This window comes from Eleutherodactylus coqui, chromosome 1 (assembly GCF_035609145.1).
Source record: "Eleutherodactylus coqui strain aEleCoq1 chromosome 1, aEleCoq1.hap1, whole genome shotgun sequence".
In the NCBI taxonomy this organism is placed as follows: Eukaryota; Metazoa; Chordata; class Amphibia; order Anura; family Eleutherodactylidae; genus Eleutherodactylus; species Eleutherodactylus coqui.
Window position 1 is genome coordinate 5,782,826 of NC_089837.1, and position 144,179 is coordinate 5,927,004.

At 45.8% G+C, this 144,179-nt stretch overlaps 1 protein-coding gene across 1 annotated transcript; it reads right to left on the reverse strand.

The window, feature by feature from the left end:
• Positions 1–2,704: 2,704 nt before the first annotated feature.
• Positions 2,705–74,195, reverse strand: LOC136574517 (vomeronasal type-2 receptor 26-like). The gene is made up of 5 exons (XM_066575018.1): positions 73,812–74,195; positions 7,776–8,597; positions 4,837–5,043; positions 4,626–4,749; positions 2,705–3,612 (listed from the first exon to the last, which is right to left on the reverse strand). The coding sequence occupies exons 1-5, from the start codon at positions 74,193–74,195 to the stop codon at positions 2,705–2,707; spliced, it is 2,445 nt and encodes an 814-aa protein (XP_066431115.1).
• Positions 74,196–144,179: the final 69,984 nt, after the last annotated feature.

Below are 144,179 nucleotides of genomic sequence, written 5' to 3' on the forward strand. Positions count from 1 at the left end.
CAGTCTGGCTTTCTGCATGTTGCAGTATTATATCAGCATATACAAACATGATTTACAAGTGTAGTGGCCCAGAGTTAGTGGGGCCCCTCCATAATGTTTTATGCCTGTGTTGTGTCACTGTATTGTCAGTGTCTTGTCTGTAGTATGCATTTAATTTATGTGTATTGCATGGCTGCAGGACTGCATGTCACTGTCTGGTATGTGGTGTCCTATCTAAAAAATGTAATGTTTTATGAGGCATGTGACTATCTTTTATATATACGTTGGCAAGAATGCAATGCGAGAGTTAGGAGTTAGCGAGAGCCTGACACCCACACAGCAGACAAGCCGGTGTGATGGCCTGATGCTCAGCCTCGGCTGTGGGCCGGCTCCTTAGATACAGCACAAGCTGCATCAGTGGTGATAGTGGGGCGCAGTGTTGCATGTGGGGGGCAGTGTTGCATTTTTTACTATGTTTTCAGAGCTGAGGAGTAAAAAAAAAAATCGCAACTCTAATGTTTTATTTTTGTTTTGCCTGCCGTTGACCAGCAGTATAAATCATGGTATTCTTATTCTGTGTGTCATTACAATTCCAGTGATACTTTTTTTTTTGGGGGGGGGGGGGGGGGGATTTTACTACTTTGGGACAATAAGAGGTTTTCATAGGAATTTTTTTTGCATTATTGTGTTTAGAGAGTCATAATGAAGCTGCATGAGGGCTTGATATTTGTGGGATGAGTAGATGTTTAGGAAGCATACGAGTTTTTGATCGCTTTTCATTGAGGTTTTTTGTGAGTCAAGATGATCAAAATCAGCAAATTTGGCGTTATTTTTGTTTCTTAACGGTGTTTGCCTTACAGGATAAAAAACATAATAATTTTATTGTACCAATCATTACAAATGCGGTAATACCAAATTTGTGGTTTTTTTCAATTTGCAATCTTCCAATAGTACTATTTTATTGGTAAAACAGCAATTGAAGGACCTTTTAGGGGATATGGCGGTGGGGTTTGCTTGTGTAAACTTTTTTATTATATCCTTTTTTACCCCATTGGTTTGACCCACAAGGGGACTTGAAGATGTGATTCTTTAACCCTTTAACACAGCAGGGCATACAGTTATGTCCTGCAACTTCAGGGTATGTATGAAGGGAGGTCATTGGGTGATCCCTCTCCATACAATCCAGAGATGGATCTATTTCTTACAGCGGGCACCCGTCTGGAACAGCTATGATAAGCCGCACCGCTTATAGGAGCTGTTAACCCTTTAAACGCTGCCATCAATTTTGACAGCAGCATTTAAATTTCCTGACGGACATTTGGAGGTCTCGCACTGCCCCCCGCCATAAGATCGCGGGCTGCCATAGCAGCCGAGGGCCTTCTGAAAGGCCCGATAACTGTCATAGCAGAATGCTTTTGACATGGCTTGATAGAGTACCTGTTAGGGCGAGGTATAATGTGATGCTAGGGCATTACATCATACTGCAGGAGCGATCAAAGCTTTTCATTTTTTTGCTCCCTCTGAGGACTAAAAAAAAGTAAAAATAAATAAAATCCCCCCTTTTGCCATATGTATAATAAAAAAAATCTAAATAATAAAACAAAAATACAAAATTGGTATCGCTGCATTTGCAAAATTCATATGTATTCCGAATTGATACCAATAGAAACTACAGGTGTATTGGGGTGAAAGGATGGGATAGTAGGAGTCTATTTATATCTTTTCTTGGACATTTGATTCATTTTTGCTGCTATAAAGGTTTGGATTGGCTGCAGAAACAATGGTCCAAGATTGTCTCAGCATTATCTATGCAGCCGTCAGGAGAAGGTGTCATTACGGTCTGGGATGGATGTAAAATAAAAGGAAAGAGAATGAGTCCAATCAGAGATGACAGCACTTGTGTGTGACTGGATATAACTGTACTGTAATCACCTATATAGTCTGTGTATTACTGGTAACTACCACTATTATGATCCCTGTATGATGGTATCATGCAATACTTTACTTTACAGCCTCTAACCCCACACTTTATTTTCATCAGCACGGCCAGAAATGGGATTCTAAATGCATAGCTATGCCTATGCTGACTCAGAGCCTAATCTTGGCATTGTTTTGCTTCTCTTTAGGGACTACACCCCTAATATAAAGAACTTTAGGGAACGTACTTGACAAACTCCTCAGTCATTACATTGTTCAAGAGACACTGAGGCTGACATTTACACATATTTTTGTGTCTGGCATTGGTCTGAGGTCTTTATGTCTTCCAAGGTCCAAGGGCACACCACTTGGCACTCTACTACAAACAGTATGGCTGACACTATTCTGAGGGCTCTGCAGTTTGCTGTATGATGTCCATTACAAGCCTACAATCCAAAGCATTACTGTGATTTTGCCTGTGCATTTATAACAGAAGTATTTTGGACTCATTGGTCCAAAATTGCAACAAATGTACTAGTAGCTTCTATGTGCAATGGTGGTCACTTGTCCTGGACGGAGGCCCAGATCTACTAAACCCCAACAACAGGGAAAACTGAGAGAAGAATGATGCAAGTCTCGCACAAGACTAGGACTTGTAAAGTGGGGTGTCCCGCACATCGGACAGCACATGAACAGGGTGGAATTGTCGAGAGGTTTCTTATTTTTCTATATTTTGGATCAAACAGCTGAAAAGACATGAATTTGATGGACATTTGACTATGTACTATGATGAAATATCCAGAGCTTTTCACTGATGTCTTCCCTCCAGTAAACGTGATCTTGAGTTGAGGTCCGGTCTCCATAGGATGATGTAGCACTTTGGGAAGAATATACACCCTAGAAGTCCAGCACATGAGGTGAATATGGCAAATATCTCCACAGCCACCATGTATTTCCCTCTGGTGCTCAGATAAGCTGGGATCATGGCAATCCAGACACTACAGAACACCAGCATGCTGAAGGTGATGTACTTGGCCTCATTAAAACTGTCCGGTAATGTCCGAGCTAAAAAAGCCATAATAAAGCTAACAGTCGCCAAGACCCCCATATAACCCAGGACAGAGTAGAACCCAATAACACAACCTTCATTGCACTGCACAATGATCTTTTTCTGATAGGAATGTGTGTCCAGCTCCATGAAGGGGGGTGCTAGAGCCAACCAACCCATACAGATTATTACTTGGATGGATGTGCAAAACACCACCAAATAATTAGTCCACTTGCTTCCAATCCAGCGTTTCCAGGAACTGCCTGGCTTGGTGGCTCTGAAAGCAATGGAAACCATGATGGTCTTGGCCAAGACACAAGAAACGGCTACTGTGAAGAGGATTCCAAATGAGACCTGACGTAGTATGCAAGTGAGGTCCACGGGATGTCCAAGGAACAAGAAGACACAGAGGAAGCTCAGCATGATCGAGACCAGAAGGAGGAAGCTCAGGTTCCAGTTATTGGCCTTCACGATGGCCGTGTCTTGGTGCAAAATAAAAGTAATAAGAACCATGAATGTAAGGAAAGAAAATATAGCAGAGACCAGGGAAATAACCAGAACCACTGTATCATCTGTATAGGAGAGAAATTCCAGCCGCTTTCGCACACAACGGTTCTTCTTCTTGTTGGGCCAATCAAGTTCTGTACATTTCATGCAGGTTTCACTGTCTGGAAATCATAAGGATGAGCATTCATGAGATATCACATAAGGTAAGACCTGTGTATTATAAGACCAATCCCAATATAGGAACCCCCTCCTTCCAAACATGAATGTGGACATGTCCGGACGGGAGTCTGTTAGGCGCACAGGTGTGTTATGGATGCGCATGGTACGGCTCCTTATTATGGTACCCTTAGAATTTAAAGGGTCCAAACTGTCTGTAGAGATCCAAGGAAATAAATACAGTTAGACCTCTACAAAAGGAAAAGACCGCCCCCTTATCCAAACCACATCGCATGTGGTGGATTTCCAGTTTTACCATTAATTATACATACTGGCCATCTTTTCAGAAATGACTGCTCCCTTAGAGGACCACTTTTCAATGCAGTTTTGGGTGCTTGGCTCAAAGAGGTTTTCCTGTTGTTAGAGGGGATGCATTCTGGGGGCACCTTATGTATTTTAGTCACTGCATGCTGTTTCTATGATATGCCCTCCGCCTGTAATATTTCTGAAGCTCTGCTGACAATCTTGTGACCAGAAAGGTTTACTGTGTATTGCAATGTTATATTAAGTTGTTGTGCCAGCTATTGGATGAGAAGTTGTGCCTCCAGGTCACATGACGGTGGCCATCTTGGCTGACCTAGGTGGTGGTGGGGCAGCAGAAGCAGCTGCAGTAGAGTAGTAGACACTGGTGCAATCAGCCTGGTCGTGCCGTGGAGAGCCGCCAAGAGAGTGTAGGCACTCTGCTGTAACTCCGTTGTCTGCATCGTACCCTGAACCTACGTTGTCACATCATCTACCCACAATACTGTATAGGAGGAGTATGCTTAGTGGGATACCATATTACAGATAGGCTACTTTAGAAGCCCTATACAAATTCTGTGCATGCATCCCAGCTGATCGGCCCCTTTCAATGACTGAGCAGTGGTGGCCTCCTCATCTAGCTCTCATTAGTTTGGATGAATCTGCCCCTTGGTGTGTGAGGGATTATAAGCATATAACATTACAGCTATCTTTATACCGGTAGAATTGGAGATTTCTTCTGTTGAGCACTGGACACAGTTATAGCAGCAAGAGTAGATGCTGGACCTCGGAACTTTCCTGGTTCCTGGTAAACAGTTTGCTGAACACTGAGATGCAGGGATCTAGGAAAAAGACATTGAGACCTTCTAGAATGGACTGATGAAAAGGTCTACTACACGTGCTACTACGCTGACCCAGAGCAGCCTCACCTTATGCTTCTTCTGCAACATCTTCTTTGTGCTGTTATTAAATTCAAGATTATTTGTTTTTGCTTTTATAGAACCAAAGCGTTGGAAGACATGCGATCCATCCTGTAAACTGACCAAATTGTGGATAGAATATTCAGAGATTAAATCTCCATTTTCATAGATCGGATTTCCAGCAATATCTTTCTGACTTCCCAGATACAGATGAAGCTGTAGAATTGAAGGAGGGTAATGTGTCTGGTTATTTGCACATGTACTATGTTGACAAAAGTATTTGCCCCTCCCAGCAGTCTGGAGCGGTTAGCTTATGTGTGCGCATTAGGTATAAAGGAGAGGATCACACAGAAGACCCAGTACAGAAACCATCAGATGCCCCCAGGTGTAGAACTGACAAGAAGGTCTGGCGGTGGGATGTCACCAGGTGTAGAACTGACAAGGAGGTCTGGTGGTGGGATGTCACCAGGTGTAGAACTGACAAGGAGGTCTGGCGGTGGGATGTCACCAGGTGTAAAACTGACAACGGGGTCTGGTGGTGGGATGTCACCAGGTGTAGAGCTGACAACGGGTCAGGTGGGGGGATGTCACCAGGTGTAGAGCTGACAACAAGGTCTGGTGAGGGGATGTCACCAGGTGTAGAGCTGACAACAAGGTCTGGTGGGGGGATGTCACCAGTTGTAGAGCCGACAATGGGGTATGGTGGTGGAATGTCACCATTTGTCAAGCTGACAATGGGGTCTGGTGGTGGGATGTCACCAGGTGTAGAGCTGACAACAAGGTCTGGTGGGGGGATGTCACCAGGTGTAGAGCCGACAATGGGGTCTGGTGGTGGAATGTCACCATTTGTCAAGCTGACAATGGGGTCTGGTGGTGGGATGTCACCAGGTGTAGAGCTGACAACGGGGTCTGGTGGAGGATGTCACCAGCTGTAGAGCTGACAACGGGGTCTGGTGAAGGGATGTCACTGGGTGTAGAGCTGACAATGAAGTCTGGTTGTGTGTGGTGCGGCCATGGTCAGGGAGACCTTGTAAACTGACAGAATGTGGACAACGTGGCCTTGTAGGAGCTGTGAAGACATCACACACATCATCTGCCCTCACTCAGGGGGTTTCACGGGCCATTGGGACATCCATTAGTATCAGAACCATCCGAAGGGTATGGCATGTTAAAAGTTACCATAAACAAGCGGTGGCACACAACATCCCAGCAGTCAATGCAGAGCGGCGCCTGCTTTGGGGCTTGGAGCGACGGACTGTAAGTGAGTGGAAAGAAGTGTTGTGGTTGGCTGAATCACAGTACATCTTCTGTTCGTATGGACGCACTTGAGTGTGGCAGTCACCTGGAGAGTGGTTTCTAAACAACTGCATTAGTATGGTTACAGCTGGGAAGGTCTAGGAAGATTGGTTATTTGGACGTTTTGGACAATGTAGCATTGCCTACCCTGTTGCAATATGAATAAGCATCATGTCATACAGCATGCAGTGTTGAGACTTGGTTTGAGGAGCAGAACATCTACAAACTTCATCTTCCAGCCCAAAGTCTGGATCTCAATCCAATCAATCATCTTCGGGATGAACAAGATTGCTGTATCCACGTATGACCATCATCCTGCACATCACTATCTGAAGTGAATGGAGGCAAATCCTTCAACAGATCTATGGGTATTCGGTGAAAAGCAGCTAATGAGGGTTACTGGAGTCAATAGAGGCCCAAAAACTGAACTAAAAAATGGAAATAAAACCCAATTTTATCACCTATGTGCATCCCAGTACTTTTGTCAACATAGTGTAATTTTAAACAACAGAGGAGAACATCAGAACAAAATGGTGCTCAGCAGGGTCTCCATACAAAAAAAGAGTTGTTAGGTTGTTGGATGATTATTTAACTGTAGCTGCAAATGTGTTAAAATAACAAAAGCAATGGAACTTACCCATCTAATCCACAGATGATCCAGCATAGCAGCCCTGCAGTTCTCCCAGTCTTTGTTTAGGAATGGCTATTACCAGACTGCAGCAGCCAATTATAGGCTGCAGTGGTCAGGTGCCTATCTCCAGCCATCATGCCCCCAAACATCTTGCACAAAAGTACAAGGTAGGGTATGAACACCCAAACCCTGCAGAATGTAGAAAAGGCAAAATGCCATATGGGGAAGATTGCACAAGTGCATAACACTGAAGAACAGCTACTGACATACTGACCCCACGGACTCACACACTGCAAGGCCAAACTGCTGAGAGACCCCATTGAAAACAGCTAATTAGATTAATAAACATCAAATACCCATCTGGTTCTTCCAATCTGTAAGTAGATGGCTAATTTGTGTGATTTCTTGGTTAGAAGCCTATATGTGGCTCCAATTTCCAAATAACTTTTTGGCGGAACAGATAAATCCAGGAGAGATTAGAAACTTTGACTAGAAGATGGGGAAGAAGATGGCGCTCTGACTAGAGGAGGGGAAAAAATGGGCATAGTGTGACTCGAGGAGGAGTGGAGTCTTACTAGTAGAAGAGTGAGGAGGAGTGGGGTCTGACTAGAGGTAGGGTGGGGTCTGACTAGATGATGGGTGAGAAAACTATTGTGGTTGCTGACTGGAGGCTTTCTACTATCAAAATTTGTTCAAAGAACCTGTGATCAGGGAGCGGTTAGTGCAGCATATTACTTTTACATATGAACCTTTCCAACATGTGGGTGTTTGTGCCACCACTAAGCACAAGCGTATCTTGGGCATACCAGGATTCTGCTACTTGCTAGCACATCTAATAAGATATGTTTATCCAGGTAACTGAAGATGAAAAGGCCTAATATAAGGTTAATAAACCTCTTAGACACTGCTTGTATGGTGAAGGTATCACAACCAGAAACCAAAACCAAGAACATTGGAGTCCGCGCTCATCGAGGTTATTGTGTTTCAGAATTATGGTTTTACAGTTTGTCCTTCAACATACCCGGTGACTGTATTTATGGAGAAGAGCGACCTTATCAGTAGTCTGTTTGGCCATAGACATGTGCAGATCATGTAGAGCCTGAGCCAATAAATACACAGCTTTATACACTCGGTCAGAGAGTCCAGGGTGTTGAAAGTTATACATAACTGCAACCCGTTCTGTCCCTGAGCAGTTCCGAAGAGATACATTGTACAAGAGCAGGTGGAATTTATTCATGTGGGGACTTCTTGACAAACACTGGAAGTATACCAACCATATATAAGCCAGTAACATGTCTTCTGGATGATTTACAGTCTGGAAACTTTCATAGTAGCTTCTCATATCGGGAAGAGGCAGCTCAGAAGGTACAAGAGCAAAACTCATATTAAATGCTTTTTTGTAATGCTCCATAAGACCCGTGAGTAAAGAAAATGGAGGACCGAAGACCAGAATCTTATGATGGAGTACACCTTGTAATGTATATATCACATTTATAAGGTCTACAGAAGACGTTCCACAAAGTATTACAACACTGGCTGAAGACTTTCTAATAGTGTCCAAGTTCATTTTTCTAATCTTATCCATAGAATGTAGGGGCACATACTTTACTTTTATGGTGTAGGCCACACAGATTCCATTTCTAGTCAGATGTTCTGTCAAAATCCGAATTTCCTCATTACCGCTGTCATCATCTGTATATATAATCCCAACCCATGTCCATCCAAAGACCTTGATTATCTTAGATATCATCAAACAACTGATCTGGGCACTTTGAATAGTTCGATAAAAAGTTGGGAAGATATTTCGATTGTTTAAAATTGGTGTTATTGCCCCATAGCTGATCTATGAAAGATAGAGAGAACAGAAGAAAAGTATATTGATGTCACCTACCATAGTGATAAGGAACGCAAGGCTGCAGAAAGATGTCCATACAGCTCATTTGGGTCGAAGACAAGTTTCCTAATTTTCAGACAAAAAAATTTCTTCCTGACTGCAAATCTGGAATTCAGGATAATCCCCGGACCACCAACTCATCTGAATAATCATTAATGAAAACAAGTAACTCGGTACTGACCCCGGATACATCTATGCATAGTTATTAGAGCGCCCCCTTACTACAGCCCTGGGTATAATAGATGATGGGAGAGATCTCTGTACTGACCCCGGATACATCTATACATAGTTATTAGAGCGCCCCCTTGTTACAGTCCTGGGTATAATAGATGATGGGAGAAATCTCTGTACTGTCCCCTGATATATCTATACATAGTTATTAGAGTGCCCCCTTGTTACAGTCCTGGGTATAATAGATGATGGGACAGATCTCTGTATTGACCCCTGATATATCTATACATAGTTATTAGAGCGCCCTCTTGTTACAGTCCTGGGTATAATAGATGATAAGAGAGATCTCTGTACTGACCCTGATATATTATACATAGTTATTAATGTACCCTCTTGTTACAGTCCTGGGTATAATAGATAATAAGAGAGATCTCTGTACTGACTCCTGAAATATTATACATAGTTATTAGAGTGCCCCCTTGTTACAGTCCTGGGTATAATAGATGATGGGAGAGATCTCTGTACTGACCCCTCATATATCTATACATAGTTATTAGAGCGCCCCCTTGTTACAGTCCTGGGTATAATAGATGATGGGAGAGATCTCTGTACTGACCCCTGATATATCTATACATAGTTATTAGAGTGCCCCCTTTGTTACAGTCCTGGGTATAATAGATGATGGGAGAGATCTCTGTACTGACCCCTGATATATCTATACATAGTTATTAGAGCGCCCCTTTGTTACAGTCCTGGGTATAATAGATGATGGGAGAGATCTCTGTACTGACCCCTGATATATCTATACATAGTTATTAGAGTGCCCCCTTGTTACAGTCCTGGGTATAATAGATGATGGGAGAGATCTCTGTACTGTCCCCTGATATATCTATACATAGTTATTAGAGTGCCCCCTTGTTACAGTCCTGTGTGTAATAGATGATAAGAGAGATCTCCGTTCTGGCCCCTGATACATCTATACATAGTTATTAGAGCGCTCCTTGTTACAGCCCTGGGTATAATAGATGATGGGAGAGATCTCTGTACTGACCCCTGATATATCTATACATAGTTATTAGAGCGCCCCCTTGTTACAGTCCTGGGTATAATAGATGATGGGAGAAATCTCTGTACTGTCCCCTGATATATCTATACATAGTTATTAGAGTGCCCCCTTGTTACAGTCTTGGGTATAATAGATGATGGGAGAGATCTCTGTACTGACCCCTGATATATCTATCTGTAGTTATTAGAGTGCCCCCTTGTTACAGTCCTCGGTATAATAGATGGGAGAGATGTCTGTACTGACCCCTGATATATATATATATATATACATAGTTATTAGGTTGCCCCCTTGTTACAGTCCTGGGTATAATAGATGATGGGAGAGATCTCTGTACTGTCCCCTGATATATTATACATAGTTATTAGAGTGCCCCCTTGTTACAGTCCTGGGTATAATAGATGATGGGAGAGATCTCTGTACTGACCCCTGATATATCTATACATAGTTATTAGAGCGCCCCCTTGTTACAGTCCTGGGTACAATGGATGATGGGAGAGATCTGTACTGACCCCTGATATATCTATACATAGTTATTAGAGCGCCCCCTTATTACAGTCCTGGGTATAATAGATGATGGGAGAGATCTCTGTACTGACCCCTGATATATCTATACGTAGTTATTAGAGCGCCCTCTTGTTAGAGTCCTCGGTATAACAGATGATGGGGGAGATCTCTGTACTGACCCCTGATATATCTATACATAGTTATTAGAGCGCCCCCTTATTACAGTCCTGGGTGTAATAGATGATGGGAGAGATCTCTGTACTGACCCCTGATATATTATACATAGCTATTAGAGCGCCCCCTTGTTACAGTCCTGGGTATAATAGATAATGGGAGAGATCTCTATACTGACCCCTGATATATCTACACATTGTTATTATAGCGTCCCCTTCATACAGTCCTGGGTATAAACAGATCATAGCAGAGATCTATGTACTGACCCCTGATATAGCTATACTTAGTTATTAGAGTGCCCCCTTGTTACAGTCCTATGGGGTGATAGATGATGGGAGAGATCTCTGTACTGACTCCTGATATATTATACATAGTTATTAGATCGCCCCCCTTGTTACAGTCCTGGGTATAATAGATGATGAGAGAGATCTCTGTACTGACCCCTGATATATTATACATAGTTATTAGAGCGTCCCCTTGTTACAGTCCTGGGTATAATAGATAATGGGAGAGATCTCTATACTGACCCCTGATATATCTACACATAGTTATTAGAGCGCCCCCTTGTTACAGTCCTGGGTATAAACAGATCATGGCAGAGATCTATGTACTGACCCCTGATATATTATACATAGTTATTAGAGCGCCCCCTTGTTACAGTCCTGGGTATAAACAGATCATGGCAGAGATCTATGTACTGACCCCTGATATATTATACATAGTTATTAGAGCGCCCCCTTGTTACAGTCCTGGGTATAAACAGATCATGGCAGAGATCTATGTACTGACCCCTGATATATCTATACATAGTTATTAGAGCGCCCCCTTGTTACAGTCCTATGGGGTGATAGATGATGGGAGAGATCTCTGTACTGACTCCTGATATACATAGTTATTAGAGCGCCCCCTTGTTACAGTCCTGGGTGTAATAGATGATGGGAGAGTGAAAACACTTAATTGAAAACACCTTTTCCAGACTAGCACCCCTCACCTGATTGCCTGTCACACTTTGGAGGTTTCCTCTGTGTATTGCAGTCACCCCCTTGCAGTGCAGCCCCCTTATCGGATTCTTGTCAGACACAATCTCGAAAGTGAGAAATTTTAATTTCACTTTTACTTTCAATCAATCCCATGATGTGTAAGGGACTCACCTTAGTAGTGGCTACAGATACAAGAAAACCTGAACTATATGCATAATTCCCTGATGTGCTATACACTACAATTCCCAGCATTCCTAGAGAGAGGGAGCTGAGCATGCTCGGGGGACATTTAGTTTTTGGGCTGTTCTAAGCAGTTTTGGGGAGTGGTGTTCTGCAGGGCGGTGCCGAGCTCGGGCCGCTAGAGCTAGAAACTTCCCATGAGGAACAAGTGACCAGATCTTCATCACACTCCGAAAGCTAGAGAAGCCTGACAAGGTATATAAAGACAGGAGATCGCTGATACAGAGTGCTGGACTGTCCTAACATCTGCAAGGGAAAATAGAGCTTAACCCTTCATCTACTGTGGAGCAGCAGGGGCACCTACCTGCATTAACCTAGGTGCTGAAGAAAGTGCTAACTTCGGAATTCGCTGCCTGATCGTTTTGGGAACTTCCGATGAGGACATTACACTTGTGAGATGAGAAAGGGGTACCCCCAACTGTAAGTACAACTGTGCTAGCACTCTGATCATCAGTGGACGTAAGTGGGGGCTTTCCAGAACTTTCTTCCTACACACGCATCACGCCCCTAGCAGTATTCAGTACAAGACTGCTGCACCTATCTGAACAGGAAGGGGAGAGGGGGATCTTACCAGATCATAATAGTGCCTTTGCCAATAAAGGGGGTTATTAGCACTGTGTAGGGGTTATTTATTATATCTGCACTGTGTATGGGTTATTTATTATATCTGCACTGTGTAGGGGTTATTTATTATATCTGCACTGTGTAGGGGTTATTTATTATATCTGCACTGTGTAGTGGTTGTGTTTTATATTTGCACTGTGTAGGGGTTGTGTTATATTTGCATTGTGTAGGGGTTGTGTGTTATATCTGCACTGTGTATGGGTTGTGTGTAAAATTTGCACTGTGTACGGGTTATGTGTTATATCTGCACTGTGTAAGGGTTGTGTGTTATATCTGCACTGTGTAGGGGTTGTGTTATATTTGCACTGTGTAGGGGTTGTGTGTTATATCTGCACTGTGTATGGGTTCTGTGTAAAATTTGCACTGTGTAGGGGTTATGTGTTATATTTACACTGTGTAGGGGTTGTGTGTTATATCTGCACTGTGTAGGGGTTGTGTTTTATATTTGGACTGTGTATGGGTTGTGTGTAAAATTTGCACTGTGTAGGGGTTGTGTGTTATATCTGCACTGTGTATGGGTTGTGTGTTATACTTGCACTGTGTAGGGGTTGTGTGTTATATCTGCACTGTGTAGGGGTTGTGTGTTATATTTGCACTGTGCAGGGGTTATGTGTTATATTTGCACTGTGTAGGGGTTGTGTGTTATATCTGCACTGTGTATGGGTTGTGTGTTATATCTGCACTGTGTATGGGTTATGTGTTATATTTGCACTGTGTATGGGTTGTGTGTTATATTTGCACTGTGTAGGGGTTGTGTGTTATATCTGCACTGTGTAGGGGTTGTGTTTTATATCTGCACTGTGTATGGGTTGTGTGTTACATTTGCACTGTGTAGGGGTTGTGTGTTATATCTGTACAATGTATGGGTTATGTGTTATATTTGCACTGTGTAGGGGTTGTGTGTTATATCTGCACTGTGTACGGGTTGTGTGTTATATCTGCACTGTGTATGGGTTATGTTTTATATCTGCACTGTGTATGGGTTGTGTGTTATATCTGCACTGTGTACGGGTTGTGTGTTATATCTGCACTGTGTATGGGTTATGTGTTATATCAGCACTGTGTATGGGTTATGTGTTATATTTGCACTGTGTATGGGTTGTGTGTTATATTTGCACTGTGTATGGGGTTGTGTGTTATATCTGCACTGTGCATGGGGTTATGTATTATATCTGCACTGTGTACGGGTTGTGTGTTATATCTGCACTGTGTATGGGTTATGTGTTATATGTGCACTGTGTATGGATTGTGTGTTATATCTGCACTGTGCATGGGGTTATGTATTATATCTGCACTGTGTACGGGTTGTGTGTTATATCTGCACTGTGTATGGGTTATGTGTTATATGTGCACTGTGTACGGGTTGTGTGTTATATTTGCACTGTGTATGGGTTGTGTGTTATATCTGCACTGTGTACGGGTTGTGTGTTATATCTGCACTGTGTACGGGTTGTGTGTTATATCTGCACTGTGCAGGGGTTATGTGTTATATTTGCACTGTGTATGGGTTGTGTGTTATACTTGCACTGTGTAAGGGTTGTGTGTTATATTTGCACTGTGCAGGGGTTATGTGTTATATTTGCACTGTGTAGGGGTTGTGTGTTATATCTGCACTGTGTATGGGTTGTGTGTTATATCTGCACTGTGTATGGGTTATGTGTTATATTTGCACTGTGTATGGGTTGTGTGTTATATTTGCACTGTGTAGGGGTTGTGTGTTATATCTGCACTGTGTAGGGGTTGTGTTTTATATCTGCACTGTGTATGGGTTGTGTGTTACATTTGCACTGTGTAGGGGTTGTGTGTTATATCTGTACAATGTATGGGTTATGTGTTATATTTGCACTGTGTAGGGGTTGTGTGTTATATCTGCACTGTGTACGGGTTGTGTGTTATATCTGCACTGTGTATGGGTTATGTGTTATATCAGCACTGTGTATGGGTTGTGTGTTATATTTGCACTGTGTATGGGGTTGTGTGTTATATCTGCACTGTGCATGGGGTTATGTATTATATCTGCACTGTGTACGGGTTGTGTGTTATATCTGCACTGTGTATGGGTTATGTGTTATATGTGCACTGTGTATGGATTGTGTGTTATATCTGCACTGTGCATGGGGTTATGTATTATATCTGCACTGTGTACGGGTTGTGTGTTATATCTGCACTGTGTATGGATTATGTGTTATATGTGCACTGTGTACGGGTTGTGTGTTATATCTGCACTGTGTACGGGTTATGTGTTATATCAGCACTGTGTATAGGTTGTGTGTTATATCTGCACTGTGTATGAGTTGTGTGTTATATCTACACTGTATATGGGTTATGTGTTATATTTGCACTGTGTATGGGCTATGTGTTATATCTGCACTGTGCATGGGGTTATGTATTATATCTGCACTGTGTACGGGTTGTGTGTTATATCTGCACTGTGTACGGGTTATGTGTTATATGTGCACTGTGTACGGGTTATGTGTTATATCAGCACTGTGTATAGGTTGTGTGTTATATCTGCACTGTGTATGAGTTGTGTGTTATATCTACACTGTATATGGGTTCTGTGTTATATTTGCACTGTGTATGGGTTCTGTGTTATATCTGCACTGTGTACGGGTTATCTGTTATATCTGCACTGTGTACGGGTTATCTGTTATATCTGCACTGTGTATGGGTCATGTGTTATATTTGCACTGTGTATGGGTTGTGTGTTAGATCTGCACTGTGTATGGGTTATGTTTTATATTTGCACTGTGTAGGGGTTGTGTGTTATATTTGCACTGCGTATGGGTTGTGTGTTATATCTGCACTGCGGAGGGGTTGTGTTATATGTGCACTGTGTATGGGTTGTGTGTTAAATTTGCACTGTGTATGGGTTGTGTGTTATATCTGCACTGTGTAGGGGTTGTGTGTTATATTTGCACTGTGTATGGATTATGTGCTATATTTGCACTGTGTATGGGTTATGTGTTATATCTGCACTGTGTACGGGTTATGTGTTATATCTGCACTGTGTACGGGTTATGTGTTATATCTGCACTGTGTACGGGTTATGTGTTATATCTGCACTGTGTACGGGTTATGTGTTATATGTGCACTGTGTACGGGTTATCTGTTATATCTGCACTGTGTAGGGGTTGTGTGTTATATTTGCACTGTGTATGGGTTCTGTGTTATATCTGCACTGTGTATGGGTTCTGTGTTATATCTGCACTGTGTATGGGTTATGTGTTGTATTTACACTGTTTCTGGGTTGTGTGTTATATTTGCACTGTGTATGGGTTCTGTGTTATATTTGCACTGTGTATGGGTTGTGTGTTATATCTGCACTGTGTACGGGTAATGTGTTATATCTGCACCGTGTAGGAGTTGTGTTATATTTGCACTGTGTACGGGTTGTGTATTATATTTGCACTGTGTATGGGTTGTGTGTTATATCTGCACTGTGTATGGGTTCTGTGTTATATCTGCACTGTGTAGGGGTTGTGTGTTATATCTGCACTGTGTAGGGGTTGTGTTATATTTGCACTTTGTATGGGTTGTGTGTTATATCTGCACTGTGTAGGGGTTGTGTGTTATATTTGCACTGTGTAGGGGTTATGTGTTATATTTGCACTGTGTAGGGGTTGTGTTATATTTGCACTGTGTAGGGGTTATGTGTTATATTTGCACTGTGTACGGGTTGTGTGTTATATCTGCACTGTGTACGGGTTGTGTGTTATATCTGCACTGTGTATGGGTTATGTGTTATATTTGCACTGTGTATGGGTTGTGTGTTATATTTGCACTGTGTAGGGGTTGTGTGTTATATCTGCACTGTGTAGGGGTTGTGTTTTATATTTGGACTGTGTATGGGTTGTGTGTTATATGTGCACTGTGTACGGGTTATGTGTTATATCAGCACTGTGTATAGGTTGTGTGTTATATCTGCACTGTGTATGAGTTGTGTGTTATATCTACACTGTATATGGGTTATGTGTTATATTTGCACTGTGTATGGGTTCTGTGTTATATCTGCACTGTGTACGGGTTATCTGTTATATCTGCACTGTGTAGGGGCTGTGTGTTAGATCTGCACTGTGTATGGGTTATGTTTTATATTTGCACTGTGTAGGGGTTGTGTGTTATATTTGCACTGCGTATGGGTTGTGTGTTATATCTGCACTGCGGAGGGGTTGTGTTATATGTGCACTGTGTATGGGTTGTGTGTTAAATTTGCACTGTGTATGGGTTGTGTGTTATATCTGCACTGTGTAGGGGTTGTGTGTTATATTTGCACTGTGTATGGATTATGTGCTATATTTGCACTGTGTATGGGTTATGTGTTATATCTGCACTGTGTAGGGGTTATGTGTTATATCTGCACTGTGTACGGGTTATGTGTTATATCTGCACTGTGTACGGGTTGTGTGTTATATATGCACTGTGTAGGGGTTGTGTGTTATATCTGCACTGTGTACGGGTTATGTGTTATATCTGCACTGTGTACGGGTTATGTGTTATATCTGCACTGTGTACGGGTTATGTGTTATATCTGCACTGTGTACGGGTTATGTGTTATATGCGCACTGTGTACGGGTTATCTGTTATATCTGCACTGTGTAGGGGTTGTGTGTTATATTTGCACTGTGTATGGGTTCTGTGTTATATCTGCACTGTGTATGGGTTATGTGTTGTATTTACACTGTTTCTGGGTTGTGTGTTATATTTGCACTGTGTATGGGTTCTGTGTTATATTTGCACTGTGTATGGGTTGTGTGTTATATCTGCACTGTGTACGGGTAATGTGTTATATCTGCTCCGTGTAGGAGTTGTGTTATATTTGCACTGTGTATGGGTTGTGTGTAAAATTTGCACTGTGTAGGGATTGTGTGTTATATCTGCACCGTGTATGGGTCATGTGTTATATTTGCACTGTGTATGGGTTGTGTGTTATATCTGCACTGTGTATGGGTTCTGTGTTATATCTGCACTGTGTAGTGGTTGTGTGTTATATCTGCACTGTGTATGGGTTGTGTGTTATATCTGCACTGTGTAGGGGTTGTGTGTTATATTTGCACTGTGTAGGGGTTATGTGTTATATTTGCACTGTGTAGGGGTTGTGTTATATTTGCACTGTGTAGGGGTTATGTGTTATATTTGCACTGTGTACGGGTTGTGTGTTATATCTGCACTGTGTATGGGTTGTGTGTTATATCTGCACTGTGTATGGGTTATGTGTTATATTTGCACTGTGTATGGGTTGTGTGTTATATCTGCACTGTGTAGGGGTTGTGTTTTATATTTGGACTGTGTATGGGTTGTGTGTAAAATTTGCACTGTGTAGGGGTTGTGTGTTATATCTGCACTGTGTATGGGTTATGTGTTATATTTGCACTGTGTATGGGTTGTGTGTTATATTTGCACTGTGTAGGGGTTGTGTGTTATATCTGCACTGTGTAGGGGTTGTGTTTTATATTTGGACTGTGTATGGGTTGTGTGTAAAATTTGCACTGTGTATGGGGTTGTGTGTTATGTCTGCACTGTGTATGGGCTATGTGTTATATCTGCACTGTGCATGGGGTTATGTATTATATCTGCACTGTGTACGGGTTGTGTGTTATATCTGCACTGTGTATGGGTTATGTGTTATATGTGCACTGCGTACGGGTTGTGTGTTATATTTGCACTGTGTATGGGTTGTGTGTTACATTTGCACTGTGTAGGGGTTGTGTGTTATATCTGTACAATGTATGGGTTATGTGTTATACTTGCACTGTGTATGGGTTGTGTGTTATATCTGCACTGTGTACGGGTTGTGTGTTATATCTGCACTGTGTACGGGTTGTGTGTTATATCTGCACTGTGTATGGGTTATGTGTTATATCAGCACTGTGTATGGGTTATGTGTTATATTTGCACTGTGTATGGGTTCTGTGTTATATTTGCACTGTGTATGGGGTTGTGTGTTATATCTGCACTGTGCATGGGGTTATGTATTATATCTGCACTGTGTACGGGTTGTGTGTTATATCTGCACTGTGTAGGGGTTGTGTTATATTTGCACTGTGTAGGGGTTATGTGTTATATTTGCACTGTGTACGGGTTGTGTGTTATATCTGCACTGTGTATGGGTTCTGTGTTATATCTGCACTGTGTTTGGGTTATGTGTTATATCTGCACTGTGTACGGGTTGTGTGTTATATCTGCACTGTGTATGGGTTGTGTGTTATATCTGCACTGTGTATGGGTTATGTGTTATATTTGCACTGTGTATGGGTTGTGTGTTATATTTGCACTGTGTAGGGGTTGTGTGTTATATCTGCACTGTGTAGGGGTTGTGTTTTATATCTGCACTGTGTATGGGTTGTCGGTTACATTTGCACTGTGTAGGGGTTGTGTGTTATATCTGCACTGTGTACGGGTTGTGTGTTATATCTGCACTGTGTATGGGTTATGTGTTATATCAGCACTGTGTATGGGTTATGTGTTATATTTGCACTGTGTATGGGTTGTGTGTTATATTTGCACTGTGTATGGGGTTGTGTGTTATATCTGCACTGTGCATGGGGTTATGTATTATATCTGCACTGTGTACGGGTTGTGTGTTATATCTGCACTGTGTATGGGTTATGTGTTATATGTGCACTGTGTATGGATTGTGTGTTATATCTGCACTGTGCATGGGGTTATGTATTATATCTGCACTGTGTACGGGTTGTGTGTTATATCTGCACTGTGTATGGATTATGTGTTATATGTGCACTGTGTACGGGTTGTGTGTTATATTTGCACTGTGTATGGGTTGTGTGTTACATTTGCACTGTGTAGGGGTTGTGTGTTATATCTGTACAATGTATGGGTTATGTGTTATACTTGCACTGTGTATGGGTTGTGTGTTATATCTGCACTGTGTACGGGTTGTGTGTTATATCTGCACTGTGTACGGGTTGTGTGTTATATCTGCACTGTGTATGGGTTATGTGTTATATCAGCACTGTGTATGGGTTATGTGTTATATTTGCACTGTGTATGGGTTCTGTGTTATATTTGCACTGTGTATGGGGTTGTGTGTTATATCTGCACTGTGCATGGGGTTATGTATTATATCTGCACTGTGTACGGGTTGTGTGTTATATCTGCACTGTGTAGGGGTTGTGTTATATTTGCACTGTGTAGGGGTTATGTGTTATATTTGCACTGTGTACGGGTTGTGTGTTATATCTGCACTGTGTATGGGTTCTGTGTTATATCTGCACTGTGTTTGGGTTATGTGTTATATCTGCACTGTGTACGGGTTGTGTGTTATATCTGCACTGTGTATGGGTTGTGTGTTATATCTGCACTGTGTATGGGTTATGTGTTATATTTGCACTGTGTATGGGTTGTGTGTTATATTTGCACTGTGTAGGGGTTGTGTGTTATATCTGCACTGTGTAGGGGTTGTGTTTTATATCTGCACTGTGTATGGGTTGTGTGTTACATTTGCACTGTGTAGGGGTTGTGTGTTATATCTGCACTGTGTACGGGTTGTGTGTTATATCTGCACTGTGTATGGGTTATGTGTTATATCAGCACTGTGTATGGGTTATGTGTTATATTTGCACTGTGTACGGGTTGTGTGTTATATCTGCACTGTGTATGGGTTATGTGTTATATGTGCACTGTGTATGGATTGTGTGTTATATCTGCACTGTGCATGGGGTTATGTATTATATCTGCACTGTGTACGGGTTGTGTGTTATATCTGCACTGTGTATGGATTATGTGTTATATGTGCACTGTGTACGGGTTGTGTGTTATATCTGCACTGTGTACGGGTTATGTGTTATATCAGCACTGTGTATAGGTTGTGTGTTATATCTGCACTGTGTATGAGTTGTGTGTTATATCTACACTGTATATGGGTTATGTGTTATATTTGCACTGTGTATGGGCTATGTGTTATATCTGCACTGTGCATGGGGTTATGTATTATATCTGCACTGTGTACGGGTTGTGTGTTATATCTGCACTGTGTACGGGTTATGTGTTATATGTGCACTGTGTACGGGTTATGTGTTATATCAGCACTGTGTATAGGTTGTGTGTTATATCTGCACTGTGTATGAGTTGTGTGTTATATCTACACTGTATATGGGTTCTGTGTTATATTTGCACTGTGTATGGGTTCTGTGTTATATCTGCACTGTGTACGGGTTATCTGTTATATCTGCACTGTGTACGGGTTATCTTTTATATCTGCACTGTGTATGGGTCATGTGTTATATTTGCACTGTGTATGGGTTGTGTGTTAGATCTGCACTGTGTATGGGTTATGTTTTATATTTGCACTGTGTAGGGGTTGTGTGTTATATTTGCACTGCGTATGGGTTGTGTGTTATATCTGCACTGCGGAGGGGTTGTGTTATATGTGCACTGTGTATGGGTTGTGTGTTAAATTTGCACTGTGTATGGGTTGTGTGTTATATCTGCACTGTGTAGGGGTTGTGTGTTATATTTGCACTGTGTATGGATTATGTGCTATATTTGCACTGTGTATGGGTTATGTGTTATATCTGCACTGTGTACGGGTTATGTGTTATATCTGCACTGTGTACGGGTTATGTGTTATATCTGCACTGTGTACGGGTTATGTGTTATATCTGCACTGTGTACGGGTTATGTGTTATATGTGCACTGTGTACGGGTTATCTGTTATATCTGCACTGTGTAGGGGTTGTGTGTTATATTTGCACTGTGTATGGGTTCTGTGTTATATCTGCACTGTGTATGGGTTCTGTGTTATATCTGCACTGTGTATGGGTTATGTGTTGTATTTACACTGTTTCTGGGTTGTGTGTTATATTTGCACTGTGTATGGGTTCTGTGTTATATTTGCACTGTGTATGGGTTGTGTGTTATATCTGCACTGTGTACGGGTAATGTGTTATATCTGCACCGTGTAGGAGTTGTGTTATATTTGCACTGTGTACGGGTTGTGTGTTATATTTGCACTGTGTATGGGTTGTGTGTTATATCTGCACTGTGTATGGGTTCTGTGTTATATCTGCACTGTGTAGGGGTTGTGTGTTATATCTGCACTGTGTAGGGGTTGTGTTATATTTGCACTTTGTATGGGTTGTGTGTTATATCTGCACTGTGTAGGGGTTGTGTGTTATATTTGCACTGTGTAGGGGTTATGTGTTATATTTGCACTGTGTAGGGGTTGTGTTATATTTGCACTGTGTAGGGGTTATGTGTTATATTTGCACTGTGTACGGGTTGTGTGTTATATCTGCACTGTGTACGGGTTGTGTGTTATATCTGCACTGTGTATGGGTTATGTGTTATATTTGCACTGTGTATGGGTTGTGTGTTATATTTGCACTGTGTAGGGGTTGTGTGTTATATCTGCACTGTGTAGGGGTTGTGTTTTATATTTGGACTGTGTATGGGTTGTGTGTTATATGTGCACTGTGTACGGGTTATGTGTTATATCAGCACTGTGTATAGGTTGTGTGTTATATCTGCACTGTGTATGAGTTGTGTGTTATATCTACACTGTATATGGGTTATGTGTTATATTTGCACTGTGTATGGGTTCTGTGTTATATCTGCACTGTGTACGGGTTATCTGTTATATCTGCACTGTGTAGGGGCTGTGTGTTAGATCTGCACTGTGTATGGGTTATGTTTTATATTTGCACTGTGTAGGGGTTGTGTGTTATATTTGCACTGCGTATGGGTTGTGTGTTATATCTGCACTGCGGAGGGGTTGTGTTATATGTGCACTGTGTATGGGTTGTGTGTTAAATTTGCACTGTGTATGGGTTGTGTGTTATATCTGCACTGTGTAGGGGTTGTGTGTTATATTTGCACTGTGTATGGATTATGTGCTATATTTGCACTGTGTATGGGTTATGTGTTATATCTGCACTGTGTAGGGGTTGTGTGTTATATCTGCACTGTGTACGGGTTATGTGTTATATCTGCACTGTGTACGGGTTATGTGTTATATCTGCACTGTGTACGGGTTATGTGTTATATCTGCACTGTGTACGGGTTATGTGTTATATGCGCACTGTGTACGGGTTATCTGTTATATCTGCACTGTGTAGGGGTTGTGTGTTATATTTGCACTGTGTATGGGTTCTGTGTTATATCTGCACTGTGTATGGGTTATGTGTTGTATTTACACTGTTTCTGGGTTGTGTGTTATATTTGCACTGTGTATGGGTTCTGTGTTATATTTGCACTGTGTATGGGTTGTGTGTTATATCTGCACTGTGTACGGGTAATGTGTTATATCTGCACCGTGTAGGAGTTGTGTTATATTTGCACTGTGTATGGGTTGTGTGTAAAATTTGCACTGTGTAGGGATTGTGTGTTATATCTGCACCGTGTATGGGTCATGTGTTATATTTGCACTGTGTATGGGTTGTGTGTTATATCTGCACTGTGTATGGGTTCTGTGTTATATCTGCACTGTGTAGTGGTTGTGTGTTATATCTGCACTGTGTATGGGTTGTGTGTTATATCTGCACTGTGTAGGGGTTGTGTGTTATATTTGCACTGTGTAGGGGTTATGTGTTATATTTGCACTGTGTAGGGGTTGTGTTATATTTGCACTGTGTAGGGGTTATGTGTTATATTTGCACTGTGTACGGGTTGTGTGTTATATCTGCACTGTGTATGGGTTGTGTGTTATATCTGCACTGTGTATGGGTTATGTGTTATATTTGCACTGTGTATGGGTTGTGTGTTATATCTGCACTGTGTAGGGGTTGTGTTTTATATTTGGACTGTGTATGGGTTGTGTGTAAAATTTGCACTGTGTAGGGGTTGTGTGTTATATCTGCACTGTGTATGGGTTATGTGTTATATTTGCACTGTGTATGGGTTGTGTGTTATATTTGCACTGTGTAGGGGTTGTGTGTTATATCTGCACTGTGTAGGGGTTGTGTTTTATATTTGGACTGTGTATGGGTTGTGTGTAAAATTTGCACTGTGTATGGGGTTGTGTGTTATGTCTGCACTGTGTATGGGCTATGTGTTATATCTGCACTGTGCATGGGGTTATGTATTATATCTGCACTGTGTACGGGTTGTGTGTTATATCTGCACTGTGTATGGGTTATGTGTTATATGTGCACTGCGTACGGGTTGTGTGTTATATTTGCACTGTGTATGGGTTGTGTGTTACATTTGCACTGTGTAGGGGTTGTGTGTTATATCTGTACAATGTATGGGTTATGTGTTATACTTGCACTGTGTATGGGTTGTGTGTTATATCTGCACTGTGTACGGGTTGTGTGTTATATCTGCACTGTGTACGGGTTGTGTGTTATATCTGCACTGTGTATGGGTTATGTGTTATATCAGCACTGTGTATGGGTTATGTGTTATATTTGCACTGTGTATGGGTTCTGTGTTATATTTGCACTGTGTATGGGGTTGTGTGTTATATCTGCACTGTGCATGGGGTTATGTATTATATCTGCACTGTGTACGGGTTGTGTGTTATATCTGCACTGTGTAGGGGTTGTGTTATATTTGCACTGTGTAGGGGTTATGTGTTATATTTGCACTGTGTACGGGTTGTGTGTTATATCTGCACTGTGTATGGGTTCTGTGTTATATCTGCACTGTGTTTGGGTTATGTGTTATATCTGCACTGTGTACGGGTTGTGTGTTATATCTGCACTGTGTATGGGTTGTGTGTTATATCTGCACTGTGTATGGGTTATGTGTTATATTTGCACTGTGTATGGGTTGTGTGTTATATTTGCACTGTGTAGGGGTTGTGTGTTATATCTGCACTGTGTAGGGGTTGTGTTTTATATCTGCACTGTGTATGGGTTGTGTGTTACATTTGCACTGTGTAGGGGTTGTGTGTTATATCTGCACTGTGTACGGGTTGTGTGTTATATCTGCACTGTGTATGGGTTATGTGTTATATCAGCACTGTGTATGGGTTATGTGTTATATTTGCACTGTGTATGGGTTGTGTGTTATATTTGCACTGTGTATGGGGTTGTGTGTTATATCTGCACTGTGCATGGGGTTATGTATTATATCTGCACTGTGTACGGGTTGTGTGTTATATCTGCACTGTGTATGGGTTATGTGTTATATGTGCACTGTGTATGGATTGTGTGTTATATCTGCACTGTGCATGGGGTTATGTATTATATCTGCACTGTGTACGGGTTGTGTGTTATATCTGCACTGTGTATGGATTATGTGTTATATGTGCACTGTGTACGGGTTGTGTGTTATATTTGCACTGTGTATGGGTTGTGTGTTACATTTGCACTGTGTAGGGGTTGTGTGTTATATCTGTACAATGTATGGGTTATGTGTTATACTTGCACTGTGTATGGGTTGTGTGTTATATCTGCACTGTGTACGGGTTGTGTGTTATATCTGCACTGTGTACGGGTTGTGTGTTATATCTGCACTGTGTATGGGTTATGTGTTATATCAGCACTGTGTATGGGTTATGTGTTATATTTGCACTGTGTATGGGTTCTGTGTTATATTTGCACTGTGTATGGGGTTGTGTGTTATATCTGCACTGTGCATGGGGTTATGTATTATATCTGCACTGTGTACGGGTTGTGTGTTATATCTGCACTGTGTAGGGGTTGTGTTATATTTGCACTGTGTAGGGGTTATGTGTTATATTTGCACTGTGTACGGGTTGTGTGTTATATCTGCACTGTGTATGGGTTCTGTGTTATATCTGCACTGTGTTTGGGTTATGTGTTATATCTGCACTGTGTACGGGTTGTGTGTTATATCTGCACTGTGTATGGGTTGTGTGTTATATCTGCACTGTGTATGGGTTATGTGTTATATTTGCACTGTGTATGGGTTGTGTGTTATATTTGCACTGTGTAGGGGTTGTGTGTTATATCTGCACTGTGTAGGGGTTGTGTTTTATATCTGCACTGTGTATGGGTTGTGTGTTACATTTGCACTGTGTAGGGGTTGTGTGTTATATCTGCACTGTGTACGGGTTGTGTGTTATATCTGCACTGTGTATGGGTTATGTGTTATATCAGCACTGTGTATGGGTTATGTGTTATATTTGCACTGTGTATGGGTTGTGTGTTATATTTGCACTGTGTATGGGGTTGTGTGTTATATCTGCACTGTGCATGGGGTTATGTATTATATCTGCACTGTGTACGGGTTGTGTGTTATATCTGCACTGTGTATGGGTTATGTGTTATATGTGCACTGTGTATGGATTGTGTGTTATATCTGCACTGTGCATGGGGTTATGTATTATATCTGCACTGTGTACGGGTTGTGTGTTATATCTGCACTATGTATGGATTATGTGTTATATGTGCACTGTGTACGGGTTGTGTGTTATATCTGCACTGTGTACGGGTTATGTGTTATATCAGCACTGTGTATAGGTTGTGTGTTATATCTGCACTGTGTATGAGTTGTGTGTTATATCTACACTGTATATGGGTTATGTGTTATATTTGCACTGTGTACGGGTTGTGTGTTATATCTGCACTGTGTATGGGTTCTGTGTTATATCTGCACTGTGTTTGGGTTATGTGTTATATCTGCACTGTGTACGGGTTGTGTGTTATATCTGCACTGTGTATGGGTTGTGTGTTATATCTGCACTGTGTATGGGTTATGTGTTATATTTGCACTGTGTATGGGTTGTGTGTTATATTTGCACTGTGTAGGGGTTGTGTGTTATATCTGCACTGTGTAGGGGTTGTGTTTTATATCTGCACTGTGTATGGGTTGTGTGTTACATTTGCACTGTGTAGGGGTTGTGTGTTATATCTGCACTGTGTACGGGTTGTGTGTTATATCTGCACTGTGTATGGGTTATGTGTTATATCAGCACTGTGTATGGGTTATGTGTTATATTTGCACTGTGTATGGGTTGTGTGTTATATTTGCACTGTGTATGGGGTTGTGTGTTATATCTGCACTGTGCATGGGGTTATGTATTATATCTGCACTGTGTACGGGTTGTGTGTTATATCTGCACTGTGTATGGGTTATGTGTTATATGTGCACTGTGTATGGGGTTGTGTGTTATATCTGCACTGTGCATGGGGTTATGTATTATATCTGCACTGTGTACGGGTTGTGTGTTATATTTGCACTGTGTATGGGGTTGTGTGTTATATCTGCACTGTGCATGGGGTTATGTATTATATCTGCACTGTGTACGGGTTGTGTGTTATATCTGCACTGTGTATGGATTATGTGTTATATGTGCACTGTGTACGGGTTGTGTGTTATATTTGCACTGTGTATGGGTTGTGTGTTACATTTGCACTGTGTAGGGGTTGTGTGTTATATCTGTACAATGTATGGGTTATGTGTTATACTTGCACTGTGTATGGGTTGTGTGTTATATCTGCACTGTGTACGGGTTGTGTGTTATATCTGCACTGTGTACGGGTTGTGTGTTATATCTGCACTGTGTATGGGTTATGTGTTATATCAGCACTGTGTATGGGTTATGTGTTATATTTGCACTGTGTATGGGTTCTGTGTTATATTTGCACTGTGTATGGGGTTGTGTGTTATATCTGCACTGTGCATGGGGTTATGTATTATATCTGCACTGTGTACGGGTTGTGTGTTATATCTGCACTGTGTAGGGGTTGTGTTATATTTGCACTGTGTAGGGGTTATGTGTTATATTTGCACTGTGTACGGGTTGTGTGTTATATCTGCACTGTGTATGGGTTCTGTGTTATATCTGCACTGTGTTTGGGTTATGTGTTATATCTGCACTGTGTACGGGTTGTGTGTTATATCTGCACTGTGTATGGGTTGTGTGTTATATCTGCACTGTGTATGGGTTATGTGTTATATTTGCACTGTGTATGGGTTGTGTGTTATATTTGCACTGTGTAGGGGTTGTGTGTTATATCTGCACTGTGTAGGGGTTGTGTTTTATATCTGCACTGTGTATGGGTTGTGTGTTACATTTGCACTGTGTAGGGGTTGTGTGTTATATCTGCACTGTGTACGGGTTGTGTGTTATATCTGCACTGTGTATGGGTTATGTGTTATATCAGCACTGTGTATGGGTTATGTGTTATATTTGCACTGTGTATGGGTTGTGTGTTATATTTGCACTGTGTATGGGGTTGTGTGTTATATCTGCACTGTGCATGGGGTTATGTATTATATCTGCACTGTGTACGGGTTGTGTGTTATATCTGCACTGTGTATGGGTTATGTGTTATATGTGCACTGTGTATGGATTGTGTGTTATATCTGCACTGTGCATGGGGTTATGTATTATATCTGCACTGTGTACGGGTTGTGTGTTATATCTGCACTGTGTATGGATTATGTGTTATATGTGCACTGTGTACGGGTTGTGTGTTATATCTGCACTGTGTACGGGTTATGTGTTATATCAGCACTGTGTATAGGTTGTGTGTTATATCTGCACTGTGTATGAGTTGTGTGTTATATCTACACTGTATATGGGTTCTGTGTTATATTTGCACTGTGTATGGGTTCTGTGTTATATCTGCACTGTGTACGGGTTATCTGTTATATCTGCACTGTGTACGGGTTATCTGTTATATCTGCACTGTGTATGGGTCATGTGTTATATTTGCACTGTGTATGGGTTGTGTGTTAGATCTGCACTGTGTATGGGTTATGTTTTATATTTGCACTGTGTAGGGGTTGTGTGTTATATTTGCACTGCGTATGGGTTGTGTGTTATATCTGCACTGCGGAGGGGTTGTGTTATATGTGCACTGTGTATGGGTTGTGTGTTAAATTTGCACTGTGTATGGGTTGTGTGTTATATCTGCACTGTGTAGGGGTTGTGTGTTATATTTGCACTGTGTATGGATTATGTGCTATATTTGCACTGTGTATGGGTTATGTGTTATATCTGCACTGTGTACGGGTTATGTGTTATATCTGCACTGTGTACGGGTTATGTGTTATATCTGCACTGTGTACGGGTTATGTGTTATATCTGCACTGTGTACGGGTTATGTGTTATATGTGCACTGTGTACGGGTTATCTGTTATATCTGCACTGTGTAGGGGTTGTGTGTTATATTTGCACTGTGTATGGGTTCTGTGTTATATCTGCACTGTGTATGGGTTCTGTGTTATATCTGCACTGTGTATGGGTTATGTGTTGTATTTACACTGTTTCTGGGTTGTGTGTTATATTTGCACTGTGTATGGGTTCTGTGTTATATTTGCACTGTGTATGGGTTGTGTGTTATATCTGCACTGTGTATGGGTTCTGTGTTATATCTGCACTGTGTAGGGGTTGTGTGTTATATCTGCACTGTGTAGGGGTTGTGTTATATTTGCACTTTGTATGGGTTGTGTGTTATATCTGCACTGTGTAGGGGTTGTGTGTTATATTTGCACTGTGTAGGGGTTATGTGTTATATTTGCACTGTGTAGGGGTTGTGTTATATTTGCACTGTGTAGGGGTTATGTGTTATATTTGCACTGTGTACGGGTTGTGTGTTATATCTGCACTGTGTACGGGTTGTGTGTTATATCTGCACTGTGTATGGGTTATGTGTTATATTTGCACTGTGTATGGGTTGTGTGTTATATTTGCACTGTGTAGGGGTTGTGTGTTATATCTGCACTGTGTAGGGGTTGTGTTTTATATTTGGACTGTGTATGGGTTGTGTGTTATATGTGCACTGTGTACGGGTTATGTGTTATATCAGCACTGTGTATAGGTTGTGTGTTATATCTGCACTGTGTATGAGTTGTGTGTTATATCTACACTGTATATGGGTTATGTGTTATATTTGCACTGTGTATGGGTTCTGTGTTATATCTGCACTGTGTACGGGTTATCTGTTATATCTGCACTGTGTAGGGGCTGTGTGTTAGATCTGCACTGTGTATGGGTTATGTTTTATATTTGCACTGTGTAGGGGTTGTGTGTTATATTTGCACTGCGTATGGGTTGTGTGTTATATCTGCACTGCGGAGGGGTTGTGTTATATGTGCACTGTGTATGGGTTGTGTGTTAAATTTGCACTGTGTATGGGTTGTGTGTTATATCTGCACTGTGTAGGGGTTGTGTGTTATATTTGCACTGTGTATGGATTATGTGCTATATTTGCACTGTGTATGGGTTATGTGTTATATCTGCACTGTGTAGGGGTTGTGTGTTATATCTGCACTGTGTACGGGTTATGTGTTATATCTGCACTGTGTACGGGTTATGTGTTATATCTGCACTGTGTACGGGTTATGTGTTATATCTGCACTGTGTACGGGTTATGTGTTATATGCGCACTGTGTACGAGTTATCTGTTATATCTGCACTGTGTAGGGGTTGTGTGTTATATTTGCACTGTGTATGGGTTCTGTGTTATATCTGCACTGTGTATGGGTTATGTGTTGTATTTACACTGTTTCTGGGTTGTGTGTTATATTTGCACTGTGTATGGGTTCTGTGTTATATTTGCACTGTGTATGGGTTGTGTGTTATATCTGCACTGTGTACGGGTAATGTGTTATATCTGCACCGTGTAGGAGTTGTGTTATATTTGCACTGTGTATGGGTTGTGTGTAAAATTTGCACTGTGTAGGGATTGTGTGTTATATCTGCACCGTGTATGGGTCATGTGTTATATTTGCACTGTGTATGGGTTGTGTGTTATATCTGCACTGTGTATGGGTTCTGTGTTATATCTGCACTGTGTAGTGGTTGTGTGTTATATCTGCACTGTGTATGGGTTGTGTGTTATATCTGCACTGTGTAGGGGTTGTGTGTTATATTTGCACTGTGTAGGGGTTATGTGTTATATTTGCACTGTGTAGGGGTTGTGTTATATTTGCACTGTGTAGGGGTTATGTGTTATATTTGCACTGTGTACGGGTTGTGTGTTATATCTGCACTGTGTATGGGTTGTGTGTTATATCTGCACTGTGTATGGGTTATGTGTTATATTTGCACTGTGTATGGGTTGTGTGTTATATCTGCACTGTGTAGGGGTTGTGTTTTATATTTGGACTGTGTATGGGTTGTGTGTAAAATTTGCACTGTGTAGGGGTTGTGTGTTATATCTGCACTGTGTATGGGTTATGTGTTATATTTGCACTGTGTATGGGTTGTGTGTTATATTTGCACTGTGTAGGGGTTGTGTGTTATATCTGCACTGTGTAGGGGTTGTGTTTTATATTTGGACTGTGTATGGGTTGTGTGTAAAATTTGCACTGTGTATGGGGTTGTGTGTTATGTCTGCACTGTGTATGGGCTATGTGTTATATCTGCACTGTGCATGGGGTTATGTATTATATCTGCACTGTGTAGGGGTTGTGTTTTATATTTGGACTGTGTATGGGTTGTGTGTAAAATTTGCACTGTGTATGGGGTTGTGTGTTATGTCTGCACTGTGTATGGGCTATGTTTTATATCTGCACTGTGTATGGGTTCTGTGTTATATCTGCACTGTGTATGGGTTCTGTGTTATATCTGCACTGTGTATGGGTTATGTGTTGTATTTACACTGTTTCTGGGTTGTGTGTTATATTTGCACTGTGTATGGGTTCTGTGTTATATTTGCACTGTGTATGGGTTGTGTGTTATATCTGCACTGTGTATGGGTTCTGTGTTATATCTGCACTGTGTAGGGGTTGTGTGTTATATCTGCACTGTGTAGGGGTTGTGTTATATTTGCACTTTGTATGGGTTGTGTGTTATATCTGCACTGTGTAGGGGTTGTGTGTTATATTTGCACTGTGTAGGGGTTATGTGTTATATTTGCACTGTGTAGGGGTTGTGTTATATTTGCACTGTGTAGGGGTTATGTGTTATATTTGCACTGTGTACGGGTTGTGTGTTATATCTGCACTGTGTACGGGTTGTGTGTTATATCTGCACTGTGTATGGGTTATGTGTTATATTTGCACTGTGTATGGGTTGTGTGTTATATTTGCACTGTGTAGGGGTTGTGTGTTATATCTGCACTGTGTAGGGGTTGTGTTTTATATTTGGACTGTGTATGGGTTGTGTGTTATATGTGCACTGTGTACGGGTTATGTGTTATATCAGCACTGTGTATAGGTTGTGTGTTATATCTGCACTGTGTATGAGTTGTGTGTTATATCTACACTGTATATGGGTTATGTGTTATATTTGCACTGTGTATGGGTTCTGTGTTATATCTGCACTGTGTACGGGTTATCTGTTATATCTGCACTGTGTAGGGGCTGTGTGTTAGATCTGCACTGTGTATGGGTTATGTTTTATATTTGCACTGTGTAGGGGTTGTGTGTTATATTTGCACTGCGTATGGGTTGTGTGTTATATCTGCACTGCGGAGGGGTTGTGTTATATGTGCACTGTGTATGGGTTGTGTGTTAAATTTGCACTGTGTATGGGTTGTGTGTTATATCTGCACTGTGTAGGGGTTGTGTGTTATATTTGCACTGTGTATGGATTATGTGCTATATTTGCACTGTGTATGGGTTATGTGTTATATCTGCACTGTGTAGGGGTTGTGTGTTATATCTGCACTGTGTACGGGTTATGTGTTATATCTGCACTGTGTACGGGTTATGTGTTATATCTGCACTGTGTACGGGTTATGTGTTATATCTGCACTGTGTACGGGTTATGTGTTATATGCGCACTGTGTACGGGTTATCTGTTATATCTGCACTGTGTAGGGGTTGTGTGTTATATTTGCACTGTGTATGGGTTCTGTGTTATATCTGCACTGTGTATGGGTTATGTGTTGTATTTACACTGTTTCTGGGTTGTGTGTTATATTTGCACTGTGTATGGGTTCTGTGTTATATTTGCACTGTGTATGGGTTGTGTGTTATATCTGCACTGTGTACGGGTAATGTGTTATATCTGCACCGTGTAGGAGTTGTGTTATATTTGCACTGTGTATGGGTTGTGTGTAAAATTTGCACTGTGTAGGGATTGTGTGTTATATCTGCACCGTGTATGGGTCATGTGTTATATTTGCACTGTGTATGGGTTGTGTGTTATATCTGCACTGTGTATGGGTTCTGTGTTATATCTGCACTGTGTAGTGGTTGTGTGTTATATCTGCACTGTGTATGGGTTGTGTGTTATATCTGCACTGTGTAGGGGTTGTGTGTTATATTTGCACTGTGTAGGGGTTATGTGTTATATTTGCACTGTGTAGGGGTTGTGTTATATTTGCACTGTGTAGGGGTTATGTGTTATATTTGCACTGTGTACGGGTTGTGTGTTATATCTGCACTGTGTATGGGTTGTGTGTTATATCTGCACTGTGTATGGGTTATGTGTTATATTTGCACTGTGTATGGGTTGTGTGTTATATCTGCACTGTGTAGGGGTTGTGTTTTATATTTGGACTGTGTATGGGTTGTGTGTAAAATTTGCACTGTGTAGGGGTTGTGTGTTATATCTGCACTGTGTATGGGTTATGTGTTATATTTGCACTGTGTATGGGTTGTGTGTTATATTTGCACTGTGTAGGGGTTGTGTGTTATATCTGCACTGTGTAGGGGTTGTGTTTTATATTTGGACTGTGTATGGGTTGTGTGTAAAATTTGCACTGTGTATGGGGTTGTGTGTTATGTCTGCACTGTGTATGGGCTATGTGTTATATCTGCACTGTGCATGGGGTTATGTATTATATCTGCACTGTGTACGGGTTGTGTGTTATATCTGCACTGTGTATGGGTTATGTGTTATATGTGCACTGCGTACGGGTTGTGTGTTATATTTGCACTGTGTATGGGTTGTGTGTTACATTTGCACTGTGTAGGGGTTGTGTGTTATATCTGCACTGTGTACGGGTTGTGTGTTATATCTGCACTGTGTACGGGTTGTGTGTTATATCTGCACTGTGTATGGGTTATGTGTTATATCAGCACTGTGTATGGGTTATGTGTTATATTTGCACTGTGTATGGGTTCTGTGTTATATTTGCACTGTGTATGGGGTTGTGTGTTATATCTGCACTGTGCATGGGGTTATGTATTATATCTGCACTGTGTACAGGTTGTGTGTTATATCTGCACTGTGTAGGGGTTGTGTTATATTTGCACTGTGTAGGGGTTATGTGTTATATTTGCACTGTGTACGGGTTGTGTGTTATATCTGCACTGTGTATGGGTTCTGTGTTATATCTGCACTGTGTTTGGGTTATGTGTTATATCTGCACTGTGTATGGGTTATGTGTTATATGCGCACTGTGTACGGGTTATCTGTTATATCTGCACTGTGTAGGGGTTGTGTGTTATATCTGCACTGTGTATGGGTTATGTTTTATATTTGCACTGTGTAGGGGTTGTGTGTTATATTTGCACTGCGTATGGGTTGTGTGTTATATCTGCACTGCGGAGGGGTTGTGTTATATGTGCACTGTGTATGGGTTGTGTGTTAAATTTGCACTGTGTATGGGTTGTGTGTTATATCTGCACTGTGTAGGGGTTGTGTGTTATATTTGCACTGTGTATGGATTATGTGCTATATTTGCACTGTGTATGGGTTATGTGTTATATCTGCACTGTGTACGGGTTATGTGTTATATCAGCACTGTGTATAGGTTGTGTGTTATATCTGCACTGTGTATGAGTTGTGTGTTATATCTACACTGTATATGGGTTATGTGTTATATTTGCACTGTGTATGGGCTATGTGTTATATCTGCACTGTGCATGGGGTTATGTATTATATCTGCACTGTGTACGGGTTGTGTGTTATATCTGCACTGTGTAGGGGTTGTGTGTTATATCTGCACTGTGTACGGGTTGTGTGTTATATCTGCACTGTGTATGGGTTATGTGTTATATCAGCACTGTGTATGGGTTATGTGTTATATTTGCACTGTGTATGGGTTGTGTGTTATATTTGCACTGTGTATGGGGTTGTGTGTTATATCTGCACTGTGCATGGGGTTATGTATTATATCTGCACTGTGTACGGGTTGTGTGTTATATGTGCACTGTGTACGGGTTATGTGTTATATCAGCACTGTGTATAGGTTGTGTGTTATATCTGCACTGTGTATGAGTTGTGTGTTATATCTGCACTGTGTATAGGTTGTGTGTTATATTTGCACTGTGTAGGGGTTGTGTGTTATATCTACACTGTATATGGGTTATGTGTTATATTTGCACTGTGTATGGGCTATGTGTTATATCTGCACTGTGCATGGGGTTATGTATTATATCTGCACTGTGTACGGGTTGTGTGTTATATCTGCACTGTGTACGGGTTATGTGTTATATGTGCACTGTGTACGGGTTATGTGTTATATTAGCACTGTGTATAGGTTGTGTGTTATATCTGCACTGTGTATGAGTTGTGTGTTATATCTACACTGTATATGGGTTATGTGTTATATTTGCACTGTGTATGGGTAATGTGTTATATGTGCACTGTGTACGGGTTATGTGTTATATTAGCACTGTGTATAGGTTGTGTGTTATATCTGCACTGTGTATGAGTTGTGTGTTATATCTACACTGTATATGGGTTCTGTGTTATATCTGCACTGTGTTTGGGTTATGTGTTATATCTGCACTGTGTTTGGGTTGTGTGTTATATTTGCACTGTGTATGGGTTGTGTGTTATATCTGCACTGTGTATGGGTTATCTGTTATATCTGCACTGTGTATGGGTTGTGTGTTATATTTGCACTGTGTATGGGTTGTGTGTTATATCTGCACTTTGCAGGGGTTATGTGTTATATTTGCACTGTGTACGGGTTATGTGTTATATCTGCACTGTGTAGGGGTTATGTGTTATATCTGCACTGTGTACGGGTTATGTGTTATATGCGCACTGTGTACGGGTTATCTGTTATATCTGCACTGTGTATGGGTTCTGTGTTATATCTGCACTGTGTATGGGTTATGTGTTGTATTTACACTGTTTCTGGGTTGTGTGTTATATTTGCACTGTGTATGGGTTCTGTGTTATATTTGCACTGTGTATGGGTTGTGTGTTATATCTGCACTGTGTACGGGTAATGTGTTATATCTGCACCGTGTAGGAGTTGTGTTATATTTGCACTGTGTATGGGTTGTGTGTAAAATTTGCACTGTGTAGGGATTGTGTGTTATATCTGCACCGTGTATGGGTCATGTGTTATATTTGCACTGTGTATGTGTTGTGTGTTATATCTGCACTGTGTATGGGTTCTGTGTTATATCTGCACTGTGTAGGGGTTGTGTGTTATATCTGCACTGTGTTTGGGTTGCGTGTTATGTTTGCACTGTGTATGGGTTGTGTTATATCTGCACTGTGTAGGTATTGTGTGTTATATTTGCACTGTGTAGGGGTTGTGTGTTATATTTGCACTGTGTACGGGTTGTGTGTTATATTTGCACTGTGTATGGGTTGTGTGTTATATCTGCACTGTGTATGGGTTGTGTGTTATATTTGCACTGTGTATGGGTTGTGTGTTATATCTGCACTGTGCAGGGGTTATGTGTTATATTTGCACTGTGTACGGGTTGTGTGTTACATCTGCACTGTGTATGGGTTGTGTGTTATATCTGCACTGTGTATGGGTTGTGTGTTATATCTGCACTGTGTATGGGTTGTGTGTTATATTTGCACTGTGTATGGGTTGTGTGTTTCATTTGCACTGTGTACGGGTTATCTGTTATATCTGCACTGTGTACGGGTTATCTGTTATATCTGCACTGTGTATGGGTTGTGTGTTATATCTGCACTGTGTATGGGTTGTGTGTTATATCTGCACAGTGTATGGGTTATGTTTTATATTTGCACTGTGTATGGGTTATGTGTTATATTTGCACTGCGTATGTGTTGTGTGTTATATCTGCACTGCGTAGGGGTTGTGTTATATTTGCACTGTGTATGGGTTATGTGTTATATTTGCACTGTGTATGGGTTGTGTGTTATATCTGCACTGTGTATGAGTTGTGTGTTATATCTACACTGTATATGGGTTATGTGTTATATTTGCACTGTGTATGGGTTCTGTGTTATATCTGCACTGTGTTTGGGTTATGTGTTATATCTGCACTGTGTTTGGGTTATGTGTTATATGCGCACTGTGTATGGGTTATCTGTTATATCTGCACTGTGTATGGGTTGTGTGTTATATTTGCACTGTGTATGGGTTGTGTGTTATATCTGCACTTTGCAGGGGTTATGTGTTATATTTGCACTGTGTACGGGTTATGTGTTATATCTGCACTGTGTAGGGGTTATGTGTTATATCTGCACTGTGTACGGGTTATGTGTTATATGCGCACTGCGTACGGGTTATCTGTTATATCTGCACTGTGTAGGGGTTGTGTGTTATATTTGCACTGTGTATGGGTTCTGTGTTATATCTGCACTGTGTATGGGTTATGTGTTGTACTTACACTGTTTCTGGGTTGTGTGTTATATTTGCACTGTGTATGGGTTCTGTGTTATATTTGCACTGTGTATGGGTTGTGTGTTATATCTGCACTGTGTACGGGTAATGTGTTATATCTGCACCGTGTAGGAGTTGTGTTATATTTGCACTGTGTATGGGTTGTGTGTAAAATTTGCACTGTGTAGGGATTGTGTGTTATATCTGCACCGTGTATGGGTCATGTGTTATATTTGCACTGTGTATGTGTTGTGTGTTATATCTGCACTGTGTATGGGTTCTGTGTTATATCTGCACTGTGTATGGGTTGTGTGTTATATCTGCACTGTGTATGGGTTGTGTGTTATATTTGCACTGTGTATGGGTTGTGTGTTTCATTTGCACTGTGTACGGGTTATCTGTTATATCTGCACTGTGTACGGGTTATCTGTTATATCTGCACTGTGTATGGGTTGTGTGTTATATCTGCACTGTGTATGGGTTGTGTGTTATATCTGCACAGTGTATGGGTTATGTTTTATATTTGCACTGTGTATGGGTTATGTGTTATATTTGCACTGCGTATGTGTTGTGTGTTATATCTGCACTGCGTAGGGGTTGTGTTATATTTGCACTGTGTATGGGTTATGTGTTATATTTGCACTGTGTATGGGTTGTGTGTTATATCTGCACTGTGTATAGGTTGTGTGTTATATCAGCACTGTGTTTGGGTTATGTGTTATATCTGCACTGTGTTTGGGTTATGTGTTATATGCGCACTGTGTACGGGTTATCTGTTATATCTGCACTGTGTAGGGGTTGTGTGTTATATCTGCACTGTGTATGGGTTATGTTTTATATTTGCACTGTGTACGGGTTGTGTGTTATATCTGCACTGTGTATGGGTTATGTGTTATATGTGCACTGTGTATGGGTTGTGTGTTAAATTTGCACTGTGTAGGGGTTGTGTGTTATATTTGCACTGTGTATGGGTTGTGTGTTATATCTGCACTGTGTAGGGGTTGTGTGTTATATTTGCACTGTGTATGGATTATGTGCTATATTTGCACTGTGTATGGGTTATGTGTTATATCTGCACTGTGTACGGGTTATGTGTTATATCTGCACTGTGTACGGGTTATGTGTTATATCTGCACTGTGTATGGGTTATGTGTTATATCTGCACTGTGTACGGGTATGTGTTATATGCGCACTGTGTACGGGTTATCTGTTATTTCGCACTGTGTAGGGGTTGTGTGTTATATCTGCACTGTGTATGTGTTCTGTGTTATATCTGCACTGTGTATGGGTTATGTGTTGTATTTACACTGTTTCTGGGTTGTGTGTTATATTTGCACTGTGTATGGGTTCTGTGTTATATTTGCACTGTGTATGGGTTGTGTGTTATATCTGCACTGTGTACGGGTAATGTGTTATATCTGCACCGTGTATGAGTTGTGTTATATTTGCACTGTGTATGGGTTGTGTGTAAAATTTGCACTGTGTAGGGATTGTGTGTTATATCTGCACTGTGTATGGGTTATGTGTTATATTTGCACTGTGTATGGATTGTGTGTTATATCTGCATTGTGTATGGGTTATCTGTTATATCTGCACTGTGTAGGGGCTGTGTGTTAGATCTGCACTGTGTATGGGTTATGTGTTATATTTGCACTGTGTACGGGTTGTGTGTTATATCTGCACCGTGTATGGGTCATGTGTTATATTTGCACTGTGTATGGGTTGTGTGTTATATCTGCACTGTGTATGGGTTCTGTGTTATATCTGCACTGTGTAGGGGTTGTGTGTTATATCTGCACTGTGTAGGGGTTGTGTTATATTTGCACTTTGTATGGGTTGTGTGTTATATTTGCACTGTGTAGGGGTTGTGTGTTATATTTGCACTGTGTATGGGATGTGTGTTATATCTGCACTCTGTATGGGTTATGTGTTATATTTGCACTGTGTAGGGGTTATGTGTTGTATTTGCACTGTGTACGGGTTGTGTGTTATATTTGCACTGTGTATGGGTTGTGTGTTATATCTGCACTGTGTAGGGGTTGTGTGTTATATCTGCACTGTGCAGGGGTTATGTGTTATATTTGCACTGTGTACGGGTTGTGTGTTATATCTGCACTGTGTATGGGTTGTGTGTTATATCTGCACTGTGTATGGGTTGTGTGTTATATCTGCACTGTGTATGGGTTATGTTTTATATTTGCACTGTGTACGGGTTATGTGTTATATGTGCACTGTGTATGGGTTGTGTGTTATATCTGCACTGTGTATGGGTTGTGTGTTATATTTGCACTGTGTATGGGTTGTGTGTTACATTTGCACTGTGTACGGGTTATCTGTTATATCTGCACTGTGTACGGGTTATCTGTTATATCTGCACTGTGTATGGGTTGTGTGTTATATCTGCACTGTGTATGGGTTGTGTGTTATATCTGCACAGTGTACGGGTTGTGTGTTATATCTGCACTGTGTATGGGTTGTGTGTTATATCTGCACTGTGTACGGGTTGTGTGTTATATCTGCACTGTGTATGGGTTATGTTTTATATTTGCACTGTGTATGGGTTATGTGTTATATTTGCACTGCGCATGTGTTGTGTGTTATATCTGCACTGCGTAGGGGTTGTGTTATATTTGCACTGTGTATGGGTTATGTGTTATATTTGCACTGTGTATGGGTTGTGTGTTATATTTGCACTGTGTATGGGGTTGTGTGTTATGTCTGCACTGTGTATGGGTTGTGTGTTATTTCTGCACTGTGTACGGGTTGTGTGTTATATCTGCACTGTGTATGGGTTATGTGTTATATTGGCACTGTGTATGAGTTATGTGTTATATTTGCACTGTGTATGGGTTGTGTGTTATATTTGCACTGTGTATGGGGTTGTGTGTTATATCTGCACTGTGTATGAGTTGTGTGTTATATCTGCACTGTGTAGGGGTTGTGTGTTATATCTGCACTGTGTATAGGTTGTGTGTTATATCTGCACTGTGTATGAGTTGTGTGTTATATCTATACTGTATATGGGTTATGTGTAGAGATGAGCGAGCACCAAAATGCTCGGGTGCTCGTTACTCGAGACGAATTTTTCGCGATGCTCGAGGGTTCGTTTCGAGTAACGAACCCCATTGAAGTCAATGGGCGACCCGAGCATTTTTGTATTTCGCCGATGCTCGCTAAGGTTTTCTTTTGTGATAATCTGGGCAATTCTACGAAGTGATGGGAACGACACAGCAACGGATAGGGCAGGCGAGGGGCTACGTGTTGGGCTGCATCTCAAGTTCCCAGGTCCCACTATTAAGCCACAATAGCGGCAAGAGTGGGCCCCCCCCTCCCAACAAATTTTACATCTGAAAAGCCCTCATTAGCAAGGCATACCTTAGCTAAGCACCACACTACCTCCAACAAAGCACAATCACTGCCTGCATGACACTCCGCTGCCACTTCTCCTGGGTTACATGCTGCCCAACCCCCCCGCACGACCCAGTGTCCACAGCGCACACCAAATTGTCCCTGCGCAGCCTTCAGCTGCCCTCATGCCACGCCACACTCATGTCAATTTATAAGTGCGTCTGCCAGAGGAACCGCAAGCACACACTGCAGAGGGTTGGCACGGCTAGGCAGCGACCCTCTTTAAAAGGGGCGGGGCGATAGCCCACAATGCTGTACAGAAGCAATGAGAAATCCAATCCTGTGCCACCTCCATCTGGAGCTGCACACGTGGGCATAGCAATGGGGAACCTATGTGCCACACACTATTCATTCTGTCAAGGTGTCTGCACGCCCCAGTCAGACCGCGGTTTTTTATAAATAGTCACAGGCAGGTACAACTCCGCAATGGGAATTCCGTGTGCACCCACAGCATGGGTGGCTCCCTGGAACCCACCGGCGGTACATAAAAATATCCCATTGCATTGCCCAACACAGCTGAGGTAGTAATGTCGTGCCTAATGCAGGTGGGCTTCGGCCCACACTGCATGCCCCAGTCAGACTGGGGTTCTTTAGAAGTGGACACAGATGCATTTACAACTCCCTGTGGACCCACAGCATGGGTGGCTCCCTGGAGCCCACCGGCGGTACATAAAAATATCCCATTGCATTGCCCAACACAGCTGAGGTAGTAATGTCGTGCGTAATGCAGGTGGGCTTCGGCCCACACTGCATGCCCCAGTCAGACTGGGGTTCTTTAGAAGTAGAAACAGATGTATGCTGTGGACCCACAGCATGGGTAGGTGCCAGGAAGCCACCGGCGGTACATAAATATATCCCATTGCAGTGCCCAACACAGCGGATGTAACGTCAGCTGTAATGCAGGTGGGCTAAAAATTCATTCGATTACACTGTAGGCGAGGGCCCACAAAAATTGCTGTATCAACAGTACTAATGTACATCAGAAAAATTGGCCATGGCCAACCAAGAGGGCAGGTGAAACCCATTAATCGCTTTGGTTAATGTGGCTTAATTGGTAACTAGGCCTGGAGGCAGCCCAGTTAAAATAAAATTGTTGGAGGTGAAAGTTTCAACGCTTTAATGAGCATTGAAACATATAAACATTGTTTACAAAAATTATATGACTGAGCCTTGTGGGCCTAAGAAAAATTGCCCGTTCGGCGTGATTATGTGAGGTTTCAGGAGGAGGAGCAGGAGGAGGAGGAGGAATATTATACACAGATTGATGAAGCAAAAAGGTCCCCGTTTTGGATGGTGAGAGAGAACAATGCTTCCATCCGCGGGTGCAGCCTACGTATTGTTTAGGTATCACTGCTGTCCGCTGGTGGAGAAGAGAAGTCTGGGGAAATCCAGGCTTTGTTCATCTTGATGAGTGTAAGCCTGTCGGCACTGTCAGTTGACAGGCGGGTACGCTTATCTGTGATGATTCCCCCAGCCGCACTAAACACCCTCTCTGACAAGACGCTAGCCGCAGGACAAGCAAGCACCTCCAGGGCATACAGCGCGAGTTCAGGCCACGTGTCCAGCTTCGACACCCAGTAGTTGTAGGGGGCAGAGGCGTCACGGAGGACGGTCGTGCGATCGGCTACGTACTCCCTCACCATCCTTTTACAGTGCTCCCGCCGACTCAGCCGTGACTGGGGAGCGGTGACACAGTCTTGCTGGGGAGCCATAAAGCTGTCAAGGGCCTTAAAGACTGTTGCACTGCCTGGGCTGTACATGCTGCTCGATCTACGCACCTCCCCTGCTACCTGGCCCTCGGAACTGCGCCTTCGGCCACTACCGCTGTCGTATGGAAATTTTACCATCAGTTTGTCCGCCAGGGTCCTGTGGTATAGCATCACTCTCGAACCCCTTTCCTCTTCGGGTATGAGAGTGGAAAGGTTTTCCTTATACCGTGGGTCGAGCAGTGTGTACACCCAGTAATCCGTAGTGGCCAGAATGCGTGTAACGCGAGGGTCACAAGAAAGGCATCCTAACATGAAGTCAGCCATGTGTGCCAGGGTACCTGTACGCAACACATGGTTGTCCTCACTAGGAAGATCACTTTCAGGATCCTCCTCCTCCTCCTCCTCCTCCTCAGGCCATACACGCTGAAAGGATGACAGGCAAGCAGCATGGGTACCCTCAGCAGTGGGCCAAGCTGTGTCTTCCCCCTCCTCCTTATCTTCCTCCTCCTCATCCTCCTCCTCACCGCGCTGAGATATAGACAGGAGGGTGCTCTGACTATCCAGCGACATACTGTCTTCCCCCGGCTCTGTTTCCGAGTGCAAAGCGTCTGCCTTTATGGTTTGCAGGGAACTTCTCAAGCGGCATAGCAGAGGAATGGTGACGCTAATGATTGCAGCATCGCCACTCACCACCTGGGTAGACTCCTCAAAGTTTCCAAGGACCTGGCAGATGTCTGCCAACCAGGCCCACTCTTCTGAAAATAATTGAGGAGGCTGACTCCCACTGCGCCGCCCATGTTGGAGTTGGTATTCCACTATAGCTCTACGCTTCTCATAGAGCCTGGCCAACATGTGGAGCGTAGAGTTCCACCATGTGGGCACGTCGCACAGCAGTCGGTGCACTGGCAGATTAAACCGATGTTGCAGGGTGCGCAGGGTGGCAGCATCCGTTTTGGACTTGCGGAAATGTGCGCAGAGCCGGCGCGCCTTTACGAGCAGGTCTGACAAGCGTGGGTAGCTTTTCAGAAAGTGCTGAACCACCAAATTAAAGACGTGGGCCAGGCATGGCACGTGCGTGAGGCTGCCAAGCTACAGAGCCGCCACCAGGTTACGGCCGTTGTCACACACGACCATGCCCGGTTGGAGGCTCAGCGGCGCAAGCCAGCGGTCGGTCTGCTCTGTCAGACCCTGCAGCAGTTCGTGGGCCGTGTGCCTCTTATCTCCTAAGCTGAGTAGTTTCAGCACGGCCTGCTGACGCTTGCCCACCGCTGTGCTGCCACGCCGCGCAACACCGACTGCTGGCGACGTGCTGCTGCTGACACATCTTGATTGCGAGACAGAGGTTGCGGAGGAGGAGGGTGGTTTAGTGGAGGAAGCATACACCGCCGCAGATACCAGCACCGAGCTGGGGCCCGCAATTCTGGGGGTGGGTAGGACGTGAGCGGTCCCGGGCTCTGACTCTGTCCCAGCCTCCACTAAATTCACCCAATGTGGACATTAACAGACATTATCTGCTCTATATTGCCCGTCCTCAGGCACAGTCAAAGAGTTGCTACTGTGCATGCTGAGATACTGAATCAGACCTAGCTGTTATATAGACTATCTTGGACAACAGTCTCGGTCTGGTCAGGGGGCATCCTTTTGGCAAAAAGGTCCTTCAAGACCCACTATTAGCCCACATCTCTAATGCCACTTTCATTCTAATACCTCAAAGAGTCTCCCTCTATATAAACACGAGATATTACCGTTACTTGGCAGTATATGCTTGATATTGGTTCGGAGTAAACTCGGAAATACATTATGAACAAGCACCAATGATTCGTGCTTTGTGTACTAATAAACATATAAAACTGATCCTTTAGTACTAAACTCATTGATCTCCTGATGACCCGCCATTATTAGAGAATAAATGGAAAGAGATTATACAGTACTGAGAGAGCTAACTATGAGTGCATCAATGCCGATACTAGTAATCTGAATGAATTAAGAATCCAGGACTACTAAACAGGCCCTGGAAGGAGAAGGTGTGCTCACTGACATTATACTGGGCCACAACTTGTCCTTATATCCTCTCTCTTTTGCTCGCATGAATTCAAGCATAAGAGGGTTTCTAGAGAGGCTTATAGGTTTCTGAATAATGATATGAAGATCCGCACCACTGCATGATACATTTCAATCAACCTTTATTACAACACAGCTCTCTAGAAACTTATTATCCCTCTGTTTAAAACTATCCTATGCTCATCTATTTAAGCTTCATTGATGAGTCCATCTAGTGATGGTAGCTGAGTTGTTCGTTACTTTGATAGTGAACTAAGAGCACAAGAGAGGGACACTAGTATAGAATTTGGTCCGAGTTCTTTTTAATTGTTCGTTGATTAAAGCCACTGTACGTTGCCAACTTCCCATAACATGCTCTTCCTCTCTGCTATGATTGTATACAGAGGGAAGCAGTATTAGGATGTGGCACCTAGGTCCTTGAATAGACTCTCATATCTCCATCAACCCAGTGGCTTCTGTGTTGTGCCCCGTGTTCGTTCAAGTAATTTTTAAATATAATTAATAAAGAATTATCATTTTAGATTTGTCTAAACTGTGAAAGGACTTAGTGAATCCTGCACTGAGCAAGGAGTTGGAACAGATGACCCCTTCCAACTCTACCATTCTATTATTCTAGATATATTCAGAATATGTAAAAGTATTATGCACTCTTTATAAATACTGCCCTTTAGAATCATTACACTCACACTTGAAAAGGGTGTCACTATAACACTGAAACACGTTGTTTTGGTTTTCTGTACCTCATGTTTGTGCTAAATAGTCATTAACCTGAATATCTACGCAATTCCATATTAGATGATTAAAGTTTGCATTAGGTACTCCACACCGGTGGCAGCAGTTGGTGGTTATCCGGTTCATTTTATAGAGTCTAGTCGGAGTTAGATAGCACTGATGTAAGATATATAGTTGTGTTAGTTTGTTGTTTGCCGCCGGTGATACTGTGGTGTATATGGACATTGCCGTTTCCCAATCCTCATTAGTGAGGGTGGGAATAAGTTCTCTCCATCTCTGCATTACTGGCATTGGTGTGTCTGGTATTTTAGCTTACAGTAGATGGGTGTACAGCACTGAAATCAGGCCTTTAGGTCCTTGTGTTCGCAGTATGCCTATTAATGGATACTGGGAAAATGTTTGTCTGGGTCCTGGAAACTGTGCAGTCAGTGCGTGTCGGAGTTGCAAGTATCTAAAGAAACTCGCCCTTGGAATCTGGTACCGTTCTTGCATTTGTTCAAAGGAAGCCAGCGTTTGGTCACTGTATACATGTTCTAGTGTAGTGACTCCTGAGTTTATCCAGAATTGTTTACCTGGCAGATTCATCAAGTGTGGTAGCGCCCTATTGTCCCACAGGGGAGTCTCCAGGGGAGTGTTCTCCTGTCTAGTTAATGATTTGCATGTCCGCCACACGTTCACTGCCAATCGGTGGATCGGTAGCATTTGTTTGGTCACCCATCCTGGTTTTTCCAGAAGGATCCAAAGCGATGTTTCCTTGAGGAAGTACATGAGATGGTACTCGGAGTTAGGGAGAGGCGCGCCCGACAACCAATGGCGGAGATACCTAACCTGACCCGCCAAATAGTATAGTTTAAAATCTGGCAGCGCCATTCCCGCAATCTCTTTAGGACACTGCAGGGTATCCAGACGTAATTTGGCTCTTGAGTTTCCCCATATAAATGATGTTATTAATGAGTTAGTTTTTTTGAAGAATTTCTGTGGTATAGATGTTTCTGTGTGCTCTAGGCTATATAGGTATTTGGGGAGTATAATCATTTTTATGAGGTTTATCCTGCCTGCCACCGATAGTGGTAGGGTACTCCAGCTTTTCAACTTTTGTTGCAGAGTTGTCAGTAGGGGAGCAATATTTAACTCGAGGCTCTGGGTGTGTTCTCTGGTGATATGTATACCCAGATACTTAAATCTGGGGGTGATTTGTAATTTACAGAATACGTCTCCCGTCAACCATCCCTCTGATCTTAGAGGCATAAAGGCGGACTTTTGCCAGTTAATACATAGGCCTGAGAAGACTCCAAACTTATCTATTAGGGATATGGCCAGCGGCAGGGTGTTTCTAGGATCTGACATATATAATATTATGTCATCCGCATACAAGCCTATTCTATCCTCTCTGGGCCCTATCTGGACGCCTTTGTATGAGTTATGTTGTCGAATTCTCAGGGCTAGAGGTTCGATTGCAATTGCAAATAGAAGGGGGGAAAGTGGGCACCCCTGTCGGGTCCCCCTGTGTAGTGGGAAGGAGGCAGAGGCCAGGCCGTTTACCGTTACCCTGGCGGTCGGCTCTTTATACAGGATAGAGATCCATTTTATAAATGTATCTCCAAACCCGAATTTACGTAGTACCTCTATCAGATACACCCATTCGACGGAGTCGAACGCTTTAGCTGCGTCTAATGAGGCCAGGGCCCAGTCTGATCTCCATCTCCACCCCACCTGTGTGATTACCTGTGTTCTTCTAATGTTGTCCGATGTCGATTTACCCGGGATAAAACCAGATTGGTCCGGATGTATAATTTTCCCTATAATTTGGTTTAGTCGGATGGCTAGTATTTTAGTGAGGATTTTGTAGTCCGTATTTAATAGGGAAATAGGCCTATACGAGCCACATTCCTCTGGGTTTTTGTCTGGCTTAAGAATGAGGACTATGTTGGCCTCCAACATCGATTCCGGGAGGTGGCTCTTGTCAAGGATGTATTCGTATAGGGTAAATAAGTGTGGGATTATTTCCTTTTTGTAATGCTGGTAGATTTCCACTGGTAGCCCATCCACTCCCGGAGTTTTGTTCTTTGCCATCTCATTTATTGCTTCTTCAATCTCTTCCACTGTAATGGGAGAGTCAAGTAAGGATTTATAGTCCTCCTGTATTTCTGGGAATATTATGTCGTTTAAGTAGGTCTCTAGTTCTGCAGGTGTGTAATTGACTCGTGATTGGTATAAGTCGTCGTAGAATTGTTGAAATCTACCCATAATTTCTTTCGGGTCTGTAAGCATTTCTTCCTCAATTGATTTAACTCTTAATATGATTGGGGGGCAGTTTCCTGTCTCGCCATATAGGCAAGTAGTTTACTGGATTGATTTCCTTGTTCAAAAAAGGACTGTCGGGTAAAGAAGAGGTTCCTCTGAGCTTTCTCTTTCAGGTATAGTAAGTAGTCTCTTCCTATCTGAAGCCATTTATCTCTTTTAGTGTCTGTGGGGTCAGCTACAAATTCTCTTTCTAATTGTTGGCATTGTTCTGCTAAAAGTTCACCCTCCCGTGCCGTGGCTCTTTTGACAAATGAGATTGAGGACCTTAAACAGCCTCTAAGGTATGATTTAAATGCCTCCCATACTAAATTTATATCTACGTGTGCCTCGTGTGCTTCATAATATATCTGGATCTGGTCCGGTATGCGGTCATTAGGTCCAAATAGCGAAAGCCAGAATGGGTGTACTCGTGGTCTCTTGATTGTGATTGGGCCTGGGTTTTTAAGGGTCATGCGTATTGGTGAGTGGTCTGAGACTCCCCGGGGTAAGAACTCTATTGTGTCAATTTTAGGGAATAGTGAAGGGGATCCGAATATATAGTCTATACGGCTGAGAGCGTGGTTGTGGGCTGCATGACAGGTGTATTCTTTTTGTTGCGGGTGAAATATTCGCCATAGATCTAGCCATCCCGTTACCGAGATAATAGAAGCCAGATGAGTCCTGCTCGCTTCTCCCTCCCTCCAAGCACCACCCCCAAATCTATCCATGGTGGGATCCATTACCATGTTCATGTCTCCCATGCAGACGACTGTTGCGTCTGGAGAGAATGATGCAAATTGAATGCCCTCTGCTAGGATGGTTGTTGTCGCCGGTGGCGGATTATAGCAACACAGGAGGACATATGGGTCATTGTTGATTTTAGCCCTTACAAAGATGTATCTGCCCTCTGTGTCTCTCCTAATCTGTTCCACTTCCCATCTAAGTGTTCTTCTTATTAGTAGAGACACCCCCCTGGAGTATGATGTGTGGCATGTATGAGCGGACCATTGTACCCATGGTTTCATCAGGACTTTTGTGGTTTCAGGCGTGAGGTGGGTCTCCTGCAGGCACAGGACATGTGGTCGCCAGGAGCGTATTGATGTGTTTATTGCTGTTCGCTTTCTGACAGATCCCATGCCCCTGACGTTCCAGGATGCAAAGATTATCTCCGCCATGGGCTAAGAGATGTTAATCTGATCCGGATACGCTCTCCCATGTCATTCTGCCTGTCAGGTGTCCCTCCCCGGCACTTAATTACATTTTTATCGTATATCATGTAACAATTTTTCAGCATATTCTCAATATCAACATAGAGCACTTGATGTATACAACTTATAAACATTTTGATAAACTACTATCAACTTTAACTCTCAATCAACTTGCAATTAAACAGATTTTAAAGTTATCCACTCTGTCAAGATCGTATTCGTGGCAATCCTATATTAGGGGGTACCTACAAAGTATAGCTTATTACAAGACTATACTTGTGGTATTGTTGTGTCGTTGGGTCAGTTGTGTGGACCGGCGTTTGTTTGACCGTCATTTTCTGGGTGGGTCCCCTTGAGGATAGGGAGCATAAGGGGAGGGGGGGGGCCTTCCCCCTTCAACATGTGGGTCCTAAATCACCCCACGGGGCAGCGGCGAGGGAGTCAGTAGAGGAGGGAGAAGGGGGGGACGAGAAAGTTCCGCCAGTGCCGCAAGAAAGGAGGGCTTGTCACTCTCTCCTGAGAGTCGTGGTCTACTTGTCTGCCACAGATAAGGAAAGTCTCAGTTCTGTGCTTTTTGGCTAGGGTGTTCTTGTGGCGTGTTTAGCGAATAGTCTCTAGTGTGCAGTTAGGAGCTATAAGGGGAATGCTCATCTTTGTGTAGTGGTCTCGGCACCTAGAGGGGAGGAAAGATAAGTGGTTATGTATACGTTACATCCCTTCTGGTCGTCGTCTGGAGTTCAGCCAATTTCCTGCTTCAGTTGGTGTGGAGAAGAAGCGGGTGCGGTCCCCATCGATCACTCGCAGTCGGGCCGGATACACCATCGAGTACGGGAGCTGCAGTTCTCTTAATTGTTTCTTGACTCCGAAGAATGTTGCTCGCTGCTTTTGGAGATCTGCCGAGAAATCCGGAAAAATGGACACAGTGGCGTTGTCGTGTCGCAGAGGTCCTCCCTTTCTGGCGGCTTGTAGAATTATATCCCTATCACGGGAGTTGAGCAGCTTTGCTAGTAGGGGTCTGGGTGGGGCTCCTGGTATTGGTGGCTTCATGGGCACTCGATGTGCAAGTTCAATAACAAAAACTTGCGATAATCCAGCATTGGGGAAGAGCTCTCGGAGCCAGCGTTCTATAAATTCCTCAGGTCTTTGCCCCTCAGCCCGTTCTGGTAGTCCCACTATGCGTAAATTATTTCTTCGTGACCGGTTTTCTAAATCGTCCGCTTTTTGTCTCCAATATTCAGCTTTTTGCGTAAGATCTCGTATTGCATCTGTCATTGGGGCGACAGTATCATCTAAGGTAGATATTCTGTTCTCTGTGCTGGCAACACGTTCTCTTAGGTTTTGGAGATCTTGCCTCAACAGGCTTACATCCATTTTAACTTCATCAATTTTGCTGGTAAGCGTGGCTGTAGAGGTTTGTATTGCGGTCAGAAGCTGTTCAGACAGTTGTTGCAGTGTTAGCACTGTTCCCTCAGTTGGATCAGGGTTGTTGTGTTTTGTCGTTGCGGCTCCCACCGCGACGGGCACAGCGGGTTCAGGGCTGGGCTCTTTTCGGGTTTCTCCTCTTGCGAAGGCTTTAAGTTTGTCTACGGATGAGCTTTGTCTCGTGGGGCCCATTTTGCGGCTGTTTGGTTTTCCGCTATAGAAGTTAAGTTCCTTATGGGGGTTCTGTGTTTTGGCTTCTGTGTGCGGTTTTCACGTCGGTCAGCTTTCTGCACTGGGGTTTCCCTTACTCCTCTCCCCTGGTTCTCTGGACTGTGTGGTGTTCAATCCTCTTGTGGGTAGGGAGGAGGGGGGGGGGGGAACTCTCTCTATGACCTCTTTAACGTACCTTTTCACCGCTTTGTCCGTTAGCAGCGCTTGTACGTTAGTGGTCACTTCGCCGCTGGTCTGGCGGTATCGTTCACCCCGCTGTGTGTGCCTCCGGTGTATCTCTGGTGGCTCTGCTGTCTCCCTCCTCCCCTCAGCGGTTCTGTGTTGGGTCCGGGGGCAGCTTTCAGTTCTACTCCGGGGCCTGAATGTTTATGGTGCCACACACAAGATGGCCGCCGCGGCCGCAATTTCGCGGGCTTTTCCCGCCGGCAGCGCTTTCTGTGTCGGTGCCTCGTCTGCACCACCTGGAGTTCGGCCTCCTCTCCTCTCTCCCCGTGCGGCTCTGCACTGCACCCGGTAGCAGCGCTCCTCGGTGTTCCGAGCCCTGCACCCCGGCCGATGCCCTTCACAAGATGGCCGCCACGGTTTCGCGGGCTTTCCCTCCCGCCGGCGGTGCCCGTTATGTCCGCGCTGTGGATGTTCCTCCGGGGGGTTTATCCACCTCCTCTCTCCCCCCCGCTCAGCGCCGCGTCCGACCCGGAGTCCTCGCCGACAGCCTGTGCCCTCCGCTGTTTGGCCGCAGCGGTCGCCTGTCTCCGCACTCACCGCTGCCGGTATCTCACTCGCGGCCGTCCGGGAGCGCCGTCAGGGGACTCAGTCCGCTCCGCCCCCCTCCGCCGGTGTTTTTCTGGGTCAGGGGACCCTCAGGATGTTTGCAGGATAGCGGTTTTGCCGGTAAACGGAGGAGCTCTCCTCACATGCGACCGGACAGTTCGGTTGCTTGGCCACGCCCCGTCCATTTATCTTTCATCTCAAGTGTCCACTTTTGGTAATAAAATGATAACCAATGAATATAAATGTATAAACGTACTAATAATTTATAATGTTGTTGATTTTTAAAGTTATTGAAATTTTTTCTAATACTTCATTTAATCTGTGAGGAATTAGCGTTTTAAAATGAAATATATAAAACATTTCATTTCGTTTTAAGCATTACGAAATCGCCTTCAGAAATTTTCTCACCTGGCGTTATTTTCATGTGGGTGGGATCTGAATTATGACGCAGGAAAAATGTCTTGATAAACTATGTTTCAAAAAGCCTCGCTTTATATTGTGTCTGTGGTGATTAATACGATTGGCGCTGCATTCCACGGACCACGTTTCGTCATGACGTCATCAGAAAGGGCCCTAACAGCGTTCCCTGAATGGATGGTGATTGAAGCCATTGAACCAATAGGAGGTATGTGTTAGCTTTAAATATTGTATTTGAATATGTTTATTATGCTTGAGAAAATCCTGTGATCAGGCTGACACGCGTCGCATTTTAGTAAATGATCTTTGCCTTACTGCGCCTACAATATTACCTGCCTTCTGGATTCAGGGGTGCCACCTCATAGGCACCCCTGTGAAGTAAGTGGATTTTCTTTCCTTTTATATCTGATCCATCCTGTTTCTCTACACATTTGCACTGGAGCGCTGGTAATTTTTCTGTTGGTACTCTGCTACTTCTACTTCCGTGGTTGCTATTTTCATAATTGGAATTCACCATGACGCTCTCCTGAGGATGCCGTAACTGACCAGTGCTTATTGCTATACTTGGTGGAAGTATACAGACACCCATCTAGAGTGATAGGTTATCTCGGACCGAGACGTACCGGTGCCTTTATATATTGGCCCAGTGTGGTCGGGTGAGTCCCTTTCTCATACTTTTTCTACTCTTTCTCTCTCCCCACTCTTTGGATCGCTACCCACATTACATTGTCCCACCTCCCAGTTGAGGATGTGTACACTCCTGTTCAATGGGCTCATGATACTCCAGCAGTGACAGGTATCCAAGTTTTGGAGAGGAGGCTGTTCTTTATCCCATCAACGCAAATTAATTGCTTTGTCTGAACGAAGGACATCTTCCTCTTCATCCACAAATTGAAATTGAAGAAATAAAGGCACAGCCTCTGAACTGGGCTTGGAACCCAGTGATGTGCCCAATTCCGGCATCCTCTAAGTTTTGGAGGATGAAACATTAAGACCATTGGGGTGGCACTCCATGTTCAGACCTTAAACCTAAGAATATCTCTAGCCCTTCTCCATTTTATTGTGAATCATTGGACATTTTTGAGAAATTGGTCTGTAGGGAATTAGGGCTTGTAGAGAAGACCCAGAGAAGACGTACTAACTAGAGATGAGTGAACCTACTCGGTCACACCCCTTTTTCACCCGAGCACCGCGATTTTCGAGTACTTCCGTACTCGGGCGAAAAGATTCGGGGGCGCCGTGGGTGAGTGGGGGGGTTGCAGTGGGGAGTGGGGGGGGGGAGAGAGGAGAGAGAGAGGGCTCCCCCCTGTTCCCCGCTGCTACCCCCCGCGCCGCCATGCCTCCCCCTGCCCCCCGAATCTTTTCACCCGAGTACTGAAGTACTTGAAAATCGCGGTGCTCAATCGAGTAAATACTCGAAATGAGTAGATTCGCTCATCTCTAGTACTAACCTATCCCACAGTGATGCTAAAATTAACAGATTGCAAATTTCAAATGAAAGGATGAAGAAGCATGCGAACAGCAAGAATCAAAGGGGTGGATCTAGATGATGTAAAAGTACATAATGGGCCATCCCTCTCTTGTTTACAAAGGAGGGGGGGGGGATCTTGGACTGTCAGGAATAGTTGTTTTTTTTACAAATTTGATGAGACATTGCAGGCAGGATCAGATTAATAATGGATTTGCCTAAAGGATATCATATTTCCAATGTGGATAAGTCTGCCCTGTTGTAACTCACAATTAAATTATTTCCTGTCTCTGTTATTGGCACTGACCTCTTACAAGCCCTATCTGCATCTATCAAATTCTCTCCAGATGGATCGATACGGGTTGAGACTTCAGGTGCCAGTTGATAAGAATTTTGCAAATTAACAGCTCTCGGTGGATCTGGCTCATGTGTTTGTCCTGACAGCTGCTGATAAAACTCAACTTTCCACGGTTTCTGACAAATTGTGGGTCACCTCCAAGACAGGCATAGGGGAAATTGAATGTACCCCCTATGATGGTATATCTGAAACCAGGATATACATCCCCCAGGGTCAAACAATATCCCTTTAGTTTCCCCCAAGAAAATGCTGTTGGCGGTTTTTCCGGTCAAGAAAAAGACACAAAAAGGTCAGCCAGGCACATACTGCATGGTCCATGACCTCCACGAGGGGAACAAGGTCAGAGTTCTGGACTGAAACCCCACTTGACAATGCATATTTTGAGCTTTTTGTAGATGGCTCTAGGTACCAGGGTGAGGATTGACGATTCCACGCCGGATATGCAGTGGTCAGACAACATGATCTCCTAAAAGCAGAAGCTCTGCCTCCGCATGTCTCAGCACAAGAAGCAGAACTGAAGGCCCTCACTGAAGCATGTAGAGTGGCAGAAGGTAAGACGGCAAACATTTACACTGATTCCCAATATGCTTTTGGCATAGCTCATGATTACGGGCCTATATGGAAGGCTAGACAGTTTCTTACCTCAGCTGAACAGTCAATTGAGAATAATGCAGCAGTGCAAAGTCTCATGGAAGGCCTACTGTTACTAAACAAAGTAGCAGTCCTCAAGCTAAAAGCACACACCAAAGCCGACACTGGAGAACCAAGAGGCAATGCCCTAGCAGACTTCACAGCAAAGGCAGTAACCTTCAAGCTGTGGAAGAAAGAAGGAAAGAAGATACTGACAGCACAAGTCAGAGACAATGATTGGACATTGACAAAAACTTGGACATTGATATTCTAAGGAATCTACAGTTACAAGCCAGCAAGGGAGAAAAAGATAAATAGACTAATATGGGAGCAGCAGAACAGGACGGCGTATGGCGAACAATCAAGAGAACTTTCCTACCACGGTCCCTGTACCCCCTGATGACCCAGCTAATGCACGGAAAGATGCACCTATAGAAAGTAGCAATGATGTCGACAATCAAACAAGGATGGGTGGCTCCTGGATTCTCTGTAGCTGCTTCATCATTTGTCCAATCTTGCATGATCTGTGCCATAAGCAACCCAGGACAGAAGGTAAAGGTGCTACAAAAACACTTGCCTAGGCTCCTCTACCCATTTCAGAAATTGCAAATTGGCTACATTCAACTCTCACCTGATGGGAAATATGAATATGTGCTTGTTGTTGTTGTTTTCTCAGGTTGGGCTGACGCCTACCCTGTTACCAAGGCAACCTTGCAGGTAACAACAAAAAAGCTCATGAATGAGGTAATCTGCAGATACAGGGTATCAGAAGTGTTTGAGTCAGACAGAGGTACTTCACAGGTGAAATAATGCAGCAAATCATATCTGCCCTGGGTGTATCCCAGGCCTTTCACACACCCTACTATCCACAGAGGAGAGGGAAAGTAGAAAGAATGAATGGTACCCTGAAATTAAAAATACAAAAGGCAATGGAGAAAATGGGCAAACCTTGAACTGAGTGCCTGCCATTAGCCCTTTTCTCGATTAGCTACATACCTAATATGAAGATAGGATTGTCTCCATATGAAATTTTGTTTGGCGGTGTGCCAAGACTGGGCCTGTACTTTCCTGAACAACTGCAGGCACAGTGTGAGACACTAACTGAGCATGTACAGTCTCTAAGCAAATATCTGAAAGTAACACACGACCAAGTGTTCTTCTGTATTCCAGATCCTAATTCTTTTTAAGGTACATATGACCTGCAGACTGGAGATTGGGTTGTCATCCAGAGACATGTGAGGAGAATGCTGGAAACCAGATTTGATGGTCCCTACCAGGTTTTGTTGACCACCAGCATGTCAGTCAAATTGGAGGGAAAACCAAATTGGATTCACCCCTGACACTGCAAAAAGACAACCAAACCCCAGGGGCAATGAGGCCTGTATTCCTCATGGCCTGCAGTATAACTGTCATGGTCTTTGCATTTTTCCTCTTTTGTTTCCCACCAGCTAAGGAAACAGAGCAGCTAAGGCATGTAAAGAGGTGAATGCAATGGGCAGAAGGACATGCCAACATGTGAGTGGCTGGGCTGATCAGGTTACCACCGAGTACTTAAACTGGTCTTCAGATGCATGCTGGCAGAGGTTAGGGAAAGTGTTGCTGCTTATACAGGGAAAGTGTTAGAGTAGGATCCTGTCATCAAGAACCCCAATGGTCCTTTTTAGAGCTACTCCTCATTGTGTGCATTACTGTTGTTGCTGGCTGGGAGCAGTAGTGCAGCAATTCTTTTTTAAAGCATCTCTGGCTGTGCAGGCCATTTCAACTATAGTGTTCAGACAGAGCTGCCTATATAGGGAAAGTTTTACAGGACTCCTGATCCTCTGTGCAAGAACCCCAACGTTCCTTCTTAGGGCTACATCTGACCGTGTGCTTTGCAGTCGTAGCTGGGAGCAGTAGTGCACCAACTTTTGTATTACGCATCTAGGCCTGTTCCCAGCCTTTCAGGAATAGCGTTCTCAGCCTGCAGTGCTGTATGACCAGCTCTCACCATGAAACTGCTTTCTAACATTTCCTAGCCTACTGCAAACTAGTTCAGTTATACTGTTCTGCGTGTGCTGTGCATAACACAGAGTTTAGGGACACAGCGACTTCTATTGGGAAAGTTATACAGTCCTGATCCTCCGTACAAGAACCCCAATGCTCCTTCTTAGGGCTACATCGGACCATGGGCTTTACAATTGTGGCTGACTGGGAGCAGTAGTGCACCAACTTTTGTATTACACATCTAGGCCTGTTTCCAGCATTTCAGTAATAGCGTTCTCAGCCTGCAGTGCCGTACAACCAGCTCTCACCGTGAAACTGCACTCTAACATTTCCTAGCCTACTGCAAACGACTTCATTTATACCCTTCTGTGTCTGCAGTGCATTAGACAGAGGTCTCACCACTAAACAGTACTGTAATATTTCCTGGACCACTGCAAAGTATTTCAGCTCTGCCGCTATGCAGAGCGTCTCACAATACCCTTTCCTTGGTGGGGTTGAGATAGTCGCAGTTAGCAGCACTATCCACTGGCTTTAGAGTCTTCTCCGACTCCATACAGCCTCTATTATCTACAAGTTTCTGTGAGCAGTAAATTACTCCTAGGTATCAGCGCAAGACAGCGGGTTAATTTTTTCAAGTCACAGATTATAGCCTCCGCTATCTACAAGTCTCTGTGTGCAGTAAATTAGCCACAGTTGTCAGTGCTGTACAATGGGGTAATTTATTTGGGCCCTGCTCTATTCCTAATCCGCCATGATGAGGAGTAGGGGTAAGGGTCGAGGACACGGACGCGGGCGTCCAAGTGAGCGTGTGGGCACAGGCCGCGTTTACGGGTCCGCGTGGTAGACCTTTATTACAAACAGAGCAGTGCGAGCAGATCCTGTCGTGGATGGCAGAAAACGCGTCCAGCAATGTATCGACCACCCAGTCTTCTACGCAGTCCACTACTTCCGGCCTAGGGACTGCAACTCTGAATCATCTGGCTGCTCCTCCTTCCTACTAGCCTCCTCACTCCATGAAAATGACATATTCTGAGCAGGCAGACCCCCAGGAAATGTTCTCGGGTCCCTGCCATGAGTGGGAAAAAACGGTTCCTCTCTCACCTGAGGAGTTTGTCGTCACTGATGCCCAACCTTTGGAAAGTTCCCTAGGTCTGGGTTATGAGGCTGGGGGCTTCCGGCAACTGTCTCAGGAACTTTTTGTGGATAAGGGTGATGAGACACAGTTGTCTATCAGTGAGGTAGTAGTAAGGGCAGTAAGTCCGAGGGAGGAGTGCACAGAGGATTCAGAGGAAGAGCAGCTGGACGATGAGGTGACTGACCCCACCAGGTTTGCTAAGCCTACTGAGGACAGGGCTTCAGAGGGGAAGGCAAGTGCAGCAGCAGGACAGGTTGGAAGGGGCAGTGGAGAGGCCAGGGGTAGAGGCAAGTCCAGAGCGAAGAATCCCCCAACTGTTTCCCAAAGCACCCCCTCGTGGCAAGCCTCCATGCAGAGGGCTAGGTGTTCAAAGCTGTGGATGTTTTTTAGTGAGAGCGTGGACGACCGACAAACAGTGGTGTGCAACCTGTGTCGCACCAAGATCAGCCAGGGAGCCACCACTACCAGCCTCACCACCACCAGCATGCACAGGCATATGATGGCCAATCACCCCACAAGGTGGGATGAAGGCCATTCACCAGCTCCGGGTCACACCATTGCCACTTCCCCTATGCAGCAACCTGGCACACAGATCCAATCCCCCTCCCAGGACACTGACAGGAGTGTGTCCCGGCCTGCACCCACACCCTCACCTCCACCGTCCTCCACTCCATCCAGCAATGTCTCTCAGCGCAGCGTTTAGCTGTCGCTAACACAAGCGTTGGAGCGAAAGCAAAAATACGCCGCCGCCACCCACCCGTATGCACAAGCTTTAAATGTGCACATTGCCAAATTAATCAGCCTGGAGATACTGCCTTACAGGCTTGTGGAAACGGGGACTTCAAAAACATGATGGCGGTCCCGCACTACTCAGTCCCCAGTCGCCACTCTTTTTCCCAGCATGTCACTCACAACATAAATCATGCCCTCACCAACGTGGTTACTGGGAACCATGGACACGTGGACAAGTACTGGCAGGCAGGGCCACTATATCTCCCTAACGGCACATTGGGTAAACTTGGTGGAGGCTGGGACCGAGTCAGAGCCTGGGACTGCCCATGTTCTAAAACACACCCAGAATAGCGGGTCCTACCTCGGTGCTGGTATCTGCGGTGTTTTATGCCACCTCCTTCAAACCCTCCCCTTCCTCCTCCTCCGCCACCTCTACCTCTCAATCAAGAAGTGTGAGCACGTCGCCAGCAGTCGGTAGCGCGCGGCGCGGCAGCACAGCGGTGGGCAAGCATCAGCAAGCCGTGCTGAAATTAATCAGCTTAGGTGACAAGAGGCACACGGCCCCCGAGCAGTTGCAGGGTCTGACAGAGCAGACCGACCTCTGGCTTTCACCTCTGAGCCTCCAACCGGGCATGGTCGTGTGTGACAATGGCCGTAACCTGGTGGCGGCTCTACAGCTCGGCAGCCTCACACACGAGCCATGCCTGGCCCACGCCTTCAATCTGGTGGTTCAGCGATTTCTAAAACACCCCCACTTGTCTGACGTGCTGGGCAAGGTGCGCCACGTCTGCGTACATTTCCGCAAGTTCACCACGGACGCTGCCACCCTGAGGACCCTGCAACGTCGGTTTCAGCTGCCAGAGCACCTACTGCTGTATGACGTGCCCACATGCTTAAAATACTACGCTGCACATGTTGGCCAGGCTGTACGAGCAGCGTAGAGGAATTGTGGAATACCATCTGCAACATGGGCGGCGGAGTGGTAGTCAGCCTCCGCAATTCTTTACTGAGGAGTGGGCATGGATGGCAAATATCTGCCAGGTCCTAAGAAACTTTGAGGAGTCTACCCAGATGGTGAGTGGCAATGGGGCCATCATTAGCATTACCATCCCACTGCTTTGCCTGCTGAGAAGTTCGCTGCTGAGCATTAAGGCTGACGCTTTGCGGTTGGAACAGGAGACGGGGGATGACAGTATGTCGCTTGATAGCTGTACCACCCTCATGTCTATATCTCAGCATGTTCTGGAGGAGGAGGGGGAGTGGGAGGAGGAGGAGGAGGGGGAAGAGACAGCTGGCCACACTGCAGAGGGTACCTATGCTGCTTGCCTCTCATCTGGTCAGCGTGTATGGGCTGAAGAGGAGGAGGATCCTGAAAGTCATCTTCCGAGTGAGGACAGCGATTTGTTGCGTACTGGGACCCTGGCACACATGGCTGACTTCATGTTAGGCTGCCTTTCCCGTGACCCTCCCATTAGACAGATTCTGGCCAACACGGATTACTGGGTGTACACCCTTCTCGACCTTCGGTATAAGTAGAACCTTTCCACTTTCATTCCCAAAGAGGAAAGTGGTACGAGAGTGATGCAGTACCACAGGGCCCTGGTGCAAAAAGTGATGCTAAAGTTCCTATCTGACAGCACTAGTAGCAGAAGACGCAGTTCAGAGGGCCAACAAGCAGGGGAGGCGCAGGGATCAGGCAGCATGTCCAGCGCAGGCAGGGAAACACTCTCCAAGGCCTTTGCCAGCTTAATGGCTCCACAGCAAGACTCTGTCACCACTCCCCAGTCAAGGCTGAGTCGGAGGGAGCACTGTAAAAAGATGGTGAGGGAGTATGTATCCGATCGTACAACCGTCCTCCATGATGCCTCGGCTCTATAAAGATGAACAAAGGCTGGATTTCCCCAGACTTCTCTTCTCCACCGGTGGAAAGCAGCGGATCCTAAAGAATCTCTTCGCTGCAACAGGAGAAAAATGCATCCTTTATCACCCAAAAAAAGGGGAGAATTAGCTTTGTGTATCCCTCTCGGATATTATTACTCATTCTCCTTAAACAGCATGTCATCACGCTGAACTGCCAATTTTTCGGCGGCCCAAAATGCTCTGTTTAAAACTTTTAAAAGTTTTATCAGTTTTTAAAGTTTTAAAAGTTAAACCTAAACCAATTTTTGTGGAGGGCTGCCTCCAGGCTCTGTTACAAATTAACCAACAACGAGCTGTAGCTTCAAAAAATGTTTATGGGTTTCACCTACCCTCGCGGTTGAGCAATTTTTCAGGGGTACACTTGTACTCTTGGTACACCAATTTTTCAGGCTATTGCCAATACTGTTAGCAAACTAATTTTTCCGAGCTTCGCCTATACTCTTGGTAAACAAATTTTTACAGGTGTTCGCCTATACTCTTGACACACCAATGTTACAGGGGTTCACCTATACTCTTGCTACAGAAATGTTACTGTGGTCCGTCTATACTTTGGCTACTGAAATGTTACAGGGGTTCGCCTATACTTTTGCTACAGAAATGTTACTGGGATCCGCCTATACTTCGGCTTCTGAAGTGTTACTGGGGTCTGACTATACTTTGGTTACTGACATGTTACTGGAGTCTGCCTACACCTTTTCTACTGAATGGTTTGTGGGGTTCGCCTATACTCTTGCTACAGAAATGTTACTGGGGGTCCGTCTATACTTTGGCTACTGAAATGTTACTGGGGTTCGCCTATACTTTTGCTACAGAAATGTTATTGGGGTCCGCCTATACTTTGGCTACTGAAATGTTACTGGGGTCTGCCTATACCTTTTCTACTGAATGGTTTGAGGGGTTCGCCTTAACTCTTGCTACAGAAATGTTACAGGGGTCTGCCTATACTCTTGCTACAGAAATGTTACAAGGGTTCGCCTTTACTCTTGCTACAGAAATGTTACAGGCGTTCGTCTATACTCTTGCTACAGAAATGTTACAGGCGTTCGTCTATACTCTTGCTACAGAAATGTTACAGGGGTTCACCTATACTCTTGCTACAGAAATGTTACAGGGGTTCGCCTATACTCTTGCTACAGAAATGTTACTGGGGTTCGCCTATACTCGTGCTACAGAAATGTTACTGGGGTCTGCCTACACCATTTCTACTGAATGGTTTGAGGAGTTTGCCTATACTCTTGCTGCAGAAATGTTACGGGGGTTCGCCTATACTCTTGTTACAGAAATTTTATAGGGGTCTGCCTATACTTCTGCTACAGAAATGCAGCAGAAGGGCTATTAACTGGCCTCAATGAAAGCTTTATGTGTTTCCCAGAGTATTGGATATGAGGTTCCTGGGATGTCATTGAATTGAAAGAATTCTTCAAGTTTATTTGATAAAGAGTTGAAGTATTCTTCATGTTCAGTTAATGTGGGATTCTCTGATCAGGAAATTGTCTAAGGTGAGTTTAGTAGGAATCGGGGCATGGTATGAAATTGAAATAGGTCCAATAATAACTGTTTTAATATCTTAGATGTGTTTCCCTGAGACAAAAAAATTAATAGAGTCTGTAATAAGTGGTGTATTAAAATCAAATATGTAAACCGAACCAGAACCGATGCAGGTTCATGTAATCCGTAAACCTTTTTCCAACCCTGAAAAAGAAAGACGCCAAGCTGAAAACCTGTGCCTTCATTGTGGCAGTCTGGGACATTATGCTTTAAACTGTCCAAATAAGTTCCAGAGGACTCTTGCTCTAACCAATGTTAACACCACGACCAATCCAGCCATCACGAAACAGGGATGCTGCCAAACAAGCCCTTGCATCTGTAATTCAAGACAGTGTGAAAATCCTTCCTCCTTTTCACCATTTTGTCCTCCCCGTAGAGATCTTAATGGGAAGTTGGAGGATACAGTGCTCAGCAATGTTGGATTCAGGAACAGGAGGAAAGTTCATGGACTTAAAATTTGTTCTTGCTAAAAACATTTCAACCAGATCTAAGCCCATAGCTGTTGATCTGGAAACTGTGGATGGGTTACCCTTGTTCTCAGGACTAGTCACAAAAGGACAATCGAGCTGGAGCTCCGCATGAAACCAGACCATCAAGAGACAATCAGCTTGCAGCTCATCTCTTCCGCTAAATTTTCGTTGGTTCTTGGGAACCCCTGGTTTTCTACTCATAATCCCTCTATCAATTGTTCAAGGATCATTGCCTTCCCTTCCGAATTCTGTAGGGAGAACTGAAAGCTAGCACCATCCGCCCAAACCAGTGCATGGCCCCCAGGGATTGTCAGCAGGATTGTGAGAAGTTACTGATTCAGTACCAAATGTTCACAGATGTCTGCAGCAAAAAGAAAGCTAACCAACTACTACCTAATTGGCCCTATGATAGCCCAGTGGAATTGCTCCCTGGAGTCTCTATTCCATTTGGGTGGATCTACAGTCTTTCAGAACAAGAATTGAAGGTATTCTGAGAATACCTGGACTAAAACATTTGACGTTCTTCTTCCCCAGATGGGTGCCTATGTTCTTCGTGGAAAAGAGCGACTCAACCCTGCCACATGTTTTGATTACATGGAGTTAAATAAGGTTACAATTAGAAATAGCCACCCCCTTCCCTTGATTCTGGAGTTTACTAGAAAGACTCGGCTCTGCTAAGATCTTCACTTAACTAAATCTAAGAGGGGCTTATAACCTTGTATAAATTTGCTCAGGTGATAAGTGAAAGACTGCATTTAGAACAAGGTATGGTAATTTCAAATAACTGGTTATGCCGTTTGGCATTTGCAATGCTCGCACTACCTTCTAGCACTTCATCCCCATCAAAGGAATTCCCACCACAGAGCATATCGCAGAGTTGATAATCCTGGAGATTTTAGACTACATGGAATTTCTGATGATATCCCCTCTGAAAGAGGGGTTCAGTTCACATCTGAGTTCTGGAAACACTTCTGTACAGCCCTGCGAACCACCGTAAATCAATTTTTTGCCTTTTATCCCCAGTCTAACAGCAAGACCGAGAGAAAGAACCAAACCTTGAAGCAGTACCTCCACTGCTTAATTTCCCATCTCCAGGTCAACTGGGTGGATTATTTACCAATGGTGGAGTTCACCTACAATAATGCCAAACACAGCGCAACCGCCTAGATCCTATTCTACTCGAAATATGGGACACATCCTGTCTTCATTCCGTGCCTTCCTATCAATACTCTGGTTCTGACTGTTAATCCCAGATTAATGGCATTGTCTGAAATGCAGAAGAAGTTGAAGAAAGCCTTAAGGGAAGCCCAAGATGCTTATAAGATGAGTTTGTGATGGAAAAACGCCTCGATGCCAGAACGCACAGAAACAGAATACAGTATCTAGTGTAGCGTCAGGGATACAGGCCATAGGAGAACTCCCGGGAGTCAGACCAAAATGTGCATGCTCCAAAGCTCACACGGGAATTTCACAAGAAGCATTTGGGTAATCCAGCCCCTCGGATGTCCAAAAGCCATCATAGAAGGTGGTGTAATGTCAGGGTACTACAGTGAGTAGCTTTCCCTGCTGAGCCATCCAGCCCTTGAACAGTTCCCCTAGATGACTTTTTGCCTTGTTCCCAGATCTTCAAACCCAGACTCTATTCTAGCTGTGCCCGGTTTCTGATTAGACTTTACTATAAAAGCTTGGCCCTGCCACTCCCTCAGTGCATGAATATTGTACTTCACAGCCTTAGTCTAGCTCCTCTACTTCCTATTCCTCTACAACTAAAATGAGTCTTACCAATACCGACCTCTGGCTTTCCTCCTGACAACAATCCCCACCTCATAATTTGTACTGTGACTTGAGATCTTCTGATACGGACCTCTGGCTTTCCTCCTGACAACGATACCCACCTCCTCCTTTATAGTGCGACCCGAGACCACATGTTTCAGACTCCAGGGCCTCTTCCATCTACTCTCAGGACCTGCATGGCTACTACACCAGCGGCTCCAAACCTAGGACTGGAAATGCTGTTGTTGTTAGCCTTTTAGTCGTTCACGACCCTCAGCGACCCTAAAGGCAAGCTTCCTCTATGTTTATCGGTTTTGCACTGCTTCTATCAGTTGTGGGATATCCATGCCAGTTTCAGCTTTGACAGCTTCAAGCCATTGCGTCCTTTGGTGGTCAGGTTTCCTTTTGCCACTGATCTGTCCAAGCATTATGGATTTCTCTAGTGATACTGCTTGCATGTACAAAATACATGAGTCTGAGTCTGGTCATCTTGCCCTCCACTGATATATCTTATACGATTCAGGACATCTCTGTTTGCTTGTCTTGCTGTCCAGGGTTTATGCAGCAGCTTTCGCCAGCACCACAGTTCAGATGTATCAATCCTCCTTCTTTCAGCTTTTTTCGCAGTTCAGATTTCACATCTATACATGGCAATGGGAAAAATGAAGGTTTGCACTATCCTGCATTTAGTTGCTATGCCAACATCCCTATTTTTCCTGATTTTGTCCATGTTTAGTAGTGCGCTTTGCCCCAAGGCTATTTTCCATTTTATTTTTGTTATAGATTCTCCAGCCTGGTCAATTTTGAACCAGGGAATCTCAAGTTTCGCACACATTCGATGGCCTCATATAAGCTGCTTCAAATCTGCTTCTGTTTCTGCAAGCAGAGTTGTGAAATGCACATAACGGAGATTTTGATGTTTCTGCCACCTTTTTCACCCTGATTTCCAATTTGTCTAGGTCCAGTTTCCGCATGATCACTTCCTCATATAGGTTAAACAAGAAGGCTGAGAGAATGCAGCCCTGTTGGACACCTTTTCAGATCCCAAAGCAATCTCTGTCCTCACACTGTGTTCTCACCATGGCTACCTGATTGGTATTAAAGGGGTTGTCCCGCGAAACAAAGTTGGGGTAAGCACTTCTGTATGCCCATATTAATGCACTTTGTAATGTACATTGTGCATTAATTATGAGCCATACAGAAGTTATTCACTTACCTGTTCCGTTGCTAGCGTCCTCGTCTCCATGGTGCCGTCTAATTTTCAGCGTCTAATCGCCGGATTAGACGCGCTTGCGCAGTCCGGTCTTCTTCTTTTCTGAATGGGGCAGCTCGTGCCGGAGAGCGGCTCCTTGTAGCTCCGCCCCGTCACGTGCCGATTCCAGCCAATCAGGAGGCTGGAATCGGCAATGGACCGCAAAGAAGACCTGCGGTCCACCGAGGGAGAAGATCCCGGTGGCCATCTTCACCAGGTAAGTAAGAAGTCACCGGAGCATGGGGATTCAGGTAAGCACTATGCGGTTTTCTTTTTTAACCCCTGCATCGGGTTTGTCTCGTGCCGAACGGGGGGGCTATTGAAAAAAAACAAAAAACGTTTAGGCGCAGGACAACCCCTTTAAGTGATTTTATCAGTTTGACTAGATGTGCCCAGCTCTTGTAGAGTGTGCCATAGCTTGTCATGGTTGATGCAGTCAAAGGTCTTGATGTAGTCGATGAAGCACATGTAGATATTCTTTTGGTATTTTGGAAATTCTGGTAGTTGCTATTCTTTGGTAGAGGGAAGAAGACAGATCTTTTCCAGTCCTGTGGCCATTATGTGGATGCCCGTACTGCCTGGCACAGCGCTGTGATGGCTTTCACTGGTGCTTCACTTATATTTCCTCTGCTCATGTGCAGAACCTTACATTTATCAGTGTTAAACCTCATTTGCCACTTTTCTGTCCCCAACTTATCCACATCTTCTTGCAATCTGCTTGAGTCCTCTCTTATGTTAATATTTTTACATATTTTTGTGTCATCTGCAAATACTGTTTTAATACACAATCATTCTACTGGGTCCTTATTAAATATATTAAAAAATAGGGCCCCAAACTGACTCCTGTGGTACACCACTACAGTGAGTGACCCTTCCAATCCTGTCCTCTGTGGTACCCACTAGTAATAATGACCCCTCCAAAACTGCCCCCTGTGGTACCCCCACTAATAATGGTCACCTAATCAGAGTATGTACCATTTATAATCACCCTCTGCTTTCTATCACTGAGCCAGTTACTTACACATTGTGGGAGTGCAGTACACAGGATGGCATGCAGGGGGCTACAGACAGGCATTCTTGTACTAAAGAAAAGGTTAACAGCTGTGGGTGTGGAGGAAGGTAAAGTTAAAAGTGTCATTTTCTGCAGATTTAGAGTAGAAAAGTCATCTTAGCCAGGCTGAAGGGTTGTTAGCCTGAGGACCCATGTGGACCACTGAAAGGAGGTATGAATATCAGCATCATATCGGCTATGCGCCAATCTAGTGGAACAGACCCTGTCATCGTATTTGCCTTCACAGCACCTGCCTGACACTGGTTGCTCCAGTAAAGATTACAGTTAACTAAAATCTCCAAGTCCTTTTTCATGTCGGTGATACTCAGTGGTTTCCCATGTAGCATGTAATGGTGACATGTATGTTCTCTGCTTATGTGCAGAACCATATACTTATGTGTTACACCTTATCTGCCACTTTTTCTGCCCAACCTCAAATTTATCCACGTGCATTTGCAATCATTTACAGATCTATATGTAATTATTATAGAAGTGCAGTATCCTGATGGGCCTGTAGAGGGGATACAAAAGAGCCAGTTCCTGACAGACAAAAGGGGAAAAAAAGTGATAGCTCAGTGGAACTGAGGGGCTGCTAGCCAGAGGTCAGAATGCTATTAAGTCTCCTCTCAGCCTTCTTTTTTTGCAGGCTAAACATTCCCAGATCCTTTAATCGTTCCTCATAGGACATGATTTGCAGACTGCTCACCATCTTGGTAACTCTTCTCTGAACTTGCTCCAGATTGTCTATGTCTTTCTTAAAGTGGGGTGCCCAGAACTGGACCCAGTATTCCAGATTAGGTCTGACTAAGGAAGAGTAGAGGGGGAGAATTACCTCACGTAATGTAAACTCTATGCTTCTCTTAATACATCCCAGAATTGTGTTTGCCTTTTTGGCTGCTGAATCACATTGTTGACTCATGTTCAGGCCATGATCTATTAGTATACCCAAGTTTTTTTCACATGTGCTGCTGCTTAGCCAAATTCCTCCCATTCTGTATGTGCTTTCTTCATTCTTCTTGCCCAGATGTAGGAATTTGCATTTCTCCTTGTTAAAGGGGTTGTCCCGCGCCGAAACGTTTTTTGTTTTTTTTTAAACCCCCCCCCCCCCCCCCCGTTCGGCGCGAGACAACCCCGATGCAGGGGTTAAAAAAACAAACCGGGTAGTACTTACCCGAATCCCGGCAGTCCAGCGTCTTCATACTCACCTGCTGAAGATGGCCGCCGGGATCCTCTCTCTCTGTGGACCGCAGGGCTTCTGTGCGGTCCATTGCCGATTCCAGCCTCCTGATTGGCTGGAATCGGCACGTGACGGGGCGGAGCTACACGGAGCCGGTATTCTGCACGAGCGGCCCCATTGAAGACAGCAGAAGACCCGGACTGCGCAAGCGCGGCTAATTTGGCCATTAGAGGCCGAAAATTAATCGGCACCATGGAGACGAGGACACCAGCAACGGAGCAGGTAAGTATAAAACTTTTGATAACTTCTGTATGGCTCATAATTAATGCACAATGTACATTACAAAGTGCATTAATATGGCCATACAGAAGTGTATAACCCCACTTGCTGCCGCGGGACAACCCCTTTATATACCATTCTGTTAGTTGCTGCCCACTGTGCAAGCTTTTCTAGATCTTTTTAAATACTCTCTCTCTTCCCTAGTGTTAGACATTCCTCCTAGCTTTGCATCGTCGGCAAATTTGATCAGTTTCCCATCAATTCCCTTCTCCAGATCATTTATAACAATGTTGGCCACCACTGGACCTAGGACAGAGCCTTGTGGTCCCACTTGATACATTCTTCCACTTGGATGTGCAGCCATTTATGACCACTCTGTGAGTACGATCACTCAGCCAGTTGTGAATCCACCTAACAGTTGCCTTGTCAATCCCAGATTTGGTCATTTTTTTCAATAAGTATGGTATTAGATACTTTGTCAAATGCTTTACTAAAGTCAAGATATACCATATCTACCACATTTCCCTGATCAACCCAGTCGGTGATTCTGTCATAGAAGGAAATTAGATTAGTCTGGCATGACTTGTTTGTTACAAACCCATGCTGGCTCTGGTTAATTACTTCATTCTCATCCAAGTACTTGCATACATGCTGTTTAATAATTTGTTCAAAGATCTTTCTCAGTATAGAAGTCAGGCTCACAGGTCTGTAGTTTGCTGGATACACCTCCTTCCCTCTTTTCTGCGGACCTCATTATATTCTTCTTTAGATATTCCCCCCTATTTCCATTTGATAAACATATTTTTCTCAGTTTTTAACGTGTGCAAGTTCTGGTTCATCCATCCTGTTTTTTTTAAATGCTTTGCATTCTTCCTTATTTTAGGGATTGGTAACGATTGTGCTTTGAGAATCTCATTTCACAATATTTCACAACCTTCTTGGACATTTCTGTCTTTAAGAACATCCAGCCATTGGATTCTTCCTATCCTCTTTCTGAGTTCATTAAAGTCTACCGTTCTAAAATTCAACCTTGAGATCTGAGTCTTCTCAGGTCTTCCTCCCCTTGTTATCCAACATCCAATGATATCATGATCACTGCCTCCTAAGGTCCCAGCCACTCTTACTTCCTCAACCAATTCCTCCTTGTTGGTAAGAATTAGGTCCAAGATAGCAGATCCCCTTGTTTTCTCTTCAACCTTTTGGAAAATAAAGTTGTCAGCAAGAGCGGATAAGAATCTGTTGGATCCATTACTTTTACCTGAGAGAGATTCCTAACAAATGTCTGGATGGGTAAAATCTCCCATGATCACTATGTTGGGCTTTTTTGAGAGCTTGGCTATCTAATGTAGAGAGTTCCTCCATATCTTCTGCTTGTCCAGGTGGCCTATAGTAAATGCCTACAATAGTGTCCTTTCTGTTGTTCTCTCCTTGTATTCTTACCCAAACAGTTTCTACAGAACTCCCAGCTCTGAAGCTTGAATCTCTGTGGAGATGAATGTTTTCCTAACATACAATACCTCCTCCCCTTTTTTTAGGTCTGTTTCTTATAAAAAGTTTGTATCCTTCAAGCCTTGTGTTCCAATCATGTGTATCATCCCACCAAGTTTCCGTGATGCCTATGACATCATATTTCTCTTCCTGTGTTAGGAGCTTCAATTCTCCTTGTTTGTTTCCCAGCTCTGGGCATTTGTGTAGAAACATGTTAGTTTTTGATCGGGGTCTCTTGCTCCTCTACTTTCCTTCTTTCTTTTTGTCTTTCTTTCTAATTCTAATAGAGAGGTTCTCAAATGTATTAATTAGTTGTATATTTTTGCCTTTCCCTTCCCTTCCAATATTGTTCTAGTTTAATGCTCTCCTAATGAGTGAAGTAAGGTGCCTACCAAATATATGTTTCTGTTTTTGTAGGGTGCAACCCGTCTCTAGCAAGCAGTCCATCATATAGGTAATTCACTTCATTTACTAGAAATCCAAATCTTTGCTGATGGCACCATCGACGTAGCTGTTTGTTCACCTCTAGAGTCCTGTTCCATCTTCTTATTCCATGGCTATCCACTGGGAGGATGGATGAGAAGACCACCTGAGCTCTTAGTTTCTTCACCTTCTTTCTGGGGTCTTCAAAGTCTCTTCAGATAGTTGCAAGGTCCTTTTTTGCAGTGTCATTGGTCCCTACATGTATTAGAAGTTTTGTAGGACTGAAAAGTCTTGACAGCCCATCAAACACATCTTTGATTTGTGGCACTGAAAGACAGCACATCTCTCATGAGTTGTCAGGTCTGCATACAGCAGCCTCTGTTCCTCTCAATAGGGAATCCCCCACAACAAGCACTCTCCTTTTCTTCATAATAACAGCACTTCTTTTTCTCCATTCAAGAGGACTGTGTGTGCTCACTACACAGTTTTATTCTTTGTGGGTAGAGTCATTTCTTGCTGCACCTCTTTCTCCTTCTGCTCAGGAACCAGTGAATATCTGCTGAATATCCACTGGTTCCTAAGCAGTATCTATAAAGTGGATATCTGCTGTGAGCAGACTGTGGGAAACATTTAAAGAGCCAAGAGGCTGAATTGCAGTTGCCTTTCAGAGTGATGAAAGCTTGAGGTAATGATTAAAAGGGGCAGAAGGCTGAAAAAATGTGGTTGCTTTAGGGGGCAATGAAGGTCAATTGGTGGACATCTGCAAACCCAGTTGGTGGGCTTTGTTTATTTCTGCCGTGAGAGTTACTTCGTTGTGAAGGAATAAGCTATGGAGGAGCTCTGGTGGCAGGTGGTGCTTATGAATGCTCAATAGAAACAGCAAAATGAGGAAACCCAGATGAGGTTGGAAGCTGACCGCAAAGCTTTAAGGGTGCAACTGGAGGTGTCCCAGCCAAGGGACTATGATTAAAGTCCAGAGAACAATCAATGGAGTGGTGAGGCCATTAAGAAGACTGTGTGGTATAGACTTGAAAAACAGCACTATGTGAATGGATATTTAATAAGGAGATGTCTAACAACTGTATTAAGGACAATATGGTGCAAAAAAAAACCCCAAAACTTTTCTTTAACCCTGAAATGTGTGGGAAATTGTGGGATGTTTTCTCCATGCAGTGTGCCTAGAATATGTAGAGATATTCCCCAAATGAAGACAGAGTCTGCACAGGGTGCTATAGAGAGTTTAGCCAACACCTATGTGGGAGATAGTACTATAATTGCAAGGAAGAGCGCTGCTAATAAGACAGAAATGGTAGTCAGTGTGGAACCTGTGATCCAGAATGTAAAAGAAAGTGGAAAGTCACTCATGCAAACTTATGCAAATTTTCTTAAGGGAAACAGGGAAACTCAAGAGAGAGAGCGAAGATGCTTTCAAAGATACCGTTCAGTGTGAAGAGGACTTTAGGAAAATGCAGATAAGAGTCCAGGTGTTAGAATTATGTATTGCCAGATAGAAAGAGCTTCTACAGATGCACATAATCAAAATACAGAGTTTCAGAGTTAAAAATGCAGTTAGCAAATAAAAATGGTGAATGTGAGTTGCAAATAACTGAGTTCAGGAATAGCCTGGAGACATGGAGAAAGCTTCTTGTAGCCAGGCAGGAAAGCAATCAAAGGTCTTGAACAACATGCTGGACTTTAAGGAAGCCATGGAAACCCTGCATGAGAGACAGATGAGCTTGGATATGGAAGCTGAACTATATGAAGCCCAGATCTAGGAGTCATGGTCTAGTTGTGGGGGAACTGTCCAAACTGTTAAAGCAAGCTGAAAAGGTGAAGGAAACTTTGGAAAGTGAGTGTACTGGGCTGACCCATGAGGTAAAAAGGCTACTGAAAGACAAACATGAGTCTGAATGTAAGATAAAAGCAGTAGAGATGCAGCTTCAAGAGCTACAAGTAAAAATCCAAGAAAGTGACGGAGTACAGGCCGGGCTATGTGAGAAGATTAACAGACTGCAGGTGGAATTGGAAACTCAGAGTGAAAAGGCTCAGAAGCTGTTGCAAGAGAAGATGTGCCAGAGGCATGGCCATAGTGCACACCTGAAGACTATGCAAGATGAGAGAAATGCGTTCCTCCAGCAGAGGAAGATGCAGAAACAAAGAGAAACCTGTCAAAGCAGATTTTAACACTTCAGGCTCACGTGTCAGATATGGAAATAAAATGGAGAAGACTACTGCATGCTTGGTTTCTGTTGAAGAGCAAAAGAGTGAAATTTAAAAAGAATTAGGAGCCATAACTCAACACTATGAAGAAAAAGTGGCTGCTTATAAGAAACGTCAGACATTTAAAAGTTTTAAGCAGGCTGTAGAATATGTTACTCTGGAGTTTAGTCACTAACAGCAGCTTGTGTCCAAACTAGATAAGAAACAGAAGCTGTGTGAACAGGGGCTTACTGAAAAGAAATTCAGGTATGCAAGGTACGCAAGATATGCCACTGAATGTGAGTGAGCTGAATGAAGGGCTTACAAGACAGAGACCAAAGTGTTAACTTTGACATGCACCCTAAAACTGGTATCAGGGAAAAAAGCCGTATTTCAAGAGATCGCCAAGAAGTTGCATGCAAGGATGAAACACTTGGAATCAAATATTTGTGTTGATGAAAGGAAGGTTCAGAGACTAGAGAGGTTTAGGACCCAGTTCAGATAGAAAAACAAAGAAGATCTTGTTAAGGAATCTTAAAAAGGAGATACTCGCAGAAAAGTATTGCAAATCATGTTTAAAAAGTGAGGCTGCTAAAACTGAGATGGCTTCAGAAGCTGCTACAGAAATTTTGGGAAAACTGCGACAAGATATTTCTGTCAGATCTGGATAGTTTGTCCAACAGAAAGTAATGGTAGAAACTAGAGATGAGCAAGCATGCTCGTTTAGGGAAATTACTCGAGCGAGCATCGACATTTTTGAGTAACTGCCTGCTCTTCCAAAAAGATTCGGGGGGCGGCGGCGGCGAGAGAGAGCGCGAGAGAGTGAGCGCGTGAGAGATCTCCCCCCGTTCCCTTCCGCTCTCCCCCACCGCCCCCTGAATCTTTTAATAGTTTTTCATGGAAGAACAGCCAAGACTCTTCCTAGAGCTGCCAACCCACCAAACCAAGTCATTGGTAGGAGAAAGGCCTTGGTAAGAAAGGTCACCAAGAAACTAATGGTCATTCTGCCAGAGCTTCAAAGATCCTGTGAGACGGGAGAAACTTATAGAAGGTCAACCATCACTGCAGCCCTCCAGCAATCTCAGCTTTACTGCGGTAGGGCCAGAAAGAAGCCTCCTCAGTAGAGATAAGCGAGCATACTCGCTAAGGACAATTGCTTGAGCGAGCATTGTCCTTAGCGAGTATCTCCCCGCTCGGAAGAAAAGGTTCGGGTGCCGGTGCGAGTGACAGGTGAGTTGCGGCCATGAGCAGGGGGGAGTGGGGGGAGAGAGACATCTCCCCTCCATTCCTCCCCGAAGCTCCCCGCCCGCCGCCGGCAGCCGAATCTTTGCTCCCGAGCGGGCAGGCACTCACTAAGGGCAATGCTTGATTGAGCAATTGCCCTTAGCGAGTTTGCTTGCTCATCTCTCCTCCTTAGTAAAATACATGAAAGCCATCTGGAGTTACCAAAACAGATCCTCAGACTGGGAGAAACAAAATTCTGTGGTCTGATAACACCTAGATGTAACTCTTTGGCCTCTAAGGATTTTATCTAGAGGAAATCAGGCATCACTTAGCACCTGCACGAATCCATCCTTATAGTGAAGCCTGGTGGTGGCAGCATCATGCTGGGGACAGGGAGACCAGTTAGGATTGATAGAAGGCTAAATGGGCAAAGTATAGGAATAACCAAAACATGATCCAGAGCGCAAGGGACCTCAAACTGGACAGAAGGTTTACCTTCCAACAAGAAAATGTCCCTAAAACCACAGCTAATATAACACAGAAGAGGCTTAGAGATGATCTCCTCAGATTGGACCCTACATTAATAGACTAAGGGTCCTTTTACATAGGATGATTGTTGGGTGCAGGTGCACCTTACAGTTCTCCCAGCAATAATAGCTCCAGTGCTTATACAAAGGAATGATCATTGCTCACTGAATGGAGGTGGAGTGTCTGGGTATTGTTCCGGCCACCTGCCTCCATTCACAGTAAACAGGACATCGTTCATAGAGGAACAACTGCCTGTTTACACGGCCGATTGTAGTTTGGTTTTTATGCATGCCTAAAGTGAAGACTAATGATAAGAGAACAAAATTATTGTGCGTCGTTCAGTCAGTGTCTGCATTTATGCTGAACGATTATCGCTTAGATTCTCGTGATCCAGCAAGAATCTAAACAATAATCGACCAGTTCAAAGTGCCTCGTATACCAAGGTAGTTAAATATACACTCATTGTCAAAAAAAAAATCAAGAACCTAGAAGACATTGTGTTGCTGCAGACCACAACCTGCAGTTCCATCTCAGGCAGATCTGTAAATGATGAGAGTTGTGGTGATTAGATGAACAGTCTTGTCACCTGAGAATTAAAAAGTGGTTCCCCCCTTGGCCTATAAGAGTCTCTCGGAGGCTCCTTGCGTACAGTGACCTCTTCTTCCGCTTGTGTAGATCTTGTTGGCCACTTGTTGACTACGATGTAGAGAAGAGATTTTACCTCTTTACCAGAGTCTGAGAGGGGCGCATTATTGGGGTGTGAGAAGCTGGATGGTCGTATCGATGAATTGTCCCCACCTGGGCTGTTCTGAGCAGACTGTTAGGTAGCACAACAGGGTATTCGAGCCTCCCTTTAAGTGTCCAGTTTTGCACAATGAATGATCCTTTTGCTCTGATATTGTGATCACTTACTTATATCAACGTTACAATCACACAGAGAAAGATTCATTCAAACCTGACAACTCCTTTTAGGTTCTTGATTATTTTTGACAGTTAGTATATTTATAACTTTTTTTGCCACGTTATTATGCACTGTTCGAATACAAGTGTCCTCGTGTGGAGCGGTATTATGCAAATTATGTTTTGTTCAGTAAAGGTTTTTTTTTATATAAAAAAAAATGTGCTCCTTCTGTCTGTCACTGATGTATCATACATAAGATCACCTACTTCTTGTGACTACAGTCTGTAAGAAAATGCCACCTACCTGTGAGTATGGGTATATGGCCAGTATTTGAGCCATGGACACCGTAGATGCTGAACCCAGGTCTCCAATAAATCCGGCTACGTTCCTCTGCTCTTTACAACAATAATTGGGGACGGTTCTTCCAGGTCCTGATAAAATCTGTAGGACACTTTTCACAGCTTTCTTGCTGTCGGAGCACGAGTCATATACATGATATCCCAGAGAGATGTTGGGTAGAATTGTCTGATCTCGGTTAATTTCCTCAATGGCGAAACAGAAAGTCAGAAGATACCTGTAATACTGAGGTACGGGTCTGTGGAGATATGATACAATGATGTGAGTTGTCAGAGGGATTTGTTTCTTATCGATACTTGTATTCTGTAACTGTGTGTCATTCTGATTCATGCTGTATTCTTAAAAATATTGTATTTTAAGACAACTGCTGTAGAACTGAGTGATGTTGGAGACCTATGGCTTCTGGAGCTCCCAGAGGTTTCTAGTGTGCAATAAATCCGGAGTGCTTTTGACCTCACCATGTGTCTGCGAGTGTAAGATTATTTTGCATCTTCCCATATGGCTTAGCTTTATGTAAAATAATCTTGGAAAGAGGAAAAAGTCTTAGTGCATAGTAATGCTCTACATTTAAGAAAAAACAATTCTGCTGACCTAAGTACATTTGCTGATTTTACCTAAATGAAAGGTGCTGATTCCACATATGAAGTCCAAAAATATACAGTACATCACATTTTTTCACAAATAACTGTTTGATTAGAGGTTATAAAGTCAAATATCAGAGATACTAAGAAGTTTTGCAGAAGTGATAGCAAGTAATATATTTGTTTCAAGCAAACAATAAGTCTATCGTCTGACCAAGAGAACAATAGTTGAGTACATTTTATTTGTTAGGCAGACATTTTCTCTTTTTGGATGCTCTGGAATAGCTACGTCCAGGATTGTCATGCTGTAAAAAACATTAGTAGTCTATTATCATGTTTGTGTTCCATCCGCCTTGATATCAATGTTTAAAGGGGTTGTCCCGAGGCAGCAAGTGAGTCTATACACTTCTGCATGGCCATAATAATGCACTTTGTAATGTACATTGTGCATTAATTATGAGCCATACAGAAGTTATAAAAAGTTTTATACTTACCTGCTCCGTTGCTGGCGTCCTCGTCTCCATGGTGCCGACTAATTTTCGCCCTCCGATGGCCAAATTAGCCGCGCTTGCGCAGTCCGGGTCTTCTCCTCTTCTCTATGGGGCTCCGTGTAGCTCCGTGTAGCTCCGCCCCGTCACGTGCCGATTCCAGCCAATCAGGAGGCTGGAATCGGCAATGGACCGCACAGAAGCCCTGCGGTCCATGAAGACAGAGGATCCCGGCGGCCATCTTCAGCAGGTGAGTATGAAGACGCCGGACCGCCGGGATTCAGGTAAGCGCTGTGCGGGTGGTTTTTTTAACCCCTGCATCGGGGTTGTCTCGCGCCGAACGGGGGGGGGGGGGGGGTTAAAAAAAAAAAAACCCGTTTCGGCGCGGGACATCTCCTTTAATGGTTTTGATGTCTTGGTGGATGTGTTCTCCTTGTTCCTCACTCATAGATCCAAGCAATACTTTATAAGGATTAGCAAATAGTTCATTATTGATATTCTTTTCACCAATTATAAAATTCTCTCTAGCTGGCCATTCTGTCCTTGTATAAGCTTCTGCCTTTGCTTGGCTATCCCAAAGGCACAAGGGAAATTTGTGTATCTACTTTGCTGTCCTAGAAGAATTTATATGACTTTCCGGTTGCCACATAAAATCCAGCAATGATCAGTATTGATCCAGCAGAAGGCAACAAAACTCCAATGAGGTGTAAGCCAATTTAGCCCCCTTGGGGGAAAAAGTTCCTTGCCAACTCCCTAACGGCAGTCAGAATACTCCCTGGATCAATGTTTCAAAGTTCCTATTTGACTCCAATACCTGGATCAACAACCCCGCTGGTTATTTAATATCTATATCCTGTAATTTCATAGTGCTCTAAAAAGATGTCTAGTCCCTCTTAAACTCCTCTATTGATTTTGCCATCACCACATCCTCAGGCTGAGAGTTGCACCTTCTCACTGCTCTTACAGTAAAGAACCCCTTTCTGTTTTGGTAACCTCTAGACATAGAGGATGCCCTCTTGTTACTGTCTTAGTCCTTGCATAGAGAAATCCTTGTTTTCTCCCTTAATGTATTTATGCATAGTTATTTGGTCACTAGAGATGAGCGAGCACCAAAATGCTCGGGTGCTCGTTGCTGGAGTCGAACTTTCCGCGATGCTCGAGGGTTCATTTCGAGTAACGAACCCCATTGAAGTCAATGGGCGACCCGAGCATTTTTGTATATCACCCATGCTCCGCTAAGGTTTTCATTTGTGAAAATCTGGAAAGTCCAAGAAAGTGATGGAAACGACACAGAAATGGATAGGGCAGGCGAGGGGCAACATGCTGGGCTGCATCTCAGGTTCCCAGATCCCACTATACAATTTTTACTTCGGACAAACCCTCATTAGTAGGGCACACCTTAGCTAAGCACCACACTACCTCCAACTAAGCACAATCACTGCCTGCATGACACTCCGCTGCCACTTCTCCTGGGTTACATGCTGCCCAACCCCCCTGCAAGACCCTGCGTCCGCAGCACACACAAAAGTGTCCCTGCGCAGCCTTCAGCTGGCCTCATAGCCACACCACCCTCATGTCTATTTATAAGTGTGTCTGCCATGAGGAGGAACCACAGGCACACACTGCAGAGGGTTGGCAGGGCCAGGCAGCGACCCTCTTTAAAAGGGGTGGGGCGATAGCCCACAATGCTGTAGAGAAGCAATGAGAACTCCAATCCTGTGCCACCTTCGTCAGGAGATGCAAACGTGGGCATAGCAATGGGGAATCCATGTGCCACACAGTATTCATTCTGTCAAGGTGTCGCATAGCTCAATCGACACTGCGAGGGGAAAGCCGCCTGCGCTCTGCCCCCTACCCAAGTCAGTCAGTGTCTTTGTGCCAGACAGGACAAACACTGCGATGGGAACTAAGTTTGCACCAACAGCATAGGTGGGTCCTAGGAAACCCAAGATATAAACAAAAAATTGATCTGAGCGGCCAAACATGGAAGACTTGCACCGCGCCCACGGCATAGGCCTCGGCCCACAGCTTCAGCAATCCTAGGCAGGAAGCGGACTTTCACTGCACCCAGGACATAGACCTCTGCACAAACCCTCAGCAATCGCGGGCCTACAGCGGACTCCAATGCTAGCGTAGCTGTGCACATCTCATTAGCGCTGTATTGCTCCTGTAGTTTGTCCCAATGCAGCGCCTCGGATAGTAGAGCTAACGTCAGATGAAATACAGGTGGGCTTCGGCCCACACTGCATGCCCCAGTCTGACCGGGGTTTTTTATAAGTATACACAGGCAGGTACAACTCCCTAATGTGAAGTCCCTGTAGTCCCACAGCATGGATGGTTCCCAGGAACCCACCGGCGGTACATAAATACTGCATGCCCCAGTCTGACCGGGGTTTTTTATAAGTATACACAGGCAGGTACAACTCCCTAATGTGAAGTCCCTGTGGACCGACAGCATGGGTGGTTCCCAGGAACCCACCGGCGGTACATAAATAAATCCCATTGCAGTGCCCTGGACAGCAGAGCTAACGTCAGATTAAATACAGGTGGGCTTCGGCCAAGAATGTTTTCATTGTTGGAGGAGGAGGACAGGGATGTTTTTGAGGCAGTACGTGTCCTGTCCCCGTGTCCGTGGTTATATGCACCTTACCAGTAACCACGTTGGTGGGATAGTGGTCGCGACTGTGGACCTATTAGCGCGGTTTTATTTAGTTGGTTTTCGGAATGTGGCCAGGATTAAGTGGGCCGTGGTGGGGGGGGGGGGTGGGGGGGTTGGGGGGCTTTCTTATTGTGTCGTTCAAGGTGAAATTCTTGGACTGCCGCCAGACGGACCACTGTGAAAGCATTTGCCAAGATTGTTTTCATTGTTGGAGGAGGAGGACTGGGAAGTTTTTGAGGCAGTACGTGTCCTGTCCCCATGTCCGTGGTTATATGCACCTTCCCAGTGACCGCGTCGCTGAAAAGTTGTCGCGCCTGGGGACCTAATAGCGCGGCCTCGCCACCATCATGTCTTTGGGAAGCCTCCGTTTCCACTACCCTGTAACATTGCAGTAGCAGCAGTATAGGCAGAGCCGATAATTAGTAACATTTCAGCGGTAAGAGTATGCACAAACCCCTGTAACATTTCATTGGCAGCAGTGACGACAGACCCCACTAACATTTCATTTGCAGCAGTAAACACAGACCCCAGTAACATTTCAGTAGTATCTGTATAGACAGACCCCAGTAGCAGTTCAGTAGTATAAGTCTAGACAGACCCCAGTAACATTTCAGTTCCAGCAGTATTGACAGACCCCAGTAACATTTCAGTAGTATCAGTTGCGACATGCCCTAGTCACATTTCAATTCCAGCAGTGCAGACAGACCCCAGTAACTGTAACGTTGAAGCAGTATGGGCAAAGCAGCAGATAAACATTTCCCTGGCAGCAGTGTAGGGAGAGCAAAGTATTTGTAACATTTCAGTAGTAGCAGTATAGTCAGACCCCAATAGCAGTAACATAGAAGCAGTATGGGCAAAGCAGCAGATAAACATTTTCCTGGCAGCAGTGTAGGGAGAGCAAAGTATTTGTAACATTTCAGTAGTAGCAGTATAGTCAGACCCCAGTAACAGTAACGTAGAAGCAGTATGGGCAAAGCAGCAGATAAACATTTCCCTGGCAGCAGTGTAGGGAGAGCAAAGTATTTGTAACATTTCAGTAGTAGCAGTATAGACAGGCCCCAGTAACAGTAACGTAGAAGCAGTATGGGCAACCAGCAGATAAACATTTCCCTGGCAGCAGTGTAGGGAGAGCAAAGTATTTGTAACATTTCAGTAGTAGCAGTATAGGCAGACCCCAGTAACAGTTACGGAGAAGCAGTATGGGCAAAGCAGCAGAGAAGCATTTCCCTGGCAGCAGTGTAGGGAGAGCAAAGTATTTGTAACATTTCAGTAGTAGCAGTATAGTCAGACCCCAGTAACAGTAACGTAGAAGCAGTATGGGCAAAGCAGCAGATAAACATTTCCCTTGCAGCAGTGTAGGGAGAGTATACGGTAGTATTGGTAAGATTCCAGTAGTAGCAGTATAGCCAGGCCCCAGTAACATTTACGTAGAAGCAGTATAGGCAGAGCCCACTATTAGTTACATTTCTGTTATAGCAGTATAGACCTGCCCCTGTAACATTTCCGTTGAAGCAGTATGGGCAGAGCCTACTATTAGTTACATTTCTGTTATAGCAGTATAGACCTGCCCCAGTAACATTTCCGTTGAAGCACTATGGGCAGAGCCCAGTATTAGTAAAATTACAGTAGTAACAGTATACACCAACCAAGGTAACATTTCAGGAGCAGAAGTATCGGCAGACCGAAGTAACATTTCTGTTGCTGAAATATAGTCAGACCCCTGTAGCATTACTGTGGCAGAAGTATAGGTAGGCAGAACAGAGTTACATTTCTGTAGCACAAGTGTAGGCCAACCCCAGACACAGTGGTGTACCATGAGTGCAGGCGAAGCCCATAAAAATTACTTGGATTACATTGTAGTCGAGGGCTCGAAAAATTGGTGTACCGACAGTACAAATGTACCCCAGAAAAATTGCCCATGCCCAACCCGGAGGGCAGGTGAAACCCATTAATCGCTTAGCGTACTGTGGCTTAATTTTTAACTAGGCCTGGAGGCAGCCCAGTCTAAAAAACAATAGGTTCAGGTGGAAGTTTCAATGCTTTAATGAGAATTGAAACAGATAAATATTATTTAGAAAAGTTATATGAGCCTTTTGGCCCACAGAAAAATTGCCCGTTCGCGGTGATTATGTGAGGTTTCAGGAGGAGGAGCCGGAGGAGGAGGACGAATATCATACACAGATTGATGAAGCTAAAAGGTCCCCGTTTTTGATGGTGATAGAGAACAATGCTTCCATCCGCGGGTGCAGCCTACGTATTGTTTAGGTATCGCTGCTGTCCGCTGGGTGGAGAAGAGAAGTCTGGGGAAATCCAGGCTTTGTTCATCTTTATGAGTGTAAGCATGTCAGTGCTGTCAGTTGACAGGCGGGTAACTTGTCCGTGATGATTCCCCCAGCTGCATTAAACACCCTCTCTGACAAGACGCTAGCCGCAGGGCAAGCCAACACCTCCAGGGCATACAGCGCGAGTTCGGGCCACGTGTCCAGCTTCGACACCCAGTAGTTGTACGGAGCAGAGGCGTCACGGAGGACGGTGGTACGATCGGCTGCGTACTCCCTCACCATCTTCTTACAGTGCTCCCTCTGACTCAGCCTGGACTGGGGAGGTGTGACACAGTTTTGCTGGGGAGCCATAAAGCTGGCAAAGGCCTTGGAGAGTGTTCCCCTGCCTGCGCTGGACATGCTGCCTGATCTCTGCGCCTCCCCTTCTACTTGGCCCTCGGAACTGCGCCTTCTGCCACTAGCGCTGTCAGATGGGACGTTTACCATCAGTTTGTCCACCAGGGCCCTGTGGTATTGCATCACTCTCAAACTCCTTTCCTCTTCGGGTATGAGAGTGGAAAGGTTCTCCTTATACCGTGGGTCGAGCAGTGTGTACACCCAGTAATCAGTAGTGGCCAGAATGCGTCTAACACGAGGTACACGAGAAAGGCATGCTAACATAAAGTCAGCCATGTGTGCCAGGGTACCTGTACGCAACATATGGCTGTCCTCCCTAGGAAGATCACTTTGAGTATCCTCCTCCTCCTCCTCAGGCCATACATGCTGAATGGATGAGAGGCAAGCTGCATGGCCACCCTCTGCTGTGGGCCAAGCTGTCTCTTCCTCCTCAGGCTCCTCCCCCCCCTCCTCCTCCTTCTCCACGCGCTGAGATATAGACATGAGGGTGCTCTGACTATCCAGCGACATACTGTCTTCCCCTGCCTCCGTTTCCGCCCGCAAAGCATCAGCCTTTATGCTTTGCAGGGAATTTCTCAAGATGCATAGCAGAGGAATGGTGACGCTAATGATTGCAGCATCGCCGCTCACCATCTGGGTAGACTCCTCAAAGTTTCCAAGGACCTGGCAGATATCTGCCATCCAGGCCCACTCCTCTGTAAAGAATTGAGGAGGCTGACTCCCACTTCGCCGCCCATGTTGGAGTTGGTATTCCACTATAGCTCTACGCTGCTCATAGAGCCTGGCCAACATGTGGAGCGTAGAGTTCCACCGTGTGGGCACGTCGCACAGCAGTCGGTGCACTGGCAGATTAAACCGATGTTGCAGGGTGCGCAGGGTGGCAGCGTCCGTGTTGGACTTGCGGAAATGTGCGCTGACCCGGCGCATCTTGCTGAGGAGGTCTGACAAGCGTGGGTAGCCTTTCAGAAACCGCTGAACCACCAAATTAAAGACGTGGGCCAGGCATGGCACATAAGTGAGGCTGCCGAGCTGCAGAGTCGCCACCAGGTTACGGCCATTGACACACACGACCATGCCCGGTTGGAGGCTCAGCGGCGCAAGCCAGCGGTCGGTCTGCTCTGTCAGACCCTGCAGCAGTTCGTGGGCCGTGTGCCTCTTCTCTCCTAAGCTGAGTAGTTTCAGCTCGGCCTGCTGATGCTTGCCCACCGCTGTGCTGCCACGCCGCGCGACACCGACTGCTGGCGACGTGCTGCTGCTGACAAGTCTTGATTGCGAGGTAGAGGTCACCGGTAGCCGTAAAAAGGATTTCTTTTTTAAATCTCCTTATTTTTCTTTGCAATGCAGGCTGAGGCTATGCAGTGTTTATTGCACTTTCAATCTATGGGCGTCGGGCAGACCGTGCACTTGTGAGACAGCACACGTATAACAGAGCGTTGTAGAAAATGTGTGGCTTCTTGGCGTACACTTAGAGGCAGACTGAACTGACGCAACGCAAAGTGCGGACAGAAAAATATTTAAATGAAGGCTGCACGCAGGCTCTGCTGTGCAATACAGAGGTACTACAACTCCCAGCAACCACTGAGTTAAATGCACACGGTCACAGGTTGCCCTAAGAAGAACCGTTGGGGTTCTTGTAGACAGGATTCTACACTACCACTGTCCCTGCCTGACCAATAGTGCCCCTATACTCAAGTACAGACTGCAGCCTGAGAACGCTACAGCCTGCACGCCCGATATACATAAAAAAAAAGTGCAAAACTGCTCACAGCAGCCACAACAGTAATGCACTAGGTGAGCTGTGGCCCTAAGAAGGACCGTTGTGGTTCTTGAAGACGCTAACACTGTCGTGGTGCTCTTCTAGAGTAACGAGCATCTCGAACACCCTAATGCTCGAACGAGTGCGCTCGCTCATCTCTATTGGTCACCCCTTAACAGTCTTTTTTCCAGGGTGAATAATCTCTCACAATCTGTTTATTAATTTAGTTTAACTAAAGCCGCTGAGCATCACAAAATCACGTCAGGGGTAGAGAATATCTATTTCATACAGTCCATATAAATAACAAAAAGTCCCTCCTATAATATAAAGCGACACCGACTGCTGGCGACTTGCTGCTGATGACAAGACTTGATTGCGAGGTAGAGGTTGCATTGGAGGAGGAGGAGGAGGAGGAGGAGGAGGAGGAGGAGGAGGAGGGGGAATGTTTAGTGGAGGTGGCATGCACCGCCGCAGATACCAGCACCGATCTGGGACCCGCAATTCTGGGGGTGGGTAGGACGTGAGCGGTCCCAGGCTCTGACTCGGTCCCAGCCTCCACTAAATTCACTCAATGTGCCGTCAGGGAGATATAGTGGCCCTGCCCGCCTGTGCTTGTCCACGTGTCCGTTGTTAAGTGGACCTTGGCAGTAACCGAGTTGGTGAGGGCGTGTACGATGTTGGGTGAGACGTGGTCGTGCATGGCTGGGATGGCACACCGTAAAAAATAGTGGCGACTGGCGACAGAGTAGCGCGGGGCCGCCGCCGCCATCATGTTTTTGAACGCCTCAGTTTCCACCAGCCTGTAGGGGAGCATCTCCAGGCTGATCAATTTGGCTATGTGGACATTTAAAGCTTGAGCGTGCGGGTGCGTGGCGTCGTAGTTGCGCTTTCGCTCCAACGATTCTCTTAGCGACAGCTGGATGCTGCACTGAGAGACATTGCAGGATGGGGCCGAGGACAGCGGAGGTGAGGGTGTGGATCCAGGCCAGGAGACGGTCGTGCCTGTGTCGTGAGAGGTGGGTTGGATCTCAGTGGCAGGTTGGGGCCCAGAGGGAGAGGCAGTGGCGCAAGCTGGAGGCGGTGAACGGCCTTCGTCCCACCTTGTGGGGTGCTTGGCCATCATATGCCTGCGCATACTGGTGGTGGCTCCCCGGCTGATCTTGGCGCGACAAAGGTCGCACACCACTGTTCGTCGCTCGTTCACTGTCTCAGTGAAAAACTGCCAGACCTTAGAGCACCTCGGCCTCTGCAGGGTGGCATGGCGCGAGGGGGCGCTTTGGGAAACAGTTGGTGGATTATTCGGTCTGGCCTTGCCTCTACCCCTGGCCACCCCACTGCCTCTTCCAACCTGTCCTGCGGCTGCAATTGCCTCCCCCTCTGAAGACCTGTACTCAGTTGTCTTATCACACCAGGTGGGGTCAGTCACCTCATCGTCCAGCGGCTCTTCCTCCGAATCCTCTGTGCACTCCTCCCTCGGACTTACTGCCCTTACAACTACCTCACTGATAGACAACTGTGTCTCATCGTCATCGTCCTCCTCACCCACTGAAAGCTCTTGAGACAGTTGTCGGAAGTCCCCAGCCTCATCCCCCAGACCCCGGGAACTTTCCAAAGGTTGGGCATCGGTCACGACAAACTCCTCCGGTGGGAGAGGAACCATTGCTGGCCATTCTGGGCAGGGACCCGAGAACAGTTCCTGGGAGTCTGCCTGCTCCACAGAATGTGTCATTTTCATAGAGTGAGGAGGCTGGGAGGAAGGAGGAGCAGCAGCCAAAGGATTCAGAGTTGCAGCAGTGGACGGCGCAGAATTCTGGGTGGTCGATAGATTGCTGGATGCACTTTCTGGCATCCACGACAGGACCTGCTCACACTGCTCATTTTTTAATAAAGGTCTATGACGTGGACCCCAAAATTGCGATATGAAGCTGGGGACCCCAGAAACTATCCTCTCTCCTACTCCCGCAGCAGCTGGCTGCGCTTCACCTGGACCAGGAACTCGTCCTATGCCCACACCCTCACTTGGGACTCCGCGTCCTCGACCGCGTCCACGTCCTCTACCCCTACCCCTACCCCTCAGCATGGTGGATTAAGAATCGAGCAGAGACAGAGCGGTGTAACAATGTTTGTGAATTATTGCCGCGCAGTTGGTGGCTGCCAGCGGTAATATAACGCTAAATGAAGCCAGAGATAAATTATAAGGAAGGATGCACTTAGGCCTTGCTGTGAACTATGCAGTTTGGATGGGCGTGAAGTCTCACAGGCCACACAGGCAAATGCACTGGGTCACCGGTAGCCGTAAAAAGGATTTCTTTTTTAAATCTCCTTATTTTTCTATGCAGTGCAGGCTGAGGCTATGCAGTGTGTATTGCACTTTCAATCTATGGGCGTCGGGCAGACCGTGCACTTCTGAGACAGCATACGTATAACACAGAGCGTTGTAGAAAATGTGTGGTTGCTTGGCGTACACTTAGAGGCAGACTGAACTGACGCAACGCAAAGTGCGGACAGAAAAATGTTTAAGTGAAGGCTGCACGCAGGCCTTGCTGTGCAATACTGAGGTACTACAACTCCCAGCAACCACAGAGTTAAATGCACACGGTCACAGGTTGCCCTAAGAAGAACCGTTGGGGTTCTTGTAGACAGGATTCTATACTACCACTGTCCCTGCCTGACCAATACTGCCCCTATACTCAAGTACAGCCTGCAGCCTGAGAACGCTATAGCCTGCACGCCCGATATACATAAAAAAAGTGCAAAACTGCTCACAGCAGCCACAACAGTAATGCACTAGGTGAGCTGTGGCCTTAAGAAGGACCGTTGTGGTTCTTGAAGACGCTAACACTGTCCCTATAGCAGCAGCACTTTCCCTGATCTCTCTTAGCGTGTGTCTGTGGCGAGCCGCGGGCGGGGCAGATTTAAATACTCGGGGGTCACTTGATCTCGCCAGCCACTCACTGCAGGGGGGTGGGATAGGGCTGGAACGTCACAGGAGGAAGTTGTAATGCCTTCCCTGTGTTTCTATTGGCCAGAAAAGGGTGCAAATTTCTCAGGGAAGGAAATGTAATTGAGTCGAGTGCAGCGTGGTGCTCGTTTCGAGTAACGAGCAACTTGAACTCCCTAATGCTCGGACGAGTGCGCTCGCTCATCTCTATTGGTCACCCCTTAACAGTCTTTTTTCCAGGGTGAATCAATCCCTCTCAATCTGTTTATTAATTTAGTTTAACAAAAGCCGCTGAGTATCACAAAATCACATGCCAGGGGTAGAGAATATCTATTTCATACAGTCCATATAAATAACAAAAAGTCCCTCCTATAATATAAAGCAAACAGAGGAAAAGAAAACTGAAGTGCCAGACTAAATATTTATATTCATTTCATAAAGAAGTATAAGAGCACATTAAATCTAAAAAATCCCCCCTATGAACCCGTGCCGATGAGGGGTTTTACCGTTGTTTTCCAGGATGGCGTTTCTCAGAAACCGCTCTATTTTTCCAATTATTGAAGTGAGACTTACCGGCCTGTAGTTACCAGGCTCTCTATTAGACCCCTGTTTGTATACTGGAACCACATTGGCAAAATGCACCAATCCAGTGGTACAACCTCGGTCTCAATAGAGTTCCTAAAAATAAGAAATAGTGGTCCATCTATCTCATCTCTTAGTTCCCTTAGAACCCTTGGGTGTATTCCACCTGGGCCCGGCGATTTGTTGATTTTAATTTTTTTAGCTGGTGCTGCACTTCCTCCTGCGTTACGCAGGTTTTACTTAGTGGGGGTTCATTTTCTTTTCCTGCATCTCGTGTGACATTTATTTTTCCTTCGAAATACACTTGGGAAAAAACAATTTAATAGATTCGCCTTCCCCCATCATTCCTCACTCATCAGCCCTCCACAGCGCAGCGCCCCCTATATTGTATCCCTCATCCACAGCGCAGCGCCCCCCTATATTGTATCCCTCATCCACAGCGCAGCGACACCCTATATTGTATCCCTCATCCACAGCGCAGCGCCCCCTATATTGTATCCCTCATCCACAGCGCAGCACCCCCCTATATTGTATCCCTCATCCACAGCGCAGCGCCCCCTATATTGTATCCCTCATCCACAGCGCAGCGCCGCCCTACATTGTATCCCTCATCCACAGCGCAGCGCCGCCCTATATTATATCCCTCACCCACAGCAACGCGCCCCCCTATATTGTATCCCTCATCCACAGCACCGCGCCTCCCTATATTGTATCACTCACCCACAGTGCAGCGCCCCCCTATATTGTATCCCTCATCCACAGCGCAGTGCCCCTATATTGTATCCCTCATCCACAGCGCAGCGCCCCCTTTATTGTATCCCTCATCCACAGCGCAGCGCCCCCTATATTGTATCCCTCATCCACAGCGCAGCGCCCCCCTATATTGTATCCCTCATCCACAGCGCAGCGCCCCCTATATTGTATCCCTCATCCACAGCGCAGCGCCCCCTATATTGTATCCCTCATCCACAGCACAGCGCCCCCTATATTGTATCCCTCATCCACAGCGCAGCGCCCCCTATATTGTATCCCTCATCCACAGCGCAGCGCCCCCTATATTGTATCCCTCATCCACAGCGCAGCGCCCCCTATATTGTATCCCTCATCCACAGCGCAGCACCCCCTATATTGTATCCCTCATCCACAGCGCAGCGCCCCCTATATTGTATCCCTCATCCACAGCGCAGCGCCCCCTATATTGTATCCCTCATCCACAGCGCAGCACCGCCCTATATTGTATCCCTCATCCACAGCGCAGCGCCCCCTCTATATTGTATCCCTCATCCACAGCGCAGCGCCCCCTATATTGTATCCCTCATCCACAGCGCAGCGCCCCCCTTTATTGTATCCCTCATCCACAGCGCAGCGCCCCCCTATATTGTATCCCTCATCCACAGCGCAGCGCCCCCCTATATTGTATCCCTCACCCACAGCGCAGCGCCCCCCTATACTGTATCCCTCATCCACAGTGCAGCGCCCCCTACATTGTATCCCTCATCCACAGCGCAGCGCCCCCTATATTGTATCCCTCATCCACAGCACAGCGCCCCCCTATATTGTATCCGTCATCCACAGCACTGCGCCGCCCTACATTGTATCCCTCATCCACAGCGCAGCGCCCCCTATATTGTATACCTCACCCACAGCGCCCCCCTATATTGTATCCCTCACCCACAGCGCAGCGCCCCACTATATTGTATCCCTCACCCACAGCGCAGCGCCCCCCTATATTGTATCCCTCACCCACAGTGCAGCGCCCCCCTATATTGTATCCCTCATCCACAGCGCAGCACCCCCCTATATTGTATCCCTCATCCACAGCGCAGCGCCCCCTATATTGTATCCCTCATCCACAGCACAGCGCCCCCCTATATTGTATCCCTCATCCACAGCGCAGCGCCGCCCTATATTGTATCCCTCATCCACAGCGCAGCGCCCCCTATATTGTATCCCTCATCCACAGCGCAGCGCCCCCTATATTGTATCCCTCATCCACAGCGCAGCGCCCCCTATATTGTATCCCTCATCCACAGCACAGCGCCCCCCTATATTGTATCCCTCATCCACAGTGCAGCGCCCCCTCTACATTGTATCCCTCATCCACAGTGCAGCGCCCCCTATATTGTATCCCTCATCCACAGCGCAGCGCCCCCTATATTGTATCCCTCATCCACAGTGCAGCGCCCCCTATATTGTATCCCTCACCCACAGCGCAGCGCCCCCTATATTGCCCTGCTCATCTCAATCCATCACCCAGCCCGGACTCTCTGCTCTGCTAACCAGACTGCGCGCCCCTCTAATTCAACCCTCTCATTCCCGCCTCCAAGATTTCTCCAGAGCGGCGGCACTCACAGGTAATCAGCACTCGGTGTGAGGCTAACAGCAATGCACAGCCCAGTAAAAAGGAGCTGACTCCAGAGCTGCAAAGTAGACCACAGCAGAGCACCCCAGGCGGCATCCACCAATGGGATTACCAACATGAAGGCATCACAGAGGGGGCGCCTTTATTTTTCTAAAAGTAAAAACATGCAAGCAACGTTTCAACTCCAAAAGGGAGTCTTTGTCAGCTGGGGGAATCCCCGCCAGCCCCACATTAAATACAGATAAACACCAATCACTGAATGCAATCAAACTAAAAACAACTCCTCTTACAGGTGCAAACACTACAGGTCGATGGAGCACAGCCTGCAGGACCCAAGATGGCGGCAACCATTCAGTATGGTGAAGGTAGCATAGCGATACTGTGACTGGGAGGCCCTCGTTACCAGGGCAACCAACAACAATAAGCAAAGCAGCGACTACGGCTAGTGAGAGGGCTCAAAAAGGTTGTAATTACCAGACTATGCATGGTTAACAACCCAATGGTAGCTGTGCTATAGCGCCATAAATCGCATATACAGAACTGTGTTGCTCACATGATATTGCCACCTCGGGGGGCACACAGCACTACGGCGACCGGTGCCATCAGTTACCGCTGCCCATATGTGATGTCACAATCCTAACACTTCTTGGCGAACATCTACAGCACCATGACAGCACCCAAAGTGTTCCTATCATACATGTGTGTTCAAAGTGCACACATGAAGGTACCGGCATTGCAGCTAGGTATATCAGTATATATTGTATGCTACCCAGCAGGAATTTCCGAATTCCATCTGCGCTAGTACTGTAGTAATACAGGCCAAAAGGCCGCCGTCAAATACACCAGATGCCATAATATACCCAAAAGGGTCAGGTGGGAAGGGTACCGAAGGTGGTAGTGTATAGAGAGGTTACCCAGAGACTCATAAATCTGCGCAAATCCTGAGATGATCAGAGATAGTTGCTGCTAAACTGCTTGTTGGAGCCGGACCCGCACCCCACTATTCGTAGTATGTAAGCTCGTTGGAGCAGGACCCGCACCCCACTATTCGTAGTATGTAAGCTCGTTGGAGCCGGACCCGCACCCCACTATTCGTAGTATGTAAGCTCGTTGGAGCAGGACCCGCACCCCACTATTCGTAGTATGTAAGCTCGTTGGAGCCGGACCCGCACCCCACTATTCGTAGTATGTAAGTTCGTTGGAGCCGGACCCGCACCCCACTATTCGTAGTATGTAAGCTCGTTGGAGCCGGACCCGCACCCCACTATTCGTAGTATGTAAGCTCGTTGGAGCCGGACCCGCACCCCACTATTCGTAGTATATAAGCTCGTTGGAGCCGGACCCGCACCCCACTATTCGTAGTATGTAAGCTCGTTGGAGCCGGACCCGCACCCCACTATTCATAGTATGTAAGCTCGTTGGAGCCGGACCCGCACCCCACTATTCATAGTATGTAAGCTCGTTGGAGCCGGACCCGCACCCCACTATTCGTAGTATGTAAGCTCGTTGGAGCCGGACCCGCACCCCACTATTCGTAGTATGTAAGCTCGTTGGAGCCGGACCCGCACCCCACTATTCGTAGTATGTAAGCTCGTTGGAGCCGGACCCGCACCCCACTATTCGTAGTATGTAAGCTCGTTGGAGCAGGACCCGCACCCCACTATTCGTAGTATGTAAGCTCGTTGGAGCAGGACCCGCACCCCACTATTCGTAGTATGTAAGCTCATTGGAGCAGGACCCGCACCCCACTATTCGTAGTATGTAAGCTCGTTGGAGCAGGACCCGCACCCCACTATTCGTAGTATGTAAGCTCGGAGCCGGACCCGCACCCCACTATTCGTAGTATGTAAGCTCATTGGAGCCGGACCCGCACCCCACTATTCGTAGTATGTAAGCTCGTTGGAGCAGGACCCGCACCCCACTATTCGTAGTATGTAAGCTCGTTGGAGCCGGACCCGCACCCCACTATTCGTAGTATGTAAGCTCGTTGGAGCCGGACCCGCACCCCACTATTCGTAGTATGTAAGCTCGTTGGAGCCGGACCCGCACCCCACTATTCGTAGTATGTAAGCTCGTTGGAGCCGGACCCGCACCCCACTATTCGTAGTATGTAAGCTCGTTGGAGCAGGACCCGCACCCCACTATTCGTAGTATGTAAGCTCGTTGGAGCTGGACCCGCACCCCACTATTCGTAGTATGTAAGCTCGTTGGAGCAGGACCCGCACCCCACTATTCATAGTATGTAAGCTCGTTGGAGCCGGACCCGCACCCCACTATTCGTAGTATGTAAGCTCGTTGGAGCAGGACCCGCACCCCACTATTCGTAGTATGTAAGCTCGTTGGAGCTGGACCCGCACCCCACTATTCGTAGTATGTAAGCTCGTTGGAGCAGGACCCGCACCCCACTATTCATAGTATGTAAGCTCGTTGGAGCAGGACCCGCACCCCACTATTCGTAGTATGTAAGCTCGTTGGAGCAGGACCCGCACCCCACTATTCGTAGTATGTAAGCTGGTTGGAGCAGGACCCGCACCCCTATTGTATCCATCAGCTGATTACTCTGTAACCGCGGTTCTGTAATGTTTGTACTTTCTGTATTCCCCCTGTGTATGTAAGAGCCGCGGAATATGTTGGCGCAATACACATAAAGATTATTATTATCTATGGTTTCTCCTGCATTATTTATTAAAGGGCCGGCGCTCTCAGCGCAAATCCTTTTACTGTTTATATAATTGAGAATAGTTTGGGTTATTTTTGCTGTATTTGGCCTTCAGTCTTTCTGTCTCCTCCTTGGCCGTTTGGATCCTATCTTTATATATAGTTTGTTTTCTCCCCTGTATGTTTTTAGCGCTTCTTCACTGACTTATTGCGCCTCTTACCGTCTTGTCGAGCCGCATTGCTTTTCTTCTATTTGTAGTTCTTTTATTTTTAAAGGGTATGAGCTGCTCACATGAGGTACTTAGGATGTTTTTAAACTTCTCCCGTTTGTTCTCTGTACTGTTATTTTTGAGGACGTTGTCCCAATTAATGTTGCCAATAGTGTTGCCTGATCGGATTTTGCTTTACTAAAGCTTAGTTTATTTGTCGCTCCCTGATGAGGCTTCTTATTGAATGACAGCTGGAAATTAATTATATTGTGGTCCTTATTTCCCAAGTGATTCTGTCTGGTTGGTTACTTAATACTAAGTCCCGGTGGCCCTCCCTCTAGTTGGCGCGCGTACAAGCTGGGTAAGGTAGTTATCTTTAATTGTTCTCAAGAACTAATCACCCCTGTGAGATTTGCAGGTTTCATCTCCCCATATTATATGCAGATAATTAATTCCCCCTTAATAATTACTTCGTTGCGGTTTGACACCTCTTCTATCTGCCTTAATAGTAAGTTTTCAGTTTCTTCTGTTGCTTTTGGTGGTCATTTTTCCTTCCCTGTATTTCTACCCACAGAGATTCTACGTCTTGATCTCCTACACCTATATCTTCTTGCAGCGTCTGCATTAAGTAGGACCTAACATATAGACATACCCCTCCCCCTTTCTGGTTCCCACGGTTTCTTTTGTAGAGATTGTAACCTTGTAAATTCACCACTCAGCCACATTTGTCCTCAATCTAGGTTCCTGTTATTCCTACTATGTTGTAATTTTCTTCAGACAGACATTTTTGCTTCAAGCTCACCAACTTTACTGATCCGATTTCTTGCATTCATTGCCATACAATTTATACGGTGCTTGTTATACTCAATATTTATTATGCTATTTATGGTCCTTTTATCTGCTCTGTCTGTTCTTATTGTACTAACCCCCCCCCCCCCGCTGGACCCCCATTCCTATTTCTTGGTCCCAGGTCACTGTCTATCTTCCCCCTATTGCTCTTGTTGCCCTCCTCACAGGCCCTAGTTTAAACACTCATCAAATTTTCTAGCCATCTTCTCCCCCAGCACAGCTGCACCCTTCCCATTGAGACAAAGCCTGTTCCTACAGTTGAGCTTTTAGCTAACAGCAAAGTCAACCCAGTTCTCCAGGAACCCAAACCCCTCCATTTAGGGACCTCCCTAATCTCCCACTTATTTACCTCGCGAATCTCCCACTGCCTTTATGGTGTGGCTCGTAGTACAGGCAGTATTTCAAAGACAACTTTCTTGGAGGTTCTCACCCTAAGCTTAGATCTTAGGTCCCTAAAACCGTTTTTGAGGGTCCTCCATTGACCTCTCACTTTGTCATTGGTGCCAACGTGGATTCTCACCAGCAATCTGTCAGTGAGCCGCCATGTGTTTAACTCGAGCAAAAGGAAGACAACATAGTTTTCAACGATCCTGGTTTCTGTGGCAGATTGCCCTGTCCGAGTCTTCCACCACTATGACCTATCTAGCCTGTCCTGCGCTCACATTCCCTTTTTTACTGGAGCAGTTATCTCCCTGGCATTCAGAGTGTATGTCATGCTCCTGCAGTGCTAGTTCTTTAATGGCATCCTCTTATCTGTCAACTTTGCTAACTTATTGGGGTGTGCCAGTTCAACACTATTTTTCAACCCCTCCTAAGTAACACGCAGCTAGCTATCTGCTTTTCCTACACTCCTACCATCCACCCCAATGAGCAACAAATTCTTTCCCTATTGCCATTGTGTCACAGTGTCAGGACTCTTTTTCTCCAGTCAATATCTCTTGCCTGGACTATCCAGGATTTCCTTGCTGAAACCCCGCCTTTTTATAGGCGTCCTTGTTCTTGCTAAGTCCACTTCCTGTCTCCTTGTCCTGGCTCCCCCCTGCTACTGATTAGGACTTCCTATAAAAGCCTGACCGTGCCTCAGATCCAGTGCGTGATTATTGTGTTCCACCACCTTGGTCAAGCTCCTCTTCCTCCTGCTCATCTGCAGTTATGCCGATAACTCATGCTGCTGCTAACTTCTGGTTTCCATTTGACTACGCTTCCATCTTATTCCATTGCACTGCATATTGACACCTCCTGCTGCTGACCCCCAAGCTTCCATTGCATGAAATTTTAGGTGTAATCCTTGATTTTTATTGATATTGATTTGGATACATATTCTAGTTTTAGATTACTGTTATCGTTATTTGCTCTGAACACGTGGGTTTGGACCTAAAGAATAGTCATGCCAAATGTCATGTTTGTACAAAACTGGGAAGTTAGAGAACTAGATTAGGTATACTTGAAAAAGGCCGCCTTGGGCCGAAACGCATTGTATATCATTGTGAGTATTAAAGCTTGGAAACGTCCATCACTGCCGGTGTCCATCCACTTGCTGATACGCCGGGCCCACAAACTTTGTGACACGCCACCCTGGATGAGGAGGCGCCTGTATATAGGCGCCTCCACGAAGTAAGTTATACAACTTATTCTTATACCTTGTCAAAATCTTTTGCTTGGTTGAGCGCTGAGGACTTTTTCTTCTCTTTGCAGATTAGGTATATTAGATAGGGAAGCCAATACTTTTGCAATTAGCATTGAATAATAATAATAGGTTGTTAACCCTTTACTTTTCTGATTTAGGACCTAAAGAAAGGTCATGCCAAATGTCATGTTTGTACGACATTACATAGGGGTGTCAATACTTTTGCAATTAGCATTGAATAATCAAGTTGTTACACCACCTCACTTACACAAGCTAACATCTCCCTCCAACCCCATGATCAACAAGTGCCCAGGATAGCCATCAGTTCTCAGAATGCCACCTATCCTTGCTAGAAAGGATAAATCAGAGATTGTTTGTGACTTGCTTACAATACTGAACATATTTTCTAGCAAGAAGAATGCGTGCAATTCTGGGAACTGATGACTATCCTGGTTAACTTGTTGATCAAGGAGTTGAGGGGAGAGTTTAGCTTGTGTAAGTGAGGGGGTGTATGAGATTAAGTGCTCTTATACTGGTCACTTGTTCATGGAGTTGCCAAATTTCATGTTTTTTTGACACCGGGAACTTAGAGAATTAGATTAGGTACATTACACACGGGTACCAATACTTTTGCAATTTTGCATTGAATAATCAAAGTGTGACCCCTTTACTTTTTCTATTTAGGACCTAAAGAATGATTGTGCCAAATTTCATGTTTGTACGACACCAGGAAGTTAGAGAATTAGATTAGGTATATAAGATAGGGGTGTGAATACTTTTGCAATTAACATTGAATAATAGAGTTGTAACCCCTTTACTTTTCCTATTAAGGACATAAAGAATGCTCCTTTTCTGAGGTGTGTTGAGACCCCGGACATTGAAGGACGTGAACCTTATTGTTTCCATAGTCTTGACAATGTGGCTGAACATTGTTGTCTGTCAGGCAAAACCACTAAGATAGAAAGGAACACAGTGGAGATAAGGAACTCTGCTCTGAGGTGTTCAGTATATCAATAAATGCAGGCGGTAATGTTTTTAACCAACTGTTTCGTCTGAAGTTCGGGGGTAGGTGGGGGTAGTGAAGGGTGAGGTAAGTAAGGGAAGGTATGAGGAACAAAAGAGGTTAGAAGGTAAACAGATGACCAAAAATTAATTAAGGTTGAGTCAGATAAATGTTCTTTTTCAAGAGATACAGGCGAGTTCTTTCAAAGTACAGGAACCCAGCTGTATAAGTGAGGCGATAGAGAAAACTATAACTTTAAATAAAATCAAAAATCACCTGATTGGAGGGGCACAGACAGGCTCCTTCTTCAAACGGGAGTAGTCCATATGGACTTCTTAGCGATAAATGGGCAGAGAGGTCCTTTTCCGAGGAAAGTCTGCAGGAACATTATAATAAGATACTGAACTTGTCAGGAAGGCCTGCCCTAATAATGTTGGTAACCAGAAGTAATGGAGGGGCCCAATCTCGTTGGGGTCCGAATGTGCATGTTGAGTAAGCAAGATGTATGTCCGGTGAATCAGGTATCTTCGGGAGTACTTTCCTCTCTAGGCTTCTTCTTTTGTTTACTCCTGGGGGATTTAGAGTAGCTAGCTGTGCGCCAATATTCTGGAGCAAGTAGATAAGGGAGAGTCAGGAACTCCAGCAAGGGAAGCCAATTAGGAAGCTCGATGGGTTCTAAGCCCAGATGTTGCCAGCAACCCTGGAGATCCTCTGGAGAGCGGATATTCATCTCTTCCCTTTATGGGTAATGCCTATGCCGAATGGGAAAAGCCAGGCATATTTAATGTTCTTTGATTTAAAGGCCTCAAGTAGAGCTGGAGTAGCCTGCGTTTAGCCAGGGTTGTGGGTAAGAGGTCTTGGAACAGCTGGATTGTAGAGCCATCATAAAGTATACTCCTGGAGTTTCAAGCAGCATTCAAGATGGCTACTGCGTCCGGGAAAGCAAGGAGTTTGCATAGGATATCCCCTGGTGGGTCATTTGGGGCGGGTTAAGGTCTCAGAGCTCTGTGTACCCTCTCTATGAAGATTGAGGAGGCTCCATCAACCCCCAATAAGCCATGACTACTTTCTTGAGAATGTCTTGAGCCAAAGATTCAGGAAGTCCCTTTATGCGCAGGTTATTCCGCCAATTTCGATTATTTAAATCCTCCTGCATAAGAAGCATATTGTTAAGATGGAGGTGCTGCTCTTTAACAACTGAAGCCAATTCCCCAGTATGTGTGGTAATGGTGGCAGAAGAGCTTTCCAAGTCCTCCACTCTCCTCCCTATGTGTCTCACCTCCTCCTTTATTTCTGTCAGCTGTGCCAGTACAGGCCTCATTGTTTTATATAGCAGTTCTTTCATAAAGGCTTTTGACAGAGGCTCATCTTCCTGCCCGTCTGAGGAGCTCTCTCCCTCCCGCGCTGTGATAGGGGCTGTAGCTGCTGCCGGCGCCATCTTGCCTGCTGCATGTGGAGAGCGGGCGCTCCAATCTTTTAGGAACTTCTGCAGATCAGACTGACCTCGGGCTGGTCGAGGGCATCCCTTGATGTTCTCCTCCTCTGTCCTTGTTTATTTTCCCCTATTTTAGGTGAGAATCGCTGCTGTCTGGAGCCTGTGGTTGTGCCTTTGTGACGGAGCACAGTTCCTATGCAGCCATCACATTCCGCGGTCCATAAAGAATGCTCCTGCCAAAGTTTATGGTTGTACAACACCGAGCGTTAGAGAATTAGATTAGGTACATTACACAGGGGTGCCAATACTTTTGTACTTAGCATTGAATAATAGAATTAACACCTTTACTTTTCCTATTTAGGACCAAAGAATGGTCGTGTCAAATTTGATGTTTGTATGACACAGGGAAGTTAGAGAATTAGGTTAGGTACATTACATAGGGATTCCAATACTTTTGCAATGAGCATTAAATAATCGAGTTGTGACCCCTTTATTTTTCCTATTTAGGACCTAAAGATTGGTTGTGCCAAATTTCATGTTTGTGTTACACTGGGAAGTTAGAGAATTAGTGGTGAGTCAGTGATTGGGTGCTCGTTACTCGAGTCGAGCTTTTCGTAATGCTCGAGAGCTCATTTCAAGTAACGAAACCCATTGAAGTCAATAGGGTACTCAAGCATTTTTCAAGCTGACCGACGCTCCGCATAGGGGGAGGTTGTGTGAAACACCTGAAACCATGAGAAAGTCATGGAAACACCACAGAAACAGATAGAGAAGAGCAGGGGCAGCACGCATTAGTGCATCTGAGGCTCCCAGGTCCCACTATTAAGCCAAATTGGGGGCAAGAGCCTGGCGGCTACCCGCTAACAATTTACTTGGGACAGACCATAAGCAGCAATGCATACGTGCTGGCACATCTTAGCTAAGCACCACACTAGCTGCAAACAAGCAAAATCACTGCCTGCAGGTGACACCGCTGCCTCTTCTCCTGCGTTACATGCTGGCATTGCAGTCCAACCCCCCGCATGACAAAATTTTCATTGCGCAGTGTTCAGCTGCCCTCATGCCACACGCTCGGTTGATAGCCACACCACCCTCATGTCTATTTATAAGTGCATATGCGATGAGAGGGAACCAGAGACACACACTGGAGAGGGTTTGCAGGGCCAGGCAGTGACCCTCTTTGAAAGTGTGCGCGATAGCCCACAATGCTGATGAGAATTGAGGATAAATTGACATACGATCATCACTCCAATCCCGTGCCACCTCCGTCAAAAAATAGTCAGGAGCCGCAAACTTGGGCATAAAGGAGACTCAGGTGCCAGCGCTTCTACACATCTCCACAATGCAGCAGCACATACTACCACCAAAGATTGGTTTGAAGCAGGAGGTGTCGCAAAAGTAGCCACCACAGGTATGCAGTGACCCTGTGAACGTCTCATTAAATCAGTTATGCTTCCTGTGAATGCTCCAATCCTGTATCTCGGATAACTGTGGTAATTTGTAGCATGAGAGATAATACATGCCGACCAATGCTGATCCCCAGACCCCAAGCAGGAGTAGGAGGTGACATAATGAGCCCGAGAAACCGTGACCGAGGTAGAACCCGCAATACTCTGTGTGGGAAGCACATCAGCGGGCCCAAGGTCAGGCTCGGTCCGAGCCTCCACCGTGTGTTACATAGCAATGGGAAATCCATGTGTCCCCACACATTTCATTCTGTGTATGTGTCAGATAGCTGAACAATGCAATGGAAAAGCCATCTGCACCCTACCCAAGTCATTCAGTGTATATGTGCCAGATAGCTAAAACACCGCAATGGGAAATATTTGTGCACCCAGAGACAGTATTAAATATAAGGAAATCAGAGTGCCCAAACATGGCAGAGTTTCACCCCGCCCAGGACCTCGGCCTCTGCCCACACTTCTGCCCGATTCATTCTGTGTATGTGTCAAATAGCAGAACACGCAATGGGAAAGCCTTTGTGCACCCACAGTATAGGCGGACCCCTGAAACATTTCTATAGCAAGAGTATAGGCGGACCCCTGAAACATTTCTATAGCAAGAGTATAGGCGAACCCCTGAAACATTTCTGTAGCAAGAGTATAGGTGGACCCCTGAAACATTACTGTAGCAAGAGCATAGTCGGACCCCTGAAACATTTCCGTAGCAAGAGCATAGGTGAACACTTGAAACATTTCTGTAGCAAGTGTATAGGTTAAACCCCTCAAACCTTTCAGTAGCAAGAGTATAGGCGGACCCCTGAAACATTTTTGTAGCAAGAGTATAGGCGAACCCCTCAAACATTGGTGTACCAAGAGTATAAGTGAACACCTGAAAAAATCTGCTTACCAAGAGTCTAGGCGAAGCCCAGAAAAATTAGTTGGCTAAGAGCATAGGCGAAGTCCTGAAAAACTGGTGTACCAAGAGTATAGGCGAAGCCCGGAAAAATTAGTTGCCTAAGAGTATAGGCGAGGGCCTGAAAAATTGGTGTACCAAGAGTACAAGTGTACCCCTGAAAAACTGCTTAACCCCGAGGGCAGGTGAAAGCCATAAACATTTTTTAAAGATAGAGGTTGTTGTTGCTTAATTTGTAACAGCGCCTGGAGGCAGCCCTCCCAAAACATTGGTTTTAACAGAGCCTTTTGGCCCGCAGAAAAATTGGCTGCTTAGCGTGACGACATGCTGTTTGAGGAGGAGGAGGAGTAATATTCGAGAGGGATAGACCAAGCTACGTCTCCCCTTTTTTGGGGTGATAGAGGATGCATTTTTCTCTTGTTGCAGCTAAAAGAATCTTTAGGATTCCCTGTTTTCCACTGGTGGAAAAGAGAAGTCTGGGGAGATCCAGCCTTTGTTCATCTTTATGAACAGTGCTGGCAGTTGATAGGCGGGTACGCTTATCCGTGATGATCCCCCCAGCTGCAGTAAACACCCTCTCTGACAAGACACTAGCGGCAGGGCAGCCCAGCACCTCTAGGGCGTACAGCGCAAATTCGTGCAACGTGTCCAGCTTTGACACTCAATAGTTGTATGGAGCAGACCATCACTGAGGACGGTGGTACGATCAGCTATGTACTCCCTCACCATCTTTTTACAGTGCTCCCTCTGACTCAGCCTTGACTGGGGAGTGGTGACACAGCCTTGCTGGGGAGCCATAAAACTGGCAAAGGCTTTGGAGAGTGTTCCCCTGCCTGCTTGGACATGCTGCCTGATCCCTGCACCTCCCCTGCTAGTTTGCCCTCTGAACTGCATCTTCTGCAGCTAGCGCTGTCAGATGGAAACTTTAGCATCACTTTTTCCACCAGGTCCCTGTGGTATTGCATCACTCTCGTACCCCTTTCCTCTTAGGGAAATATTGCAGAAAGGTTCTCCTTATACCGTGGGTCGAGAAGGGTGTACACCCAGTAATCCGTGTTGGCCAGAATGCGTCTAACGCGAGGGTCACGGGAAAGGCAGCCTAACATGAAGTCAGCCATGTGTGCCAGGGTCCCATTACGCAACACATCGCTTTCCTCACTAGGAGGATGACTTTCAGGATCCTCCTCCTCCTCTTCAGCCCATACACGCTGAACAGATGACAGATGAGAGGCAAGCAGCATGGGTACCCTCTGCTGTGTGGCCAGCAGTCTCCTCCCCCTCCTCCCCCCTCCTCCTCCAAAATGCACTGAGATATAGAAGTGAGGGTGCTCAAGTGACATACTGTCATCCCTCATCTCCTGTTCTAACTGCAAAGCGTCGGCCTTTATGCTTAGCAGGGAACTTTTCAGCAGGCAAAGCAGCGGGATAGTAACGCTAATGATGGCCACATCGCCACATCACCATTTGAGTAGACTCCTCAAAGTTTCCGAGGACCTGACAGATGTCTGCCATCCATGCCTACTCCTCTGTAAAGAGCTGTGGAGGCTAACTACCACTTTGACGGCCATGTTGCAGCTGGTATTCCACAATTGCTCTACGCTGCTCGTACAGCCTGGCCAACATGTGCAGCGTAGAATTCCAGCGCGTGGGCACGGTGCACAGCAGTCAGTGCTCTGGCAGCTGAAACCGACGTTGCAGTGTCCTGGCAGCATCTGTGGTGGACTTGTGGAAATGTGCGCACACGCGGCGTACCTTGCCGAGCAGGTCAGACAAGTGGGGGTAGTTTTTCAAAAACAGCTGAAACACCAGATTGAAGACATGGGCCAGGCATGGCACGTGTGTGAGGCAGAGCCGTCACCAGGTTACAGCCATTGTCACACACGACCATGCCCGGTTGGAGGCTCAGCGGCGAAAGCCAGACGTCGGTCTGCTCCGTCAGACCCTGTAACAGCTCGGAGGCCATGTGCCTCTTCTCACCTAAGCTGATTAGTTTCAGCACGGATTGCTGATGCTAGCCCACCGCTGTGCTGCCGCACCGCGTGCAACCAACGTGCTCACATTTCTTAATTGAGAGGTGGAGGTGGAGGAGGAGGAGGAGTAGGGAGGGTAGGGGCTTTGAAGGAGGTGGCATAAAACCAGCACCAAGGTAGGACCCGCTACCCTCGGTGTGGGTAGCACGTGAGCAGTCCCAGGCTCTGACTCGGTCCAGCCTCCACCAAGTTCACCCAATGTGCCGTCAGGGAGATATAGTGTCCCTGCCGACCAGCACTTGTCCATGTGTCCGTCATTAAATGGACCTTCCCAGTAACCGCGTTGGTGAGGGCACGGTTTATGTTGCGGGAGACGTGCTGGTGTAGGGCAGGAACGGCACACGGGGGAAAATAGTGGTGACTGGTGACTGAGTAGCGTGGGACCGCCGCCGCCATCATGTTTTTGAAAGACTCCGTTTCCACAAGCCTGTACGGCAGCATCTTCAGGCTGATTAATTTAGCAATGTGCACGTTTAAAGCTTGTGCATGTGGGTGGGGCCATATTTCCGCTTTCGCGGATGGAGTGGAGGACCGTGGAGATGAAGGTGTGGGTGCTGGCCAGGAGGCACTCGTGCCTGCGTCTTGGGAGGGGGGTTGGATCTGTGTGGCAGGTTGTGGCACTGGGGAAGAGGCAGTGGTGTGACCCTGAGGCGGTGAATGGCCTTCGTCCCACCTTGTGGGGTGCTTGGCCATCATATGCCGGCGCATGCTGGTGGTGGTAAGGCTGGTAGTGGTGGCTCCCCGGCTGATCTTGGTGTGGCACACTTTGCACACCACTGTTCGTCGGTCGTCCGCGCTCTCACTAAAAACATCCTCACCTTTGAACACCTAGCCCTCTGCTTGGAGGCTTGCTGCTAGGGGGTGCTGTGGGAAACAGTTGGGGGATTATTTGCTCTGGCCCTGCCTCTTCCCCTGGCCAACCCACTGCCTCTTCCAACCTGTCCTGCTGCTGCACTTGCCTCCCCACCTGAAGCCTTGTCTTCAGTAGGCTTAATAGGCCAGGTGGGGTCAGTCACCTCATCGTCTAGCAGCTCTTCCTCCGAATCCTCTGTGTGCTCCTCCCTCGAACTTACTGCCCTTACTACTACCTCACTGACAGACAACTGTGTCTCATCATCCTCATCCACAAAAAGCTCTTGACAGTTGCCGGAAGTTCCCAGCCTCATCACTTGGACTCCGGGAACTTTCCAAATGTTGGGCATCGGTCACGACAAACTCCTCAGGTGAGAAAGGAACCATTTTTTCCCAATCAGGGCTGGGACCCGAGAACAGTTCCTGGGAGTCTGCCTGCTCAGAATCAAAGTAATTTTCATGGAGTAAGGAGGCTGGGAGGAAGGAGGAGTGTTACAGTACTAGTGGTGTGCACAGGTACTCATGGCGCGGGTCTCACTGACCCTCACCCACGCCAATGTCTCAGCAGGACTAAGCAGCAGAACTGCTCAGGGATAACTAGAGCATAAGCAGCAACTCTCAGGCAGCAGAGATGGATCTTATAGGAAGGCTGGAGAAGCTGATTGGCAGACAGACATGGCAATAACCAGCACACCTCTCAGACACTAGCTGGGTAATTATCCTATACTAGAAGGCACAGGAGCAGTTAACCCTGGCTTGTCTGGACAGAAACTGCAGAAACAAGGTGTGTTGCCAAGTAATTAACTATGTGCTGACTGAGACCTGACAAGGAGCAGTCAGAGGATTCAGAGGTGCAGTCCCTAGGCTGGGAGTAGTGGACTGCGTAGAAGACTGGGGGATCGATACATTGCTGGACGCGTTATCTGTGATCCACGACAGGACCTGCTCGCACTGCTCTGCTTCTAATAAAGGTCTACCACGCGGACCCACAAATTGTGATATGAAGCTACGGGCCTAAAGACTTGGTGCTCTCCTAATCCCACAGCAGCCGGCTGTGATTTACCCCGCCCAGGACCTCGGCCTGTGCCCACACCCTCACTTGGACACCCACGCCTGCATCCTCGACCCTTACTACTTCTCATCATGGCGGATTAAGGATAGAGCAGGGCCCAAATAAATTACCCCGCTGTATAGCCCAGGAAAAAATAGCGTACTGCTTAGCAGTGAGAACTCTGTGGGGAGCGCAGGGCAGGCTAGATAGGTCCTAGTGGTGGGGGACTCAATTATAAGGGGGACAGATAGGGCAATCTGCCATAAAGACCGGGATCGTCAAATGGTGTGTTGTCTTCCTGGCGCTCGAGTACAACACATCGCGGATCGGATTGACAGATTACTGGAAGGGGCTGGTGAGGATCCAGCGGTCATGGTGCACGATGGCACCAATGAACAAATTGGAGGTCAATTGAGGGCTCTCAGAAATGGTTTCAGGGATCTGGGGTCAAAGCTTAGAGCGAGGACCTCCAGGGTAGTTTTCTCGGAAATACTACCTGCACCTAAAGCCACACTAGAAAGGCAGCAGGATCTTAGAGAGGTAAAGAAATGGCTCTGAAGTTGGTGTAAGAAGGAGGGATTTGGGTTCCTGGAGAACTGGGCTGACTTTGCTGTCGGCTACAGGCTCTACCGTAGGGACGGGCTGCATCTTAATGGGGAGGGGGCAGCTGTGCTGGGGGAGAAGATGGCTGGAAGGCTGGAGGAGTGTTTAAACTAGGGACTGGGGGGGGCAAATAGAGAAATAAGGGAGTATTCAGCATAGCTAGAGACCTGGGTCTAAGCAATGGGAATGGGGGTCGCGCAGGAGGAGGGGTTAGTACAGTTAGAACTGTCAGATCAACCAATAGTACCATTGCTAACAAAATGAATTTAAAGAACAAAAAAAAACTGAATAAATTGTATGACTACGAATGCAAGAAGTCTAATCGGTAAAGTGCGTGAGCTTGAAGTGAGAATGACTGATGAAAACTATGATATAGTCGGAATAACGGAAACATGGCTTGATGATAAGCGCGATTGGGTTGTGAATTTACAGGGTTACAACCTCTTCAGAAAAGACCGTGCAATCCAGAAAGGGGGAGGGGTATGTCTGTACGTAAAATCATACTTAATGCCGAGGCTACGGGAGGATATAGGTGCAGAAGATGAACACGTAGAATCTCTGTGGGTGGAAATACAGGGAGAAAAAACAAAACAAAATCCTGATAGGGGTTTTCTATAGACCACCAAAAGCAACAGGAAACTAAAAACCTTACTACTAAGGCAGATAGAAGAGGTGTCAAACCGCAATGAAGTAATTATCATGGGAGACTTTAATTATCCGGATATAACATGGGAAAACGAGACCTGCAATTCTCTTAGGGGTGATGAGTTCTTGAGATCAATTAAAGACAACTCCCTTACCCAACTTGTGCGCGAACCAACGAGAGGGAGGGCCATTCTGGACCTAGTACCAACTAACAAATCAGACCGAATAAAGGGGGTGCAGGTTGAGGGGCACTTGGGGAACAGTGACCACAATATAATCAACTTCCAGCTGTCATTCAATAAAAAGCCTTATCAGGGAGCGACAAACAAACTAAACTTTAGTAAAGCAAAATTTGATGAGCTTAGAACTACTATCGGTAACATTAATTGGGACAACATCCTCAAAAATATCAGTACAGAGGAGAAATGTGAAAAGTTTAAAAGGATCCTAATCACCTCATGTGAGCAGTTCATTCCTTTTAAAAATAAAAGAACTACAAATAGAAGGAAATCAATGTGGCTCGACAAGACGGTAAGGGGGGCAATAAACGAAAAAAGAAAGCGTTCAAACTACTAAAGCAAGAAGGCAGCGAAGAAGCGCTAAAATCGTACAGGGAAATAAATAACATATGCAAAGATAAAATACAAATTGCTAAGGAGAGGCAGAAAGACGGATCGCCAAAGAGAGCAAAAACAACCCCAAACTATTCTTCAATTATATTAACAATAACAGGATTTGCACTGAGAGAACTGGCCCTTTAACAAATAATGCAGGAGAAATCATTGAAGATGATTGGGGGAAGGCAAACCTATTAAATAGATTCTTTTCAAGCGTATTCAGGAATGAAAAGGAAATGCTACATGAGATGCAGAGGAACAAAATGAACCCCTCACAAATTATCTCATACCTAACGCAGGAGGAAGTGTGGAACCTGTTAAAGACGATTAAAATCGATAAATCGCCAGGCCGAGATGCAATACACCCAAGGGTACTAAGGGAACTATGTGATTTGATAGTTAGGCCACTATATGTAATATTTATGGATACTATCAAGACCGGGGTTGTACCATTGGATTGGCGCATTGCCAACGTGGTTCCAATTTACAAAAAGGGGTCCAAAAGTGAGCCTGGTAACTACAGGCCGGTAAGTCTCACTTCAGTAATGGGAAAAATATTTGAGCGGTTTCTGAGAGACGCTATCGAAGAATACCTCAAGGAGAACAACGGAATAACTCCTCACCAGCATGGGTTCATGAAGGGTCGCTCATGTCAGACCAATCTGATCAGCTTCTACGATGAAGTAAGCTCTAGGCTAGACCTGGGAGAGTCTATTGATCTCGTATATCTGGACTTCTCTAAATCATTTGATACCATGCTGCATAATAGGCTGATATATAAAATGAGACAACTCGGATTGGGTGAAAACATGTGTATCTGGGTAAAGAATTGGCTCAGAGAAAGAAAGCAGAGGGGGGGTAATAAATTGCAATGAGAAAAATGGCAAATGAAGTTCAATGTGGATAAATATAAGGTTCTACACATGGGCAGGAGAAACGGATGTCACCAATATACACTAAATGGGGTACCGCTAGGGAAAAGTGATATGAAAAAAGACCTGGGGGTACTAGTGGATTGTACTCCCAGGTCTGCTGCAAAAGCTAATAAAGTCTTGGGGTGCAGTAAAAGAGGTATAGGGGTGAGGGCCGAGAACATTCTCCTCCCACTATATAAGGCACTTGTCAGGCCTCACATGGAATACTGCGCAGAGTTCTGGTCACCGGGGCTCAGGAAAGATGTTACAGTGCTGGAGGGGTACAAAGAATGGCAACTAAATTAATACCTGGAATGAAGGGACTGGAATACCCAGAGAGGCACCAAAACTGGGATTATTCACCCCGGAAAAAAGACGGCTAAGGGGCGACCAAATAACTATGTATAAATACATGAGGGGACAATACAAGGATCTCTGCCATGATCTGTTTATACCCAGGACTGCGACGGTAACAAGAGGGCATCCGCTACGTCTAGAGAAAAGCAGGTTTCATCACCAACACAGAAGGGGGTTCTTTACTGTAAGAGCAGTGAGACTGTGGAACTCTCTGCCTGAGGACGTGGTGATGGCAAAATCCATAGAGGAGTTTAAGAGGGACTTGATGTCTTTCTAGAGCGAAATGATATTACAGGATATAAATTTTAGGCTAATTGTTAATCCGGGTATACAGGCAGGTAGGAATTATTAGGGGTTGATCCAAGGAACAGTCTGATTGCCATTAAGGAGTAGGGAAGGAATTTTCCCTGAAAAGGGCTCCTGCCTCTTGGGGTTTCTTGCCTTCCTCTGAATCAACAACACAGGAGGATAAACAGGCTGGACTAGATGGACATTGTCTTCATTCGGCCTTACACACTATGTTACTATGTTAATACACTGCACACAGAGAACAATATAGCTGTAATGCTCTGCAGTGGGCCAGGAAAAATTAGCGTACTGCTTAGCGATGAGAACTCTGCCTAATACACTGCACACTGAGAATGGTATAGGTGAAATGCTCTGCACAGGCCTAGATGCTTAAAAAAAAATTGGTGCACTACTGCTCCCAGCCAGCCACAACAGTAATGCACACAGTCAGATGTAGCCCTAAGAAGGACCGTTGGGGTTCTTGAAGACAGGATCCTATACTAACACTATTCCTATATAAGCAGCAGGACTTTCCCTTACCTCTGCCAGCATGCGTCTGAGGCGAGCCGCGGGCGGGACCAGTTTAAGTACTCGGCGGTCATCTGATTGGCTCAGCCACTTACTGCTGTAGAGGTGCAGAGGGCTGGCACGACACAGCAGGAAGTGGTAATGCCTTCCCTGCTTGTTTATTGGCTAAAAAATGGCGCTAAGCATGCAGAGAAGGAAAATGAAAGTGACTCGAGTACCGCGTGGTACTCAACTAGAGTAACGAGCATCTGGAGTAGCCTAATACTCGAACGAGCATCAAGCTCGGACCAGTGTGCTCGCTCATCTCTAGTGTTCACCTTTATATATATATAGACTACATGAGAAAAGCACATGGAGACACTTTCTTCTTTCCCTTAAGTTTAATTACAGCACAACTGCCTGCTGGTGGTGCAGAACAAACAGCAGCAGCTACACTGTGAGAGAGACAGCAGCTTTATGTGACGGGGGGGGGGGGGGGGGGGGGGGGGGGAGGTCAGCCACCAGCAACAGCAATTACTTGTGTGTTTCCTCTGCACTTCAGATGTGAAGCCAACAAGCTTTCATACAAGTAGATGTGAGTTGCTCTTCTGGACTGTCCTGCACATCAGCCAGGGGGCAGTAGAGGCCGCTGCACATCCACTTATCACTGTGGTATCATTTGTGGAAGACAATGGTCATGGAGGGAGAGGACAAAGACTGAGTACCGGGGCTTCGCTCCACCTACTTCATTGCCATCTGTGTTCCCGGGTACTACACATTGGCAAAGCCTTTTATTCTGCAGGAGGGGCACATAAATGATTCCTGAACTTGGCACCATCTAACCAAAGGCAGTGTGCTGCAGCTCTACTCAGACTGGCTAGTCCTGCAGCGTTGTAAAGCATCTGCACCTCTTCCACCTAAGGAGCTGAACGCTCAGCTCTTTCATTGTGTCCTCAGTTTCCTTCAGGAGCTCTTATTGTAGTTTGCAGCCCCCACTCCCTGTACAGTGTAGGAGCTGCAAGGGGCGGTTCACGTATAACAATAGGAACATACAGAAGCCCCGTCACAGTTCGAGCCTCCATTCATCCCTTGTGCGCACTCACCCTCCCCGTGTAAGAGAGACCGTTCTATAGATGCCATATGTACAAAGATGACAGAGATCTGTTCAAACCAATGCAGAGATGTAGTTGTACCCCAAGAGACCTCCACTGAATACAGGGTGAGGGGGGATATTAATGCATCAACTATAATGTATAGAAAGCACTTTGTAGAGGGTTTTATCTGAGATAAACCGTCACAGTCTGGCTGTCATTGTGTAGAAACACTGAGAACAGAGTCCCCGACTGGTACCACATGTTGATGGTGACATGACCTGTAAACCCCATGAAGAAGCAGCAGGTGAGCCAGATGCATGGAATACAGAAGTTCTAGACCAGAGAGCTCCTCACCACTAACCCTAAGAGCTCTACCGACCTCAAGAACGTCTCATCACTGGCCCAGAGAACTCTTCACTGCCGACCCCAAGAACTGCTCACCCCTGATGCTGAGACAGTCACATTTACCTTAAACAAGTGTAGGTAGGAATAGGGCTATGTAAAAGAAACTGATTTATATAATGATTGACGGTGAAAACGCCTCCGACAATGATGTCTCCATCCTGGAAATATTCAAAGTCCTCAACAGAGTCCATTAGATGCAGATTACAGACTGCTGGTGGATTCTCAGATCTACAATTAGAAGCAGCATACAGAATCAGCACAAGTAACAGGACCATCCTGATGTATGCGGAGAATGAAGGTCTGTGTAGGAGTCTTCTAGATAAAGCTGCGTACCCCAATGTAGCACAGAGCAGGAGGCTGTATAGCACAGGTTTGTCGCTCATGGTGTAGGACAGATCACAATGTACTAGATGTCAGCATCTCCCCTCCTTTTATGCAGTACAGTATCATACATCTCTGGTCTGGATTTAGGTCGAGGCTCAGCTGTTCCTCCCAGTCTTCGAAAATAACACACTTGTAATAAATCATATTTAGCTCCTGTCTGATTTACATCTACAACTGTTACAGTAACAACAGACATGTATAAAACTGTACAGCAACTCCATGAAGACTGCAAGGAGCTTTGTACAAGTGATGGTCATGTAACAGTCTGGATATAGCAGGACCTTTCACTACAGCGCACAGAGGCTATATCTCCGGTGATCCTATAGAAATGCATGGGGAGGCAACTCGTTCCATCATAGAGCTCCTCATGGAGTCACACATAGATACCTCACAGAGGTCATAATAGTGTGATACACAGATACGTCACAGAGCTCCTCATGGTGTCAAACACAGATACCTCACAGAGCTCTTCATGGAGTCACACACAGATACCTCACAGAGGTCATAATAGTGTGATACAAAGATACCTCACAGAGCTCCTCATGGTGTCACACACAGATACCTGACAGAACTACTCATGGTGTCACACACAGATACCTCACAGAGCTCCTCATGGTGTCACACACAGATATCTCACAGAGCTCCTCATGGAGTCACACATAGATACCTCACAGAGCTCCTCATGGAGTCACACATAGATACCTCACAGAGCTCCTTATGGTATCACACACAGATACCTCACAGAGCTCCTCATGGTGTCACACACAGATACCTCACAGAACTCCTCATGGTTTCACACACAGATACCTCACAGAGCTCCTCATGGAGTCACACACAGATACCTCACAGAACTCCTCATGGTGTCACACACAGATACCTCACAGAGCTCCTCATGGTGTCACACATAGATACCTCACAGAGGTCATAATAGTGTGATACACAGATACCTCACAGAGCTCCTCATGGTGTCACACACAGATACCTCACAGAACTCCTCATGGTGTCACACACAGATACCTCACAGAGCTCCTCATGGAGTCACACACAGATACCTCACAGAACTCCTCATGGTGTCACACACAGATACCTCACAGAGCTCCTCATGGAGTCACACATAGATACCTCACAGAGGTCATAATAGTGTGATACACAGATACCTCACAGAGCTCCTCATGGAGTCACACATAGATACCTCACAAAGGTCATAATAGTGTGATACACAGATACCTCACAGAGCTCCTCATGGAGTCACACACAGATACCTCACAGAGCTCCTCATGGTATCACACACAGATACCTCACAGAGCTCCTCATGGTGTCACACACAGATACCTGACAGAACTACTCATGGTGTCACACACAGATACCTCACAGAGCTCCTCATGGTGTCACACACAGATATCTCACAGAGCTCCTCATGGAGTCACACATAGATACCTCACAGAGCTCCTCATGGAGTCACACATAGATACCTCACAGAGCTCCTTATGGTATCACACACAGATACCTCACAGAGCTCCTCATGGTGTCACACACAGATACCTCACAGAACTCCTCATGGTTTCACACACAGATACCTCACAGAGCTCCTCATGGAGTCACACACAGATACCTCACAGAACTCCTCATGGTGTCAAACACAGATACCTCACAGAGCTCCTCATGGAGTCACACATAGATACCTCACAGAGGTCATAATAGTGTGATACACAGATACCTCACAGAGCTCCTCATGGTGTCACACACAGATACCTCACAGAACTCCTCATGGTGTCACACACAGATACCTCACAGAGCTCCTCATGGAGTCACACACAGATACCTCACAGAACTCCTCATGGTGTCACACACAGATACCTCACAGAGCTCCTCATGGTGTCACACACAGATACCTCACAGAGCTCCTCATGGAGTCACACATAGATACCTCACAGAGGTCATAATAGTGTGATACACAGATACCTCACAGAGCTCCTCATGGAGTCACACATAGATACCTCACAAAGGTCATAATAGTGTGATACACAGATACCTCACAGAGCTCCTCATGGAGTCACACACAGATACCTCACAGAGCTCCTCATGGTATCACACACAGATACCTCACAGAGCTCCTCATGGTGTCACACACAGATACCTGACAGAACTACTCATGGTGTCACACACAGATACCTCACAGAGCTCCTCATGGTGTCACACACAGATATCTCACAGAGCTCCTCATGGAGTCACACATAGATACCTCACAGAGCTCCTCATGGAGTCACACATAGATACCTCACAGAGCTCCTTATGGTATCACACACAGATACCTCACAGAGCTCCTCATGGTGTCACACACAGATACCTCACAGAACTCCTCATGGTTTCACACACAGATACCTCACAGAGCTCCTCATGGAGTCACACACAGATACCTCACAGAACTCCTCATGGTGTCACACACAGATACCTCACAGAGCTCCTCATGGAGTCACACATAGATACCTCACAGAGGTCATAATAGTGTGATACACAGATACCTCACAGAGCTCCTCATGGTGTCACACACAGATACCTCACAGAACTCCTCATGGTGTCACACACAGATACCTCACAGAGCTCCTCATGGAGTCACACACAGATACCTCACAGAACTCCTCATGGTGTCACACACAGATACCTCACAAAGCTCCTCATGGATTCACACATAGATACCTCACAGAGGTCATAATAGTGTGATACACAGATACCTCACAGAGCTCCTCATGGAGTCACACATAGATACCTCACAAAGGTCATAATAGTGTGATACACAGATACCTCACAGAGCTCCTCATGGAGTCACACACAGATACCTCACAGAGCTCCTCATGGTATCACACACAGATACGTCACAGAGCTCCTCATGATGTCACACACAGATACCTCACAGAGCTCCTCATGGAGTCACACACAGATACCTCACAGAGGTCATAATAGTGTGATACACAGATACCTCACAGAGCTCCTCATGGTGTCACACACAGATACCTCACAGAGCTCCTCATGGTGTCACACACAGATACCTCACAGAGCTCCTCATGGAGTCACACACAGATACCTCACAGAGCTCCTCATGGTGTCACACACAGATATCTCACAGAACTACTCATGGTGTCGCACACAGATACCTCACAGAGCTTCTCATGGTATCACACACAGATACCTCACAGAGCTCCTCATGGAGTCACACACAGATACCTCACAGAGGTCATAATAGTGTGATACACAGATACCTCACAGAGCTCCTCATGGTGTCACACACAGATACCTGACAGAACTACTCATGGTGTCACACATAGATACCTCACAGAGCTTCTCATGGTGTCACACACAGATACGTCACAGAGCTCCTCATGGACTCACACAGATACCTCACAGAGGTCATAATAGTGTGATACACAGATACCTCACAGAGCTCCTCATTGTGTCACACACAGATACCTCACAGAGCTCCTCATGGTGTCACACACAGATACCTCACAGAGCTTCTCATGGTGTCACACACAGATACCTCACAGAGCTCCTCATGGTGTCACACACAGATACCTCACAGAGCTCCTCATGGTGTCACACACAGATACCTCACAGAGCTTCTCATGGTGTCACACACAGATACCTCACAGAGCTCCTCATGGAGTCACACACAGATACCTCACAGAGGTCATAATAGTGTGATACACAGATACCTCACAGAGCTCCTCATGGTGTCACACACAGATACCTCACAGAGCTCCTCATGGTGTCACACACAGATACCTCACAGAGCTCCTCATGGTGTCACACACAGATACCTGACAGAACTACTCATGGTGTCACACACAGATACCTCACAGAGCTCCTCATGGTGTCACACATAGATACCTCACAGAGCTCCTCATGGAGTCACACACAGATACCTCACAGAGGTCATAATAGTGTGATACACAGATACCTCACAGAGCTCCTCATGGTGTCACACACAGATACCTCACAGAGCTCCTCATGGTGTCACACACAGATACCTCACAGAGCTCCTCATGGTGTCACACACAGATACCTCACAGAGGTCATAATAGTGTAATACATAGATACCTCACAGAGCTCCTCATGGTGTCACACACGGATATCTCACAGGGCTTCTCATGGTGTCACACACAGATACCTCACAGAGCTCCTCATGGTGTCACACACAGATACCTCACAGAGCTCCTCATGGTGTCACACACAGATACCTCACAGAGGTCATAATAGTGTAATACATAGATACCTCACAGAGCTCCTCATGGTGTCACACACGGATATCTCACAGGGCTTCTCATGGTGTCACACACAGATACCTCACAGAGCTCCTCATGGTGTCACACACAGATACCTCACAGAGCTCCTCATGGTGTCACACACAGATACCTGACAGAACTACTCATGGTGTCACACACAGATACCTCACAGAGCTCCTCATGGTGTCACACATAGATACCTCACAGAGCTCCTCATGGAGTCACACACAGATACCTCACAGAGGTCATAATAGTGTGATACACAGATACCTCACAGAGCTCCTCATGGTGTCACACACAGATACCTCACAGAGCTCCTCATGGTGTCACACACAGATACCTCACAGAGCTCCTCATGGTGTCACACACAGATACCTCACAGAGGTCATAATAGTGTAATACATAGATACCTCACAGAGCTCCTCATGGTGTCACACACGGATATCTCACAGGGCTTCTCATGGTGTCACACACAGATACCTCACAGAACTACTCATGGTGTCACACACAGACACCTCACAGAGCTTCTCATGGTGTCACACACAGATACCTCACAGAGCTCCTCATGGTGTCAGACACGGATACCTCACAGAGCTTCTCATGGTGTCACACACAGATACCTGACAGAACTACTCATGGTGTCACACCCAGATACCTCACAGAGCTCCTCATGGTGTCACACACAGATACCTCACAGAGCTCCTTATGGTGTCACACACAGATACCTCACAGGGCTTCTCATGGTATCACACACAGATACCTCACAGAGCTTCTCATGGTGTCACACACAGATACCTGACAGAACTACTCATGGTGTCAAACACAGATACCTCACAGAGCTCCTCATGGTGTCACACACAGATATCTCACAGAGCTCCTCATGGTGTCACACACAGATACCTCACAGAGCTTCTCATGGTTTCACACACAGATACCTCACAGAACTCCTCATGGTGTCACACACAGATACCTCACAGAGCTCCTCATGGTGTTACACATAGATACCCCACAGAGCTTCTCATGGTGTCACACACAGATACCTCACAGAGCTCCTCATGGTGTCACACACAGATACCTCACAGGGCTTCTCATGGTATCACACACAGATACCTCACAGAGCTTCTCATGGTGTCACACACAGATACCTGACAGAACTACTCATGGTGTCAAACAGATACCTCACAGAGCTCCTCATGGTGTCACACACAGATATCTCACAGAGCTCCTCATGGTGTCACACACAGATACCTCACAGAGCTTCTCATGGTTTCACACACAGATACCTCACAGAACTCCTCATGGTGTCACACACAGATACCTCACAGAGCTCCTCATGGTGTCACACATAGATACCCCACAGAGCTTCTCATGGTGTCACACACAGATACCTCACAGAGCTCCTCATGGTGTCACACACAGATACCTCACAGAGCTTCTCATGGTGTCACACACAGATACCTGACAGAACTACTCATGGTGTCAAACAGATACCTCACAGAGCTCCTCATGGTGTCACACACAGATATCTCACAGAGCTCCTCATGGTGTCACACACAGATACCTCACAGAGCTTCTCATGGTTTCACACACAGATACCTCACAGAACTCCTCATGGTGTCACACACAGATACCTCACAGAGCTCCTCATGGTGTCACACATAGATACCCCACAGAGCTTCTCATGGTGTCACACACAGATACCTCACAGAGCTCCTCATGGTGTCACACACAGATACCTCACAGAGCTCCTCATGGAGTCACACACAGATAACTCCAACAAAGCACAATCACTGCCTGCGGGACACACCCCTGCCTCTTCTCCTGGGTTACATGCTGCCCAACTCCCCCCGCACGTCCCTGCATCCACAGCGCACACCAAAGTGTCCCTGCGCAGCCTTCAGCTGCCCTCATGCCACACGCTGGCCTCATAGCCACACCACCCTCATGTCTATTTATAAGTGCGTCTGCCATGAGGAGGAACCAGAGGCACACACTGCAGAGGGTTGACAGGGCTAGGCAGCGACCCTCTTTAAAGGGGCAGGGAGATAGCCCACAATGCAGTTGAGAATCAATGAGAAATTGACGTTCGATCTTCATTCCAATCCTGTGCCACCTCCGTCAGGAGCTGCAAACGTGGGCATGAGTTACATAGCTGTGGGGAATCCATGTGCCCACACAGTATTCATTCTGTCTAGGTGTCGGATAGCTCAATCGACACCGCAAGGGGAAAGCCATCTGCACTCTGCCCCCTACCCAAGTCAGTCAGTGACTTTGTGCCAGACAGGTAAATCACCGCCATGGGAAGTCTGTGTGCACCCACAGCATAGGCGAGCAGAAGGAACCAAAAGAAAGTAATAAACATGAAGAAATTACAGTGCCCAAACATGGCAGACTTACACTGCGCCGACGACATAGGCCTCGGCCAACAGCTTCAGCAATCGTAGGCATGAAGCGGACTTCGATGCTAGTTCATCTGCGACAGTCTCATTAAATCAGTTACATTTGCTTCCACCGCTCCAATGACTGGATTAGCCAGGAAAAAGTTCCACAGGCCCAACCTGGCATACCTGCAGTTCCCCCGGGACCTAGGTCTCGGCCAACAGCTTCAGCAATTGTAGGCATGAAGCGGACTTCGATGCTAGCACAGCATTGAACGTCTCATTAATGCAGTAACGTTCCTCTTCTTTGGCCCTAACCAGTGTATCAGACAACTGTGGTAACACGATAGCAAATACATATTGCCCAGTGCTGATCCCCTGACCCCAAGCAGGAGGAGGAGGTGGCCTTACAAGGCCAAGAAACCATGACCAGGACCCGCTGTAGCCTGTGTGAGAAGTATGTGAGCGGGCACTTGGTCAGGCTCGGTCCCAGCAAACACACTGTGTGACCCAAGGTGCCGCGAGTTACATAGCAATGGGCAATCCGTGTCCCCTTACACTATTCATTCTGTCTAGGTGTCGGATAGCTCAATCGACACCGCAAGGGGAAAGCCATCTGCACTCTGCACCCTACCCAAGTCAGTCAGTGACTTTGTGCCCGACAGGTAAAACATCGCAATGGGAAGTCTTTGCACACCCACAGCATAGGCGAGCAGAAGGAACCCAAAAAAAGTAATAAACATGAAGAAATCACAGTGCCTAAACATGGCAGACTTTCACTCCGCCGAGGACATAGGCCTCTGCCCACACCCTCAGTAATCACGGGCATAGAGCGGACTCCGATGCTGGTACAGCTGTGAACATCTCATTAAGCCAGTAACGCTCCTCTTCAGTGGCCCAAACGAGTTTCACAGATAACTGTGGTAACACGAGAGAAAATACATATTGGCTTCGGCTCACAATTCATGTCCTAGTCAGTGAGTGTTTTTGGGCCAGATAGGTAAAACACTGCGATGGGAAGTCTGTGCACCCATAGTATAAACAGACCCCTGTAACATTCCAGTAGAAAAGGTATAAGCAGACCCCAGTAACATTTCAGTTGCAGTAGTATAGGCAGATGCCAGTACCATTTCTTTAGTAGAAGTATAGGCAGACCCCTGTAACATTTTGTTAGCAGGAGTATAGGCAGACCCCTCTAACAGTTCAGTAGCAGGAGTAAAGGCAGACCCCAGTAGTACCATTTCTGTACAAGTATAGGCAGACCCCTGTAACATTTATGGAGCAGCAGTATAGGCACACCCCTGTAACATTTACGTGGCAGAAGTATAGGCAGACCCCAGTAACATTTATGTAGCAGCAGTATAGGCAGACCCCAGTATCAGTTCTATAGCAGCAGTATAGGCAGACCCCAGCACCATTTCTGTAGTAGAAGTATAAACAGACCCCTGAAACATTTACATCGTAGAAGTATAGGCAAACCCCTGTAACATTTAAGTGCAGCAGTATAGGCAGACCCCTGTAACATTTAAGTGCAGCAGTATAGGCAGACCCCAGTAACATTCTTGTAGCAGAAGTATAGGCAGACCCCTGTAACATTTTTGTAGCAGCAGTATAGGCAGACCCCTGTAACATTCAAGTGGCAGCAGTATAGGCAGACCCCAGTAATATCATTGTGGCAGCAGTATGGGCAGACCCCTGCAACATTTACGTGGCAGAAGTAAAGGCAGAGCCCAGTATCAGTTCTGTAGCAGCAGTATAGGCAGACCCCAGTACCATTTCAGTAGTAGATGTATAGGCAGACCCCTGTAACATTTACGTCGCAGCAGTATAGGCAGACCCCTGTAACATTTAAGTGGCAGCAGTATAGGCATACCCCTGTAACATTCTTGTAGCAGAAGTATAGGCAGACCCCTGTAATATTTATGTAGCAGCAGTACAGGCAGACCCCTGTAATATCCTTGTGGCAGCAGTATAGGCAGACCCCTGTAACATTTTTGTAGCAGCAGTATAGGCAGACCCCTGTAACATCCTTGTGGCAGCAGTATAGGCAGACCCCTGTAACATTTACGTGGCAGAAGTATAGGCAGACCCCTGTAACATTTACATGGCAGAAGTATAGCCAGACCCCTGTAACACTTATGTGGCAGCAGTATAGGCAAACCCCAGTAACATTCTTGTAGCAGCAGTATAGGCAGACCCCTGTAACATTTACGTGGCAGAAGTATAGGCAGGCAGACCCAAGTAAAATTTCTGCAGTAATAGTATAGGCCAACCTCTGAAACATTGGGATACCATGAGCGTAGGCGAAGGCCGGAAAAATTAGTTGGATAAGAGTGTAGGCGTGGGCACGAAAAATTAGTGTACCAAGAGGGCAGGTGAAACCCATAAATATTTTTTGAAAGATACAGCTCACTGTTGCTTAATTTGTAACAGAGCCTGGAGGCAGCCCTGTGAAAAAATTAGTTCATGTTAAAGTTTCAATACTTTTGAAACTTTGAAAAGTTGTAAAAACATTGGTAGATGAGCGTTTTGGACCGCATAAAAATTGGCCGTTCTGCACGATGACATGTTGTTTCTGGAGGAGTAGAAGCAGGAGGAGGACTAATGTCAGAGATAGATTGACAACGCTAAATGCCCCGTTTTGCTGGTGATAGAGAAGAGTGCTTTTATCTGCGGTTGCAGCCAAAAGAATCTTTAGGTTCCGCTGCTCTCCGCCGGTGGAGAAGAGAAGTCTGGGGAAATCCAGGCTTTGTTCATCTTTATGAGTGTAAGCATGTCGGCACTGGCAGTTGACAGGCAGGTACGCTTGCCCGTGATGATTCCCCCAGCTGCACTAAACACCCTCTCTGACAAGACGTTAGTGGCAGGGCAAGCCAGCACCTCCAGGACATACAGCGCAAGTTCGTGCCACGTGTCCAGCTTTGACACCCAATAGTTGTATGGAGCAGAGGCATCACAGAGGATGGTGGTACGATCGGCTACGTACTCCCTCACCATCTTTTTACAGTGCTCCCTCCTACTCAGCCTTGACTGGGGAGTGGTGACGCAGTCTTGCTGGGAAGCCATAAAGCTGGCAAAGGCCTTGCAGAGTGTTCCCCTGCCTGCGTTGAACATGCTGCCTGATCTCCGCGCCTCCCCTGCTACTTGGCCCTCGGAACTGCGCCTTCTGCCGGTAGCGCTGTCAGATGGGAAGTTTAGCATCACTTTGTCCACCAGGGCCCTGTGGTATTGCATTACTCTCGTACCCCTTTCCTCTTCGGGAATGAGAGTGGAAAGGTTCTCCTTGGACCGTGGGTCGAGAAGGGTGTACACCCAGTAATCCGTGTTGGCCAGAATGCGTCTAATGCGAGAGTCACGAGAAAGGCATCCTAACATGAAGTCAGCCATGTGTGCCAGGGTGCCAGTACGCAAGACATGGCTGTGCTCACTAGGAAGATGACTAGGAGACTTCTTCCTCCTCCTCCTCCTCCTCCTCCACAGGCCATACATGCTGAACAGATGAGAGCCAAGCAGCATGGGAACCCTCTGCAGTGTGCCCAGCTGTCTCTTCCCCCTCCTCCTGCTCCCCCCCCCTCCTCCTCCTCCAAAACACGCTGATATATAGACATGAGGGTGTTCTGGCTATCTAGTGACATACTGTCATCCCCCGTCTCCTGTTCCAACCGCAAAGCGTCGGCCTTTATGCCTTGCAGCGAACTCCTCAGCAGGCATAGCAGCTGGATGGTTACGCTAATGATTGCAGTGTCGCCGCTCACCAACTGGGTAGACTCCTCAAAGTTTCGGAGGACCTGGCAGATGTCTGCCATCCAGGCCCACTCCTCGGTAAAGAATTGGGGAGGCTGACTACCACTACGCCGCCCATGTTGGAGTTGGTATTACACTATAGCTCTATGCTGCTCATAGAGCCTGGTCAACATGTGGAACGTAGAGTTCCACCGTGTGGGCACGTCGCACAGCAGCCGGTGCTCTGGCAGATTAAACCAACGTTGCAGGGTGGCAGCGTCCGTGGTGGACTTGCGGAAATGTGCACAGACGCGATGCACCTTGCCAAGCAGGTCAGACAAGTGCGGGTAGTTTTTCAGAAACCGCTGAACCACCAGATTGAAGACGTGGGCCAGGCATGGCACGTGTGTGAGGCTGCCGAGCCGCCACCAGGTTACAGCCGTTGTCACACACGACCATGCCTGGTTGGAGGCTCAGCGGCGAAAGCCAGAGGTCGGTCTCCTCTGTCAGACCCTGCAAGAGTTCGGGGGCCGTGTGCCACTTGTCACCTAGGCTGAGTATAGGACAGTGGACTTTGCTGGGCTTGGGGTGTCCTGAAAGAACGAGACAGTGAATTTTTGGGGTACCTTTTCCCTGGGAGCATGAAAAATGCAAAATCCTGTGCTTAGCAGAGGATGGTTTCGATCCATCGACCTCTGGGTTATGGGCCCAGCACACTCCTGCTGCGCCACTCCTGCTGCGGCTTACACCTCTCTTACGAGAAGCCACATTAACGTCTGACTGTTGTCAAGCCACAAACGAAGCAGAAGTGTTGGCTTTAGTCACACTAGGGTGACAGTTGCATTTTCCTGGTTGAGAAGTGGTGTGAATTCTATGGCGTTGGTGGTATAGTGATGAGCATAGCTGCCTTCCAAGCAGTTGACCCGGGTTCTATTTGTGGCCAACGCATTGTTTCTCTTGTTTTAAAGTATTCTTGTTAACACTCTCTCAATGCTTGTCGGGTCAGGCTCAAAAAGAGTGTGACGAGGAGGTATGCAGCTGCGAAGTCTGTGCGAGAGAGCCTCCGAGTTGAAGCATGCAAGGTTGTCGGACACTCAAAATCATCCTTCGAGTCGGAATCGAACCAGCGACCTAAGGATTGCTAATTAGCTACTACAGTCCTCCGCTCTACCAGCTGAGCTATCGAAGGTTTAACCTACCATGCGTGCAGCTGCTTCCTAGGTTTTTGTGTCAGTGCCAACTAAAAAGATGTTGCTCCTTCATTTGAAGGAAGTGCCAAGTGGAAGCTTTGGAGGATGCAGGCATCGATCCCACTACCTCTTGCATGCTAAGCGAGCGCTCTACCATTTGAGCTAATCCCCCTCTACGGTTGCTGGCTTCTCGCTATTGGGTCACACCGCAGTGATGTTATCATGCCTAAACCAAGCTTTGACCATGGGAGAAGAAAGGTTTTTTTTTTTTAAGTGTGGATTTCTTTGAGCCTTGAAATATAAAGGACAGTGGACTTTGCTGGGCTTGGGGTATCCTGAAAGAACGAGACTGAATTTTTGGGGTACCTTTTTCCTATCTGTATGATTCTGCTCTTGGACAGAACACACACTCCAGGACAGAGGATCACACCGGGCCTACAGTCATAGTTATCTGTATTACTCCGCTTCTCGACACACACACACACACACACACACACACTCCAGGACACATAATTACACGGGGCCTACAATCCTAGTTATCTGTATGACTCTTCTCTTTGACAGAACACACACTCCGGGGACACAGGATGACACCGGGCCTGCAGTCCCAGTTATCTGTATGACTACGCTCCTGGACACACACTCTGGGACACAGGATGACACCGGGCCTACAGTCATAGTTATCTGTATGACTCCACTCCTGGACACACACACTGCGGGACACAGGATGACACCGGGCCTACAGTCCTAGTTATCTGTATGACTCCACTCCTGGACACACACACTCTGGGACACAGGATGAGACGGGGCCTAGAAGCTGAGTTATCTGTATGACTTTGCTTCTAGACACACACACTCCGGGACACAGAATGACACCAGGCTCACAGGCTGAGTTATCTGTATGACTCTGCTCTTGGACAGAACACACACTCTGGGACACAGGACGATACTGGGCCTACAGTCCTAGTTATCCATATGACTCCACTCATGGACACACACACTTCGGGACACAGGATGACACTGGGCCTACTGTCCTAGTTATCTGTATGATTCTGGACACACGCTCTCTGGAACACAGGTTGAAACGAGGATTATAGTCTAGGTTATCTGTGTTATGTCGTTTCTGGATGCACACACTCCGGGACACAGGATGACACTGAGCCCACAGGCTCAGTTATCTATATGACTCAGCTCTTAGATAGAACACACACTCCGAGACACAGGATAACAACGGGCCTACAGTCATAGTTATCTGTATAAGGGCTCCCACACACTAGCGTTTGCGTTTTTTGTTAATGCGATTGTCAGTGGGACTTTCTAATGTTAAAAACGCAACACAATGCACCAAGAACGCGTTGCATTGCGTTGCGTTTTTATCATTAGAAAGTCCCAATGACAATCGCGTTACCAAAAAACGCAAACGCAAGTGTGTGGGAGCCCTAACTCCGCTTCTCGACACACACACTCTGGGACACAGAATGACACCGGGCCTACAGTCCTAGTTATCTGTATGACTCCGCTCCTGGACACATGCACTTCGGGACACAGAATGACACCGTGCCTAAAGTCCTAGTTATCTGTATGACTCCGCTTCTCGACACACACACTCTGGGACACAGAATGACATCGTGCCTACAGTCCTAGTTATCTGTATGACTCTGCTCCTGGACACACGCACTTCGGGACACAGAATGACACTGTGCCTACAGTCCTAGTTTTCAGTACGATTCCTGTAATGGAAAATATTTGATCATGAATAAAATATTTGGTTATGGATAATTTATATAATATATATATATGAATTTAAACTGCGTAATAACAGACACCATCGAAATATACCAGAAAAGCAACCTCACAAACTAGGTTGAGTAACTGTAGCGAAAGACATATGTCTAGATAAGATAAGAATATCAAGGAGCTTCCACATGTTGGCTCAGGGGGCCATACCAAGAATATCAAGATAGCTAAGGTGGGGTTGACGCCTCACATTAGGATAGAATAATGTAGTAAAGTAATCATGAACTGGATACATATGAGTGTATATGCATATGTATGTATATAGGTGTACATGTATGTGTCTATGCCTGTGTGTATATAGATATATGTATATAAGTGATACATGAAATATTACGCCTTAGAATCATCATGAAATGTACTACACAGATTGCGTGACCATATTCTTAGCTAAAGTACAGGGACACATATGCTGAGATAAGATAAGAACTTTGAGCTACTTGGGCCTCCCAGCACTCCGTAAAGAGGTTATTCACTGCGATTTGAAAGTTTCTGGAAGGTATGCAAATGAAGGATGAGAATATGACCAATGAGTGCAAATTGAATTGACCAATGATGTTGTGATACCCCAATGTAAGGGGACTATAAATTAAAGGCACCTAGCCAGTCTAGGTGAGAATTTCTTTGATGAATCCATAACTGTGAGGGCTCTGTCATTTAATTCCTCCGTCATATGACGTACTGAAGTCTAGGTGTGGCAGCCCTACTGCACGGGTCACCTGGACTTCAGTCACGGGGTACACCCTGCTGCCCCTTTCGCAGGCTATCGCTGTATCACTCCGCTCCTGGACACACACACTATGGGACACAGGATGACACTGGGCCCACAAGCTGAGTTATCTGTATGACTCCGCTCCTCGACACACACACTCCGGGACACAGGATGACAGCGGGCCTACAGTCCTAGTTATCTGTATGACTCCACTCCTGGACACACACACTCGGAGGACATAGAATGACACCATGCCTACAGTCATAGTTATCTGTATGACTCCGCTCCTTGACAAACACACTCCGGGACACAGAATGACACCGTGCCTACAGTCCTTGTTATCTGTATGACTACCCTCCTGGACACACACACACTCTGGGACACAGGATGACAACGAACCTACAGTCCTTAATATCTGTATGACTCCGCTCCTGGACACACACTCTCTGGAACACAGTATGACACCAGGATTGTAGTGTAGGTTATATGTGTGATGCCGTTTCTGGACACACACACTCCGGGACAGAGGATGACACTGAGCCCGCAGGCTGTTATCTGTATGACTCTGCTCTTGGACAGAACACATACTTCGGGACACCTAATGACACCGGCCGTACAGTCATAGTTATCTGTTTGACTCCGCCTCTCGATACACACACTTTGGGACAAAGGATGAGACTGGGCCCATAGGCTGAGTTATCTGTGTGACTCTGCTCCTGGACCCACACACTCTGGGACACAGAATGAAATTGGGCCTGCAGTCCAATTATCTGTATGACACAGCTGCTGGACACACACACTCCAGGACTTATAATTACACTGTGCCTACAATCTTAGTTATCTGTATGACTCCGCTCCTAGACACACACACTGCGGGACACAGGATCACACTGGGCCTACAGTCTTAGTTATCGGTATGACTATGCTCCTAGACACACACACTCTGGAAGGAAGAAAGGATGAGACTGGGCCTACAGGCTAAGTTATCTGTATGACTTTACGCTCCTCAACACACACACTCTGGGACACAGAATGACACTGGGTCTACAGTCCTAGTTTCCTGTATGACTATGCTCTTGGACGCACATACTCTGGGACACATGATGACACTGGGCCCACAGGCTGAGTTATCTGTATGACTCTGCTCTTTGACAGAACACACACTCCGAGGACACAGGATGACACCAGGCCTACAGTCATAGTTATCTGTATGACTCCGCTCCTCAACACACACACTCCGGGACACAGAATGACACCGAGCCTACAGTACTAGTTATCTGTATGACTCTGCTCCTGGACGCACACACTCCAGGACTCAGAATGACACCGGGCCTACAGTCCTAGTTATCTGTATGACTCCGCTCCTGGACACACATACTGCGGGTCACAGGATGACACCGAGCGTACTGTCCTAGTTATCTGCATGACCTCGTTCCTCGACAAACACTCTCTGGAACACAGTAAAACACCAGGACAGTAGTCTAGGTTATCTGTGTGATGCCTTTCCTGGACACACACATTCCCTGACACAGGATGACACTGAGCCCACAGGCTGAGTTATCTGTATAACTCTGCTATTGGACAGAACACACACACTTTGAGACGCAGGATGAGACCGGGCCTAGAGTTATAGTTATCAGTATGACTCTGATCCTCAAAACACACGCTCTAGGACACATAATGACACTGGGCCTACAGTCATAGTTATCTATATGACTCCACTTCTCGACACACACACTCTAGGACACAGGATTACACTGGGCCTACAATCTCAGTCGTCTGTATGACTCAGCTCCTGGACAGACAAACTCCGGCACAAAGGATGGGATTGGGCCTACAGGCTGAGTTATCTGTATGACTCTGCTCCTCGACACACACACTCTGGGACACAGGATGACACTGGGCCCACAAGCTGAGTTATCTGTATGACTCCGCTCCTCGACACGCACACTCCAGGACACAGAATGACACCATGCCTACAGTCCTAGTTATCTGTATGACTCCACTCCTGGACACACACACTCTGGGACACAGGATGACACTGGGCCCACAAGCTGAGTTATCTGTATGACTCCGCTCCTCGACACGCACACTCCAGGACACAGGATGACAGCAAGCCTACAGTCCTAGTTATCTGTATGACTCCAATCCTGGACACACACACTCGGAGGACACAGAATGACACCGGGCCTACAGTCATAGTTATCTGTATGACTCCGCTCCTCGACAAACACACTCCCGGACACAGAATGACACCGTGCCTACAGTTCTTGTTATCAGTATGACTACCCTCCTGGACACACACACTCTGGGACACAGGATGACAACGAACCTACAGTCCTTAATATCTGTATGACTCCGCTCCTGGACACACACTCTCTGGAACACAGGATGACACCAGGATTGTAGTGTAGGTTATATGTGTGATGCCATTTCTGGACACACACACTCAGGGACAGAGGATGACACTGAGCCTGCAGGCTTTTATTTGTATGACTCCACTCTTGGACAGAACAGACACTCCCAGAAGCAGGATGACACCTGGCCTACAGTCATAGTTATCTGTATGACTCTGCTTCTTAACAAACACTGCAGGACACATAATTACACTGAGCCTACAATCCTAGTTATCTGTATGACTCCGCTGACTGGACAGACAAACTCTGGGACACAGGATGACACTGGGCCCACAGTCCTAGTTATATGGATAACTTTGCCCCTTCACACACACTCTGGGACACAGGATGAGACTGGGCCTACAATCCTAGTTATCTGTATGACTCCGTTCCTGGATAGTCTAGGTTATCTGTGTGATGGCGTTCCTGAACACACACACTCCGGGACACAGGATGACACCGGGCCTACAGTCCTAGTTATCTGTATGACTGCACTCCTGGACACACACACTCTGGGACACAGGATGACACTGAGCTCACAGTCTGAGTTATCTGTATGACTCTGCCCTCGGAAAGAACACACTCCGAGACACAGGATGAGACCAGGCCTAAAGTTATAGTTATCTGTATGACTCTGATCCTCGACACACACACTTTAGGACACATAATGACACTGGACCTATAGTCATAATTATCTGTAGGACTCCGCTTCTCAACACACACTCCTGGACACATAATGACACCAGGCCTACAGTCCTAGTTTTCTGTATTACTCTGCTCCTGGACACACACACTCCAGGACACATAATTACACTGGGCCTACAATCCTAGTTATCTGTATGACTCCGCTCCTGGACACACACACTTCGGAACACAGGATGACACCGGGCCTACAGTCTTAGTTATCTGTATGTCTCCGCTCCTGGACACACACACTCTGACACAAAGGATGAGACTGGGCTTACAGGCTGAGGTATCTTTATGACTCCCCTCCTGGACACAGACGCTCCGGGACAAAGGATGACACTGGGCTCACAGGCTGAGTTATCTGTATGCCTCTGCTCTTGGACAGAACACACACTCCCGGACACAGGATGACACCAGGCCTACAGTCCAAATTATCTGTATGACTCCGCTCCTGGACACACACACTCCGGGACACAAGATCATACTGGGCCTACAGTCTTAGTTATCTGTATGACTCCGATCCTCGACACACACACTTTAGGACACATAATGACACTGGACCTACAGTCATAGTTATCTGTAGGACTCCGCTTCTCAACACACACTCCTGGACACATAATGACACCAGGCCTACAGTCCTAGTTTTCTGTATTGCTCTGCTCCTGGACACACACACTCCAGGACACATAATTACACTGGGCCTACAATCCTAGTTATCTGTATGACTCTGCTCCTGGACACACACACTTCGGAACACAGGATGACACCGGGCCTACAGTCTTAGTTATCTGTATGGCTCCGCTCCTGGACACACACACTCTGACACAAAGGATGAGACTGGGCTTACAGGCTGAGGTATCTTTATGACTCCCCTCCTGGACACAGACGCTCTGGGACAAAGGATGACACTGGGCTCACAGGCTGAGTTATCTGTATGCCTCTGCTCTTGGACAGAACACACACTCCCGGACACAGGATGACACCAGGCCTACAGTCCCAAATTATCTGTATGATTACGCTCCTGGACACACACACTCCCGGACACAGAATGACACCAGGCCTATAGTCCAAATTATCTGTATGATTACGCTCCTCGACACACACACTCCAGGACACCGTATAAGTAATGAATAAGGATCCGCGCCACCCCACAATATTCCGAAGAAACCACAAAATGAGTTTTACTCACCTGGTACAAAGCGGGGCCCCTAAAGGGTATAGGGGTACACCCACTTGCACCGATAATCCTAGTTTGCTTGTAAAATCCAAAGATCCCCAAAAATCCTTACACGTTAAGGAGATGCAGCAGGAAGAATAACCCCAGAAGGTATCATACCAAGAATGGGGAAAATGCACAATAGGAGGATAAAAAAGCTTCTTCCGCGCTCTTTTAAAGGATCTTATAGTCCAAATATGTGAACTGTCACCACCCGGCAGTTTTAACACAATAAATTTAATATATTATATTACACGGAAAAATAAAATATACAAGGCGTTTCGGCGTTCCAATACGCCTTTTTCAAGTATAACATACAAACAACAATACCGTTCTTTTATAGCAGTGCTTACCTTACGGAACTCGAGGTCCGGAGTTCATGGCGTGGGACACCGGTCAAGCCCGCCCTGACGTAACTCTTAAGCGTAGTGTAAAGGTTGAATGTAATGCGCATGTGTGCGCTAATAGTGTACCTACTAGAGATGAGCGAGCGTACTCGGAAAAGCACTACTCGCTCGAGTAATTTGCTTTATCCGAGTATCGCTGTGCTCGTCCCTGAAGATTCGGGTGCCGCTGCGGCTGACAGGTGAGTCGCAGCGGGGAGCAGGGGAGAGCGGGCGGGAGAGAGGGAGAGAAAGATCTCCCCTCCGTTCCTCCCCGCTCTCCCCTGCAGCTCCCCGCTCCGTGCCGGCACCCGAATCTTAAGGGACGAGCGGGGAGGTACTCGGATAAAGCAAATTACTCGAGCGAGTAGTGCTTTTCCGAGTATGCTCGCTCATCTCTAGTACCTACGTTCAAAGATACGTAATGTTCGTATCTCTACCCACGCACGTGTAGTTCGGATCTCGGTTGCAAAGAAAAGGACAGAGCTATGCTTTTATCAAAACGGAACAAATTGGACTAAATGCTTTCCATGAATATAAATGAGATATAAAGCAATCCATAGTCAATAATTTATATATAATAATTCCTAAAAACTATTTCTCGTACAGTAAACTCTACAATCTCAGAATAAATTATAAAAATGATGCAGATTAATGGGATAGAAATGACATATTTAAAATGATAAATAATCGTGAAAATCCTTTCATAGAGCTTAATCTTCGCTCCTGAATAGTATCATGCAGTAGATATATAATTCTCTATAGAGCACATTAAACTAACGTAAATATATTATGCTAACTATCTAAAAACACATCATTCATTTGTAAATAAATTCATATATAAATAAAATCCAAGTTTAGCTTTTTGATTATAAATAATGAAGTAATATTTGGCATGTTTTATTTCATATTTTCTCAAACACTTCATTCAAATCAAAGGGTACCAATGAGTTCATCCTAAAAATCCAGAACATCTCTCGAGCTCGGAGTTTGGCCAAAGACTGTGTGTGTATATGTTCTATTGGAGTAATTTTCATGTCTTTTGGATTTTTCTGATGTTTTAGTGTAAAGTGACGTGAAACACTAAGCTTCATATAACCTGTATTGATATTAAATCTATGTTGGTTTAATCTTGAACTAAGTGTGTTGGTGGTGCGTCCGATGTACTGAAGCCCACACGGGCATTCTATTAGATATATAACAAAACGGGTACAGCAATTTAGGAATTGATCAAGTTTTAAGTTTTTTTGTTCTCTTTGACAATAAATTTCTTTTCTTCCTTGTGTGATACTATCGCAACATTTGCATCGTTTCCTCCCACACCGATATATACCTGTTGTGGTTGGTTTATTATGAGTTACATTTTTGAATTTTTTTAGTGGATTTGAGGGAGCCAATGCATTCTGTAGAGTTTTATTTCTACGATATATTACTTTTGGTTTATTTTGAATCTCTTTATGCAATATTGGGTCTTTCATCAATATCTCCCAATTTTTCTTCATAATTTTTCTATCAAATTCGATTGGGAATTAAATTTAGTGATAAACAATACGCTCTTCTGAGTATCAAATTTATTTTCTTTTTTATGTATGGTTGTATCCGTATGATTGGGTTCAATACGTGCTTTATTATATGCGGCTTCTATTAAATTAGAAGGGTAGCCTTTCTTTTTAAACTGTTCTTTCAAAATCTCTGATTGGGAGGCGTACATTTCAACTGAAGAGCAATTTCTGCGTATTCTTCTGAACTGTCCGAAGGGCTTAAAATGCGTGCGGGTTTGAATATCCCCATCAATAGATGTTATAACTAAGTCTAAAAACACTACTTCCATTTTGTTAATATTATGCTCAAATTTTAGATTAAAATTATTATTATCCAGGACACAGGATGACACTGGGCCCACAGGCTGAGTTATCTGTATGACTCTGCTCTTGGACAGAACACACACCCTGAGACACAGGATGACACCGGGCCTACAGTCCAAATTATCTGTATGACTCCGCTCCTGGACACACACACTCCCGGACACAGGATGACACCAGGCCTACAGTCCAAATTATCTGTATGACTCCGCTCCTGGACACACACACTCCGGGACACAGGATCATACTGGGCCTACAGTCTTAGTTATCTGTATGACTCCGCTCCTGGACACACACACTCTGACACAAAGGATGAGACTGGGCTTACAAGCTGAGGTATCTTTATGACTCCCCTCCTGGACACAGACGCTCCGGGACAAAGGATGACACTGGGCTCACGGGCTGAGTTATCTGTATGCCTCTGCTCTTGGACAGAACACACACTCCCGGACACAGGATGACACCAGGCCTACAGTCCCAAATTATCTGTATGATTACGCTCCTGGACACACACACTCCCAGACACAGAATGACACCAGGCCTACAGTCCCAAATTATCTGTATGATTACGCTTCTGGACACACACACTCCAGGACACCGTATAAGTAATGAATAAGGATCCGCGCCACCCCACAATATTCCGAAGAAACCACAAAATGAGTTTTACTCACCTGGTACAAAGCGGGGCCCCTAAAGGGTATAGGGGTACACCCACTTGCACCGATAATCCTAGTTTGCTTGTAAAATCCAAAGATCCCCAAAAATCCTTACACGTTAAGGAGATGCAGCAGGAAGAATAACCCCAGCAGGTATCATACCAAGAATGGGGAAAATGCACAATAGGAGGATAAAAAAGCTTCTTCCGCGCTCTTTCAAAGGATCTTATAGTCCAAATATGTGAACTGTCACCACCCGGCAGTTTTAACACAATAAATTTAATACGTTACGGAACTCGAGGTCCGGAGTTCATGGTGTGGGACTCCGGTCAAGCCCGCCCTGACGTAATCCTCAAGCGTCGGGAGACCTAGTGTAAAGGTTGAATCTAATGTGCATGTGTGCGCTAATAGCGTACCTACATTCAAAGATACGTAATGTTCGTATCTCTACCCACGCACGTGTAGTTCGGATCTCGGTCGCAAGGAAAAGGAGAGAGCTATGCTTTTATCAAAACGGAACAAATTGGACTAAATGCTTTCCATGAATATAAATGAGATATAAAGCAATCCATAGTCAATAATTTATATATAATTCCTAAAAACTATTTTATCCTACAGTAAACTCTACAATCTGAGAATAAATTATAATAATTACGCAGATTAATGGGATAGAAATGACATATTTAAAATGATAAATAATCGTGAAAATCATTCCATAGAGCTTAAAGTGGGTCTATACACTTCTGTATGGCCATATTAATGCACTTTGTAATATACATCGTGCATTAAATATGAGCCATACAGAAGTTATATACTCACCTTCCCTGCGCTGGCGTCCCCGTCTCCATGGCTCTGCCTAACTTCAGCGTCTAATCGCCCGATTGGACGCGTTTGCGCAGAAGGGTCTTCTGCCTTCGGGTCTGTCCGGTAGCAGCGGCGTTCTGGCTCTGCCCCCTTCTACACGTCATCGCGTGGCTCCGCCCCGTCACGTGTGCTGATTCCAGCCTCCTGATTGGCTGGTATCGGCACACGTGATGGGGCGGAGCTACGCGATGACGCGTAGAAGGGGGCGGAGCCAGAACACCGCTCGTGCCAGACCGAGCCAAAGGCAGAAGACCCTTCTGGCATGTTTTATTTCATATTTTCTCAAACACTTCATTCAAATCAAAGGGTACCAATGAGTTCATCCTAAAAATCCAGAACATCTCTCGAGCTCGGAGTTTGGCCAAAGACTGTGTATATGTTCTATTGGAGTAATTTTCATGTCTTTTGGATTTTTCTGATGTTTTAGTGTAAAGTGACGTGAAGCACTAAGCTTCATATAACCTGTATTGATATTAAATCTATGTTGGTTTAATCTTGAACTAAGTGTGTTGGTGGTGCGTCCGATGTACTGAAGCCCACACGGGCATTCTATTAGATATATAACAAAACGGGTACAGCAATTTAGGAATTGATCAAGTTTTAAGTTTTTTTGTTCTCTTTGACAATAAATGTCTTTTCTTCCTTGTGTGATACTATCGCAACATTTGCATCGTTTCCTCCCACACCGACATATAACTGTTGTGGTTGGTTTATTATGAGTTACATTTTTGAATTTTTTTAGTGGATTTGAGGGAGCCAATGCATTCTGTAGAGTTTTATTTCTACGATATATTACTTTTGGTTTATTTTGAATCTCTTTATGCAATATTGGGTCTTTCATCAATATCTCCCAATTTTTCTTCATAATTTTTTTATATGCGGCTTCTATTAAATTAGAAGGGTAGCCTTTCTTTTTAAACTGTTCTTTCAAAATCTCTGATTGGGAGGCGTACATTTCAACTGAAGAGCAATTTCTGCGTATTCTTCTGAACTGTCCGAAGGGCTTAAAATGCGTGCGGGTTTGAATATCCCCATCAATAGATGTTATAATGAAGTCTAAAAACACTACTTCCATTTTGTTAATATTATGCTCAAATTTTAGATTAAAATTATTATTATCCAGGACACAGGATGACACTGGGCCCACAGGCTGAGTTATCTGTATGACTCTGCTCTTGGACAGAACACACACCCTGAGACACAGGATGACACCGGGCCTACAGTCCTAGTTATCGGTATGACTCCACTCCTGGACACACACACACTGGGACACAGGATTAGACTGGGACTACAGGCTGAGTTATCTGTATGACTCCGCTCCTCGACACACACACTCCACGACACAGAATGACACCGGGCCTACAGTCATAGTTATCTGTATGACTCCGCTCCTGTAGAGACACACTCCGGGACAAAGGATGACACTGGGCCCACAGGCTAAGTAACCTGTATGACTACGCTCCTGGACACACACTTTCTGGAACACAGGATGACACCAGTATTGCTGGTTAGGTTATATGTGTGATCCCGTTTCTTTACACACACACTCCGGACAGAGGATGACATTGAGCCTGCAGGCTGTTATCTGTTTGACTTTGCTCTTGGACAGAACACACACGCCAGGACACAAAAATTACACTGGGCCTACAGTCATAGTTATCTGTATAACTCCGCTTCTCGACACACACATTTCAGGAAACAGGATGACACCGGGCCTACAGTCCTAGTTATCTGTATGACTCCGCTCCTGAACACACACACTCTGAGACACAGGATGACACCGAGCTTACTGTCCTAGTTATCTGTATGACTCCGCTCCTGGAAACACACATTCTGGGACACAGGATGAGACTGGGCCTACAGGCTGAGTTATCCGTAAGACTCTGCTCCTGGACACACACACTGCAGAACACAGGATGGCACCAAACCTACAGTCTTAGTTATCTGTATGACTCCGCTCCTGGACACACACATTCTGGGACACAGGATGAGACTGGGCCTACAGGCTGAGTTATCCGTAAGACTCTGCTCCTGGACACACACACTCCAGAACACAGGATGGCACCGAACCTACAGACTTAATTATCTGTATGACTCCGCTCCTGGACACACACACTCCAGGACACAGGATGACACCAGGCCTACAGTCCTAGTTATCTGTATGACTCCGCTCCTGGATACACACACTTTGGGACACAGAATTAGACTGCGACCACAGGCTGAGTTATCTGTATGACTCCGCTCCTGGACACACTCTCTGAGACACAGGATGACACCGAGCCTACTGTCCTAGTTATCTGTATGACTTCGCTCCTGGCCAAACACTCTCTAGAACACAGGATAACACCAAGATTATAGTCTAGGTTATCTTTGTGATGCAGTTGCTGGACACACACACTTCAGGACACAGGATGACACTGAGCTCACAGGCTTAGTTATCTGTATGACTCTGCTCTTGGACAGAACACAAACAAGGAGACACAGGATGAGACTGGGCCTACAGTTATATTAATCTGCATGACTCCGCTCCTCGACACACACACTTTAGGACACATCATGACACTGGGCCTACAGTCCTAGTTATCGGTATGACTCCACTCCTGGACACACACACACACTGGGACACAGGATTAGACTGGGACTACAGGCTGAGTTATCTGTATGACTCCGTTCCTGGACACACACACTCCAGAACACAGGATGGCACCAAACCTACAGTCTTCGTTATCTGTATGACTCCGCTCCTGGACACACACACTCCGGGACACAGGATGACACCAGGCCTACAGTCCTAGTTATCTGTATGACTCCGCTCCTTGATACACACACTCTGGGACACAGAATTAGACTGCGACCACAGGCTGAGTTATCTGTATGACTCCGCTCCTGGACACACACTCTCTGGGATACAGGATGACACCAGGCTTATATTCTAGGTTAGTGGTGGCGAACCTATAGCACGCATGCCAGAGGCAGCACGCAGATTCTTCCCTGCTAGAACGCATCACCCTTGGCTGCTCACCATGAGTGAATACCGGCAGGGGCCGTGGTGCTCACTGTGACGCTAGTGTGCAGCCGGAATCCTCCTCCTCTGTCCCTTGACGCCTCCTACTTGGTTCCGCGAGAACAGGGGGATTAGGCGTCCAGCAGGCATATTATCTTTTTCCACACCATTTCTGCCGTATTCAGCAATTCCAGCAACCTGATTGGTTATTTGGTGAATCAGTCAACCCAAATAACCAATTAGGTTGCTGGAATTGCTGAATAGAGTAGCAGTGGTTTGGAAAAAGTTAATGTGTACGCCGGGCACTATTATCATTTCGGGCCACGGGCGGAGGTGGGTTGCTATTATCGCTGGGGTATGTTTACATGTGGTGGAAATAGGCAGGGCTGTTTCAGAATAGACAGCGTGAAGATTTTGACTGATTTTTGGATGCGGAAATGCTCCACAGAAATTTCCACTGAGGACATTCTGCTGTATTTCCGCGTCCAAAAAGCAGTCAAAATCTGCACACTGTCTATTTTGAAACAGCCCTGCCTTTTTTAGAATGACGGGGGTAACAATCAAACGTCGTGATAAGCCCCGCCCCCTGACATGTTGGCACTTTGCAGTAAAGAGGTGGGTTTTGGATTGCAGTTTGGGCACTCGGTCTCTAAAAGGTTTGCCTTCACTGGCCTATACTGTGGGTACACAAGGGTTTGCCATAGCGGTGTTCAGCTATCTGACACATACACAGAATGAAATGACCTGCTTTGCTAACTCCAATTTCTTCATACTTCATGCTATCAATGGAGCGATAAAAAAACCGTAACTGATATAATGAGACTTTCACGGGGTCATTGTTGTGCTGTGGTGACAACTTTGGGAACACCTCCTGCTTAAAAGAAATCTTCCATTTTAGAAAGGGTTGCTGAATTTGGCTGATTCTTGGAAGTACTAGCATCCGAGTCCACTTTATGCCTGCGTTAGTTGGGGGTGTGAGCAGAGGCCGTGCTCCTGGGGGGAAGCAACTGTGCCATGTTTGGCGTGTGGAATTTCTTCGTGGTTCATCCAGTCTTTGGAGTAATAAAAAGGAACCGTAACTGATGGCACATTGGGCCACACAAGGTGGAGGCTGGGCCCAAGTCTGACCCTGGGCCCGTTCACATCCTTGCCACACAGAGGATTGCAGGTCCTACGTCGGTCAGGGTTTCTCTGGCTTATTATGCCACTTCCTCCTCCTGCTTTGCGTCTGGGGATCTATGCTGTTCTACATGTATTTGCTCTCCTCTTACCACAGTTATCTGAGACATAGGTTTGGACCAATCAAAAGAAGCCTAAATGATTTAATGAGACATTCACAGCAGTACTGGCATCCGAGTCAGCTTTATGCCCATGATTGTTGAAGGTGTGGGCAGAGGCCGAGGTCCTGGGGGGCTTTGCAACTGTGCCAGGTTTGGCCTGTGGAATTTGTATAGAAAGTTTCAGGGGTTCGCCTATACTCTTGCTGCCGAAAGGTTTCAGGGGTTCGCCTTTACTGTGGGTACACAAGGGTTTCCCAGCGTGGTGTTCAGCTATCTGACACATACATAGAATGAATTGTGTGGGTACACAAGGGTTTCCCATAGCGATGTAACTGGCGGCACATTGGGTCACACAAGTGGAGGCTGTTACCGATTTAATGAGATGTTCACAGGAGTACTAGCATCCGAGTCCACTTCATGCCCAGGATGGCTGAGGGTGTGGGCAGAGGCTGAGGTCCTGGGTGGGGTGCAACTGTGCCAGATTTGGGCAGTGGAATTTCTTCGTGGTTCATCCATCTTTGGAGCGATGAAAGGAACTATACACTTGCTACAGAAAGGTTTCAGGGTTTCGCCTATACTCTTGCTAGAGAAATCTTTCAGGGGTTCACCTTTACACTTGCTACAGAAAGGTTTGAGGGGTTCGCCTATATGGTTGCTACATAAAGTTTTGAGGAGTTCGCCTGTACCATTGCTACAGAAATGTTTGAGGGGTTCACCTATACGCTTGCTACAGAAAGGTTTCAGGGGTTCGCCTATACTGTGGGTGCATAAAGGTTTCCCAGCGCGGTGTTCAGCTACCTGGCAGAAATACACTGAATGACTTGGGTAGGGTACAGAAGGGTTTCCCATTACGGTGTTCAGCTATCTGACACATACACAGACTGAAGTGTGTGGGTACGCATGGGTTTTCCATAGCTATGTAACTGACGGCACATTGGGTCAACCAAGTGAAGGCTTGGACAGAGTCTGACCCCAGGCCTGCTCACGTGCTTCCTACACAGAGTATTGCGGGTCCTACCTCAGTCATGGTTTCTTGGGCTTATTATGCCACCTCCTCCTGCTCCTTGGGGTCTGGGGATCAGTGCTGGTCGACATGTATTTGCTTTTGTGTTACCACAGTTATCTGAGACACTGGTTTGGACCAATCAAAAGAAGCGTAACTGATTTAATGAGATGTTCACAGCAGTACTAGCATCTGAGTCAGTTTTTTTTGCCCACGTTTGTTGTGCCTACCGTAGTAGTGTGCACTAGGCTTTCGCAAGCATACCGGCTGTATAACAGGTCAACTCATTGTACACTGCCTGTTTTTGGAATGTCCGCTGATGTGTAATGCCCTGAGTGGTAAACAGCCAGATTGGTTTAGGTGTGATAAACGCATGCATCCCTGGGGGGCAGCGCTGGTTGGCATGTATTATTTCTCGTGTTTCGTGATACCACAGTTATCCGAGATACAGGATTGGAGCGTTCACAGGAAGCGTTAGTGATTTCATGAGACTTTCACAGAGTCACTGTATACCTGTGGTGGCTACTTTTGCGACATCTCCTGCTTCAAACCAATCTTTGGTGTTAGTATGCGCTGCTGCATTGTAGAGATGTGTAGAAGTACTGGCATCTGAGTCCCCTTTATGTCCACGTTTACGGCTCCTGACAATTTTGTCATGAAGGAGGCATGGGATTGGAATTATGATTGTACGTTAATTTATCATCAATTCTCAACAGCATTGTGGGCTATTGCCCACACTTTCAAAGAGGGTCGCTGCCTGGCTCTGCCAACCCTCTACAGTGTGTGTCTCTAGATCCTCCTCATTCAAGATGCACCTATAAATAGACATAAGGGTGGTGTAGTTATGCAGCCAGAGTGTGGCATGAGGCCAGCTGAACGCTGCGCAGGGAAAATTTTGTGTGCGCTGTGGATGCAGGCTCATGCAGGGGATTGGACAGAAATGCCAGCATGTAACCCAGGAGGAGAGGCAGTAGTGTCACCCGCAGGCAGTGATTGTCCTTGGTTGCAGCTACTGTGGTACTTAGCTAAGATGTGCCAGCGCGTATGCCTTGCTGCTTATGGTCTGTCCCAAGTAAATTGTTAGGGGGGTGACCGCCAGGCTCTTGCCCACAATTTGGCTTAATAGTGCGACCTGGGAGCCTCAGATGCATCTATGCATGCTGCCCCTGCCCTTCCCTTTCGTTTCTGCGGTGTTTCCATGACTTTCTGATGTTTTCTGGTGATTCACACAACCTCCCCTATGCGGAGCATCGGTCAGCTTGAAAAATGCTCGAATCTCCCATTGACTTCAATGGGGTTCGTTACTCGAGTAACGAGCACCCAAGCATTTTGGTACTCGCTCATCTCTAACTACAAAGTATGATTGATGGTGCATTTGAGAAGAAGGGAATCACCCTAAAAGAAGGCAAATATGTCTAGCAAATAGAACCCAAGATACCTTATCTGTATCATCTCCCAAAAATTCATAAAGATATAGAAAACTCGCCAGAACACCCAATCATTGCAGGGGTGCATTTCGTGACGAGCAGGCTTTCTGAATACGTTGATCGTCACCTGCAGCGCTATGTATTAAAACTTTCCACGTATTTGAAAAATAGTGGTGATTTATTAAACCATATAAAAACATTCCAATGGATACAGGACTTTTTATGGTGTACACTCGATGTAGAATCACTTTATACCAATATCCCCCATAAATTAGGAATAGATGCAGTAGCCCAATTTTAAAACAATGATTAGAGATGAGCGAGCACACTGGTCCGAGCTTGATGCTCGTTCGAGTATTAGGTAACTCGAGATGCTCGTTACTCGAGTCGAACACCACGCGGTACTCGAGTCAATTGCATTTCCTTCCCTGCATGTTTAGCGCCATTTTCTAGCCAATAGACATGCGGGGAAGGCATTACCACTCCCTGCTGTGACGTGCCAGCCCTATCCCACCCCCCTGCAGTGAGTGGCTGGGCTGATCAAGTGACCGCCCAGTACTTAAAGTGGTCCCGCCCGTGGCTCGCCTCCAACGCATGCTGGCAGTGGTTAGGAATAGTGCTGCTGATATAGGGAAAGTGTTAGAGTAGGATCCGGTCTTCAAGAACCCCAACGCTCCTTCTTAGGGCTACATCTGACCATGTGCTTTACAGTTGTGGCTGGCTGGGAGCAGTAGTGCACCAATTTTTGTATTACGCATTTGGCCTGTTCCCCGCATTTCTGCAATAGCGTTCTCAGCCTGCAGTGCCGTACAACCAGCTCTCACCGTGAAACTGCATTCTAACATCTCCTAGCCTACTGCAAATGACTTCAGTTATACCGTTCTGTGTCTGCAGTGCATTAGACAGAGGTCTCACCGCTAAACAGTACTGTAATATTACCGGGGCCACTGCAAAGTATTTCAGCTCTGCCGCTGTGCAGAGCGTCCCACAATACCCTTTCCTTGGTGGGGTTGAGATAGCCGCAGTTACCAGCACTATCCTCTGGCTTTAGAGTCTTCTCCCACTCCATACAGCCTCTCTTATCTACAAGTCTCTGCGAGCGGTAAATTAGCCACAGTTGTCAGTGCTGTACAGTGGGGAACTTTATTTGGGCCCTGCTCTATTCTTAATCCGCCATGATGAGGAGTAGGGGTAAGTGTCGAGGACGCGGACGTCCAAGTAAGGGTGTGGGCACAGGCCAAATTCCTGGGCGTGGTGCATCACAGCTGGCTGCAGCAGGATTAGGAGAGAGGCAAGTTTCTGGGTTCCCAGCTTCATATCACAATTTACAGGTCCGTGTGGTGGACCTTTATTACAAACAGAGCAGTGCGAGCAGGTCCTGTCGTGGATGGCACAAAACACATCCAGCAATGTATCGACCATCCAGTCTTCTACGCAGTCCACTACTCCCCGACTAGGGACTGCAACTCTGAATCCTCTGGCTGCTGCTCCTCCTTCCTCCCAGCCTCCTCACTCCATGAAAATGACATATTCTAAGCAGGCAGACTCCCAGGAACTGTTCTCGAGTCCCTGCCATGAGTCAAAGGATTCGGAGGAAGAGCTGCTGGACGATGAAGTGACTGACCCCACCTGGTTTGCTAAGACTACTAAGGACAGGGCTTCAGAGGGGGAGGCAAGTGCAGCAGCAGGACAGGTTGGAAGAGGCAGTGGGGTGGGCAGAGGGAGAAACAGGGCCACAGCAAATAGTCCCTTAATTATTCCCCACAGCAGCTTCTCGCGGCAAGCCTTCATGCAGAGGGCTTGGTGTTCAAAGGTCTGGAGGTCAAAGGTTGGAAGAGGCAGTGGAGTGGCCAGGGGTAGAGGCAGGGCCAGAGCGAAGAATCCCCCAACTGTTTCCTAAAGCACCCCCTCACGGCAAGCCTCCGTGCAGAGGGCTAGGTGTTCAAAGGTGTGGATGTTTTTAGTGAGAGCGCAGATGACCGACAAACAGTGGTGTGCAACCTGTGTCGCACCAAGATCAACTGGTGAGCCACCAGTACCAGCCTCACCACCACCAGCATGCGCAGGCATACGATGGCCAAGCACCCCACAAGGTGGGACGAAGGCCGTTCACCGCCTCCGGGTCACACCACTGCTTCTTCACCTGTGCTGCATCCTGCCACACAGATCTAGTTCCCCTCCCAGGCATGAGCGCCTCCCATCCTGCACCCACACCCTCACCTCCACCGTCCTCCACTCCACCCAGCAATGTCTCTCAGCGCAGCGTTCAGCTGTTGCTAACACAAGCGTTGGAGCAAAAGAAGAAATACGCCGCTACCCACCCGCATGCACAAGCTTTAAACATGCACATTCCTAAATTATTCAGCCTGGAGATGCTGCCGTACAGTGTTGTGGAAACGAAGGCTTTCAAAAACATGATGGCGCCGGCGGTACCGTGCTACTCGGTCCTCAGTCACCACTATTTTTCCTGGTGTGCCGTCCCCGCCCTACACCAGCACGTCTCTCACAACATAAATCGTGCCCTCACCAATGCGGTTATTGGGAAGGTCAACTTAACCACAGACATGTGGACAAGTACTGGCGGGCAGGGCCACTATATCTCCCTGACAGCACATTGGGTGAACTTGGTGGAGGCTGGGACCGTTCACGTCCTACCCACACTCAGAATAGTGGGTGCTACCTCGGTGCTGGTATCTGTGGCATTTTATGGCATCTCCTCCAAACCCTCCTCCTCTTCCTCCTGCGCCACATCTACCTCTCAATTAAGAAGTGTGAGCACGTCGCCAGCAGTCGGTAGCGCGTGGCGCGGCAGCACTGCGGTGGGCAAATGTCAGCAAGCCGTGCTGAAACTAATCAGCTTAGTTGACAAGAGGCACATGGCCCCCGAGCTGTTGCAGGGTCTGACAGAGCAGACCGACCTCTGTCTTTCGCTGCTGAGCCTTCAACCGGGCAAGGTCGTGTGTGACAATGGCCGTAACCTGGTGACGCCTCTGCAGCTCAGCAGCCTCACACATGTGCCATGTCTGGCCCACGTCTTCAATCTGGTGGTTCAGCGATTTCTGAAAAACTACCCCCAAATGTCTGACCACGTCTGCGCACCTTTCCACAAGTCCACCACGGATGCTGCCACCCTGAGGACCCTGCAACATCGGTTTCAGGTGCCAGAGCACCAACTACTGTGCGACGTGCCCACACGCTGGAATTCTATGCTGCACTTGTTGGCCCAGCTGTTCGAGCAGATATTTGCCAGGTCCTCGGAAACTTTGAGGAGTCTACCCAGATGGTGAGCGGCGATGCAGCCATCTCTAGCATTACTATCCCGCTGCTTTGTCTGCTGAGAAGTTCTCTGCTGAGCATAAAGGCCGATGCTTGCGGTTGGAACAGGAGATGGGGGATGACAGTATGTCACTTGATAGCCAGACCACCCTCATGTCTATATCTCAGTGCATTTTGGAGGAGCAGGAGGAGGAGGAGGAGGGGGAAGAGACAGCTGGCCACACTGCAGAGGGTACTCATGCTGCTTGCCTCTCATCTGTTAAGCATGTATGGGCTGAAGAGGAGGAGGAGGATCCTGAAAGTCATCTTTCTAGTAGGGCAGCGATGTGTTGCATATTGGGACCCTGGCACACACGGCTTACTTCATGTTAGGCTGCCTTTCCCGTGACCCTGGCGTTAGATGCATTCTGGCCAACACAGATTACTGGGTGTACACCCATGGTATAAGGAGATTCTTTCCACTCTCATTCCCGAAGAGGAAAGGGGTACGAGAGTGATGCAATACCACAGGTCACTGGTGGAAAAAGTGATGCTAAAGTTCCCACCTGACAGCGCTAGTGGCAGAAGACACAATACCAAAGGCCAAGTAGCAGGGGAGGCGCACGGATCAGGCAGCATGTCCAGCACAGGCAGGGAAACACTTTCCAAGGCTTTTGCCAGCTTTATGGCTCCCCAACACCACTCCCCAATCAAGGCTGAGTAAGAGGGAGCACTGTAAAAAGATGGTGAGAAAGTACGTAGCCGATCGTACCACCGTCCTCCGTAATGCCTCTGCTCCATACAACTCTTGGGTGTCAAAGCTGGACACGTGGCACAAACTTGCGCTGTACTCCCTGGAGGTGCTGGCCTGCCCTGCCACTAGAATCTTGTCAGAGAGGGTTTTCAGTGCAGCTGGGGGAATCATCACGGATAAGCGTACCAGCCTGTCAACTGCCAGTACCGACATGCTTACACTCCTAAATATGAACAAAGGCTGATTTCCCCAGACTTCTCTTCTCCACCGGTGGAAAGTAGTGGAACCTAATGATTCTTTTCGCTGCAACAGGAGAAAAATGCATCCTCTATCACCACAAAAAAGGGGGAATTAGCTTTGTCAATCACTCTCGGATATTATTACTCCTCCTCCTACTACTCCTCCTCCTAAAACAGCATGTCATCACGTTGAAATGCCAATTTTTCTGTGGCTCAAAAGGCTCTGTTTAAAAGTTTTTTACAATTTTTCAAAGTTTCAAAAGTATTTATACTTTAAAATTTTTCAGAGATACACTTGCACTCTTGGTACACCAATTTTTCAGACCTTGCCTATACTGTTATCTAACTAATTTTTCTGGCCTTTGCCTATACTCTTGTTGACCAAATTTTTTCAGGCGTTCGCCTATACTCTTGGTACACCAATGTTTCAGGGGTTTGCCTATACTCTTGCTACAGAAATGATACAGGAGTCCACCTATACACTTGGTACAGAAATGTTACAGGGGCCCACCTAAACTCTTGCTACAGAAATGTTACAGGGGTCCGCCTATACGCCTGCTACTGAATGGTTTGAGGGGTTCGCCCATACTCTTGCTACAGAAATGTTACAGGGGTCTGCCTATACTCATGCTACAGAAATGTTACAGGGGTTCGCCTATATTCTTGCTACATACATGTTATTGGGGTCTGCCTATGCTCTTGCTACATAAATGTTACTGGGGTCCACCTATACTCTTGCTACAGAAATGTTATTGGGGTACACCTATACTCTTGCTACAGAAATGTTATTGGGGTACACCTATACTCTTGCTACAGAAATGTTATTGGAATCCGCCTATACTCTTGGTACACAAATGTTTCGCCTATACTCTTGCTACAGAAATGTTACAGAGGTCTGCCTATACTCTTGCTACAGAAATTTTATTGGGGTACACCTATACTCTTGCTACAGAAATGTTATTGGGGTCCGCCTATCCTCTTGCTACAGAAATGTTACTGGGGTCCACCTATACTCTTGCTACAGAAATGTTATTGGGGTACACCTATACTCTTGCTACAGAAATCTTATTGGGGTACACCTATACTCTTGCTACAGAAATCTTATTGGGGTCCGCCTATCCTCTTGCTACAGAAATGTTACTGGGGTCCACCTATACTCCTGCTACAGAAATGTTACAGGGGTCCCCCTATACTCTTGCTACAGAAATGTTATTGGGGTCCGCCTATACTCTTGCTACAGAAATGTTATTGGGGTCTGTAGTAAAAAGAGTTGAATAAAGTGTCCCCCCAGCTGTCCAGTATCAATCAGCTGACGTTCAGGACACTAGAAAAGCTGAGCTGACCTCCTTCCCCCTTACTAGATAGAGATTAGAAGGGTAGATAGATACCAGAGTGACAGATACAGATATGTGATTAATAGATATGCATTGTGATGTGGAAGTTGTAGTCTGTCAGTCATTTTGTATAGTTTGTAGAGAGAAGAGTTAATGGTCTTTCCGCATATAGGAAAGCTGAGTGCTGAGCTACCTTTGAAGTAGACTTCAGGAAAGGCTGTTACACTTCTCCCCCAGGGGGTCTTTGATGTCCTACAGCCCCTCTGGAGCCAGAGCCAGCAAATGTTTGTTAGGAAATAAGGAGAGGAAACAGGCTTCACCCCCCAGCAGCTCTTTCCCTCCCTTACTGGCCCAAATGGTCCTAACTGACCTGATAACTTTTGGAAGCAAAGTTAACAAAAGAACGTGCCCTTAAGACAAAGAAAAATGTAATTTAGGAATTATGAAAGATCTGTAAGTCGCAGCCCGCGGACGAGGCTATTTTGTGGAACGTTGCATCCCCACCAATAAGATGCAGGGACTCCCACATTTGCACGACGCTCAGGAACCGAGAATTGCGTATCTCGGATCAGATGCGTCCAAAACTACTCATGCGTGGGCTCAAAACACACGTGGAATCACAACAGGAAGCATCGTTGTCATATTTTCATGGTGGGTCACACCCACACGGAGGATGAAGGAAATATGTATTTCAGGGAATTGTGTCCCAAGATAAGTCAGCCCCTAAGGGGGCTGGAAGGAACTAAAGGGGAGTTACCCCAGTGAGAGTTTAAAAATCGCACACAATGTGTGCTCGGGGTCAGCCCCTTGGAGGTCACTATACGTGAGGTCTGGTCCGCAGTTCTGGCGCGACTCCACGCCACAGAATGGTAACTCTCTTCTTTTAATCCCTGTTATCTTACGGTCTGTGATATCACATGTAAGTCTCTTGCTGATTATCTTGTAACATCATTTTCGTATTTTTTCTGTAAATAAGCACTGCTCTTTTCTTTGAGAATTAAACTTTAAATTAATTAGTGAGCCTCGTCCGTGTTAACACGAAACCATATTCTCCGAAGATTGTATTCATAAGTCATAGATCGGGTTCCAATTTACCGTAACCAAATTGGTGGTGGCAGCGTTTTGTATGCATATTGTAGAGCTCTGGAGTGCGTTAGAACTGACCAGGTGGGTGATTTGAGTTTCCGCTTCGCATGCGTGCAGAAGTCGGAGAACGCTAAATACAAACCAGCCTGTATTCTAACGACTGCCAGCTTGCAATACTGCAGAGTGTTGGAGGACCAGAGGCGGGATCGATAGGTATCGTCCCTTCCCCTCTCTCCTCTTGTCCAGTGAGGGACAAATTGTTAATAAGTGCAGGGCCAGGTGGGTTGCTGTAGAGTTGTGGCTGTGGCTCATGGTCGCTTTTCAGGAGTCTGGAAAGTTGGGTACCAGTCACTCCACAACCTAAGAGCCTTTCCTTCCTCGCCCTCGCCCTGCGTACGTGACAGGGTCCGCCTATACTCTTGCTACAGAAATGTTACATGGGTCCGCCTATTCTCTTGCTACAGAAATGTTATTGGGGTCCACCTATACTCTTGCTATAGAAATGTTACTGGGGTCGGCCTATACTATTGCTACAGAAATGTTACAGGGGTCCGCCTATACTCTTGCTACAGAAATGTTACAGGGGTCCGCCTATACTCTTGCTACAGAAATGTTACAGGGGTCCCCCTATACTCTTGCTACAGAAATGTTACAGGGGTCAGCCTATACTATTGCTACATAAATGCTATTAGCGTCTGCCTATACTCTTGCTACAGACATGTTAAAGGGGTCTGCCTATACTCTTGCTACAAAAATGTTATTGGGGTCTGCCTATACTCTTGCTACAAAAATGTTATTGGGGTCTGCCTATACTCTTGCTAGAGAAATGTTATTGGGGTCTGCCTATACTCTTGCTACATA

Excerpts from the sequence above, each read along its gene's own strand:
- LOC136574517 (XM_066575018.1), bottom strand. The coding sequence starts at position 74,195 with ATGAATCAGAATGACACACAGTTACAGAATACAAGTATCGATAAGAAA. Across the intron at positions 5,044-7,775 it reads TCCATAAATACAGTCACCGG|CTTCATCTGTATCTGGGAAG; the intron begins GTATGTTGAAGG and ends TCAATTCTACAG. Across the intron at positions 4,750-4,836 it reads TGTTGCAGAAGAAGCATAAG|ATCCCTGCATCTCAGTGTTC; the intron begins GTGAGGCTGCTC and ends TCTTTTTCCTAG.